The sequence below is a fragment of the Callionymus lyra genome, chromosome 5 (assembly GCF_982586985.1).
Source record: "Callionymus lyra chromosome 5, fCalLyr1.hap1.1, whole genome shotgun sequence".
Taxonomy (NCBI): Eukaryota; Metazoa; Chordata; class Actinopteri; order Syngnathiformes; family Callionymidae; genus Callionymus; species Callionymus lyra.
The window spans coordinates 22,895,873-23,027,105 of NC_141822.1; the positions used below are offsets into that span (position 1 = coordinate 22,895,873).

Genomic DNA, 131,233 nt, shown 5'->3' on the forward strand with positions numbered 1-131,233 from the left:
TTTTACCTGACTATATGCATTTGAATGTCTTGAGGGGCCATGTTAAATTAGGGTGGGGAACATATATTGCCTGTGAGGCCTTGAGTTTGACACATATGCGTTAGATTATTAATCTAACTGATGTTTTGGTCTAACGAAATCAAAAGCTCTGATACATTTTTATAACATACTCACACTTTGATATCAACATTTTCTTCAAGTTCAAATTAATCTATTCTTAATGCAACTTGTTCAATGTAAAACACATGGATCTATTTCTAGTTTAGACTCCCTCCAGAGACGGATGAAGTCTTGAGCCTTGTGAGATCATGTGGTAGGGAAGGAGCATAAATTGGTGATTGATCCCATAACACCTTAAGTAAATAAGTGAGCTTTATTTGTAAAGCGCCTTTCACAGAGCAGGGTCAGAAAGCACTTAAACAACAAAACAATACACCGTTAAAAATCCATACAAATCTAAATACTTTAAAAGGTCAAGACAACACAGTGACAAACACAGCATCCCAAATATAATTAAGGAAGCCTGCACAAATAAAAAGGTCTTTAGATGCTTCTTAAAAGATTCAGTAGATCCATCAAACACAGAGAGAGAGGAAGATCGTTCCAAAGCTTAGGAGCAACAGCCTGGAAGGATTTCTCTCCTCTGGTCCTGAAGAAGGTTCAGCCGATTCTGATCCACAGACCTAAAAGCCAGAACTGGGTTGGATCAGATCACTGATGTAAGGTGGAGTCTGACCATATATACCTATAAAAATAAGTTCCTGCAAGAAAATGCTTTTTTAAGTCAGTTTTAATGATCGGAGATTTGCGAGTCCTCCTACTAGACTAGACCTCCTACAGAATTCTCGCTCATTTTGAGCTATTGTATTAACTTCAGGCAAGACAGTTACTTCTTGTTTATTCACTGTTACAATAGTCTAAAATGTTGTTTAGAAAGATCAGTAACTAGCTGTCAGGTTTTGGAATCTGACTTAAAGTTTTTATCTTTACAGGGATCAGAATTGGTTTAAAGTCACAATGATTTTACTTGTACAAGGAGTTTAATACAAAACCTGCTCAAACAATGTCAAATTTCACTCAAGTCACATCTTTATACTCCATTTAATATTATTGATTATCCGAAAGACAAGAACAAAGTTCATGACAGGAAAAACACAGACAATAATGAATTAAATTTGGTCTTAAATAAAGCATACAAAGGTTAGTGTTTTCCCGGATAACTAATCTTAACACTCAACATAACTCAGTATTTTTCCATAACTAGCAGGCACAGCTAGCTCAGTTATGTGCTTTATCATTTATCTCCTTCTAGTCATAAATGTTGGTATTGTTACTCATCTGTGACCTCTGACCTTTGGCAGGTACATCCGGACACTTTATCTGGGCATCATGTCTCGGCGGCAGAAGGAGCACCAGCGCCGCTGGTACTGGGCCATGATGTTCGAGTACGCCGACGTCAACATGCTGCGTCTGCTGGAGACCTTCCTGGAGTCGGCGCCGCAGCTGGTGCTCCAGCTCTGCATCATGATCCAGGAGAACCGAGCCGAGACGCTTCAGTGTACGATCCCTCCAGCTTCACAGCAATTACAAGATGTTTTCATGTAGCGCCATTGAACACACACGACAGCAGCTGCACAAACAGTAATTAGCAATCAGTTCTTATTGTGCGGCGGGATTTTGGGGGAGTTGATGAATCAACTGCAGGCGAGGACATTTTAGCCACCAGTTTCCTCAGCCAGGAAGTACATCTTAGGATTGCTGCCCAATCTTTATTTATCATTTCAACTGGACATTTGAGTCAACCGCCACTCATAAAGCCGATGATAACAAGGTCAGAACTTGTTGATGTTTGATCATTAAATGTATCCTGATCAATTGATTCTCAACCAATTCACGTCATGTTGTGCACATTTGCCTTTAATTTGAAATGTCACACAAAGTCAGAACTGTTTATTGAGTTGTTCGATGTTGACATGACCTTAACCCTAATTCACATGTAGTTTGATTGAGCCAAACTTCTCATATCGTCATACACAACTAAGTTGTAGGCCGATAACCACCACCATGATGGACCAAAATAAACTAAATATTGGATACATTCAATATAAATGTGTGAATTCCACTGCAATTACTTCCATATTTTTTAATGAAATTATGTATTTTATAACTTTATTTTGTCGCCTTTGACCTCTATACGAATCATCCATTTGGAACTTTTTATGGCTTTATAGTTGTTTTTAAATACCATCCCTCTTGTCTCCACAGGCATCTCCTCGCTGGCCTCCCTCCTGTCCCTCGCCTGGGTCCTGGCCTCCTACCACAAACTTCTCCGGGACTCCCGCGACGACCAGCGCAGCATGAGCTACAGAGGCGCTCTGCTGCATCTCTTCTGGCGCCTCTTCACCATCTCCTCCCGGGTCCTCTCCCTGGCGCTCTTCGCCTCGCTCTTCCACATCTACTTCGGCATCTTCGTGGTGGTCCACTGGTGCGCCATGGCCTTCTGGGTGGTCCACGGCGGCACCGACTTCTGCATGTCCAAGTGGGAGGAGGTTCTCTTCAACATGGTGGTGGGGATCGTCTACATCTTCTGCTGGTTCAATGTGAAGGAAGGACAGACACGGCACAGGATGGTGGCGTACTACACGGTGGTGCTGGCTGAAAACACCATCCTTACTGGGCTGTGGTGAGTAAACGCCTCCTTTAAAATACCTGACATAACACCTGACATTTAAAACCCTACCATGGAATTTACTGCTGGTAAATAGTTGTTATAAAGAGACGTGATCCGCTTCCTTATTTCTAACTGTCATCTAATGCAGGACTTTATTCATTGAGAGTTGTGGAAGGTGTGCACTTAAACCTAAAAGATACTATTTTTGTCAGGAGAAAAAAAATCACTGAATTCCTAAAAGAGGCAATTTTAGCTTGAAGGCTGTAGTAGACAGATTAAGGAAAGCAGCAAATGATTGCAAGTCAGAAATGTGTGCGAGAACAAAGAGCTGCAGCGTTACGAACTGAAACACTGAGCGATAACGGCAGATTGAGGCCAAGAAAAGGAGCATTAATGTTGCAAAAACAATAACAAATAACTCAAGTTATGTCTGAAGTCTGGCAGTTCCTTTTTGGGAGGCACATTTGTTATAACACCAGAATATGTTCTGTGATCAAACTATCTTCTTTCTAAACACTAAACACTTGTCAAGGCGACCCATGGGCCTGAAAACAAATGTGTTCGAGGTATCCCTTGTGTTGTCTCTGGTCAAGGTGAATGAGCTCCATTGATTCCAGAAATACATTTACATTCATTTTCATGCCTCCGGGTCACCTTGACCCTGAGGGTTAAAAAGATTATGCCTAAAATGGGTAAATACTTTTAGGCTGAAAAACTAATCAGTTGTGGGCGTGTAAATGTTTTTTTTTTCATTAACATGCTGAAGCTTATTCAAGATATTTCTCTAGGTAACAAATATTAATTTTACCCTTTTTTTTTTTTAACTATGCATGGATAGTCCAAGGTCACTTTCTTTTTCTTAAGAGAAGACATTCATTCACACAATTATGTGGGACACACATTACCCTGAAAAAATACATGCACCTTATCTAGAAATCCATATTAATATTACGTTAGGTGTCATCTTAATTGATCTGATAAATTCATCTAGACCTTCATAACAGACAACATTATGTCTTCCAGCGTAAAATCTCAATTTTACATTATAAATTATAGGTTTTTTATTTAATTGGAATTTAACAGAATTTAAAAAAGCGTTCCAAGGTCACTTAAATTCTTCTTTTTCCTAAAAGAAGACATTCATTCACACAATTATGTGGGACACACATTACCCTAAAAAAATACATGCAACTTATCTAGAAATCCATATTAATATTATGTTAGGTGTCCTTTTTAATTGATCTGATAAATTCATCCAGACCTCCATAACGGACAACATTATGTCTTCCTGTCGTAAAATCTCTATTTTAAATTATAAATTATAGTTTTTTTAATTTAATTTGAAATTAACAGAATTTAAAAAAAGTGTTCTAAGGTCACTTAAATTCTTTTTAAAATTTAAATTATTTTTCTCTTAAATTCATTCACACAATTATGTGGGACACACATTACCCTAAAAAAAATACATGCACCTTATGTAGAAATCCATATTAATATTATGTTAGATGTCCTTTTTAATTGCTCTGATAAATTCATCTTGACCTCCATAACGGACAACATTATGTCTTCCTGTCGTAAAATCTCTATTTTACATTATAAATTATAGGTTTTTTATTTAATTAACATTAACAGAATTTAAGAAAGCGTTCCAAGGTCACTTAAATTCATTCACACAATTAAGTGGGACACACATTACCCTAAAAAAAAATACATGCACCTTATGTAGAAATCCATATTAATATTACGTTAGATGTCCTTTTTAATTGATCCGATAAATTAATCTTGACCGCCATAACGGACAATCTTTATTTTAAATTATAAATTATAGGTTTTTTATTTAATTGGAATTTACAAGAATTTAAAAAAGCGTAAAACAGTGGTAAATCTAACACATTTTAAGTTGTAATATAAGTAACATTTCTCCAAAGGACAACGTCAAAAAAGGAATAAAATAAAATGGAAGTCCATTAACCAACTTTCTTTTTTTGTTTCAATATTTTTTTTATTGGAAAACGACAAATTAGATCATAATATATACATCACAAAACTTTCTTGGACTTTTTCCCTTTTTTTTTTTTACATACATAGAAGACAAAAACCGAAATAAACCCAACTTTCAAGTGCATCTTTAATAATAGTGTTTCTGGGCGTGATGTTCTGACCCTCCCTCCGCCCTCAGGTACACCTACAGGGACCCGGAGCTGACGGACTCCTACGCGGTCCCGGCGCTGTTCGGCGTCTACCTCACCTTCGCGGGCGGAGTCCTGGTCATGCTGCTCTACTACGGGTTCCTCCACCCGGCCACCGCCCACGTGCAGCCCAGCCCCGCCTCCATCTGCTGCGCGCAGCTGCTCTGGGGTCTGCCCCTCCCGCCCTCGGCCCCGCCCACCGCCCCGCCCACCCCGGCCCACCTGACCAAGTCCATGACGGACGAGGACGTGGCGGAGTCGTGTCTCCCGGTGTTCCAGGTGAGAGCCGCCCCGACCACTTCAAAACCCGAGGGTCCTCTGATCAAGATCGACATGCCAAGGAAGCGCTACCCGGCCTGGGACGCGCACTACGTGGACCGGCGCCTGCGCAGGACTATAAACATCCTGCAGTACATCTCTCCCGCCGCTGTGGGGATCCGGTACCGGGACGGGCCTCTGCTGTACGAGCTCCTGCAGTACGAGTCCTCGCTCTGACACGCTTGAAGCACATCCACACACAAGCACTGCGTCACTCCTACACTCCTCACAATAGACACATTCCTGACTCACTCCAGTGGTGCGTTCATGGTCTCTTCAGAACACCCTCTCCAGGTGACCTTTGACACTTGTGTTGTGCTTTTTGGTGTTGATGTAAACACAACTTTTTTTCTTTTTTTTTTACTAGAAGAAAATAAAAACAACACATTCAAACAATAACAGGAGATAAAATGTGGAAGTATATCAGTCTCATCAGAATAGTAGATGGATACAATTATTAAATGTAATTTTTCAAATGTTACTTCTATTTTTTTCGGTACTCTTAGTCAAATTTAAAATCTACGGGTTTAAAAATATTCAATTGAGTTCAAAAACTATATTCAATTATTCCTTAAAACAGGTTCAACATTTAAATATACAATTTGTTTAATTCAATTATTCAAATAAAAAAAATGTAACGTTTTAAAAATAAATTATATGCAGATTTCAATTAAAATAAATAAAGTTTCAACATTTAAATCCAACCGTTCAATAGTTTAATGGAACTGATATACTTCAATACTAAATTATTTGTACAAATGCCCAAAAAAGGGTCTAGTATATGTTTGTACAAATTAAAAAAAAACTGTAATTTGGCCTGAATAAAAAAAAAAAAAGGTGAAACCTTTGCACAAAAAAAAAAAAAGATTTATGTTGTGTTGTTTACCAAACTACTTCCTAAAAAAATAATTTTATGCACAAATAATAGTGGGATTCCAAATGGGTTTACTTTTTATTTAGGATCATAACATCAGCAGATAAACACAATAACGTCCAATAATCACAATTGTTTATGTCAGTTACTGGTTCAACAAACTTCCAGCTTTTTAAAAAAAAATACATGGCATGCCATTCATTCACTCCATCACACCTTCACCTGCTGTTGTACGAAGAAAGAAAAGCAACAAAGAGTTTCTAAATATCTTGTCGACAGTCAATTCAGGAGGTTTTTGTCTATTCTTACAAACAAGTTGATTGATTTAATTCTTCATGCGAGATGTTCTTAGTGCAGACAAATGAATCTCTACAAGCCGTGGTTGCTGAGGTCAGTAGTGACGCTGATGATGGTCCAGTAGAATCATGGTAACTCATATTAGCCGAAATTACTCACAAAAGGTCAACAACTAGCATGCTAATGGTTAAAATGTCCAGATCCACTTCTCAAGTAAGTAATAGTCACCCCTCTTACAAGATGTCACTGACCATGAGTTTGCCAGAATGTGACTAAAAGCTATAATTTTAAATTCCATCTGTGAGTTAAAATGACACCACAGTTCTGTAGCCACCTGCAGTACGACTGTGATACGTGGATCATTGTTTATTTCTCGTTTGTTCGTCGCTATGATCCAGGCTGTTACACTGGCAGCAGACAATACAGAGATATCAATCGTCAGGTTTTTGGCAGGAGGTGAAACAGATCGCAGCTTTGCTGCAACCACCTGTCCGTCGAGGAGAAAATGGAGGGAAAGGGAACAAACGTGTGATAATATCAACAGCTTAAGAATAGCTGGTGACTAGGAAAAACATTTTTTTGGTCTCAGTTTCCCAGACAATATTGTCCAAGCGTTTTTTATTATTGCCTGAAACTTTGATTTTACTCTCAATTAAAATGGTGTTGAGGATTATTGGGCATGTAAGAAAAATTATTAAAATAATTATCACCCAAAATTACTACTCACCCTCATGTCGACTAACTGTTGGGATTATTTTCAGAGGAATCTGTTGCTTTTTATAGTTATAGGAAAAATGTAAATGGATGTTTAAAGTGGGTAATTTTTGAAGAATATAAGTCGCTAAATTAAAATGTACATACATTTTTGTCTTTAACTCTAAAAATGGAGATTTTTCTCTGAAAAGAATCCCAACCCTTAGTCGACATGAGGGTGAGTAGAAAATGTTGGGATTTTGGGTGAAGTATAACTTTAAAAACAATTGAAATAATGAATTACATAACCCCCCCTCACCCTCTTTAAGTTGTGGAGTTGTGAGCAAACATTGCTTTCCTGTGGTGCTACAGTGGAATATTCCGATTCAAAGACAAACAGGATGTGTGGCTAGTGTTGCCTTTTTCAGGAGCGCGACACAAAAGAATTGGCTGCTGAATACACTTCTTATGGTGCAAACATCGTCACACTCAATCATGGTGCAACAAGGGGCGACCACGTCCCTTTGAATCCTACGGTGCAACTTGAGTACTGCCTTCAGTTAACGGCCAACGCTCCGTCAAAATGGACAGCCGCTCTTTTTTCCAGTCCTGCAGATGCTATGCAATTCTCCAAGACCAGGAGATGTGCTTAGTTAACGCCGACACATTGACACCCTCGGGATGTATTCCTACCTCGCCACTCGAGCACACTCCTCCACGTTACCTTGTCATTTATTTTAAAACGGTGCTACTGAATGGTTAGTGAAGTAGGATCAAGGTTTTGACCTAAAGGTGGTCGTGATTCAGTGATCATGCCCTTATAATAATACAGCATGTTCCATACACTGTTGATATACATCAAATATGTGCCATTGATCGATGTGTACTTTTTGCATGAATGTTTTTAAGTGGATGTAGGGATACATATCTACATACCGACTCACTCATTTATTTAAATGACACAAGAAATAAACATTTAAAAAACGTTTTTTCATATCCATCTTCATCTTAATCCCATAGTAAAACAAGAAGCCCCCATGGATTAGCAATAATAAGAAAATAACAATAAATATCCTGAAATAAAGGTGCTATGAAAAAAATACAATTAAGTTGAAGGCTCTTAGGTGTAACAAAAAAAAAACAATAAAAAAAAAACATTATTTTTAATGTATTTCCTCTTTTATTTACTTCAGAATGTGTTCATTGATTTAATATTTAACCAAACAACATTCCAACCTGACTCCTCATCTAAGCTCCGGGCAATCACAATCAAGATCAGGTTCGACAACCCAAAAATACCTACATTTTACGCTAAACAACATCTCACATGTTTTGTACGGATTATGTTCTTGCAGGTTTATCATCCGCAGTTAGTCTTATCGCGCTGTTATTTTACGTTTCAACCTGCAACATTTCTTCAGGAAAATCAAGTTTAAAATAGTCTAATGGCCTCAGCTATGCAAGGGCAGAGAATGGATGTGAGTGATGTATAAATCTTTACATGTTCTGGAGTCAGAATCAGTCAGGGTTTATCGCTTGGACAGGAGGACGGGATTGAAGGGAGTCCGAAATGACAATGTAACACACTGTAAAACAAATGCAGATCCATTGGTAATCAGGAAATTAATTTTACCCCTTGTTTGGTAAAAAAAATGTTTAATATCAGGGTCTGCATAGGAGTCCAAGCTGTGTGTGTGTGTGTGTGAGTGTGTGTGTCCATGTGCATGCACAAGTCTTCATGCGTGTTATTTGCCAAAGTCTTGCTTGAGCTAAATATAGTTGTCATCACAGGAACACAGCAGAGTATTACATTGTGTTGCGATAAGTTCTGGGTGTATTAGAACATGGCAGGGTCAACCAACGTGGATGTATCGATGAGACCTATCATGGGCTTTTTATTTTGGCAGATCCTAGCTTTTCTACCGTGTTATTCGGCTTAGAATAAAAACCCGTGTTTGTAGATATGACGTTGAAAAAGTATATATTTTTTTCTTGTGGTAGGCCTTTTGATTGTAAATACCTTCTCAGTTGCTGATTTTTGTTTAGATGGCTCTTTCAAAAATGTACCGATAGTTAAATGTCCTCTATAAATAGTCAGAATGTACGATACGAGCGGACTGGAAAGTGTGTTTTCTATCGCGGCACTGTGTCGTCCTCACTGTAAGCACACTGATTCTAGATCTGGGCTGGGAAGATAAAGAAGAAGCATTTGAGAAAATGTTTAAAGGTGCTTTTGGTGTATTTGAAACAACATTATAACTGGGATTTTTTACTTCAGGGATCATATTATATTTAGGAAATATTATTTTTTTAATGAACTTTCATTTCACTGTACAATTAAAACGTATGGCTTATTCCATTAAATAAAATGGAGGTCAGTTAATTGAACTTTGGGTTCATTCTAATTTTAAAAAAACAAATTTAATCTCTAACTTGTTACCATGCTTTTTAAGACCAGGTACGACAAAAGGTCTGCGTTTGTTTTTCATTAGTATCACAGGATCAAGTAACTACTTTAGTATTAGAGCTTTATTAGCCATAGTCTTTTGTAGTCTCTTTTAATTTTCAAATGTTTCAAAAACACTCAAATGGCACCTTTAACTGACTTTAAATTGCTTTATTGTATTTCTTGGTGCACGATGGAACATTAAAAAAAAAGACAGCAATGTCATCTCTGTACAGAAATTAGCATTTTAGGGCATTAGCTTTGCTAGCATAAACTAGATACTGAAATGTTTTCCGTGTGGTCGAACTTAATCTAGGTGTTGTCGTTGAGATAACTGTTGCCATGAAAACCAGCACAGACTGCGAGAATTTGAATGTCAGGAAAAGAGGGCACAAAAATCCAAATTTGACATGTGGTTTGAAGAAAAAAGAGCAACGTAGCCATCGCAGAGCAACACCCATGTTCAGACTGTGAGATAGAATTATGGGCTGGTTCGCTCAACTCTCACCTGCAACTCATGATACACGTTTCCAGGAACATCTGGATTTCAGGTTCCTTCAACCTCACTCAGAATGTCAGACAAACCACCAACACGTTGAAAAAGGAGCGCACATTATATATCTCTGGACCGTCTGTGTTTTTCTCTGTGTCTGATCGTTTTCAATTTTATTCTGGAAAAGAGTTCAACGATATTTTCGATGGTTATTTTTGTTACAATACCTCCTTGAAATAAAAGTCTATTTATCTGCGCACAGACAGAGATTTACAATATAAAAACAAAGAGAGTACTCTAGTTACAGATTTAAATATAAACACATGTACATGTTTTTGAAACACGATGCAGAAATGTATGTGTCCTTTTGGTTTTATATAATTAACATTTTATTACATTGTAATGTTGTGATTGCGAGGAAGAAAAAAAAATATAAAGGGATATAAATTGATTTTTCTAAATGTGTGTTGCTTTCCTTTCCTTAAAAACACACACATTTTCCCTCATTATTTATTCACATAAAACACACGCATAGAAATATAGATCATATATACAGTATTTTCAAACAATTACAATCTGTTCAGCCCTCAATAAACACTCACAATATACCCACATAGTGAATACAACTTCAAATGTTCTATAACAGTGGTTCTGGTTCTGGGACACACCACACCAATAAAAAAACTTTATTTTGAACACCTTGAAGCTGGAAACTAACACCAGAATTCTCATTATATATTGTAACATTCAGACCCTTACAAGGACTACAATGTGCTCCAACAAGAAATTATAATTCCTTTGAAATAAAACCTTTTTTTTGTGTCAGACATGGGCAGCAAACTTTGGGAAAAAAATGGGCTTAATGACCCAAGTTTGTGTTGCTGTCTAACAGTTGGGAATCACTGTTTGCCAGCCATTACTATTACATGATTTACAGATTGTTATAACAATCTTAAAAACATTAAACGTAATGTTTAGCATTTACAAAACATTAACAGCATTCAGTCACCTTTAAATATGACAAACAAACACTGTTATACCAAAGGATTGAAACTAGAACATTTATTTTTGAATTATTGAAATTACAATATCAAACTCCATGTGTGAAATATTAATTTAAATAATTTTCACTTAGAAAATATTGGAATTCTTTATTGATAAATAGTAATAATAAATGACCCGATAAAAACGAATTCAACCTTTCCATATTTTAATTATTGAATCCAATTATTCCAAAAATAATTCAATTCAATGTTAATTGATACAACATTTCAAAAATATGTATTTTGATGCCACTGTTCGACTTCAATAAGTTCACCTCCATTCATTATTTCTGTCTACCTCCCTGTGACACCATTATAGGAGCGAATGAAGATTTCATGCAGTTGATTTCATAGACACATGGTAACCTGAGCAACGTTTCCATCTAGTGGTGGAAACGTAAACTACAACTCCACAAACTGCCATTGTCACATATTCAAGTCTTGTCAGGTTTTTAAATAAACAGCACTGCAAGTGCTCAAATGCTTTGTCGCATCAATAATATTAAGTAAAGTATTTACTGTACTAAAGCCTCCTGGTCAGCATTTATCCATCGCTGATAGGACGATGATGACCTACAGCGCCCTGCTGTCCGGAACAAAACTACAATACAAAGACAAGAGACAAATCGGTATACGTTTCTATAGCACACCGACAAAAGGAATTTCCAGTAAGTGACCCTACCGACGACTGTGGTCAGCAACATCAGAACCCCCACCACCAACAGGACTATCGTAGTGACGTCGTTGCAGGACTCGGAGGTCAGCAGGCAGCGGGCTCTCACCAGAGAGCCGTTGTTGGGGCGCGGGGGCACGTCCAGCAGGTGGCACATGAGCGGGTACACGTCCACGGACTCCAGACTTCTCATGCGGAAATCCTGGTGGAAACTCGGCCCGTTCGCCGCCAGGAAGGGATGCATTCTGGGATCGGTGTTGTCGTAACCATGATCGCCCACTGACGGAGGGGGAAAAGATTAGACACGGATCTAAACATGTTTTAAGAGGAATATATGAGGATCTAACATCTTGGAAGGGTGTTCCCCCGCAGAATAATAGTCCAGCCCACGTCAGCGATCAGGATGATGGGCTGGATGAGAATGCTGTTGCGGTAATGCAGCTGCTCAGGGATGTCCTTCTTCAAATACGCCTTCATGTTTGGGTGGCAGCCGTCCAGCCTGGCGAACACAGCGTCTTCATCTGACGAGTGCAGAGAAAACATGGTTACACTTGAGAGACATCGACCGTCTCGGGCCCAGACGACAGTCGGGTGTACCTCCGTTCGGGATGAGGGACGCGACCGGAGTGAGGTCCACGAGTGTGTAGTTGTCCGGATGCAAGCAGTCGTCCAGCCGGATGAGTCTGCTGGAGTCACACTGGGCCATGCCGTGGTCGCTCGTGATGATCACGTTGATTAGACCCCACAGCCCGACTCGCTCCAGCTCCGACATCAAAAGACCGATGTTGTCATCCACCTGGTTAGATTTGAAGACAGCCAGCGAATTAAAACATGTGTCGTCATTTATCAGTGTCTGGATCAGGGGTCTCAAACTCTACCTGCCAGGGTCTCTGATGCAAATTTGATTTATATTTTAAAGTTAAAGGGAAACTAATGCATTGATTTAAGTGGGGTTTTTTTTATTTACCGTGGAGCTCTATTGTACTCATCAGTATGTGTCTGTTTGTACAAAAAACTCTCTTTTCATTGAAATATTTACTTTAGAAATTAGCTTAAGCCCCGCCCACTAAAAGCTTTCTATTTCTGGAAAATAAATCTTGTTTACCATAACCACACCCACTCTGCTGTGATTGGTCAAGCGTTCAGCTTTTTTACGCAGCATCATCAGTCAAGGAAGTCTCCACCTCCATGGACTCATTTTTTAAACAAAGCGTGGCACGATTACAGCTGGCTGAAGGAGGAGTGAAGCCATTATTACGTCATAATGGACTCCGCTCTCGTAACCTCTTATTTGTCCAGATTTCAGATAGGGGAGAACTTTATAAAGTAATAAGTTCAAAACATGGTCTTGATGAGAGACCTTCCTTCCATCTATACATCTGGCAATGTACAAAATATGGAGTCCCTTGCTTGAAGACAATACATTTAGGTCGACAAAGTATAAATTCACACGTCACAAAGGGCCCACAGTCATAGAGTTTGAGACCTCTATTCAAGATGTAGCAATCTTTGATCTTTACCTCCTTCAGTGCTCTCCCCATCGCAATCTTATCGTCCGGACCAAAAATGTGACCTGATCTATCTGGTTCTTCGGAGTAAAGTGCTGCAAACATCACTCCAGGCTCCTGTTTGGAATGACGTTTAGCAAGATTTTTAAAAATAATCACTAATTGAATTCCTCAGAATATTATACCTTTTCGTTCCCCAGCATCCAGTTGGTGACGTTGCCGACTCTCTCACGGAAGCTCATGTTGTAGTCATAGTAAGCAAAGTGCGTCGCTGTGCGGTCTCCAAAGGGTATGTCTGAGCCGGGCCACATCATGGCCGCCGTGGTGTACCCCGAGTCCAGCGCCGAGATCCAAAGAGGCATCGCCTTCTGCCACCAGGACGGGTCGGAGTGGTTGCTGACCGTGAAATGCTCGTGGGTGACGGGGTCGTACATGGTGCCCGCCACGATGCCATGAGACTCTGCGTATAATCCCGTCACCTTGGAGTCAAAAGAAATTCATATTTGCTCAACTTTGAAGTAACATAATGCAACAAATACTTCAGACACAGTTTTTCTATTTTATACAGGATAAAAGAGTCATGAGAACATACCAGGCTGTAGTGGTTCGGAAACGTCTTTGTGATAAAAACGTTGGTCAGCTGCTCCACCAGGATCCCCTGACTATACAGGCGCTGCAGGTTCGGCATTGGAAACCGCTGCAGGTAGTCTGCCCTGAAGCCATCGAATGACACCAGTAGAAGTGGAGGCGGGCGACTCTGGGAATTTTCTGAAGCCATCGTCGTGACACAGGTCAAGAAACAGAGCAGCGCCACACGCAACATTCTGTAAAAGACAACAAAAAAGAATAATTTGGTGGAGAAATACCCTCGACTATGAATGCTGTCACTTTAAATGGTGTTACAATCTAAATATAATAAAATTGATCGTAGAGGTTGGATTCAACTCTGAAAAGAGGAACCATAACAAATTGAGAACGGTATATTTAGCAATATTCAAGTTTCATTTATAAACACGTCTGCATTTTTTTTTAAATTCTCAAGCTTTCCATTTTCATTAAAGTTGAGTTCTTTCTTTCACATACACAGCTGCCTCTGTTTTCCCCAAAGTTAGTGAATGGATTCTTCAATTTAGAAGAATTTAAAAAACGAAGAGCCCACAAATCACATTAAAAAGTGATGTAGACTGGTGAAATAAAGAAGGATCAGGATTAAAAATATGTATATTAAGTTTTTTTTATTATGTGTATGTGGATCTGGAGGACAATAGACAATTTGAAAAACTTGCTGCTCCACTTACAAAAAACAATGCGTCTCTAAGCCCGGAAGGCTTTCACTGACAAAACAGTTTAACATTTGGTTTGTCTGTAGAGTTCGCTTTTTTTGTAACCTTTTTAGATTTTGTAAGATATTGGTTTAAACTTAATTCATCTTTTTTTTTGGACGTTTGTTTTCACAGCACAGATATAAGAAATTATTTAGTTCGCGTTTAAACTGCGCAGAAACAAGTGTGTCATTGACCTCTTTAAAAAGTTTAATGTAAATATAACAAGAATGTGTATGGATATTCAAAACGAAGTGTGTCAAAGTAACTAGTTGTTGCCACTCACCTGCCCAGAGAGTCACACTCGTCACACCAGACTAACGTCCTGCTCTGTGGGAAAACAAACGTCAGACAATCAACATAATGTCAAGCTACCGAAGATCGTCAACTTCCGGTAAATGCGCAACCACAATCCACAAACGTCGATTAGGCAATAATAGTTAGCACAACCGAATGTGTATTTTAATCTCTGTTTTTATACACCAGGAAGTATTTCCCACCGTGGAAAAATAATAATAATGACTTTTAAATCGTTTTTACTCTCCTGCTCTTATTGTGAAAAATAGCCAAAACGGATCTCGGAATATGTAAATATATTTTCTTATTAACTCAGCCGCATTAACATTTGCGTAATTCCATAAATAAATACCACGAAGTTGGCAAAAAGCGAAATAAAGGTAGACAGATACTTTTATGCGGGTATGGAATTCCAGTTTTTTTTTCCCTGCGGAAAGTTATATTGACGGATAAAAAACAGGAACAATAAACAATATAGAGTTTGTGTCACGAGTTTATGTGTTATTTATATTTTGGGTGAACTCGACTGAATCAAGCCTCTTGGCGTGTGTAGAATCAAAGAATAACGTGATATTTCGTCTCAACAATACACCTTTAAAAACGTAATATTTAATAGATCAGTGGCCCTGTAACAAATTCCTCGAGGACCGGTCCCGGCTCCAGGGCGTGAGGACAACTGAGTTGGAGCACGCATGTGTTTGTTTACCACATAGTAGTTTATGTGTGTCAGGGGCAGGTTGGGGGGCTACGGCATCAGCACTAGTGTGTGACTAAATCCAATTATAACTTGAACTGACAAGAATGTTCAGACTCACTGGTGAGATACAAGCTTCTTGTCACATGGCTATGTGACTTCCATAAGTAATAAAGTATAAGTGAGAGGGCCTGTGTTTATCCCACACATACATAAGCTGTTTATTATAGCATTACATGTAGCTTTAAAGGTGTTATCAAAACCACATTGATTCCATTCACCTCAGATGTTAAAATTATCTAATTCTGCTTGTCCCTTTGAGTCATTGTATTGGTTCAAATATTAAAAAACTGATGAATATTAAAATTAAATTGCCTCTTGTATCTCTAACCAAAACTGTTATTTCAATTTTGACTGACATATTGACTGATCACAGAATGGAAATTATTTTTTGGTAATGGAAGTAAACTTTAAAAAGGATGTTTGCTCTGAATCAGTGACTTTTACTCCCTAAAATGGCCTAAATGATAAAGACTTGCATCCGCTACTCAAAAAGATAATGAGACCCTAAAGTCGGTCAGACGAAATAGGAGGTCACTCAGAGGGCTATTTTTGACCCACGGTGTCACCCCCCCCCCCTTCTGCAGAGGCCACGGGTACCAATTGAACTTCTCTCACACTCACACTGCCCTCACTCTTTCCACGTATTGGCATCCACCTTCAGCTGTGTGTCAGAGCCGCTACTGAACAGACCAAGTGGACCAGGACTGCTGTAAACTGAGACCAGTCGCTCACACATGCCGAGACTCACAACCAAAGCGCACACACTTTTGTAAAAAACTAACAAACAGATATCATAGTTAATTAGTTTTCAAGAACATCATGGATCCGGCTGCAGACGAGGACAAGGACCCTGACATCGAGTTGTTCGTGAAGGTGGGGGTGAAGTCATGTGTGCTGTGCTGTTTCCAGCTTTTTTTTAAAAACTTTTGCTTAAAGAAGTTTTTTTCTCTCCCACTATCACAACCTGTCAAGCAAACAGATTCTGCTTGCACTTCACACAGTCACGGATAAGACACGTTGACTGTTGACGTGTTGACGAGCCGGTCCCTTTAAGACGGCACATGCCGTGTTTTTGTTGTTGTGTGCTGATTTTCCATGTGTGGGAACCCGAGACCCATGTGCATAGACAATCACTCTCATTCTCTGTCACCTTGAATTATTGATGCACTTTTCATTAGCAAAAACACAATGTATGATTAAAGTAAGAAATATGTGATATTATATTATACCACATTATCCAGTTTCCTGCCATGATTTTAAGCATAGCTTCTTTATCATGATTTATTGAGTGAACGACTGACATACATAGCATCTGAATAGAAGGAGGAAAATAAGGAGTGAGTGGGAGGACAGAGGGAAGGACGCATCTATCCCAGAACTGACATGAAGACAAATAGAAGGTGATGAATGGTTTAATGCATCAAGTGGTTGAGAGATAAATGGACGGAGAGACGGCAAAACAGACGGATGATCAAATCTAAGTGGATTGAAATCAATGGCGGAAAAGAAAGACACATTGAGAAATGAGGGTAAATAGAGAGACGGCTCACAGAGTGGCAACAGATACATTGAGAAAGGGACAGACAGATAGGAACAACTGATAAAGTGAGCTATCACCACCCAACTTTTATTTTAACACTTCCTCTTTGAATCAGCCCCATCTGCAACAAACTTGGTTTTTTCGTTGGAAAAAAAAAGAAGATCTGTTAACATTCTCACTTCCTGGCGCCAACACCTGCACACTCATAAACTATTTAAGGAAATGAATGTCTGCAAACCCGTGCCTAGTTCAGGCGCATGTCTCATGTCTTTTTTCCCCAAATGAAATGTTGTGACAGTCTCGTTGGATGATTCCTGCGGATGATAAACACCAGAGCAGTGTGCGCGAGCAGCTGAAGTTCAAACAGGCACTGAGGCGACTAATGGAAGCCGCCTGGATTATTCATGTTGAACTTAGTGTCCCATTACAGTGTCCTGTAACTGCTTTTCTCACAAACACACACATACAGATGCGGCGAACATTCAACTCAGAGCAAAGGCATTGATTCTTTTACACAAAAGGTTGATGGCCAGTGGAGTACAAATGTAAATCCTATGGAAAATATCAGCGGTCGGGTGTCATGTGTTTGTGTGCGCAGGCTGGCAGTGATGGGGAGAGTATCGGGAACTGTCCGTTCTCTCAGCGCCTGTTTATGGTCCTGTGGCTGAAAGGTGTGGTCTTCAACGTGACCACCGTGGATCTCAAAAGGTACCATCTCTGCACACACCTGTCAAAGATATTTAGAGTCACCATTATATGGGAAAAATGTGAAATTTGAGTTTGGGTTTCATGCTAGTTTTAAAGAGCTTCTAATTGTGCTATTAAAATAGACAAAACAAACAGTGGTTCAACATTTGTTCAGGCTAAAAGTGATAAAAAAAGATATTTACACAATTTTAGGAATTATTCGTCGACACAGTGGTTTATACTTCAGACACATACAAATATAATGTATCTAATTTGCACCAAAATTTTGCTTTGGCTAACAAGGTGATGAATGGACATAATAATCATCTGTCATAAAGTAAATGATTGCATAAGAAAATGCAATTGAGGGCGTAAATATTACACTTCTAAATGAAGCCATTAATGTATTTTCAAAATTAAAGTTGAATTTATAACTTATTTTCTTTTTCAACCCTCCATAAATGGATTTGTTGTTAATGTTATTATGGTAAAATGTTAAATATATTTAGATGGTCTTTGTTAGGTTATTTTGTGAGTAAATTATGTTTTATCAAATAAATATGTTCGTTTAGGTTGTCATCACTCAAAGAAACGGTGAAATATTATTTATATTGACATTGATTGATTGATATACTTCTTCCAGGTAAATTTAAGTAGTAAGTAGCAGTTCACAAAAAAAGATAAATCATGAATACACACATTATATTAAGACACACAATAAACACATTTTACAACAATGAAAATAAATAATACACGATAATCAGAAACCAATATATAAAAATCAATTAAATATCAATCATAATAAAATAATAACATTTTTTTTTTAAGTGAAATAAATACCGTACTAAACGAAATAGAATCAACAATATTATTTACAGACCTCAGTACACGTGTCCCTCTTCTCTGTCCAGGAAGCCAGCTGACCTTCACAACCTGGCCCCAGGGACCCATCCTCCCTTCCTTACCTTCCAGGGTGAGGTGTTAACTGATGTGAACAAGATAGAGGAGTACCTGGAGGAGATGTTGGCTCCACCTAAGTAAGCCCTGTATACTAGAGCATAAGAAATTATAGTTAATGTATGAAATCTTTTTCTTTCAACTTGTCTTTTTCTCTTGATACAATTGTTTAAATTTACACATGGTCAGGATGAATTTGAAGAACAAGTTACTATGTAAATAAACAATTTAGCTAAATAATCCATTTACCTCAGTTTATAAATCGTTATGACAGAGTTTGGGGGGATTTGTTGAACTTCATGAAGATTAATGAAGAAGTGTCATATTATCTACAAGTCAGTAGGTGGCGCCCTTCGTTTTAAAATTACATGAGGTTTAATACAATAGCTGTTCAAATCAATTGATTAAAGAGCAGAGAGCGACATCTAGTGGACTGTTGAAACTCCTTCATGATATATGAAGAACTCCTAAAAAGAAATTTGGATATTGTTTGAAAGTACCTCAAATAGGATAAAGTCTCCATATTAAATAATATATATTTATTCTTGGCGTCGAACTTAAGTACTCAAGCTTTAGGAATTTCAGGACGAATGTGTCTATTAATTTTATATGTATAAACATTGTATTTCCAGCAAGGTTTTACAAGTAGTTGGTAGAAAAACTGAAATAAAAAGAGGGCATAGAAAATGAAAGACTTCCGTGATTGCCCTAAAAATCCAAAATCAAGACTTACATTAGTTTTTAATGTTTTGATGTTTCACAAGTTAAGTTTCTGAGGACTTAAAGGTTTGTCTCTTCGTGCACTTTAGTTTGTTTCCGGATGACCTTTTAAAACCTGCCATTCCTTACACGTCCCTCTGAGACATACATTCATGCCTGACACTCTAGGTTGTCATACAGTACATATGTCCCCCCGGGGGACAAAGTCCAGCCCGCCAAGTCATTTCATGTGACCTGCCGCATGGTTGGCTCCGACCCATGAAGATAAATGTTCTTGTTGATACTGTGACCTTTGAAGAGTTTAAGTTAAGATAAGATGTTTAGATTATGAATGTTATGATTAAAATGATGTTGAAGGAAAAATAATTTGATGGGAATGTTTGATAAAGAAGGACAAACACAGAGATAATTCAGATATATGGAGATGACCCTCCAAGAGTGAAAGGACAATGTTGCATAATAGTTATAGTTCCTGCTAAATATACATTTTGTTTCGACACGCAACATAGTCTAAATATTGGCCCCTAGTTTCATTGTTCTAGAGTCAGTTTTTAAATACAGGGTCCATTATTGAGTATACATTACTGGATGAACATGCCACTTCTGACACCTTTTGTTACATAAATCTCAGCAATACTACCCTGGCATCGACTCTTGATTGGATTTAAACAATAAACTCAATAGTTTAGAATGTGTTTAACCACCATCTGATCAATTTCATCTTGTTATATTTTGAGTAAATGTAAAAACATACATTAGCTTCCGTTGGGAAAGTCCAGAGACCTACATTGTCTGCTGCTGTGTCTTCCAGGTACCCTAAGCTTGCTGCGAAGAACCGTGACTCCAACACGGCGGGGAATGACATATTTTCAAAGTTCTCCGCTTACGTCAAAAACACTAGACCAGATCAAAACCGAGGTATGGAGCACAAGGAATCACTTGGACAGTCATCTGAGACGTGAATTTATTTTTCAGCTCTTGAGCAGAGTCTCAACAAGGCCCTATCCAAGCTCGACAAATACCTGAACAATCCATTACCTTCGGAAATCCAGCTGGGAATCGCGCAAGGAGGGTCGACTCGAAAGTACCTCGATGGGGATGAACTGACTCTGGCGGACTGCAACCTCCTGCCCAAACTACACGTCGTCAAGGTCTAGTCTTGAGTGACCTGTTGTAGTGTAACCTCCCTGACTTCTGACCAGAGGTGTGTTTTTATTCAGGTGGTGGCTAAAAAGTTCAGAAAGTATGACATCCCATCGGACTTCAGAGGCGTGTGGCGCTACCTGAGCAACTCGTACAGCCGCGATGAGTTCACCAACACGTGTGCGGCCGACGCTGAAATCGAGCAGGCGTATAAGGATGTGGCGAAAAGACTTGGGAAGTAAATTGCAGAGTTAGAATTACTGGTCTTTTTGGGTTTTTCAAGACAGATACAATTACAGAGAGAAGCAATTTTATCTTACAAACACAAATGACTATTTTGACACGAATGGCAGGTTTATGGGATGTGTCGAGGGGAAAAGGCCCAGAACTTGATTTATCTGGTATCTGGCCTCTGGTATGCAGTTGGACTCGTTTCCTGACTTGAAGCTCATCGTTCTGACATGACTGTGGTGTTCAGATATTGACAAAAAATGACAAACTGGTCTTGTTGTACTTCCTGTGCTGTGAGCTATACTTTCTAGTCTAGACTCACAGATCTGGTCACACTGGTTTCACAACCTTTTTTTTCCAACAAAGCTTTAAATAAGTATCACATGACAAAAAATTGCATTTTCGATCCTAACTAACATCTTTCTCGCCCAAACCAGTTAACCAAGAATTTGGTTGCAGCTTCTCTAAGCAAATTGTTTGTACAGTAAAAAGCTAGTTTAAACTGCTCACTGACAATCCTGAATGTTGTTTGATCATTGGTGCCTTTAAATATCTTTACGGCTGTTCAGTAAAAATTATATGTTTTAATATAATAATGAAAATGACTATGCTGTAAATGTGTGACACTTAAATGCCTTTAAACTGTCAAGTTAACATGTTATTCTCTTGATTAGAACCACGGGCGTGTATTTGAATTACAATGTAATAAATATATTTTCTCATTGATTCATTTGAAATGTGGTGGTTTGTCAATACATTTCTTTGTTGAAACAACATATTTAAATGAATGATATAACACAGATTTTTGTTCATTAAAAAAATAGTCGTAATTAGGGTTTAACAATTAAGAAACGTATAAAACTATATCATTTTTTTTCATATTTATTCATCAACTTATATTCTCTTGTTTAACGACCGGGCAGTGTTGGTACCGTTTGTCCTGTAGGTGGCAGTAGATACAATGATTCTAATGTTCAGTCAAGAAGTTAGGGATCGACTCGTTTTTCCCCACCACAGTTTCGTTTCATAATAAAACATCAACGACCTGCAAAACAATAGCACATAGTAAAAAGTCGAGAATAACGAGAAAGATTAACAATGATTGTGGTTTATTTAACGATTTAATTGTTGTAGTTTTTTTATATTTTGATTTACTTGTAGATGTAATTTTTATTTTATTTACCTCATGCATTAGAGACCTATATTAGTTAAATTATAGTTAAAAAAAAGTATTACTCATGTAAAAAAAATGCATTTGCTAAATTAAAGAATAATTTAAGAACTGAATTGAAAACTCTTAAATAAAATATATCAGAATTAAATATGGAGCATTAATCGTGAAGTAAGGGGTGGTAACTACTTGAGCAATACCACGTCAGGGTCATGATTATTATTATTATTATTATTAATTTATTGTTATATTTAGCGTCAAGTGTTTTCTCTCTCTCCCGTCCACCTCACACACTCACACACACACTTCACGGAGCGAACATTGCAGACGGTCCCTATGTCGTCACTGGTGTGTGCTGTGGGCAGAGCGGACTGAGCCTGGACTCTCACTGGAACATACGACGTTCGTTTCCGCTCGTCTTCTCCGGGAATTCCGCTCGTATCTCCTCGTCTCTCCTGCCCTTCTCACCGGCGACTGGAACCCAGGATACGGGTGAGTCAAAAAACATGCCCGACCGACCTCGTCTCCGGAGCACGTCGTCGTTGCTGGAGAGAGAAGCGCCGCGTTTAGCTGCGTCTGCTCGGCTGTGGTCGACTTGTCATTGGGGGTGTCTTGTTGTGAAGGGGGTCTCTCTAGCCAGGCTAGCGGGCTCTCTCCCCGAGACTCTCCCCCGTCAGTTCATCGTTCTCATTCGGCAGATACACTCCTCGGTTGCTGGACGAGGTGATGGAGCTATCGAAGCTAACGCTAACTGGTTGTATCCCGTCTTTATTTCGGGGGGCTGCTAGCGTCAGCGCCGCATTGAGGGGGTTCAGACAGGCAGGTGTAGCTACTAGCACCGGGGCAGGGGGTCACTCAGGTGTAGGGAACGCGTCTTTTGGATGTCGTTACATCTTTGTTCTTCTCGTTCATTCAATAGTTCCATCTGCACTTCTCAAACTGTCTGAATAGCTGTAGTTCCAACCGACGGTGTGATAATAATGACACTAAATAGCTTTTATTAGTGTTATTATTATAATTATTTCCCCATAAACAACAAGTGTAAAGAAACGGTTTCCTCATTTTACCTTTTTTCTTCTCAACTTTAGCCTGGTTTCTTTCTGTGACCGCTTCCTGAGGTGAGAGATTTGTTTATACAGTTGTTTTTTTTTCGAGTAGTAGGCAGTACTTCCTCTTTTTTTTACTTGGTTATTATAGTTAAAAGTACCCTTTCACACACCTGGTCTACTTGTAGGAAGGAACTGAAAAGAGGAAGTTTTTTTTTTTTTTCTTGTGCCAACATGTTAGATTTACTGATAAAATCTATATTTTTTGTCTAAAAACATTATTTCAAGTTACAAAAATATGTCAGGTGATCAGAAAAATAGTTGTTTATTTGTTTCCATTCATTCTTTGCTCTCTTCATTCTACCACTCAAGGTAGAATTATTTAGAATATTTGTTTCAGGTTGTAAGTAAGTAAGTAATTTTTATTTGTATAGCGCTTTTCTAGACCAGGGTCACAAAGCGCTTAAACAATCAAAAGAAAATTCAATAAAGTATATACTTTAAAGGGCATTGAAGCTATACTATCTTCCCTGAAAGAAGATGTCACATTTGAAATTTACCTAGACCTGAGAAAAATGTAGTTTCATCGCTTAAATTAGTGTTTTTTGTGGTAAAAAAAAATCTTGTTAATTCTGTCTCGCTTGATAGAAATTGATCATCAGTTTTTGTAAATGAATTCAAAACTGATTTTTAAAGATATTTGTATTTTTTTCAGCTGCAACAAATGACTCGATCATGCAGCAGACTACAGGATTCAATTACAGACGATCCCTCCTCTTTGTGAGCTAATCTCGTACGTTTGATCTAGTGTTGTGGTTGTTCGAGTTTGTGCGGTTGTGTGAAGGAGCACTCAGCACGGCAATAATTGTGGAGCTGCAGCCCGATAAGTCTCATGTAACACGGTTCTTGCCGCTCTCACTCTATTATACGACACATGTCTGGTGCAGGACGTCGTAACTGTGCGGTGTTACAATGCGGGGTTAAGTGTAATTTCACTCCACAAAAAAGCACATCTCATCGTTCTTAATGTTGCCGTAGTGAAAACTTCCCTTATCCCTGCAGCTCATGGCGAGTGTTCTGGCCAGAGGTGAGCCGCCGACTGCCCCTCGGCTTTATAAAGAGCTCTTTCAGCTGCCTTTTTGCCGGAGCCCTTTGGGATTATAAATCCTAAGGCAAAGAAGCTTTGCCTCGGTGGCATGCCTTACTGGCAAGAAATCGTTTGAGGTCGTGCGAGTGTGTTTATGTGTTTGGCTGGGCTGCAGGATTGAAGAAGAAGAACTGGACTGTAGTGATGGATGACGTGCATGGAAGTGGAACGCACACCGATGTTCTAAGTCACCGAGGTGATAGATTTAGTTGGTGCTCTTCTTACCATCACATTAATTCAGCCCTGCTTTAGTAAATATCTATTCTTACTGTATATATCCGTTTTATTTCTACATTCAGGCTGCATCAAATCAGGAAGTCTTGTTGCACAAGATGATGATTCACAGTATTTTGATAGAAAACTACTCACAGCAGTCACTGCTCCAAAGAATGAAATGTATGAATTATTGATACACAATCTAGTACATAACTATAATACTGTAACTAGGTTACACCATAGCATACTTTCAGAAGTCGACACAAAAACCCGTATTTCAAGATTATCTATACTTTTGTACAGTACAAAAAACAGTAAAAAATTTTTTTTAAAAAAGATCACTGTAGAGTCTTTAAACTACAACACCAACTGCCAACAAGTAACCTTACTTTACACTATACTGTACAGCAGTGACCCTCCTGGTATCTAAAAATAAACAATATAAGTGAGCCTATGAATATGGTCATGATGACAATCGTCCACAATTTGGTGTATTTAACAAACGAAAGAAGAATCTCAGTTTTTGGGATTTCAACTATTTAAAACAAAACAAGTAGTGGCATTGAGTATAAATCAGTAATCTATGATTTCTGTCTGTTAGTGTGTGACTCTCTTCCTGCTTCTCCTGGTCAGTATCACCTTCAAAGCATATATGTGTTGTGTAACATGACCCAAGTGATGGTGCACGAGACTCTCTTTCCCTAAATTATGTAGGAAAATCGGTGTCTCCGTATTCCAGGTGTGTTTTAGTCGACATCTCTCTGTTCATTTTTCAGATTTCTACTATCTTGTGTCACTGCTCATCGCTGTCACGCGTATGCTGTCACCTTTAGAGTTGTATTTCCTAGTTGCCCTTCAGAAAATAAAACAAAGTGTCAAGTGTTTGGCTGGGCTCTTTGGGCAGCCTCGGCCTGTTGGATTTGGACAGCGGACCTTTTTGAGTGAATTAGGATTAGTTTGATGTTTGGAAAGTGTTTAGATTCGAGGATGAAGTGGCGAGGGTGGCTGGGTGGGGGGGTCAGGGATTTTATTCAAGAACTCATGATTATCTCTAGTTTTTGAGTCGACAGTTTTACAGCTTTCAGTTTTATTGTCATTAGGGCAGGGTTGCCAAAGTTGCTTCCCCGCTTTCATTTTTTTTAACGGTAACGAAAAACAATCCTGTTATTCAGGTTTTCTCGGTTTCTACTTGTGATATTCACACGCTCAAGAGTCCATAAATGTTTATATCCTTTTTTTCCTCCTGGATTTTTATTTATTTATCGGTTTAAATGAATGTTCAAATACATTTTAATTAAAACTTTATATCAATAAAAACCCCACCTGATTGGCTGAAGTTTTTATTTTTATTTTAATTATTATTTTATTATTAAACAATTTAGATTTTTTTTTTACCTTAGAGAAGTCTATGCAGATGGTATTTTCTTTACTATGACAATAAAAAAGCAGAATTGAATAGAATTTTCTTGAACTTGAATATTACAGAACAGTAAGCCATATTGTGCCTGAAATTAAACTAACCTCTATTGATCTTTAAACCTATTTTCTAATGAGTGTTTGTCCAATGTCTAATTTAAAAATCATACAATCAAATACAAATACCAGAGCGACGTTCCATTGCATGACATTATTATCAGACAGTCGGCTGAGCAGGTTTTACAAGATGAGCTCATTCGGCATTAACACTGTCGCTGTCGCTGTCTTAGTATGCAAACAATTCAAATTATTCAGTGAAGTAATGGGGGTTAAACTGTACACGCATATGTCTTAGGAACATAACTGTTACTTCCACATTTTGTGGAACAAACAAGAATTAAACTGGCGAGCAATTGTCATCCCAGAAGAGACAAGATGGAGATGACCTCTGTCATGAGCATCGCCTCAGGCTGTACAGACGAGTTCAAATCTGTCTGGGCGCCTAGAAATATGAGTCATTCTCTTCCTGTTTTCATTAACTTAAGGATCAACTTCCAGTCACAAAGCAAGCTCAAGAATATGATGGATGCGCAGCTAAACTGCTTGCATACAAAACTGCAAATAATTCATTGAGATATTGAGTAGATTATGGAACCAGTATTGTCTTACTATGGGGGATTCAAAATGATCTTCCATTAAAGATGGATTTTAAAATTGTGGTTTTCCTCTCCTGTATTATAAGCATGGTCATTGTTGTCTGAACCATAATGCTGGGTTCACCAAGCCTGTGAATGCTGCACTTTTTAGGATCAGTAGCCTTTTACTGCACTCTTCTTGACCAACTCTTTTAAGGGACGACACCAGTCAAGTCTTGACACTGAGGCGGATTCTCCAGATGAGATGATGTAAATAATGAAGGATGGTGTGTGTGATCCAGACCGTTAAGATGCAGTGTCACATTGATCTCCATGGAAGCAAGGCTGGATTATCAGTAACATCTCCAGCATTAAACTACAACTGAACTGCAGGTGTAACTTAATGTGATATAATGATTTTATTGTTACAATCATCTTATATCTAAAGCATGATCTTTTAAATTTAAATTGGACAAGAGGAGGTGTTTTATTGTTGTGGTCTTGTTTATTAATACAGATACATTTTGACCTCATTGGACATGAGTCGCATTGTAATTTGCTTTAAAGTAATAATTCTATTTTTTATTTTAAATCTCTAACCATTTCCTTATTAACATATTTTTCAAAATGGTATTCAATGATGGTATTCTAAATGGTTGGTTTTACAAGACGCATTAATGTTGTGTTTTGAAATGATTTTTGATTAATTTTCTTAATTCCCAAGAATCTTCAGAATTTCCACTTTTAATGTAATCCCTTTATGGCTCAAAAGCTCAGCCAAATATCACTGATGGAATCTTTGAAACGACTTTACTGCATGGAAGATGACTGTCTATTTATATTCAAAAGTAAATGGATACTTTTGCACAGTTAATTCATAATTGATGGCTGGGGAAACATCTTGAGCACTTTCCTCATCCCTGTGTGGCCCGCTGTGCACTTCCCCTGCCTGGTACTCTCGCTCAGTAAAAGGTAACTTCTTTTTTTAGGAGCCGGAGCTAGGTTTTTATTCATTCAGGAGTCTCAAAACTTCACTTCAAGGTATTTTCAGATGCAATCCCAGGCTTTAAGTGTAGGATCCACCTCTCCAGGCCATCTGGCTCCATCTTAACAACACACCATAAGAGAATGAGGACACAGGCTTTGAAGATTAAATTTATTAAAGCTTGAGGTGATTATTTAGTCAGTGATACGATATTGACGTTTAATCTAAATCCCTTTGACGTAACTATAAATAAACCAGCTACATGTGCATTCAACAGAAACCCAGCCATTATTCAATGTCTCTGCTTATGTTTGCTGCTGTTTTGAAATACATTTTTTCAGATTAGGTGCATTGTTTGGATTCAGCGTTACAATCTTTATGGACCAAAATATTATAAAAATAAAGGGAAGGTTGACGTACTTGGCAACACAAGATTTTGGTCCGTTGCTGATGATCAAATATCTGGATGACTTCCAATTATATTTATAATGATCAGGTTTTAACTAAGTATTAATTGGAAAGGAGATTCACTTGGACTATCAACATTTTGATATCAGAATTATTTAGTGTTAAAAGGCAGAGTGGTAATTTACAATGAAACCCAGTTCATCGTCTCTATGTTCCTTGTCCTTTCTCTGCCTCCCCCGGTTTGTCCAAAAGGGCATGTTGTGTGTGGCATGGCTGCTAGCTAGGCAAATAATTTCAGCTCTGTCCACTCTCTTACAACACTCTCTAGATCAAACATTAGACTAATGGTTTAAATTTGTTCTGGATTAAAGTCTAAAGGTGGGAACTGGCTGGTTATAAGCAGGCCTTAACCATCCAAAAAACCCTGAAAAAATACAATGTGAACCCTTTCTATGACTAAGGAGCTTTTTCTTTTTTTAGGTAATTCATATAATAATCCTTTATCTTGAATCTTGCGTACTGTTTTAATTTCAGAAGTGTATTTTGAATGCTCTCTAATGACCAAAACATTTGAATCTTGAAGATTCATATCATTTATATAAAAAAAATGTTTATAATATAGTTGTAGGAACCACATGAACTCACAAAACAAATATTAAAGTAATCTATTTATAAACAAGTGTAGGGGTTTACTTTCAGGGTTTGGCCTTGGCCTTCATCTGGGATGTCCATGAAAACCAGCAACAATCCGGTTTTCATGAACAGTATCTCAAGGCGCAGTCATTGGGAGTGTCTAAAGGAGTAACACATGTTTTTTGTTGTTGCTGTTTTTTGTGTTAGTCACCTTGTATTAGCCATGACCAAAGAACTAAGATCCAGGATATAAAAGTAGATTTTTTGTCCCTTAGGGTTGAAACTGCTTTAAGAGGCCAAGACACATAAGACAATCACAGGAGTCCCAGGAAAATCAGGGAAAAGCCTGCAGAAATAATAATATATTTGGATGTTTCTTGAAGGAGTCAGTAGATCCATAAAACGAAGAGAGAGAGGAAGATCACCCCAAAGCTTAGGAGCAACAGTCTGGAAGGATTTCTCCCCTCTGGTCCAGAGCGGTGTTCAGGAACCATCAGTAGATTCTGATCCACAGACCTTAATGCCCGAGGCTGGGGTGTAAGGCTGGATCAGATCACTGATGTAAGGAGGAGTCTGACCATGAATAGATCTGAAAGTAAGAACCAGAATTTTAAAATTGATCCTGAAAGACACTGGCAGCCAGTTAAGAAATTTAGGGATCTTGGAAACGTGAGTTCTTCTACTAGAGCGGGTCAGAATTCTTGCTGCAGAGTTTTGTATTGACGGCAGGAAATACATCTCCTTCTTGTTTAGGCACGAAAATAAATGTTACAATAGTCTAAACGAGAAGACACAAACACATGGATTATAAACTCCAGATCGTGTTTTAACATCAAATCATAATTTATATATTTGGAGTCTTTGTCTTACTGAGTAAGTTGCGTCCTTTTTTTTCTGATAAAATGTATTTCAATAATCAACAGGAACATGGTAAAATAGTTTTCTCTAAAATCAATATAACGTGCTTTGCTATTTATTTGTTGACTCCAGTCAAAGGGTGGCCTTAATTATCTTATTGCTATTTTAAAATTATTTCTGAAAAACATCAGCAACACCATCAGCCCTTGCTTGAAATATATTTTTTTACCTGAATATACGAGTACATTTACGTCCAAAGTTTTTGTGTAATTTTTACATTTTGAGTGCCAAGAGAAGATGAACATCTCGATCTATGCAAAAGATGATGGATGGCACCTGGCATTTTGTTATTACAGCCCCCCTCTGTGAATGGATATCGTATTTCTAAAGATTCATAATCCGTTTTTTAAGTTAACTGTCTTGGGCGGGCAGGAACCCCAATTTTGCACAATTATGATTTTGAAGCGACTTCACTGGAGCTTTTGTGATTCATTAGTTCCCACTTTTAGTACCGGCGAGGTTTGTGTGCCACCATCAAGTCCCACAGGTGAAATAACTGTTCAGTAGCTTGTTATGTTATCATCTCATGTTGCACAGTCTTGTATAATCTGCTGCCAAGGTTGCTGTCAACAGCCTTGGTTGTCTGAGACTTTGAACCAGTGGGCTGTCTGCCAGGCAAATTAAGTTCTTGAATTGGGAAGAAGACTCTAAGATTGTATAGACATGAATGGCTGCATTGTCTCTTTAGAACACTTTGTGATGGTGGAGACCTTGTTTATTAATTTGCCTCTAATTTTAATTTCTTTGCAACATATAAGTGCAACCTTACTTAGTAAGTAATTAAGTAATGATAAGTAATAGCAGTAATAATAATAAAGCAATTTGTCTTTGACTGTGACAGCGTTTCCTTGTTCTCTAAGAGTTATTTTTACATGCCAGATTCAGACCCAATTAAAACTTCAAATTACCATCTCTGATGGCCTCAGATGTGGTTAACTTTGAATCATCAATCCTGAAGTTGCCTGAACTGTTACGTTTAATGTTCGATGTTGTCTGTTACTGGAATTATGAACTCCCTGATGGCTTCCGATCATCGGTGACGCCAGACGTCGGGAGCACTGGCAGCCCTTCCTGCCCTTCTTTGGAGTCCACCTAGATCTGATGTTATCATCTCTGCAGACGGCCCAGCAGAGCTATAGCCTGGGGCTCAACTCTTCATCCCTTCTTGCCTTCGCACACTTAATGAAGCAGTTGCCATAGATTTGCAGGCATGTTGCAAAAGATCCACGCGAGGCAAACGGAGGCGCTTATCGCAGCGGGTCATAACGTACTACAATTATTGTGAATTCTAACCTGCTGTGTGACTTGCAGTTGTCTCTGACCTATTTATGTGTTTTCCTTTTGTAATAACTGAACTGGCTCAAGACATTTTCTGCTGCTTGTATTTTCTCTAGCACTTCACAACCTTTCCAGAAAAAAGCTTTAAGACCATTGTTACTGAAACATTTGCTATTATTTTTCATGAATATGGAAGCAGCTGAATTTTAAATGGGAGAATATCCAAATGCATTTATTTGTCGGTTGATTACTTGCTATCTTCTTGCTCTCGGAGCGTCCCTAGCCACAGGCATTTATTTAGCTGTGCACAGAAGCCTTGAGGCTGGTTAACTATTCAGCAGCCACACTTGTACTGCCGGGGATTCATTTGGCAATCACACGAAAAGATCTCCTCAACGTGTTGGTGGTTCCATCTGCAGTAGAACTGGCATGTTCTCATTTAAAACTATGTTGGCCTTGACACCAGGGATGCAATGTCACTGATATGTTGATATGTACATTATATTATTCATATTTTAAAATCAGCTTAATTAATATATAACATAAAATCCACCAACACATTAACCATATTTTGTGTAAATATATTTAAACCGATGGCTCTAGGGTGTAGATACTTCAAAACTTAACATTTATATTTTGATCTCTAAATCCAGATTTAAAGCCTATAAAAAAAAAATCACAAAAGTTGGTTCCGTGTCATGTTTTGTGAATTAATTTATCGTCCAAAGATTATGGTAGAGTACACCTGAATATAAACAATAATATTTGTATGTATGTAGGCTATAGCTGTCTATATATGTCTGTGTTGTAGCATCAAATATTAAAGGAGAAACTTTTCTTTTTTTTTTAATTCATAAATGTTTTTCATGAAAAAGTACCTGTAATACGACGGTAAAATGCCTCAATGAAAAGATAACTTTAGCTATCAAATAAATTCATTGTCCAGTTCCAGCAGATCTACTTTGACCAGATACTAGAATTTCCATAGGAACATTTTCTTCTTCTTTCTGCTAGTTTAACAATAAGGGAACCAATATTTTTGTTGTTTTTTTGTTAACCCATGAAGAAAAATGTTTGGGCTGTATTCTGCTACTTCAATTCAAAAATCTAAAAGGTTGTAAAGACTGTAACTCTTTATTGTGGTTATTTTAAGTCCAAGAGACAATTTTAAAACTTTCCTCTCCTGACTATTCAGCCAAAACAATAATCTCTTTTTTTGTTTTTGCAGGATGACCCAAGTCCTTCATTTGAGATGTACCCAAGCGGTCGAGATGAGCCACAGAAGGAAGCTGAATCGGTGAAGGCCACAGGACCAAACCAACTCCCTCATCCCTCTGCACAAACCGACCAAACCATGCACCACCTTGCTTCCTGATCACACACCCTTCCTCCTTTTTTTTCTGGCCTTTTTCACGCTTCAAGCATGGCTACTCCGTTCTTGTGGAAGCTGTCTTCACAGAAGCTGGGCTTCTTCCTGGTCAGCTTTGGCTTCATCTGGGGGATGATGTTGCTACATTTCACCATCCAGCAGAGGGCAAGCCATGAGAACAGTGCCGTGCTACGGCAGCAGATTCTAGAACTCAGTAAGCGGTACATAAAGGCACTTGCTGAAGAGAACCAGAGCGTCATGGACGGACCATACGTGGGCACAATGACGGCTTATGGTGAGTGTTTAGGATATATACCTATTCTTACGCTTTTAAGGCCAATAAATTTCACTTTAGATATTTGAAATGCTATTATAAATCACTGTAATACAAGTTAAATATTGACACATCTCAGTCAAAAACTATAAAATGTTTGTTTCCAGCTGTGAAAGTCAAATTGACAACGTTAATGGTTGTTTTGAGTATTTATTAAATCACCTTATTTTTCATGCGCACGTCTTCAAATGGGATTGATAACGCCTATAATCCTCCAGGAGATTTGAGGTTCATAAGACCACATTGGGGTATATTACTGTAATCGCACCGCTGCAGAAGATCCATCAATAAGCTATTCATGCTATTAATAGAGCTCGATAGCCAAAGAGAAGCCATCAGTAGAAACCCGATATTAGAATTGATTGTTCTCTGATGCCTCATGAAATGGCAGGATTCACTAAATGTACTGAAGAAGGAAAACAGGATGGGACCTTAAAAGATGTTTAGAACTGTTATCATAAGAACATTATAATATATCATACAAAATATCACATGGTAATTAAAATAATTATTATTAACAACTCAAATATGAAAAAAAGAATGAAAATGACGAGGACTATCTTCAATGCAAACAATCTTGGAAACCAGGATGGTAATGCCCAACATTAACCACACTTTGCATCATGGACAAGCGTGTTCAATGTGTTTGTGTAGAGACTACATGATTTGAATATCAGTTATTTGAATATAATAATGTGTTGCAGCATCTCGCACAGTGATGAGTGCTAAAGACTCACAGGAAATGTTTGCGTAGCGACAGAGTTAATATTTGTCTACACTTTTTCCAGTTGCTTTTTGACTTCTGGGATATTGTGCTACAGTTTTTTTAAAAAAGGGAAATTTTATATTTTAATAATGCCATGTTTGGAGGGTCATCTATTATCCAGAGGGTTTAGAATAGTAATAAGGTCTAGATTTTAAGATGAAACTTAAAAACAAGTGAGGGGTGAAGTGCTTAAGATTCATGGTCTATTTGCAATGAACTGACGTCAGAACCTGAACTGAAGAGCTTCTTATGAAACTAGCACACATTGGAAGAGAGCGGTGAAGAGGCTCTTGGATACACTCAGTCATAGTTGACATTAAACCAAAGAAAAAAACAAACCTTTGTAAGTCCCAGATGATTTTCTCGTTGCAAAGACTATGATTATGGAGTTAAACATTGTGTCACACTTTGCTGTTAATAAATATCGGCCGATTAATAATTAAAACTTTTTTTATTCATTTTACTACATTTAGAAATCGTATTTGTTAGAGAGTGACTGTTTATGTCGAAATGATTAATCAAATATTAATAATAATACAAAAATATACAATGATGATGTAAAAAAAACTAAATAAATGAAAGCTATAAAAACTAAATACATTTTAGAAGAGTTAATAAATTGCAAATGGAGGAGAGATTAACATTTTCAAATGTTTTTTTGGGGGTCAGTTATTATTATCAGTTAATATTAGTCTTTGTAGCAGGCTGATCTCCAGTGCGCACAAACCTGATTCATACAAATGTATACATTTTTTGCTTCAGCCCTCATACATTTTACTTCTACTTTAGTTTCAATAGGAAGCTCTTATCATGTTAACCTCAGTTAACATGGTAGTTAGCAGATCTTTTTTGAAACTGACCTGGTGAGCCAGTGTTCAGCGAAGAGTCTCGTGTTACAAGTCATCCATTGTGGAGTGACCAACACCTGTACACCCTCTCTCGTTCTGCTCCACAGGGCCAATATCACAATTCAGGGTTTTTTCTCAGCAGGCCTTGGCATGGTTTTAATCTTGTATTACTGGGTTTGTCCCGTGAAAGGTCATCATGTCCTCCTTCCTGTCTCACGTTATGTGGAATTGTCTCGCTGGTTGGATGATTGCCTTTCTGATGAGAGTAAACAAAAGGGATCAACGATGAATGCCCCGGGTTTACGTAACCTAAACGTTTCAGTGCAAGCAGTCATTCCCATCCCTGCAGGGATATGTTTAAAGCATCACAATGGAAATGTTATGAACAGAAACTCTCCGTCTGTGACTCATCCGCATACCTTAATGATGGTTACTTATCTCTAAAGTTGCTGAACTCCCGACTGATAACGTCATGAAGATAGAAATAGTTCTTCTTTCTTTACGGTTCCATCGCTTTGAAGTGTATCGCTTTGAATCTTAACACCAAATGTTTAAAGTTCGAGTTAGGCAATACTCACACACATTCTGACTCTGTGGAGTCACTTGTGTACTTCAAGTCCTCAAGTCCCTGTGTGCCAGTTCTTTTTGGAGCACAGATGTGCACTTTGGATGCAAATTGGAGGATAGTTTGCCGTTCTTTTGATGGAGCACAGATGTATTCTTGGTGAAACTCATGTAAAACCAGTGAAGTGTTATTTCTGCGGATTATCAGCCAAACTGCTGATTTTTCTATTTATATCTCTATATGAAACAGATTTCAACCCCCCTTTTAGTTTTTTTGGTTCATGTCTTATTATTCATTTATATCAATTTTTACTGGAAGTTTAAAATGGATGTAATTTGTCTTTTTTGGCCTCATGTCAACAAGCATGTCCATTTTCTAAATAATGCTATAATTGTCCGATTTTAACCAGCATAACTCAAGGCTCGCCATATCTTTGTCTCAAAACGAAATGGTCCTTTTGTCTACGTTGATATGGTGGGCTGTAAATATGTCAGGGTTTAAGATAAGGAACACAGATCATGAAGGTGACCTATAAAACTAAAACTGTTTTTCTTCTGGTGAAGAAGGACTATAGAAGACATAATTAACATACATTTAAAATCAAAGAATGAATAGGCAATATAAAATATGAGTCCTAATTCCTTAGGTAAGTAATACATCTACATTTTCTTTGGTCTGCAACACGGTTTCCTTCGATCATTCTGATGTCGTTTTTTTTTTTTTTACTATATATAGCAGGTCATGCTCATATAAAATGAATTACTTATTAATTGTTTTGAATATCACACAGGTTCAACAAACCAGCTGACTAATGGTTATTTAGCTTATTAATGGCGTGATTGAAAACATTTGAATTCTGAAAAGATAAGAACATAAGAACAGTCATACATTTTTGTATTTCATTTATTTAACGTAATTGGACTAAAGAAAAATGTTTTTTTTAAATCATGCTCATGAAATAACTGTTAATTTCTGTGTTGACATTTTGATCGTTGAAATGGTAATTGAATGTTTAAACTGTAAAAAAATTAAAATGTAATACTACTACTTTTGTTTTAGCCATCGCATGACGTGTGTGGTTGATATTCTGAATCATGTGAGATTTGCTCACTGCAATTCACATTCCCTCAGAAGAGTTCAAATTTTCTTCCCAGTCTCAGTGCAGTTACTGGCTCATCTGATCCTTTTCCATCACACAGAGCTAGTCCAAATCAGACAAATTCTCTGGCACCGCTTTTTATACAAGTCTAGGCTGAAAAACATGCCAAGACCTATTTGCCAATCACCATGACGTAATGAAGGCTGGCATCTCAAATACAACGTGACCAGGGGCAAATGTGGCACTTGTGTGTGACAGACAAGGTTCAATTATCATCAAGTCCGAGCATCTCTCCTCTGGATCTTCACATCAGATGCCAGTATATACATAATAGGAACCTGTTATTTTCATTGCCACTGACCTGCTAAAGACATTCTCCTACAAATGCCACAGCAGACCAGACAAAGGGTTTTATTTTGGCCTCTCTCTACTGTCGGAGCCATTAGCAGCGGCCTCTGCAAATCAAGCTTGTGAAAATTCCGCCCACTGAGAGACATTTGTCGGCATCAAGGTTAGAATTGTATTAATGCAAGCTTTGGTCCCACATTCAATGTAAAATAGTAATGTTTTAAATACATTTTATCAATTCATCTAACTTACACTTGCGTGTTTTGTTGTGTTGTACAAGTTCACAAAGCAGTTAATTAGAAATGGCATTAAAAGCTGATGACGGCAAAGTCCACGAAGAATTCAACAGTCAACGGATTCAAAAGCCGATCCAAACATTGGGGAACGCCAAGTCTGGCTGGTCTGGTCCAGGGTCTACAATATCCCACTAAGTCGAGCTGGAAAGTAAAGGGAAACATTTTTTGACATTTGGAAAATAGTCAAAGATTTCCCTGCAGATTCAAAACATGCGTCTGTCTCTCATTACCAACAAAAATAAATAAAAATACATTGTGAAAGTTATCCAGTTAATCAATTATACATTTTCCATATAATGGATGAACGCTCAATGCTAGACTAAAGCTTGCTTACATTTGTTTCCCCTTGGTTGAAACAATGTCTGTGGTGTTGGTTCAATGGCTGTGTTCAAAATAGGAAAACAATATCCCAGTGTATGTTTCTTTCCACGGGGAGAAAATGAAACAATCACTCGTTCAATTTTCAGAGCTGCTCAATCCCTAATATGGGGGTTGCAGGTGGGGCTGAAGCCTATCCCAGTTTTATTGGGTGGGAGCTGGGGGACACCCTGGACAGGACGCCACTCTGTCACAGGGTACACAAGATTCATTGATACACTCATAGCTATGGAACATTTTCCCAAGTTCCAAATCAACCTGTGTATGTTTTTTGGACTGTGGGATGAAACCATAATAAAATGTGAAATTGAAAAAGTCTTCTCCAACACAGAATTACAATCTAAATGAGTTGTTTACAGTTCATTTGTGGGTCAACCTTAAGGCTGATATATTAGACAAACTAATAAGCCAATATTTTCTTCCAGACTTGAAGAAGACCCTGGCGGTGCTGCTCGATAACATCATGCTGAGGCTCGGCAAGTTGGAGTCCAAGGTAGACAACATCTTTAATGGCATCAATGTCAGCCTGACCAACGGCACCATCACCGCCCCACCAAGCTCCAGTAACCCTGAAAAGGTCAACGTGGCTGGTAAGATTGGCATCTTGCACTGTTATAATCCAGCGTTCAAATCAACGAGTGTTCTTATTTATTTAGGACTTTTCTATTCCTAACAATATTTACCGTATAGAGTATTGCAAAAGTGATATTCAAAACTACGCAGCTGTACTTCAAGAATACTGCACAAAGCACACTGTGGGTACAATATAAGCGCAGCCTGTCCTTTTCAACACGATTTAAATAAGGGCTCAGTTTATGCTGTGTAGCTCTTTATTAGATTTCATTGATTCTCTTGCCAGCTTTCCGATGATGAATTTAGTGCAGTTGAGAGAACAAGGTGCTGTTTTCTTGCCTCAAGAATCACTTTCAGATATTGGTGTGGAATTGAAAAGTTGGTTCAAAAGTCTGCTTTCAAAGCAGATTATTATGAATATCTTTAGAGCGATCGAGCACGAGCTATGACACTTTAGTTGAGTTCAAGATGATGGTTTCATCTTCACTCTGATATTACTAGTTTAACAAGTTATATTCTACGACACACTGACGATCTTCTTCTGGAGTTTACAATGTTAGAACTTTGCGGACAGATGCTGGTTATCTTTCTGTTCTTGCGACTTGAAAGACGATCAGCAATTAAAAGATCTGTCATTTAAGTTTGTTGGTTTCCTTGGGGGATTTTTAAAAACTGAATTCAGGTGTGGTTTTAGTTGAGAAATACCAATTGAAGTCAAGATAGCGTGACAGGAAATCACACGTCAGCAGCAATAGGTGGAAGAAGCCCAGGAAGTTCGTCATCACGTTATCTCTTAATTCATCATTTTCTCTGTTACACAGACTGGTATTTTCTTCGCTGATAGTGATGTTATTTTCAACATTCATGTCTACACCATCAATTGTAATTTCTGACCATTTAGAACCCTGCATGTGCTCAACACTTTACTATTGTTTAATCAACGTGTTTTTGTCGTGTTTGTGAATTAATATAATTTAACTTAATAATATTGGCGTCTGAATAACAAAAAAACCTATATAATCTAGGGCTACTACATTTTGCACAAATGTCATCCAAAAAGAAAATCATAAATTGTATGGTCGCATAAAGAGCACATTTGTATGAGGTGTTCAAGTGTGGTCACTTGAGTTAAGATTAGTTGAGAATGCGGTTTTAGCTCAGAGAATGGTTTCGAGTGGTAAAAAGAGGTCCGGCTAAGGAAGCGCAACTACAGACTATGGTGAGCATGTTGTCTGTCTTTGCACAGGTGGGAGGAAACGCTATTGCTAAATCCTCTCCCGCCCAATCCCCTGAGCAGGAGACAATTACTGAGATAAGAATCTGGACAATGGGGACAACATGGGTGATGCCATTAAGGTGCACAGACGCCGGTCTGGAGTTCTTCACAGTAGTCGTGCAAACATCATCATGGTCTTAGGTTGGATGGATCAAGTAGTTTTTCAAAGACAGCCGTCGCAATACGGCGTAAATTTACTGTCATGTTAGTAATGATCATTACTGAAAACTCAGGAGTATAGTATTTATGTACATGTTTCATGTACAATTCAGGTTTTTCTACAGCTTTCTTTTGAATTTGGAGTTCAGCACTAAACTATCTTGTATTGTTTAGACTGAGCCGGCTGACCTCTACAGTGGTGCTCATTTGTAGGCGGGCCTGCTTAATGGTCTTGAAAAACACTTATGCCGATGTATAATAAATAAAGTATGCATCTCCCTTTGTGAAGCATTTCCTGAACCACTTATGAAAGTTTCTTTTGTGACATTCTTACCATTTTTTTTCCCCTCTTGTATCTTAACATCTTACATAGCCAAAGATATAATGACAGACTATCATCTCTCCCCCAAAAGTAGCAGTTTTTAGACCAATACACCAACTAAGACTTTTTTATTGCAAGAAAGCCAGCATCTCCAGATTTATAGCGAAGTCGGAAATCTTACACCATGTCCATGTAAAAATCAATACCAATAAAGTTGACCAAGGCCCATTCAGTGCTAATTAGTTGTCAACAGTTGAACGAGCCAACAGGGAAGCTCTGAATTCCCAAAACCATCTGTGTGCTCTCTAATGCAATTATTCAAATGGGATTTTGAGTTTAAAACAATTACATTTATTGTATTCTCTAGTAATTAAGCAATTACACATTGATAGTTTTGATTAATTTGTGTATTTACTTGGTTAAATTCCATGGAATACAAGTATTGACACAGACACAAATGTAAAAATGTGTGCTTTATTGCTTGCTGGAATAAACTGTACTGACTTTGACTGTAAATAAATATTTGTCAAAAGAATCTCTCACCAATGGACAGTTAATATTCAATGGACTAAAAAAACGTAAACATATACTGTATGGCTTTAAATGCTCATTGTTTACAATTGTTAACACAAAGAATTGCTTTATATTGTTATTTCTGTTTTATAGCTTTTCACAACCCTTTATGGAGTTTTCTTCTGAACACAGGAAGAGGAAAGAGGAGATTGCTTGGAACTGATGACTGTATAGTTCCATCAAATTATAACCTCAGGAGTCAAATTGTAAAAGTATAATATAATTGAGTTATTTCATTTCATGAGAGGATAAGTTAACTAACATTTACAGTGTGTTAATGTCCTTTAAAATAAATCCTAAGGACTTTCCCTACACCTGGTTTGATTCCATGCTGAGCATGAAGTGTGTTCCTTAAATCAACTATAAACAAGCTCAGACAAGACTGAGTTTTTTTTCTTGGTGTGAGGGGAAACCCTCGTCGTACTCTTGTATTTATGAGCCTTCGCCACCCTTAAGGCCCCGGATATTTTTCCTCTTTTCTTTTCCTTTCGTATTATTTCCCTGGATTACAGTTTGAGCCATTAATTTCAACTGTTGTGGAAGGAATTAAACAAAATCTAGGTAGCATAATGACAATTTTATGGTTGTAAATAACCCTTTAGTAATACATTTTCTATAATAGCCGTCTAGACCTGAGGTCTTATTGCAATTAAGTTCTCCAATAATTTCATGCTGCAGACATCTGCATTAACAATAAGTGACAGACCTAATAGTTTTTAAAGTCCTGGCTCACATGTAGGTATTCGAGCATGGAGTTTCGATTCTGTAAAAGAGTCCAGGACATGAAATGAAACAAGATAACCGAGACTGATACTAACACAGACTAGATTTAATGCAGACCAGATGTCTGAATCATTTGTGGGCCTTTTAGCCGGCAGATAACCACACAAAGTCGGACCACAGGAAGAGGATTGTGAGAAAAACCATATCTGTTGATGTTCGAAGATGCTATTGAAGAGATTTCACATGTTCACGATCCGTTCTTGCGTCTGGCTAATGGTGACCTCAGTGCTGTGAGCCTCCAGAAGACCAAGATGGATGATCTAATCTGTTTACGTTTTAGTTGGTCAGGCCTTTTTTTTTTTAACATGGAAAGGTTGTGTATTATTGATGAATTAGAAAACTATAAAATGTTTTGCCGTACCTGAAATATCCTTTCTTCTAACAAAATATTTTCTCCCAGTCAGGGCTCTAGAAAATGATGCAAATTTATTATTTGTTCCAGCACTACTGGTTAGTATTTTGGGTGAAAATAAGTATTATATTAAATTTCATGCCAACAATTACTACTTAAAAACAAATCTAGGCTGGAGAATTCAACAGACTGGTTTTGTCTGAAGCTATGATACATTTCTCTATGTTTTTCTTTTGGTGTTAAAGTAAATTCCATTTGCTTGACTCCATCTGGAGTTGATTGGACTTATTTTTTTCACCTTTCAAACCTGATAAATTCTTGTGTCAAATGTGAAAAGTTCATTTATTTCAATCTGGCTCTGTATATACTGTCTGACTACTTTCGTTCCTCCACGAAATGGAAACTGACAAAAATAACAATACCTCTCAACCGTGAGATTCTGTTTTGACAAAGACAAAAATGGAAAGTAATGTCTTTCCATTGCCGTCACCAATGGAAACTTGAGTCTAATATATTCGTCGTCTGTTTAATTGAGTCGAGGTTTTCTGGTGTTTTCCACTTTCAGTAAGTTGGTAAATAAAAAAAACGAACAATATTTCCAAGTGACATTCCAAGCAAAAGTGTCAACATATGCTCACAAAATGGATCCTATTTAGAGTGAATATTTCACTTATGCCAAAAAAGAGGTCAGACTTTTGATTTGGAAGTCTAACAACTCACAGACCAACCTTATTGTTGGTGAAATTAGATTCAAAAAGCGCATTAAAACAAATTCAATTTGTCACTCACCTGCTACATATGATCATACCAACCAATATGTACCCATAAAACATAGAACAAAAGAGACATTTTAAAATCCATTAGCAATATTTTGCTTTTCACTGGTTACAATATAAAATGTCTCTTACCAATTAAAAACCACTAAACATAAAATTACATTATTTCTGCTTATAGTACCAAAACATTTTCACTAACAAGGTCAATTACTGTATAATTCTTAATAAATAAAATATGTGATTGTGTTCTCAAAGCTCTTTCTACAGTAAATGATTGATGGCCATAGAATCTATCACTGTGTTGTGTACCTGATGAGGAACTAAGTTGATAAAATGAAATGGCATACATTTTTTTAAATATATTGTGTGAAAGTACTAACATAAAATCAGACTTGTAAAACACTTCATTAAACTTCTCAATCATTCATAGTTTGTATATATACTGGCTCGGAAGGTCACTGGCGATGAAGTTAATCTCTGGCTACGGGGACATCAGAAAGGTGATTATATTCAAGAGAAGTCTGGTGGAAAGCCATGAGCTGCTGATGAAATTGGCTTCCTGGGATTTTGAACGTAATATATCACGAGTCCCACGCCTCCGCCATCCCTCTCGTTCTCTCCTTTGAAGCTATTAGATTTTTGTTTATTGGTAAGAGAAAACCATTCAGGCAGCTTCAGGCTTTGCGTCAGCGCTGATGCGAGCTTTTTGCAGTTTCATTTTCTATGTAGGAGTTCTGATTACAGTGCTAGAGGTGATCCTGGTGGCTGACCGTTGCCTCGGACCACAGAGTAATGGGCTGTCAGTCCTTCGACTTTCATTGATGACTCAACCTGCCTGTAGGACCAAACTAAACCAGGCATGGAAACATCCGGCCTGCAAGTCGGCAAATATAGGATATGCACTTTATGGATACATCTAGTTGGGGGTTACAATATTCACATTTCAAGGCACATTTATTTATGTCTTTAAGAGTATATATATGTGTCTTTTAGTGGGCACGTTGTGGTCAGACTTGAGTGTGTGTGTGGGTGTGTGTGTGTGTGACACAACTGCATTGTTTTAGTAAAGAAACAGAACGAATGGCAGATAAATTTACAACCACAAATTAAGTGTAAACATTGACCTTATGAAAAAATTGAGGTGGGGAAATGAACTAAAAATAAATGTGAATTAAAACAAAACTGTCGCCCTTTAATGTAATAGTGTTTGGTCGTCATGTCGGTGACCAATAAAGATGCCAGTGTTTTAAGATTAGATAAGGGACAGAGATTATGGATGACTTCCAGCAAGAGTTAAACTGATGCAAAAGTATTTCGATGGGAGTGTTTTTTAAGGACACGCACAGAGATGATCGATCGAGCTTCCAAGAATGAAAAGATAGTATCACATTCACAGTCAGACTCACACTTCCTGGAACAGACAGTTTGGTATCAACTGGTATTAAATGCCTCTGTCGTGTATAAATAGGCAACAAATCCATTCATTTGACAATAACAAGTTTGATATGTGACATTAGTACTGGCCTGGTACATATATTTTTAATATTGAAATCATAAACAATATACTATAGAAGAAATAAGGTACAAACCGTTAAGTGTATATTTGGATTGCAGCATAAACAATCTGAACAATCTGATATTGAGATCAACTCTAGAATTTTAGATTTATAAATTGGGGTTGTTTTAGAGACTGAGATAATATTCTATAGACTATTGGGATCTGGTCTGACAATAAATAATTGTCAATAGTTTGCCTCTAAGAGGTTGTAAGTCTTGATGTGTGAAATGTGTTTAGCATGTACGTACTGTATCTGATACTGCAGCATTTGTTGGGTTTTGCTTTACAACTAATTATGCCATCGCTTTTCAAATTTCATTTAGTCCGTGCCTCATTCGAAAACGTACCATCTACTGTGGAAAAACAAATGCAATGTAAAACCTGGAACAAACCTTGAGTCTGAAGTTTTTATACCCTTTAAGTCGTTTGACCTTATTGATTTTTCTCCGTCTCCATTTCTGTCTATCCTTAGACCTCCTGAACGGAGCTCAGGAGAAGTGTGAGCTGCCGCCTCTGGATGGTTTCCCTCACTGCGAGGACAAGATCAAGGTGAATCCCACACAAACATGGTACCATTCGACATGATGCCAAGATAAAGAGTGAATCGGCAACGTTAAAATATCCATTTTATTTTTTCATTTCCTACTACGGTTCTTCTTTCTTGATTCTCATGGGAAACATCCTCTTTCAGTTCACTCATCGTACTAGTTTCTTGCCAGACGGTAGTAACCCACAGTCACAAGGCAACATATCCTTCCAGTTTCAATTAAACTTTTTTTTTTCTCTTTGTGGGGGTGTGTGTTTTGAACTGATAAAGCCATGTCACACGCACCATCTGCTCTGCTAGGCCAAATTCTTCACCGATACCATCAGCTATGTGTTTGTGTCACAGTTTAAAAGGAAAATAAATGACACTTTTGTATTTCTTTTTTTATCTCTTCATTTTCCAGAGTGCATTAAATTGATTTTAAAATCACAACGTTATGGTTCTGGTTGAAATATTCTCTGCTTCTTTTGCAGTGGATGAAGGAGATGTGGCACTCTGACTCCTGCTACACTAACTATGGAGTGGATGGATCGACCTGCTCTTTCTTCATTTACCTGAGTGAGGTGAGCATGTCGAATTTCACCATGAAAATGAATGAATAAGGCATAAGAACATGATTAGAAAACAAAGCTTATGGAAGATTATTTATTATTAATATAGTTAAAAAAAAAATTATTATAAAAATCTTCAGTACATATAATTCTACAGTTCATACTTTCATCAAGATTGAATTAAGAGCATGTTCATCTCTTTTTATTTGATACACCAAACAACGTTTTTACTAATTTAGCCGGAATTCTGTTCCGTTCTCATACTATTAAATGAACTCAAAACAAAAGTCTGATTGTTTGTGTCACTTGATGTGAATTATTTTTTAATTTAATATACCAAGTTTACTTGATTGACTAGAAAGACCGAGTCATGAAAACAATACTATAGACAAGACTCTATTCCCATGGCAGAGATGTTTTTTTTTACCTTCTCTAACGGCTTATTGCTAATATTCACGATGGTTGTATCGCTCATGTCAAAGATTAAGGTCTGGGATTTACTTCCAAACAGACTCTTTTAAAAGCTACTTTACAATGCTTAAACTGATGGCGTCAGTTTTTTTGTAAAGAATAAATAAAGCCAGATAATCATTATTTTTGAGTGGTTTAAAACCTGCTGCAATTGCATGACCTGTATATTTAATGGAATCATAAGTGTTGTTGCTGTCGCTCCATGACTCACAAATACACAAACATGTTCTGACCATTCCACTTCTTGCTTAGCAGCTGTTCTCCTCTGCTGTCGCTTCTATCAGCAGAAATCGTGACAGAGTAATGGACAGTGGAGCATCACCTCTGTGTGGGCTTGGTGTAAACAAAAAGACAAAAAGCTGTTAATGCAAACCAAATTTAAGAGCCCATTTTCTGTCATTTTTTTGTTACTGTGTGTTCTTATCCATGAATGTTGGTGCAAACTATATGTGTTGTTTCATTTTTTTAATCACAATGTATCAACTTCAAAGCTGAAGTGGCCACTATTGTAGCAAGACAGTTGTGATGAAATCTCTGCTGAATTTACTTTTTCCTAGCAAATGAGAAAAAGAAATGTGTGACGGGAGAATCCATTTAGAGAAGAAATACGTCTCTTCTCTGGTGTTTCCGACCCTCTAGATAACCAGAGCAGACACCGAGTCATTTATTGCTGGGTTGAAAATCAAGTCCCTTCTATCGATTCTTGCTAATCCAGCTGCCGTCTCTCCCGAATGTCATGTGACCTGAGGGTTGCCATGGCAGTATGTATGTATTTCCATGCAGGTACAGCTGCAGTAGTTCTTTCTTCTTAGCCCACCCATTTACCCAGGCCCAGCATGTATAATTCATACGTGTAAACCACCATGTTAACCTTTCAAACCAGGGATGACACCACGTCACGATGGATGTCAGCGGTGGGAGGTCGAGGAGCAACTAGCGTGACGTTTTGTGGTTTTTGAGGGTGTGTTAACATGGATTTCCCTGTCATAGTTGGAGTGGTTTAGCTGAGCAGCAATATGGATTATAATGTATTCAATTTTAGTTTTGTTCTTTTCTAACAAGGATGGTTACCCTGTAAAATCCACTTCATTGTTTACCCTGACCGGATCGTTATTTATGGTAGTATTTCCAGCATTATGTGATGGGGAAAATATATGAATGCTGAGGGAAAAACAAATATTTACCTAAACTTTACGCATCATTTACAACTGGTTAAATATTGAAAGAGCTTTCAACATGGACTGAGATTCACATGGTTAATGCTATACTTTTATCATTAAATCTTTGTGTCCGTCTTTTTTTGTTTTCACAGGTGGAGAACTGGTGTCCTCGTTTACCCTGGAGGTCAAAAATGTTAAATGAAGAGACGGACAGAAGAGGACAGGTAAACATTTCTTTGGGGATTTTATCTTGCATATCTTCTTTATTACCTCTGTGAGGAGATGGTACTATAAGCTTTTAGTAGAGGAGAATTATATGTAGGAAAACCATGATCTATTGTAAATAAGTAACAGTTATTTGTAAATCGCCTTTCTAGACCAGGGTCACAGAGCGCTTGAATAATCAAAAGCAAGTCCCAGAAGTCCCAGAAGATTAGAAAAAAAAAAGGCTGCACAAATAAAAACGTCTTAAGATGTTTCTTCAAATGTAGAGGGAGAGGAAGATCGTTCCAAAGCCTGGAAGGATTTCTCTCTCTCCAGCGTATCTGCAGAACCATCAGTAGATTCTGATCCACAGACCTCAGAGCCCGAGCTGGGATGTAAGGCTGAATCAGATCACTGACATAAGAAGGAGCCTGACCATGAATAGTACTGTAAGAACCAGAATTTTAAAATGGATCCTGAAAGAAACCGGCAGCCAGTGATGAGTATTAAGTAAGTAAGTAAGTAAGTAATATTTATTTATATAGCGCTTTTCGAGACCAGGGTCACAAAGCGCTTAAACAATCAAAACAATACTCAAAAAAGTACATACTTTAAAGATCAAGATAATACTGAGAACAACACAGGAGTTCGAGAAATTCAAGGAAAAGCCTGAACAAATAGAAACGTCTTAAGATGTTTCTTAAAGGAGTCAATAGACTCCATCAAGCGCAAAGAGAGAGGAAGATCGTTCCAAAGCTTAGGAGCAACAGCCTGAAAAGATTTCTCTCCTCTGGTCCTGAGCCGTGTGCGTGGAACCATAAGTCGATTTTGATCCACAGACCTCAGAGCCCGAGCTGGGGTGTAAGGCTGGATCAGATCAGTGATGTAAGGAGGAGCCTGACCATGAACAGCTCTGAGAGTAAGAACCAGAATTTTAAAGTTGATCCTGAAAGAAACTGGAAGCCAGTGAAGAGTTTTAAGGACCGGAGAGATGTGAGTTCTTCTACTAGAGCAGGTCAGAATTCTCGCTACAGAGTTCTGAATCAACTGCAGGCGAGACAGCTCCTTCTTGTTAAGACATGAAAACAAACTGTTGCAATAGGCCAGACGAGAACAAACAAACGCATGGATTACAAGCTCCAGATCATGTTCAAACAACATTTTCCTAAGTTTAGAGATTTTTCTCAGTTGAAGGAAACAGTTTCTGGTCAGTTTTCTGCAGTGTCGAACAAGAGACATGTCTTTATCAAATACAACACCCAGGTTTCTCAGGCTCAGTTTGACAGACACCCAAGTACTGACTCAACCCTGGAATCTTATCATCAGGAGCAATCACCAGTGTTTCAGTTTTGTCCACATTTAGCTGTAGAGTGTTTTCACTCAGCCATTGTTTGATTTCTAGCAAACAATTGACTAAGCTGTTCAGCCTCTGGGGCTCAGTTGGATCAAAAGAGCAGTAGAGCTGGATGTCATCAGCAAAAATGTGATAAGAAACATCTGGAAATCTCTGAATGATTTTACCGAGGGGAATCAAGTAAGGATCGGGGAAATGTGAGTTCTTCTACTAGAGCAGTGTTTTGTATTACTTCTTATTTAAACACGATAATAAAGTGTAACAATAGTCCAAACGAGAAGACAAAATTTGCCAAAACTAAGTTTTTTCTTCTTCTTACTATGGGTTCAGGAATGAGTTTGGGTTTTTAGAGGAGGGATGTGATTCTATATAAGACTGTCAGAAGCAATTCTAAATGAAGATTACAAATCATTTCCGACGGTTCCCTCTGCCGGTTATATAAAAATGTGCTGGCAGGAATTTAATGACCATCCTCTCCAGTGATGGATTATAATTCAGGTTCATTTTCTATCTTGGTTTAAAACCATAGGAACATTTTTTGTTTTTTTGTTCTCTTGCATCCAAATTTGATCAAAAGAATAATAATATTCGGAAGTCCAGTAATGGTTTCATTAAAAGTTAACCATCAATAAAGTTTGGCTCTGTGAACTTTTATAATAATAACGACACACTAATGTTTGTGGTATTGATCTTTTCATTAGTTTCAGAATTAAATTATTTTCTGAGGCCTACACTGAACAAAACGTTATTTTTTTTCCATGATAGTTTTATCTAAACCAATTGAAAGTTGTTATGAAGCTTTTCTGCCTTGTGCTGATATGGGATGAGAATTCAAGGGCATTTAAATAGTACTTGTTACAAACCTCCTTATCAACAAATAAATAAATCTTGAGAATAAAGTTGAGTATCGAGCAAACATTTTCGATAATGGTACTAAAACAGAAACCTTCACCTTGATACCGGATTTTCAATAATGCTATCTTCGATGCCAATTTTAAAGGCTAAATTCTAACGAAAGGAAAAATGACATTACATTCAGTACACATCTTGAGTTCACTTGACATTTCTGCTTTAAAACTGAATTTGTAACATTACACTTTTTCTTCTTAAAAATTCACAAGTTATAAACTTTTGATCCCTCATGGATACTGAAACTTGGCACAAAAGATAAAAAAAGGTTTCGATTTTTTTCTACCAAAGCATTTTCGGTTGGTGCCTTTAAAGAACCAAAGTTTGATACCCAGCCCTTCCTGAGTCTGAAGCATGTCTGAGAATCATTGGTTATTCAACTGTTGTGACAGCAGAACAACAAATCTGAAATAATGATCTTCAATCCCATGTCACTGTGTCGGCTCACTCAAATCCTGCAGAGAGCTTCTCTTTGGGCTGTGACTGGACTGTGTGCAGTGCTTCAGCATCGGTGCTCAAAAAAAAAAAAAAAGAAGAAAAAAACAACCCATCCCTCTGTCACTGTGGAGGGGGAATCAATATTAAGCACTCTTCATCCTCTCTGTGGAAGCTTCAGCAGCCCGGAGCTCCCATATTGGGGAGCTGCCATTCCGGGGACTTTTAAGATTTTAATTCAGGGTTAGATTTTAATAGGTTCAGCCCACTGTAGTGATTTCCTGTCAGCGTGAGGGATGCTTATGCCATGCTGCAGCCTTGTTTAGCCACCTTAGCAGCTGCTAATGTTGCTGTCTTTTCTTCACCGCCCTTCACTCCGGCTCTTGTCTACTTTCTTCTAGGGGTCCATTAGCATTGCAGTCCAGAGGTTTGTAGTCCGTGCAGTAGTCAGTGAAGGAAACAACTTTTAATTGGCCTGCTAATGCAACTAGTAAACTAGAATAATCTATAAGGTTCCAGCCCATTAGATTTTTCTTTCCACTCTTTACCAACTTATTGCTTCAGAAATGGTGATCAGCGTTCTTTAAAAGCTGTGAAGCCCTATTTTTAATCCTTATTCCTTAATTTAAAACAAACTGTCAGTCATACAGATGACATATATTCTTCCGTGGCTGTTGGGATGTATACTAGTTACTCACAAAAGCCTGTAAGAATTATAATAGAGAACCTATTATCAACATTTATGATGATGTCACCTGTTAGTCTGATGATTCATCTTTTTTTGTGATGTATGGTCTCAAAGAGATTTAAAAAAAAGTTTTTATCTTCAGCATGCCAGTTTAATTACCCCCGTAAAACCCTGTCTTTAAACCTAATAAAATTTGTCTTTGATCTTGGGATCAAGAAGTGAGCAGCGATCCTTACACAAAATAGTTATTTCACTCTAAATACTACATAAAAATATATATTTTAAATAATTCTGAACTCTCAACTAAATCACAGTGGTTATTAAAATTAATATTATTATTTATTTTGATTTTATTTATTTTTATTATGGAAACAAACAAGAATAACGAGACATGATTTACTTTTCATGGGTGGGCCTTTAACAATATACGTTCTAAAGTTATCCAAATTTTTAAAAGTTTTAATGCAGGTGTACCTGTAAACACAACAGGTATTTGTTGTCGTGGCATTACAGAAATATAGAAATTAAATCATATGAATAAAAAAATGAGATTAACAAAAATACAATACATTACAATAAAATAAGATAAATAAAATTGCATATAGATATATATAAAATGAATAAGTAATAAAATGTCCAGAACTGTTTGGAAAATAAATATTTTTGTTGGACATATGAGCATGACTGCGAAAGGATTTTTGTCCCTTGAGTGATTGAGGTTGACCCCTCTGGTCTTGTGGTTGACATGCCCGGTGTGAATGAATAAAATGATCAATAATACATAGACATTTAATCTCCTGTCGCTACAGACGGAGATCCGGACCAGCTTTGACGAGCTCTACCGAGGGATGTCGCAGCGTGAGGAGTTTCGCTGGATGATGATGAGGATCAAACGGATGGCTGTTCCGTGGGTCAGCGCCGTCCGCTCGCTGGCTAGAAAGCAGAACTTGGCAAAGCGTCGGAGGAAGAAGGTATGCAAAAATATTGTGATGGTTTCCTCTAAATTTCTTGTAACTATTATGGAAATTATACTTTTTATGACGTTAATATGTGTCTGTATCTTTCACAAAAATAACATTTATCTTCCATTTTAATTTTCCTTAAACTATTTCATCCGAGGTTTTATTGAGCGGAGAAAATCCCACACATCACTCTGAAGTGCTCCGGCATCAAACCATGTTTATTTCTGCTCACACAACAGCGTCCTACATTTGGCAGTGCAGAAGGATTGACATGGATATTCCATTGTGGCTCAAGCTGGTAGCAGCTCCTGCTGCTGAATAATGTACTCAGCACATTCTGCTGGCCTTCTGAATAATTCACCGAACATTCCCATGACACATTAGTGCTGATGTAAAGCATCCCCTTCTGTAAATCAGGTTTACTTATTCAACAAGTCGCACCATTAAATCCATTTTGTTGCCCTCTATTGTTTGGATTTGCAATTAAAGCAAAGTTCCTGCTTTGTGTGTGGAAAACTGCGGACTTCAAAAGCCTGATACCTTTTCCAACTATTAATCCCTTTATGCCGTTAATCCCTGCATGTTGATCCTGCACGTCGTGCCGCAGTGCTTAGGTCTGATGTCGATAATGAAAAAAGCTTCAGATATCTTGGCCTAATTACGCTTTGACTTCCATCTCCTGCTGTGGAACATTCTGTTCATGACTGGAAAGAGACTATTTCATGTTTTCATCTCTTGTAAAGCTTAGATACAACTGAACAATGAATTCCTCTAATAGTCCTACCTGCCACTGACACCGCTGTATTTCTGCTTTTTTTCTTTGTCCAACCATCAGATCCTGGTGCACTTGGGCCTGCTGACCAAAGAGTCGGGTTTCAAGATAGCTGAGAACGCCTTCAGCGGTGGCCCGCTCGGAGAGCTGGTTCAGTGGAGTGACGTCATAACCACGTTGTACCTTCTGGGCCACGATGTTCGCATCTCGGCGTCCTTGGCGGAGCTCAAAGAGTCAGTATTCAGTATTGTTGTTTGTGTATTTTTATTTGCTCCTGAATGATCTGTGTGCATTTACTCACCCCGGATTCATTCCAAAAGCAAGTTATTTTTGCCACGTCTGAAATGGAACTAATGCGACTCACGGGAAAAGCCAGGGCTTGTTTTCTGTGAGCTCTTCACCGAGCAGCTAAAATAGGATTGACTTCTATTTTAGAAAGATAAATGGAATGCACTTTACTTTGATCTCTGATCCATAGCTCTCAATTTACGAACAAGGCAATTTGCAGACGTCAACCTTTGTGTTGTCTCTGGGTCAAGGTGACCTGGTGGCCCGAAATCAAACGTTTATGGCTTCCATAAATGCATATGTAGTGGCGGAGGTTGTTAACCTTCACCCAGAGGCAACACAAGGCATACCACAAACACATTTGTTTTCAGGCCACCAGGTCACCTTGACCCAGAGACGACACAAGAGTTAAATCACTTTTAACTTTAAACATTAGACATCCCTAGTGAAGAGTCTCGCTTCACTGACTTGACATCATGGTTGAAGAAAGAGTCACCAATGTTGTTTGACACCAGGGCAGGACTGTCCCGAGTAATGCCTGTCAGGCTGTGAACATTTGGGTCGACGCAACCAACCATGTAATGCCAAAGTGGCATTATTAATTGACAGCTGGCTGATATGATGAAATCTTTTTGCACTTCAGCTCAATGTACGGACGTTGCGAGAAAGATCTTTTGGTTGGTTTTCAGTAGAGGTAGAGAGTAGAGGTCTAGTCCAAACAAAGGTGGACCTGAGACTATGTGTCGTGTCAATAAAGTTGTAAATATACTTAAATGAATGGAATAAAATGCTCCTATTTTTCACATTATCTATCCACCTTTGTAAAAGTTGACAATTTATTTGGTGTCCCCTCCGGTGAAAATGGTACTTACTGAACAATCTAAACGTAGAAGTCAAATGAAGCTCGATTGACTCAAAGAATAAGTGACTAAGTTAGACCTGGAGGATGTCTGCTTGAGTCGGTACTTGGTTAATGAAACTTCATTGAAAAACTTGTTTTAAATGTCGGCCGACACTCATTTACAATAATGTGAGAGAATGGAGTCACTAAAGTTCTACGTTGCATGGATGAAATCGCAAATGTTTTTATTTTAAAAGTGTTTGTTTTGTCCTACGCATATTTGTCTTCGTGGATCTTTTAAGTTGTTACAGACTGTGTCTGCACAACAGTGACAAAGCTCGTTGTCATCAAAGAACGATAACAGTCACGCATTCATCTATCTGGAAAAGATCACGTCCCTTATTTCCATCTGCTCCCATTTACTGATGATCTCAAATAATAATTTACGAGAAGGATCAAAGTGATTGGGTCATGAAAATACACGTAATCCCTTATTAGATATTGTCATGAAATTTAAATTCAAAAGTTTTTTTTACCACCCGTCTTGAGTCTAAAGCACTTCACTCTTTTACAATGACTTCCTACACCTTAGACATACAACATGTTTGTCTTTATTAAGAAAACATGCCCTGGAGCAATAATTGTGTCGCGCCCTCTTCAAATATTTATTATTGTTAGCACAGGATGAAATAGTCAAACTGTCACTAGATCATTAGTGGCTAGTAAATTACTGCTTTTATTTTTGGTGCCCACAGGGACTTAGACAGTGAAACCTTACATTGCATCTATATGGAAGTATATCGGTGACATCAGAATATTGATTGGTTAAATTTTCCATTTCAAATGTCAAAACTTAAAAAAGAAAACAATGTTTTTTAAGCATTTCATTTTTTATCATATAATTCAATCATTTCTATTTGAAAAATGTTGCATTTTTTTTTAACCCTTGTGTTATCTCCCCGGGTCAAGGTGAACGACCACCCTGGCTTCCATGAATACATATGCAGTGTTGGAGGTCATTCACCTTGAGCAGAAGCAACACAAGGAATACCACAAACACATTTTTTACGGGCTCTTGGTCACCTTGACCGTGACATAACACAAGTTAATGATTCAAACATTTAATTTGAAAAATTTTGGCGCTGTTATACCAATTAAAAATTAAACGTTGCATTTTCAATCGTATTTCATATCTCATTAATAATGGATGCAAAATTCTACCTCAGACACCTCATTCAATTGCATTATTTTGTTATTTTTTGGCAGTTTGCTTCATTCTTCATTTTAACAAAACGATTTGGAATGCTTGTCAATATTCAGTCTAAAATGTTATTTTAACGTATCTTTTCCTTCTCCCTCTAGAATCATGCGAAGAGTCATGGGGAACAAGTCCAGCTGTCCCACTCAGGGTGACAAGATAGTAGAGCTCATCTACATTGACATCGTGGGACTCACTCAATTTAAGAAGATGCTGGGTCCGTCCTGGGTCCACTACCAGTGAGTCTGTTGATCTTTATACGAGCTCAGTCATTTTGACAAATGATTGTCGGATACAGTGCAGAAAAACATCATCAGATGGCAAATACGACGACAACTGTTCAAAAAATGTCAGATCCCTGAAGCTTGACTTTTTAATTTCAACTTATCAACCGTGTGAGCTGTTCGTGGAGAACAATGGGTCTATTTTTGTGTCGCTTCCCCCCAATTGCATGAAGTAGCGTCTGTTGTTCAAGTCTGTCACTGATTGCCACGCCGACGAGGGTTGATGGGTAACTTCCCAGCCCTCCTCAGCCTGCAATGAGAGGAAGCAAAAAGGGGGGAACAATACGTCTGCAGTGCTTTAATGGGCCCTTTGGTTCCAGCAGTAGGTCACTGTGTTGTTCTTGGTGTGGGCCACGACACTGTAGGCTACATCCGCTCCTTCTGCGGCTTGTGGAAATGGACTCAATCGTCGGTGCTGAGTGCAGATGCTGAGGGTTTTTATCTCCTGCTCTTACAAAACACTCAGTGTTGAATTCATTCCTTCAAGGCACACACTCGAGTACGTTAAAACACTCTTTCTTGCCGCCTCGTGTTTTGATGAGCTGACTTTATTGCAGTTTAGGTTCTCAACCCATTTTATTACATATTTAAATTTTACTTCTCTGTGTTTAAACATTACAAATGTGTGTTGTCTCTTTGTCGCCATTGAACTTTACTTCTCTGCGTGTTCAAGTCTTGGTTTATAACATTTTTTTTTCTGTTTTTAATCAATTTGACTGATTTCAATGGAAGGCTTTAATTGAGAATATCTTTTCATCTCGGTGGTCATGATTGCTTATTTATGGCACACTCATTCTTCAAAACAAGCCACACAAAGAATCCAGATGGGGGAAGCAGCAATGGTTCCAGCTAGATAATTCATAACATCTTTCACTAAATCGTTCAACATGACCTCATTGAGTATTTATCAGCAAACTGAAATCGGGCCATGATATACTTTATAACGGAGACCATTAACTGTTTATGATCCATCTGTTGTCTTGAACCTCCGGGGTGGGCAAGCAAGAAGACACAAATTCCCATCAGATTTTAGAGTTTCCGAATGACCATAATGGGAGCGTTTCATTGATTGCCGAAGGGAAATTATCATTGGCGAGCAGCCCATATTTCCAACATGCCATTATGGTCTACAATCCTTTTGGGATCACTTAAAGTGGATGATGGCAGTTAATTTTTACTTTTGTTCATGTAAGTAACAAAGTCCAACTCCCAGTTGTTGTGGCTGTAGGTGTGTGATTAGGAATCCTTTTATGATTCCCTGGAGTCTGCTCTCTGGGCTCACCATCTCCTCCGACAGATGTGGGGAACACTGTAGTTGGGATATATTCATTTCAGTAAGTGGAGATGTTGTTGTTGTTACTTCAGCTAAAAGTTTTCTGTACTATGAATTTGTTCCCATCTCTGGGCCAGGGCTCTCCCAGGGCCGTTTACAGTCCACGCAGCCAGCTGCACAGCATCTGCTGTGAAACACCGACAGTTAGAGATGAAGTGGCTGTTTCTTGCCTGCAGATGTGTCGTGTGTCCATGTGCTCACATACTTGGCGTCAATACGTGTTTACACCTGGGATTAGGTTGAAATCGAGGGCCTAACCTGACTCACATAAACTCTGTTTTACACAGAAGAATTTGTAAGCACAAGATGTTTGATTACACATGAGAACACAAGCTCTGGTGTTCATTTCCTGAGAACCTGCTGTCAATATACTATGAAGATTAATACATGGATAAAACTTTATTTATACCTTTCACAAGGTTCCTTAGGGAAATTTAAATCTTAATTTCTTAATTACCTAATTAAAGTAGCACAAAATTAAAACTTCATTCATTTTCTACTCACCCTCTTGTCGACTAAGGATTGGAATTATTTTTTAGAATAATCTGTTCCTTTCTAGAGTAATAGGCAAAAATGTATGTCCATTTTTATAAATATCAGGAACACTTCCAGAGTGCACACAGTGTACTGTCTATACTGGAAGTGATCACAATATTTACCCGGAGTACTTTCGAAGTACTTCCAGTGTTAATCTTTAAACGTGTGCCACAAATGAGCGTATAATGTATAACCTTTTTTTTTTCTGGAACAATTCCTCCTTTAAAGGCTTAAATACGAGATGGAAATGACATACAAGCAGTATTGAAGTATATGGATTTTTTTCAAGTTTCTTTTTGGAGGAAGTTTGTCAAGGCGGCATCAGTCGCTTGATAAAATGGATGTGCATTCTTGTCCATTACTATCCAAGAATTGGATTACTCTGAAAAAAATTCCAACAGTTGGTCGACATGAGGATGAAGTTAGAATTTTGGGTGAACTAAAAAATCCTGTCTGTCCTCGAGCCAATATTTTTGTCTGTCTCCACAGGTGTATGTTGCGGGTTCTGGATTCCTTCGGGACAGAGCCAGAGTTTAACCACGCCCACTATGCACAATCAAAAGGTCACAAGACTCCTTGGGGAAAGTGGAACCTTAACCCACAACAGTTCAACACCATGTTTCGTAAGTTGATTTTTATTTTCTTGTATTTTTTCTGTTGCATTTTGATTCAGTTTTATTTTATAATGTTAATTTATTTTTTTAAATTGAGATCAAGTTTAACATGTGTTAAAGTTAAGCCATGGCAAGAACCCAGACTCCTCTTTTCCAAACACCCGACCTTCTTCGTGGTGCTGTAACTGTAACATTATCTCAGCGAGCTCTTGTTCTGAGGTGAGATGTGGATGTGAAAAGGGCTTTTGTCTTCTGAATAGGGTCCTCTCTTTCCAAAAACACACTGCAGCCCTGGTGCACAATCCTATGAAAGCCGTGGGGTCAGATAATATCTCTGGTAAAACAAGTGCAGTGGGGTTTGGCTTTGTTCATAAAGACAAGGATGTGGTTTTAATTCATCATCATGCTTGTTCGGCTCAGACAATTATTCAAATGAAATTATTGTTTCTGCAATTTTAACTGTGTCTCATCTTTAGAAAAAGTAGAAGAAAAAAAAGATGGAATCATCCTGATTTTCTCTACGAAACCATTGATATCTCTTCTGATATATATGAACTCCTGAAAGTCCTTTTTGATTGGTCCTTTTTCAAATAGGCTTCTAGAATCAATAGTTGGGAGTATAGGGAGGTCATGGACCATGGCCAATAAGACAAGACAAGCCGAGCCAAATTGACCTCATTTATCTATTGCATTGGGGACATGGCTGAGCTAACAGAGCAAAGTTGACATTAGACTAGGCGGCGTTTTCTTTGTTTAGCTACTACTATGTGCTCAGACAGATCAATGAATGATGTGGAGGAAACTACTCGTGATACATTGTTGGCTTTAAAAATAGGACAGATTAGATCCTTTTTTTTCCAGGTTAAAAATGTTAATGTGTGCCACATAAAATTGTTGCTTGGTTTGGCATTGCTTATATTTTTATGTGTCACGCTGGTGTGAGATGAGCAACCCGACTTTCACAAGATCTATGGATTTTGGATGTCACAACTTTTCAAGTGTGTGTACAGACTTTTTTCTGATGACTTCCCGAGTGCCAGTGACTACTACTGGTCCAAAATCCTATTTTAATACAGATTAACACACAAAGACTTTTTTTTTTTTTATTTGATCGAGACATGTCTGTTTGGAATATGAAGTGAAGTTTGCACATAATAAAGTTTATAGAGCTGTAGACAAATCATCATGAGTAAATTGGAAAAGAATATTAGAGAAAATGGGCAAAGGGAATATTTTTCAGGGGGAGGCAAGGGGCAATCAAAATATCCACTAATGTAATATATTTTTACTTCCAATTTACTCCCTATTTCAACTGTACAGTATATTCTTGTGCTATGGTACCATTGGGAATTCTTGTGTCTGAATCATGCTTTGATTAAGAATCCAGATGGGGGTTAGATGCCTGCACATCATATTAAAATGTTACATTCTATTAGCACTAAAGCTGCCAAGTCTAATATAACTACATTCTATTGTAATACATTTATCTCAGTTGCTCTGTGTTTGTATACAGACCGTTAATTCATTTTCATGTTGCATTCTCTCTGACCTCTGTTATCAATGTTAATAAACAGAAATTTCGAGGTTTGATAATATCAGACTTATTCGTAGTGTTGATTTATTAATTTATTCTTCCTACAATATTTTATATTTATGCACGCAGCCATGTGAAATTGTGACTTGAATCGGAAAAATGTCTTTTTAAGATGGAATAAATAAGTCATACAATGAGTTCGATCAGCAACTCATTGATGTTGTTTTCAAACTAAATGTATCCTTCTCAAACGTACAAAGTAGTGTGCAGAACTAATGCATTTGTGGTCACCTAGTCACGTGGGTACTCAAACTCAAGCCACACTTAAGTAACTGGAAGTACATTATTGTCTCCCGTCGTTGTCAAAGGCTCTGATAAAGCCATTTATATTGCATGGAAACCCTCTGCGGTAATTCTGATGTTCATTTCTTATCAGTATTCACTGATGTCAATTATTAATGCTGGTGTCCCAACAGAGATCATTTTCCAGATTTTGTTGACTTCAAAAGACGGACCCGACAGAAAACTAGTGTTAAGATATAAATAATATATATGTTTTAAATTTTAATGTTATAAAAAATCTCAATGTCTCGTCTGCACAAGTTAACCCAGCAGCACGGAAGAAGAGACAGATCAAGGGCTGAAAGCATGATCTAATGTATAGAAGGCGAGGGAGGAAGATATCTTCACAATAATAACTCATTACAAGTGCAGTCGACAAGATCAGCCTCAACGGTTGAGCCCCTCGCAATCTCATATCCTTTGTAATTCATTATTGCATACTCGACTGTGCTTTCTGTTGGAGATAGCATACTGTGACGATGTCATCAATTCTGCCTCCAACAATGACTCAGCAGTTCACTGTCCTTGAATATCAGCGCTCTCACTTCCTGTCACAGAATTCAAGATTCTGCCCTGAACAGTGTTTTGGTTATGTAACCCTTCACCTTGAATTGACCTCACTGTACTAATGTTTCTTTTGGAGTTGCCCCTTTTCTCTGTCTTGACCAAGGAACCTCTAACAAAAAAAGGAGTCACACTGCAGTGCTAATGGTGTGTGTTTTACTAGGAAAACAAGAGGTTAAGTTTGAAATGTGTGACATTGGTTGTGGGCTGGCATCTCATGTGTGTGAACAGGCTTGTTTTTGTTCTATTGACGATGATTCATCTTCTATGATGATCAATTTGTCAACATAAAATGGAGATAAGCTTTGCTCTCCCTGCACTCTTTCTCAAACTCTCGAAATCTCTTGGTGTTTGAAAGCAATTGCTGCTCTGGTGGACATACAGATTTGACATTGGGAAGATGAAATCAAACCTCTGATAAATGATGTTAGAACCACTTTTTCCTGCTTGTTTTTCCTCTTTTGTTTTGGCCAGTTGTGTGCAAATCAAATTTTATCAGGGTGTTGTGAGTCAGATCTGACTTAAACACCGAGTAACCAGTTGGATAGGGTTGGGAATGATGGATGCACTGCACAGGTTTCTGAGGTTATCTTTCACATAATTCTTTTCTCCACCCCCGGCAGGCCTGCTTTCTGTGCCTTTCAGTAGTCGCTGATCTCTTGATGTAAAGGCTTGAATGATGGACTTGATGATTTTTTTAATAATAATATTACATTTCATTTATATTGCACTTTTCATCAAACATGACATCAAAGTGTTACATCAGTTAAAACGGGTTAAAGAGAAAGGTTAACGACAATTATAAGATCTTTTGAATAAAAAAAAGTTTTCAGGCCTTTTTGGAAAGAGTCCAGGCTCTTAGGAGCCCATTATGTGCGACATTCCTGTCATTGAAATTGTTGAACTTGCCATCCTCCTTTTGTAGGAGTTTAGTAGTTAGTAGTAGCACTGGATTTACTACCTTTGTATGTAATGGAGGCATCTGAAAATCCTTTTCTTGAAAGACATGTGATCAAAATGTGCGAGTTTCTTTTCCTACTATGTTGCTTTGTGTACTGTTGAGTAAAATGCAATAAGCAATATGCAAGATTTAAAATATTATTTCTGGACCCCCCCCACCCCCCAATTGTCAGAACAGGATAACTGCAATGTCACATTATCACATGTGAAAAAAGTTTTTGTTGTATTTGTTTCTGGTTTTATCTTCGGGTAACAAAAAAAAGCTCTCTCACTCTTTTTCAAGCAGTTTTTGTAATGAAAGTCATCAGATTTTTTCTGTTTTGTAATTGCAGCTCACACGCCCGACAACAGCTTCCTGGGCTTCGTTGTGGAGCAACACCTCAACGCTAGCGATTTCAGGCATATAGATGACATCAAGAGGCAGAACCAGTCGCTTGTCTATGGCAAAGTCGACAACTTCTGGAAGGTAAGATGAACATTCTCAGCGCTACACCCAACATCTGTCCTTGTTTGTATAAGTCACCTCTAAAGAACAAATTGACATTCCTCATGCTCAAAGGATTACCTTTTTCACCTTCTTGGAATTCTTTGCACTTTCTCGTGTACAACATTCTCTGCAGGGGATTTTTTATGCTTGAATTGCACTCATCACCCTCCTTGTGAAGTGGTAATGTATTTAAATACATGCTTGCACTGCATCGCTGATAGGAAGGGATTACTATATGGTAGACAGAAATGACTAAGCCTTGGTGCACTGTGATGGGTTTCTAAAATATCAGCCCTCTTGGGCTTTGCTTTGTCATGTTTTTCTCAATACTCTCCAGCATGAGATGGCATTATTGAAATCATTTTCATCCACGTCTTCTAAAAGCTGTTATCTACAGTTATAACCTGTAGAGTTGTGGATGTAATTTGATGTAAGTTGAAACTTTAGAAGTGTAGATTAATAGGGAGGAGTTCTGGGTTTTGTGCGCGTGCATGGATGCACGTTTTCATGAATACAGCTTTAATCACATCTGACTTTTCTAGAACTATAAGTCATTTATTTTAATTATTTCAGAAGCTTTACCTTTATTCTACAATCAACTACTTCAGATAAACTAACACTACATTCAAATTATTAATGATTGAGAAAATGTTATTTGCTTTTGTTATTGTTCAGCAAAATGACCATCATGTTAAATGGTTATCTAAATCTTGAATGAATTAAAGTATATAGAATTAAAGTCGAGGCTTCAGATTCAAACCAGACTCCAGACTTCATGATTAGGGCTCTATGCTAAAGTTATGAAAGGTTTCTTTAACCTTAAACTACTCATTATTAAAAAAACAGATTTGTATAGACGTGTGATACCATCTGAAGGGCAGAGAGAGACTTTAAATCCTATTCATTTTTCTCAGATATTGTCCAGTTTGGGATAATAAGGGATTAAAGTCGGCTTAATCCCCCAACAAATACTTAATTTCCCAAAGACATTCTCACTTATTTGAATTAAGCTACAACATCTGGTTCTTTATCAGAATGGATGTGTGTTTAAAGCCTCATATAAAAACATATATACATGTATATACAAATTTGAGATTCAACACCAGAGATTTAATTAAAGAGTTTCACAAAGTATACGTATAATAGTCTCTATTCATTGTTGCATATTTAACTTGTAAGATAGTACAGTTTAATTCATACTGTGATTGTGAATTTTGTCACTTTAATTCCAACATCATCTACATGTAAGCTTGTGTAGTTCGCTCGGTTGTTGAGTGATGTCTGCAAAACATGTCGAACAACTTTAACCTGATCTGCAGTAAAAATGTTAATATTAATAACTATTAGAAACATATCTCCATTATTACATTACTTTATTAACCGTCATTAACCGAGTCATGTAATGTAGAATAATACAAATGATTTAATGCAGTTCATAGCACAGACTGTGGTGCTCTGTTCTTTTGTGAAGCTAATAAAAGGGTTGGATGTTCAGTTTGTCTTTCAAATGGCGGCCAAGAAGCCCAGCTTGTCACAGTGGGGGGTATTACCTTCTAATCACACTCCCAGGCTTGTTCATTACCTCTTTCTTTTACTCTAAGCACCCTTTTTGTGAGGTTCAGCAGATAATGAGCTCCATAGCTTGTTCCATTTCCCATCCTCTTCAGTTGCGAAACCTGCTGTTCCTCACTATTTCGCTCCATAGTTCAGAGGTTCCATTTGAACGCAATGTATTATTTAAAAAGGAAAGAGAAGCAGACATTTCCTCCCTTTAGAACCTTTAAAATTAGAAAAAGGTATGTCATAGTTACGCTTGGTCGTTTGGGAATTAAAAATAAGATTCTTGTCAGGGTTTATTTTGTAGTTCTGAAGTCGAGCTATTTTCAAATGTGCTTTGACAAAGTCGGTTGTCTTCTCCTCGTGCGAGACAATAGGTCAATTTTGTCTGAGGAAAGTTCATCCCAGCCTGAAAATACTGCCATTGACGAGTGTCAATGCCCTTTCCGTGATGGTGTGTGTTAACGTGGTTATAACTCATAACACATCGACACACATGCACACACACAAACATTCATTTCAGTTGTTGGCTTCTTTTGCCTTTGTAAATACAATCAAATGGTACTTTGAGTAGTTTGTGATGTGGAGGAAGATTCTTTGTTGTTCGAACAAGAAACAGTTTTAAGGATTTTCAAACACCACAGTTCTAAATTCTGAAGCTTTGTTTATCAAAGAAGGCTTGTTGCTTATTGACAGGTTGAGAATGATGCAAGATATATTTTGCTTATTGCGGCCAAATTCTGTATCCCTGTCAGGAAAAACCATCCGCTTGCACGAGAGTATAATTTCTATTTATTTTGTTTAATCATTTATTTTTTGTGCAATCCACCACACACAATCCTGTCACGGCAGGAAGCGATCCATTTCCAGTTTCAGTTCTGATGCTGCTATGACTTTATCGTTCCACTTTAAGGGCCAACGCATATATATCATGTTTTTCGTTACAAAAATCCCTTGATGCTGTTAGGTTTAATGTCATTGTTGTGACCTGAATAATCCTCATAACTAAGCAACACAATTGCTGGTTTAAATTCAATCTGTCAGTAGATGATGTGGATGTATAACTCGAAATGAAAATGCCCGAGTACTTCAGAGTGAGCCGTTTCCATAGCGACCCTGTTGGAGCATATAAAAAGGCAGAGCAGAGAAGAATTGATTGCCTTTCTTTTCTGTCTCTTGCCCTCTACTTCTTTTGTTGTTGTTTCTCTTTCCCTTTTCTACTATTTAAATAATTATCTGTATGTAAATATATATATATATATATATATATATATATATATATATATATATATATATAGGGGGCTGAGCAAGGGAGCTTGTTTGCGAAGGAAGCAAAACTCTAAAGAATATGATTCCAACACTCTTTGCTCTTAATAACAAGGTGGACTTACTTCTCCTGAGGCTGGTCTATCGGGAGTTGTGCAGTATTTGACAGAAACGAGTGTGGGCCACCAACCGATCAGAAATGATGTGAGAATTACACCAACAGAACTACATAAAAACATCATCCTGCTGTTTTTATCAGCTTGTGGTGCAGGTGCACTACCACCATGTGGCATGCGATGCTGGCAATGTTTTTCGAGACCGCGTTACAATGAAACGCCTAAATGACTATTGAATTGTGAACGTCATGCCCATTTTAAATGGCTTGTATTAGAAAACAACATAGATGTCACTGTGAATACCCATCAAGATGCGTGGCAGCAGAATCCCTCCACTGATGTTGGTATCTATATAGTGGTCCACACAGCACTCGCCAAATGTGAGAATAAAGACTCTTGCGTTGCCTGATCTTAATGGACTTCACATGATTGTCTTGCACACCCTGGTACACAAGCTGGTCGTTGTTGCACAACATCTCCATCTCTTATAAATCACCTAGATCTCATCAGGGGTGTTAGCTGAGCCCCGTCCTGTTCACCTGAGCTTTTATGTAGTTGAGTTAGCCAACTACAAGTTTAAGAATGCATCTATAACCCCCGAGTCTAAATACAGACAGGAAGTGGAACATGTGGCGCAGTGCAGACGAAAAAGAATCTCTGTATTAGTGTGCCGAAAACAAAAAAGATGATAAGGGTCTGATCTCTTTCATCTCTCTTTCACTCTAGAGAAGAAGGTCATCTCCAGCCCTGAAACCCTGTTCCCATGAGCTTCTTGTTCTTACTGAATCCTCTTGTATAAGAAATAACTTGAGATAAAATGTTTCTGATATTTGAAAACTGTGTCGAAACAGCCATTTTTAAGTTGAAGAGAAGGTGGAAGAGAAGTTACTGGGAACGACACAGTCGAGTGGCCTCGCTTTGGATCCTTCAGAATGACCATGACTACAGGGACGTTACTGCAAAGTGCTGAATTAAAGTTTGTGAGAGCTAGCCTGATGACCCAGTGGGATCCATCTCACACAGTCTAACCTTTACAGGCTCATAAACACACGTCATAGTGTCATAAAAAATGTAATGATCCACTAAAAAGAACAAAGTAACTTCCTGTTTTAAACATATTTCCTCATTATTGTGCATGGTAAGCATGTATCAACCAATCCTCAGTCTTTCTGTGGTTTGTGGTTTTTCATCCTCCTCATTTAGTTCAGTGATATTTGAAATGTAATCATAAAATATGCATTGAGTCAATGATGTGGAGAAGCAAGGGGAAATGAATTTGAATCGTCTACTCATTTATTCCCATATGACTGAAACTCCATAAGGTGACATTATAAAAGTTTGCCCCTCAGGCTCAGTGACTGTCTGTAAAGGACAGTGTTAAACCTATTCACTTCCCGGAGCTTATGAATCATCTTGTGTCAGGTGTTTTTTCATCTTGTAAATGCCACTGATACATTTATGTGTCGGTTGCATAAGGACGTTTCATAAGTGCCAAAGTCTGGTACATGTCACTAAATCAATACAACTGTATTTGTTGTTTTATTAATACCTTTATTGGTCAGTAAGTTAAGATAAATATCTAACATCCTCTTAGAAGTAGGAATATAGGTCACGTCAACACAAATGAAAAGTAAAGTGTCTTTTTAAGAGTGCAAAGAACTCCTGATATGTCTTCAGGTTAACAGGGGGAGATTCTGAAAGTACAACTTGCATTTTTAAGTTATGTTTTCTATTGTTGTAAAAGTAATTGTAAAGTTTTTTCCTGTCTGCCCCCAGTACCAGAAAAGTCTGACCGCAATGTCGATGAACCTGTGTTACGTAGTTGCCACTGCCATTGGTTTAAAAACGGGAGGAAATATTTTTGGGTCAGTTTCACATTTAAGTTAACCATATATTAACAAGTATAAGAGCCGTGTCTGGACTTCAGTTTGAGATCATTGCATATACATTGACCTAAATAGAAAATCCTTCACTAGTTCCGTCCAGTTTGTCTTCAAGGAAGTCGCGTCAAATTCCACTGACTCAAGAGTTCTTGTCTATATGAAGGACTAGAACTATCGTAGTGACACAAGTGACTCGCGAGAACCAAATCACTTCACATAAACTGAGCTGTCACTTTTCTTACGTCGCTGTAGTAACACTGCAGAAGTGATTGCTGTAGAGGAAAAATGTTTTTTCCTTCTCGTTTTGAAGAATTTGCAAAGAGGCATTTTGTCCTTACCGACAAGTTTGCAATTTGGGACCTCTGAGCCTGACGGCGGGAAGTGATTTGGGACAAGGAAATGATCTGAGGTGTGTTTGAAGTCACTAAGAGCAGAGTGCACGTCGGGAAGAGTGCACCCGTCTGCATTCTAATACGGGAAAAATCTCTCCGAGCAGTCGGATGCTTCGGTGTTTCTTGAACTAAGAAAAACAGAGCAAGAGTCAAGTGACAGGTCGGTGATGTATCTCCCCAGGAGAACTTTGTTACAGAAAATATCGACCAGACCAGGAGCTGTCTTTTTTTGGGTTGACATAAAGATGTGTTGACCTTTTATTTTCACAAGGGCAGGTAAGGTGAGACTGCAGCTGGTTCCAGCTACAGTATCATTTACAGCTCATTGTTTAATACAATCTGAGAGTCTTTCAGACCCATGGTTACATTTTAAGGTGTATCTTGTGTCGTTACAGGTATTAAATTTAATATTGTCAGTATAAGCGAGTGTCTGTCCTCAAAGAGCTGCCGAGCAAACCATTGTTAATGAGGCCAGATCATCTTGTTGCTCTTACCTTCTCTTTGCTCACATTTGATATGAGGCGATGGCACAAATCATGTGAGACAGGAATACTTCCATTTTAATCCATGAGTAATTTATCTATTGGGAATGATCCAAACATAATTTAAAGTCATTTAAAGACAAAGATAATGTTGTTTTTGAAGATGGTAATTACAATGGTTATTTTTGTTTTGATATGTTATGGTCTGTGACGTCTACTTTGATGTTCTTTGTTAGTATTTATAATTCAATTTCCAGACATATGGGATAGTGAGGTTATCTTCACTCGGTTTAGAGAAGGTTGTTGACCTCTTGTCAAGCTGTAAATCATTTCAAAGCGTTGTAAAACTTGCCTTATCTCCCTCCTTCACAGCTCCAGTCGGATCTTTGATATGTTTATCTCCCTGGCACATGTGTCCAAAGGCACTCAACATTGGCATGGAAATAGTAGCAGTAATCTGTTCAAAATATGTTTTTTTTTGTTGGTAATGTCTATATTATATACGTTTACAGACACTCCTGTTAACTCTTGAGCATTTGTGTGTCAATGTACACTAGTGCTCTGCGGAGCATCTGCTGAGTGAGTCCTCTGAGCGTAAAGCTCTGCCCTTAAGGCTCCTGACCGTTCACTCTTCTGTTTCTTCTCTGCACACAATCACTCAAGCGCTCACAGCATCGCACACCCACATCGGCGACCTTTAGAGACTTTACAATGTTCCTCCTGATGTTGTGTTGTTCTTCCTTCACTGGCTGTCACCCATTACTGCGGCTCAGGATGGCTCGTGCTCGATCATTTTTCTTTGACTCGTGATTCCCTGACGAGAATGTCATAATCCCTCAAACACTGTAACGTTCAAGAAGATGAGTGATGAGTGTTTGCTCCTGGATACAGAACGAGTGATACGCTTCTTTTTTTAGAGAAGAGATGACTGACTTTAGTTTTCCAAATATTGATTTTGAAGTGTTTGACACGTTGTTCGACAGTGTCACCGACTCCTTGGAAAATGTTTAAATTGTTACATTTATTTCGTTTTCGTGCCTTAAATCAGCACTATATACTGATTAATTTTTTTGAATGACATTTCTTTTAGTTCTACCCTTTAGACTCTCATTTCTCTTTATATGTGGACTGTTTGTTTTATTGATTCATTTACCAATATTCCGTTTTTATAATTTTGTGGTGATGTTTCCTTTTTGAGATCTACAGATGTAAAAGGAACAATAAATATAGTCTATTATGTTATTATAAATATTGTCACTATGTTACATTTGACATTATTACTCTTTTTTTCAATGTTATATAAAGATTGGTACAATTTTGAACAGTAGAACTCCTTTTAAACATCATTTTAACGATGTTCTTCACCATGTTAAGTTTTTTGAGTGTAATGTAACCACCAAACTGCCTTACAGCAGTGGGACAGAGATTTTTTTCATATCAAGTACTAAGAGAAAAACGAGATAAAACCAAACACTAACAAAACAAGAGGCATTTAATCAACGTTTTAGAAGCAAATACACCTGTGTTTTGTGGCAACTGTGCAATGCAGGAGTCACGACATTACTGTACACACACTGGGCGGAGCTTGAACAATAGATTTAATCTCAATAGTGTTTCAGCACTGAGGATGTGTTTGTGACTGAAAGCATGATCTACTCCATTTTGTTCTCTTTACAATTCTCTGTAATATATTTAAAGTGTTTTCTCCATGTTTCCAAGTGTCCTTGAACTCATTACATGCTAAGATCGTGTCTGAACTGTCTCTAAATCAGAGAGAGGTGTTCAAAATTCTAATCAGGACTCACTTCCACACTCGCACACACACACTCACACACTTGCTGCAGCCTGCTTTAGTTACAGCAGGCTGGCTGGAAGCATCTGATAGCTGAGCCTCCTGGGACACTGACGAACGGCTACCTGAAATTCAAGCTCCTAAAGAAGCACTGAGGTTCATAGAGACGAGGGGACGACGGGGAGATAGATCGAAGGTTGTTTTAAACTGGGTTTTTTTTTTTGTCGCAGACTCATTGGAAGGAATTGATTGGGTTCGGTTGTTTGTGTTCCGAGCTCATCCAGTGATCATCAGAAATCAATGATATTCCGGAGTCACCACTGTAGGGACTGTAATTGTTGTCATTTCCAGGTTTCCAAATCCCTCTAAGCTATTTTTGGTGGAGCATCTTTATGTCATCACCGGCTTTTAACGGCAACATACACACATTCTTCTAATAAACATAAACAAATCAACTATGCATCCCAAATATTTTCTCTCTTTAGCTTGTTTCACTGCGCAAACATACCAGAAGGGAAGGCTGAAATTGGTCTTGTGAAAGTAGAAAGAGCTTCTTAACATGAATGTCAGTATCAATTTGAGCATGCCAGTGAGGAGCCTGACCGTGATCAGGACACAAAGGATCTGCTGGATGTTTGGATCCACAATAGGCTTATTATCATCACTATCCAGTTGATGACCGGCTTTTCGTAAAACATCATCAATCACTAATGGTTTTTGCTTTGTGCACCAGGACAAGAAGAAGTACCTGGATGTGATCCATAGCTACATGGAGGTTCACGGAACCGTGCATGGCACCAGTACCATCCACCTTCCCAGCTACGTCAAGAACCACGGTATCCTGAGCGGCCGAGACCTGCAGTTCCTTCTAAGAGAAACTAAGGTGAGTCACCAGTCACGAGTCTTGCCTATTACCGTAATATCTGGATTTCAGGTAGGTAATGTTTCCAAGCTTTGAAGCCTGCACCTTGTACAGTGATGGAGCCAATCTATATATTTTTACGGGGTTGCTTGCCTTCAAGAGGAACTCTAGCACTAAGCCAAGATTAAGAAACACGGGTGGAAGAGTTAATGTCCCGAGGCCACCGATACTTGCCAGTATAGTGTCAAAAGGAAGATGCCAACCACTAATGAGCAAGAAGAAGATGATAATAATAGTTTGACAGAGTAATAGGGCTTGTAAGTTAAAGTAGATTCATTGGGCTGTCAAAGAAGGAAATAGATATGCTGCATGTGAGCTTGGCATCATGAATGGATAGCGAGACTTTGGAGGTGGCAGCGTAAATAACTGCCTGAAAGACAGTTTAGAGGAAATAATAAAAGATGGCACAGAATTTAAAGACTATTTAGATGACCGGTACATTTTCTTATCCAGCCGAGTTACTGCCATGTTTTATATAAAGCTTTTTTTTTTTTTATGCAGCTTATACTCAGGTGTGCTCTTGGAAATTACAATAATTTTTGCGTGTACTGTATGTACTGCTGTTCGAAAAGATTAGATCTTTTTCATTCAAAGACTTGACAGACAGCATTCCTAAACTGCCATTTGAATGTTCTGACAAGGTTCTTTTGTTTTCTCTTGTCAAGGGAGGTTCAGTTATACCATTCACAGAACATAAACACTAGAATAGTGACACAACCAGTGCGGCCATGTTATGACGTTATTGGCATCTATAACTCATAAAAAATGACCAATGTGAGATAAGATAAGAACTATGTCACTGTCCTTTATGAGCTTGTAAAACGACTGTGAAATGTTTAGTTTGTGCGTCGTCGACTACATTTGTCCAGGATCCCAGGACCTCAAACAAACGGCGACCATGTGACTTAAACCCTCTCTGGCCGTTTCTGTTGATTTAAAATGCATCAGCAGACATTTCTGATATGAGAGCGTGGGCCTCCTTCTCGTCACTAATGGATGAGGGAATTAGACACTCGGAGTAGAAATGTCGTGTGAAGGTGATAGCCATCATTAGTGGCGACATTGAAGGACAGCGGTGCTCTATTTGGCCTCGTCCTCCCGCCTTTTCTCCGAGGCACAAAAGGGGGGAGCTTCGATTTCTTGACCCTCTGAAAGCAGATACTCCACAGTGGGAGCCGACACAGGCGTGGGACAGAGGCGGCCGCGGGATCGATGGTGCGTAGATCCTAATCCAGACGGCTGCCGACAAAAGATAGATCAGCCTTTCAACGGTTTGAAACAGATTTGATCGTCGCAGCAGCCCCAGATAAAGTCCTGGACGGCCCATGTGCCGGAGACGATTCTCACGTCGTAGATATGAGCCACGAAGTTAATCAGGTGGAAGCGTTAACGACCACATCTGGGACGTAGTTAATTAAATAAAGAGGTGCTAGGTCTTTCTTTTTTTTCACAATAACATAAACAAAACACACACAATTTCCCTCGAGCTGCATCATGAACATGTTGACTACAAACATGTATAAGTGTAGTTAATTGGCCTCACGGGAGACAACCACAGAACTGCTGTAAAACACCTGTGCGCGTGGAGGCGTTTGTGTTGTTGAGATTCATAATAACATGTTTTATCTGTGTTCAGACGTAGCAGCAACATGCTAAAGATCTTTATTTTACAAATATTTTTAGAAAATATTAGTATAACAAGGAATTTGGGAGAAAAGTCACTACCTTTGGAAGTGTTTGGAACCACTTCAGTATTCCATTCTTCTTTTTCCACCTTTTAAATGTTGCCCTTATTTTATGTCTTATATTGCTGTTTATTGTGGGTTTATAATAAAACATCAGTAGCTTCTAAAACCTTTGAAATTATAAAGATGTCGTCCAGGTTGAAGGTTCACTTCACTAGTTTTTGCTGCGTCAGTATCATGGCACGTTTTATACATAAAAAATAAATAGTTGAAATATGGATGTGTTGGGACCCAAATTTACTGTAGAACTAAAAATTACTAAACATAAGGTGAAACTTTCGGGAATGACCATTTTGCGAGGTTACATAGACAATCTGCTTGAATGGCAAATGCTATTGTGTTACAGTATATATGTAGAATAAATAATTCAACCAATAGTTCCTCTGTAGTATTTCATTCGCGCGTCAAGAGAGGAAGAACATAATTTTCACACGAAAAGCCGAGAATATAAGAGAAGCTTTTTAAAGCTGAGTGCAGGCATTAAGATTTCATGTGTCTCTGGGAAACAACGAAAGCTGAAAGAGCTGAAAATAAACCCTGTGAGTCATGTCGTGAATCCGTGGTTGTGGTTGGAAAATGATACGAATTTCATGTGAGAAAACGTAAGCCGAGTTCCTGTTTGCCCAATCTTTGACAGCCTGATCTCTGACAGCTGTCCTTGTTCAGGGTTCTTGTTGAAGGTCAGTGGAATGTCTGCCGGTTCTGGTCGCTTCTTCGGAACAGTGTTTGACTCCGTCTCTCTCCGGTCTCTTAGTGACTTCGTCTCATCTCCCCTCCTCTCTTCTTCCCTCCCTATAAATAGTAGCTCACTGTCTCACAGGGTTGCTGAGCTTCTGCATGCAAATCCACACTGAGCAGAGAGAAGCTGTGCTGCCACCTCCTGGCGGAAGTCGAAGCAGCAGCTTCAAGGATGTCTGCGGGGATGGTTGCTGTAGAATTTGTTCGGGGACCATTGTTGGAGAGAGTGTGGGGCTGTACTGCCAGTGTCAGCAGAGGCTTTTGTCTTTTTTCTTTCTCCTGGAACCAACTCTCTCTCATGTTAACACTCAGGCCATTGTTGCTCTCTGCTGCATCTGCTGTGGCTCCTCTGGAGACAATCTGCGACTCTTCACTTGTTACAGGAGTGTGTCCACTGACTGACACCTTTGTTCCTGCTTTGTGTGTTTTTAAATGGTAGATCAAACATGTATTCATGTTTGTATCTGCTGCCAGATTGTATTTTGTGTGCCTGAAGAAGAACCAGGTTTAATTATTGACCATGTAAAAAGGATTGTCAATTGTTTTAAATTAAAGACAATTATGAGGTTAATCCAGTGGTGAATATTGGCAAGAATCAGACGATACGTATCACAATACAGAGGCAATTATCCGATATAATATGCTACCGCAGTAACGAAGATATTTGTAGTATTGTCAAGTACTTGATCTGGTGTTGCAGAATCCACAGACCACATGACTCTAGACAAAGTCACAGCCGCTTTCATTGGTGTCAAAACCAAAATATCAAACATCTGCTTTAAAAGCACCTGGAAGTGGCTGTATCCTCTTGTCCTCAGTCGCCAGGATCGCCAGTTGTTCCTTTAGCTGTGGAGGACGTATTTACTGCTGCCATCTATAGGTGGGAATATGAATTGCAACACAAAAATGAACACAAGCTGTAAATGTTAATTGTTTTAAATATGTATTGTAGATATATATATATGTACTGTATATATTTAAACACACTTTACACTTTAAATATAAAACTTAAAAAACTAAGACAAAAATAAAGTATGATTTAAGGGCAAAAAAAGGTAACAGTGTTGCTGAATATCAACACGGTAACACGAAACAAATAGAACAGTATTTAAATGTATTGATATTTTCTTACACTCCTAGATCCATCATCTGGTTACCATGGATACATTAAAGTGATGTTCTTTTTATTTGTAATCGTCCAAGAGAAGCTCTTTATTATTATCTAACCATTATATGGTTCCTGGAAATAATACATGAGATCCTGAAAGTCAAACACTCTAAAGGTTGTCAAACACATCTTGTTATTCAAACACGCTACACGGAATGAAGAGGAACCTTAACCTGGTTACATTCATGGTGCTGCAGGGAGATAGAAATATTGTTTTGGTTTTTGTCATCTTTAACAAAAGGACACTTTATGCTTGAAAACCAGGACTAAACTAGTTTTCTTACCGCACAACTCTACAGGTGGTCTGTGCTCTACTTGCTCGCCTGTTTGCTCCATCAGTGAGTCATTCTGTCGTGCAGATGTTCAATATTTGGTCAAAGCCTCATTGCGTCTGAATTTCAAAACTTGGACGGAAAGAAAATATTTTAAAGCTTAAAAACTATTCATAATAGCTGCTGTCAGTCTTGGCTAATAAAAATGGAAACTATTCTGACTGTTGGTCTCACTGAAGGTTCCAGCTGTTTCTCGCCAGAGCGTCTGCTACTGTCACTTTACTTGTTATCACTGCTGTGATTCCTTTTTTTTTTTTTAATCACCATCACATTCCAGACCCTCCCTGTCAACATGCTGCCATCCCACAGGAGGAGCACACAAACAAACATTTCCTTCATCGACTTTTGTTTGTTCTTCCCTCCTCGCGTTATCAAAGTGGGATCTTTCCGGCCTGTGTGTGTGTGCTGAGGAAACAGGAGGAGGTGTTTTCACAAGAGCAAACTGCTGCGAACAGCAAACACCAGCAGACTCTTTAGTGCTTTGCCAGCATCATGAGTGAGTTTCCACAACCGAAAAGTTTTTAACCGTGTACCCTGGTTTTTTAACTCCAGCTCTTCGTGGGTCTCTCCTTCCCCTACGAGGGTCCGGCTCCGCTGGAAGCCATCGCCAACGGCTGCGCCTTCCTCAACCCCAAGTTTAACCCCCCGAAGAGCAGCAAGAACACAGACTTCTTCAAGGGCAAGCCGACCTTGAGAGAGGTTTGTGACGGGATTCAAGAAGTGACTTCTATATTTTTGTTAAACGGTTCTATGTCTCTCCACAGCTGACGTCTCAGCACCCGTATGCCGAGGTCTACATTGGTCAGCCACACGTGTGGACGGTGGACATTGAAAACCCTGCAGAAGTGGAAAGAGCTATTCGCTCCATCCTCAGCCAAAAGGTAGAAAACAGAAACCAGACAAAAGTGGGTTTATAACAAGTAAACGATACCTAATAAATACACTCAAAACACACATACACAAACTATATAATAGCAAAATAAACCATCAAATGTGTTTTTAATCATTCAATTCACAGAATTAATTGAATCACTTTTGCTCTTTCGCACCGGTTTAATATTAAAAACCTTGATTAAATGAGGAAACCCATGACCTTAAACACCTAAATTTAAACATGGAATATACTTGACATTGAGCCATTCATACACATTATCTGATTTTAATTCATAATATTTTATCACTTTCAGGTATATTGATGAAGAACTGTATTTGCTGCCACTTAATGTGTGAAAGTCAAGACTGCAGAAACAGTTTATAGTCACATTTACAACACCTAAATTAATTTATCAAGAATATATTTTTAAATAATGTTATAAATTGATCTTTTACTGGTTACGCTATACATTCTCTCACAAAATAAAAGTTGATGCCACTCTATGGTTTAGTTTAATATTATTATTATTTAGTAAATCAATCATTTGGTTTACTTAGCTTCTAAATCGTATTGAACATTAAACTAATAATAGTAATAATTTTAAAAATAAAACCTTTTTTTTCTCCTACGCTTTTGAATGCACCATGACGGTTAGTGAATGCACGACACAATGTGTTGACGTGTGAAAGTTTCTTGTCTTTTTCTATCAATGTAAATAAGAAAAATTTGCAGGTAAGAATTAGGGAAACTCGTGAGAAGCTGAATCAGGAAATGATATGGTTTTACATACGTTCATAATCATGAGATGAGATTCTGTGTTACCTTGATAACGATAACGAGTCTTGATTTAATTCCAATTTGGTTTCACTTATTCTCACCACTCAAAAAACTGCTCCTGAGCTGGTCGATGTGCTCTGTCTGAAGATAAGCGATGACACTATGAGCCGCTCACTCTTGTGTGTTTGTGTCCAGATTGAGCCGTACCTGCCGTATGAGTTCACCTGTGAGGGGATGCTGCAGAGAGTCAACGCCTTCATAGAGAACCAGGTATGTGGTATTTGTGTCCAAAACATGCTTCCGCTGACAGATGTCAACACTCACCACGTGTCGCTGTGTCGTGTCAGGACTTCTGTCACGGACAGGTGATGTGGCCGCCCCTCAGCGCGCTGCAGGTCAAGCTAGCAGAACCCGGACGAACCTGCAAACAGGTGTGTCAGGAGGAGCAGCTCATCTGCGAGCCGTCCTTCTTCCAGCACCTCAACAAGGACAAAGACTTGGCCAGGTGAAGCAACGAGCGCTTTCTTAGACGGTCGCCCTAATGTTCATGATACATTAGCTTTTATAATCTGCTCATCGTCAGGGTTAAGAAGTCTTTTTTTTACTTTAATTTAGAATTGAATTCAGTGGCTTGGTCTGTGATGTGTGTCTGTTAAAAAGGATTTCGTTTAAATTTATTTTGGAACTGACAAATAGCCTGTTAAGGAGTAAAGTGATGCAAATTCATTAACTCTCTGTTTATCGTTGGAATGATTACATTCATGAAGACGCTATGAGATGCTTTCCTACAAATGTAAGGACGTAAACTGACTTGTGTTTCCATATGGATGTCAAACTTTCAATTTTCTTCATTATGATCCTTTAAAACATCTTCTAAAGTCTTAAATTTGACATGACGACCCTGGAAAATATACATTTCCCAGAAATAAATGTTGAAAGAAAATTCAATTCTATACTATATATATAATATAAAATATGAAAAAATAATAAATCATTTACTTTTTTAAAGTATAATTTGTACAAACGATATTTTCCCATCATCATCATTAAACGTTTACCCCAAAAACAAAAGAACACGTTATAAACTGCGATGTCAAGTTTGACCACTAGAGGGAGGCATTGACTAGCAAATCACACATTGATTGAAAAACAGTTCGATTCTCTGTGAGTCAGTCTGTGACCATGTGTGTGTGTGTTTTAGGTTCGGTGTGGACTGTCAGACGGTGGAGTCCAGCGCTGACACGGTGGTCCCGGCCTACAGCGAGACCCGCCACCACTGCGTCTTCCAGTCCGACCTGCTGCTGTTCAGCTGCGCCGGCGCCCACCAGACGCTGCGGCGCGTCTGCCCCTGCCGTGACTACATGAAGGGCCAGGTGGCGCTGTGCAAGAACTGCCTATAGCAGCCTGAGGAGAGCGAGGGGGGGCGGGGCCAGACCCTGGCCACAGACTGTTCTTGGTATTTATTGGACGTAGAGACGCCGGTCAGCGGGACGTTCTGAAGGATGACTCGACGAAGAGTCGTGACGTCCTGGCGCCTCCGACCCGGACACGAGTTCTGACGCTCGTCTAGGTAGCTTTGCACTGGACTAACACACTGACGGCGGCTAGAGTTCCACACTGTAACCAGCTCCATCCTCTCTGACGCTCGGAGACGACACGTGATGTAGATATTTAGATTTTTATTGTGGAACTTTTCCATCGTACCAAGACGAGGGGGGGGGGGGAATCCGTGTCGCCATGACAACTGAGTATCAGAGAATCTTAGATTGATATTTTCTCAACTGTTTACATTGCACGTCATGTTAGAGTTTATTTGAGCTAAACTGAAGGCCAGACGCACACATACACACACAAAACAGGCTAACAAAAACACACAAACGTTAACACATACACATAAACGCAGTTATATACATACATATAACATAAACACACATGATAACACAATGAATCGCACTCAAACAAGGTAACACACACACACACACACAAATTAACACGCTGGTGCAAACACACACATTAACACGGACACACACATCAACACATACACTCATAAACACAGTAACACAATCACCATTATTCAAACAGATACACAATCACACACTAGCAAACATACACACGATTGCTCAAGCATACACACATACACTCGTAAAATTAGCTAACACAAACAAACACAAACGTATACACATAAACACACACAGTAGATACACACACATATAGCATACACAAACAAACGCACACAAATTAACATGCTGATGCAAACATGCAAAGAGGATAACACAATTAACACTTACACGCACAAACATGGTAACGCAATCACATTAAAACAAACAAATACACACATGCACAGTCCCAATAAAAAATAATGCAAATTCTCAAAAATGCCCACAAACAAACAGGCACCCCTGCAACACCACAAAAACACACACACACTAACAACAGAAACATACACACCTATTCTCAAGCACATACACTGACGCGCAACCGGAAACATAATCACACACTGAAACACACACAGACACACAATCGCATATAATCACACCCACACAACCAGTTACATGTAAACGCAGTGACATGATCACACACACACACACACACACACGAGTGAAGGTCCCTGAGGGAGTCACATTGTTGTCGTCAGCCAAAGACTCCATGACGACGACCATCAGAAGAGAAAAACACATCAGCTGTCAATCATATCCATAACCATGCCAACGAGTCGAGGGTTTATTTAAGCAGAGCAAACGGCTGAAGAAGAACTTGGCACTACTGTTGCAGAAATGTGAGCTACACTGTTTTTAAATGTCTTTTTTTAATTTATTTTATACACAGATTCTTTATCGGCGCGTGTTCGGAGGGTGGAACGTTTATTTATAGGGGAGGTGCTTTTTTTTTTGTTGTTGTTGTTGAGATATTTATGCTTATAATTTAAGAGAACAAACGTGCGAGCGGCAGTGAGATTTGTGTGCTTTTGTTCCGTGGGAAGTGAGAGGCGCGTGAGAAGCTTTCGTCACTTACTGTGAGTCCATCAGAAGATCCGGTTTGTCCTAACGTCCGACGGACGGAAGCGTCTCGGCGCCTCTCGTCCTCGACACCAGCAGACAAACGTGCCTCGCCGCTCGTACCTTCTCCGTTTGCACGCGCTCACATCAGAGCTTCTTTTTTTCGCTTCTTCACCCGCGGCCGAGAACATGACGTGCCTTCTCGTGTTCTCCGCCCCAAGGTCAAAGGTCGCTATTTACAAACTTTTTCATCCGGGACAGACTTGTCTTCTCCGGGTTCTGGTTCATGTGAAGGAGCCAACGGTTGAATCCCCACTTCCACAATCATCCATCTCGATTACATTTGAGACCATTTTGAAAGAAAAAAAAAAAACGTGACTTTACTGGCGAGAGAAGAAACCGAGACGAGAATCAGATCGTTTTGTCTTCGTTTGTGTGAGAAAAAAAAAATCCTTGCGTTTGGTTTCAATGTGGATGAAAAAAAAAAAAAAAAAAAGTACATGTTTTCTTACATCAAAGCCTTATTTATTTCACACGTTGACATATTAGAAGCATGCTGTCTTATCCGAGGATGAGGGAGGAGAACCTTCTACGTTCTTCTCTCCACAGATCTTCAAAAGTGTGAAGAAGCACCAGCTCCGGCAACAACGAGTGTAACATGTAATCGTATGTGTTCACAGTCAAGATTCAGAGGGATATAACTTTATTTTTAAATAAACATTTTTTCTGTGATCGTGGCGTGACTATTTATTTACACAGTGTACATTCGTCGACGACGTTTGAGTAAAAACAGGTTTTGGCGACAATCATCCTTTTTTTTAAGGCGTCAAAAAACTGGGTTTTAAAAAAAACCCTCCGCGTCACTTTGGTGTCTGGAAATGAAAGGGTTAAAGTGACGTTCCTCTCAGGTCGGAGGGCAGGTAAACGCTAATCTTTGTGCTTTTTTTTTTTGAATATCCTTCACATTGAGTCCAAAGAAAACAGAAAAGGTGCCACGTGTTGAAAAGCTTGGAGAGTATAGGTTCACTTCTAGAGGTCACAGTACCACAGGTAACACAGGTTAAATATCCACGGATGACGATCCCTGACAGATTTGAGCTCGGCTTCTGTAAACGGAACCGGGTTTTATTTTTCGAAGCAGCCGGACAATGTAAACAGTGCATCACGAGAAACAACAACACTCTCGCTGCTACATGAACCCGCCGAGGTCGCCGAGGATTATGGGAAGAAAAAAAAATGGTCAGCAGTGGATTTTGTGACAAACTGAGGTATTTTACATCCACGTTGTGCTGCAGCTGTGGACTCTCTCTCCAGGGGGTCCCCTCACAGGCTCCGCCCCCTTACCCAGGTTATTTACACAGCAAAAACATTCGGCGGGAAGTTCTTCTTCTGGGGGTGGGGGGGCCGTGGAGACGTTTCCCTTTTCCTCTCCGTCCTCCCGCTCACTCGAAGCGCTCGTAGTTGCGGGTCTGCCGGACCAGCGGGATCATGTCGAGCAGCAGCCTGGAGGTGAAGGAACCACATGAAGCTTCCATCTTGGAACGCTCAAGGAAAGGTTGTCCTTACTTGACGCCGTAGGCGCAGATGATCAGGCCGATGAGGACCCCTATTGTCCCGTCCAGGTACCACACCTTGGGTTCGTGCTTGAACACCTCGGCGCTGATCAGGATGGAGAAGCCCATGACTCCGCCCACCAGGGAGTTGAAACCTTCAAAGAAAAAGAAAAAGTGTTGGACTTCCTGGTAGCTGAGCTGACGTGACAGATTCCTGAAGGTCGTGTGAGCCGCTTGGTTTCCAGGAACTGTCGCGTGGACGTTCCTGACCTTTAGGCCGACAGGACTCACCGTCAGTGATGAGGGCTCTGCTGGTGAGGACTCTGCCCAGCATGAACTTCGCCACGGCCAGGATGATGCAGACCAGGCCGCTGACGATGGACACGCTGAACAGGAAGTCGTCCTGCAGGAGACAGGAAGTGAAGGCAAAGGGTTTCAATTCATTTTTATGAATAATTGGGGTTTGTGGTCCAGACTTGTTCTTCTCTCAGTGTGTGCGGTGGAAACTTCTGAAGCCATCCTCACAGTGATCTTTATATTTGAATTGTACTACATTACAACAATGTTTTGGTGAACCACAGGGGTCAACCCTTGGACCGTTTTTATGCCCACTTTTCATATATATTTGATTCTGTGACACCAGAATGCCCCAATGAGCATTTTTATTCCATACGAGTTTGTTTAATAAACAAAAAACAACACGCAAATAAACTATTCTTAAAGATCTTAATGGGGGGGCTCTGCTAGGAAGCTCTGGAGAAACATGTAGTCTACCATCAAATGCTTGCTTTGAATTGCTCTGTAATGAGTAGTGATGTGTTGACAAAGCTTCATGAAACAGTTTCCTACTTTTTAGAGGTTGGTAGTAAGGATGTCAGAAAATATTACTACACCTAATTATTGCAATATTTTCTACGATTGTGTATCAATACACAATAGCTCTGTCCATATTTAAATTTTAAAAATCTTTTATTTTTTGAGGCTTTAAAATCATTTTATTTTCATAATTGTTCTGCATAATATTCATACAGTGTATATATATATATATATATATATATATATATATATATATATATATATATATATATATATATATATATATATATTTATTCACAGTATACTGTACAGATTTTTATTTATAATGTACAGGCAAATCTTTACTTTTCATTTTTTTGTTGCAATTAAACTTCTGGCCAATAGATGGCAGCAGTCATTTTCAGTCCTCTGCAGCTAGAGCAGGGGTCCGCAACCCACGGCTCCGGAGCCACGTGCAGCTCTTCTAGCCCTCTGATGCGACTCAATGAGTTTTTTGAAATAAAAGTAACAATGCAAAACAATGAGCATTATAGTATTTTACTTCAGATTTCAAATTAGTGCAGACCTAAGAAAAACAAACAAAGTGCTGTTAAAATAGTTTACTATAATTTCTTTCTGCCTACATATAAAATAATTTATATTTTTCAGCAAATCAGTTACAAACGTGTACATTTTAAATTAGATTAAGTCTGATATCAAATCATTTCGTTTTTAATGTCCTTTTATTTTGTATTCTGCATTATTGAAATAAGGTAATGATAATAAAATAATAATGATGATGATTATGATGATACAATTATGATGTATATAAATATATATATATATATATAACCCTTCAGAGTCACATATTGCTTTACATAAGAAAAGGGAAAAACAACCATGACTTAGTTAAACAACTGCAGTAAATAGACAAAACTTTGTTATGGTAATTATCAAAGCTTGAAGTCATAGTTCACCCAATATTCAAATGTACATATTTTCCACTCACCCTCATGTCAACTAATGGTTGGGATTATTTTCAGAGTAATCTGTTCTACTTTGAGTAATAGACTAATATGTTCGTTCATTTTAATGTAGCGACTGGAGCTCAGTGTTTGAAGCCTCGACACAAGAGATTGAGGCTGACGGCCTGGTATCATCCACTCAAAACAAGCCTAAAATATCGACATGTTTATTATTTTTATGATCAATTCTTCTCATGTCGACGCTTCAATACAACATGGACGTTACAGACGAGCACCAAAGAGGTATTTGGATGTTTCCAAGTGTCTTTTTGGACGAAGATGAAGACGAAGACAACTGAGCTCCAGTCGCTACATTAAAATGAACAAACATTTTTGTCCATAACTCCATAATAACTAAAAAATAACAATTACTCTTAAAATATTCGACAGGAGAGTAGAAAATGAGTGAAGTTTATATTTTGAGTGAACTATCACTAACGTTTTGTTTTTATAGTTTATTTATATATAGCATAAAGGCAAACGGAGAAAGTGAAAATTATAGAATGATATTGATTTTTAAAGGGTCCAAGGGATTTCTTTCATATAGGAAATGGGCTGAGCTAGAGGAACATTGCGGGTGGTGACTGAGGACAAGGGGATACAGTTCACTTCAGCATCTTTTAAAGCTGATGTTTGGACGTATTTTTGTTTCAAAACAAATGAAAGCATTTACGCCCCTGTTGAAAGAAATGCTGCAAAATATATCCTTGTTACTACTTCATCGCTTTATATCACTATTTATCATATTGTTGCCCCTGTATCGTGGTAATCATTGTTACGCCAGATTCTCGCCAATTCACAACCTAAGTCAATAGGTGGTGCCATCGGTTTAAAAAAAAAAGATGAGAGGTTTTCTTTAAAACAATTGATTAGAGAGCAGAGAGTGACATCTAGTGGGCTCTGAGATGAAAGACGGTTTCATCGAGCTTCATCAAACCATATGGACGGCAACAATAGCAGCACGAGAGTGCAGCCACGGCCTTGAGAATAACAACAGTTATTTTTGGAGAGTTGGTGTTGTATTTCACGAGTGAGTGTCTGATCACGAGCATGACGATGCAGATTTCACAGCAATTTCTGCAGTAACGAGCAGCCTCCAGTAGGAGGAGATAACAACTAACTGCCTCAACAGGGGCATTGGTTTAAGCGGCTCACATTCGATTTCTTTATTTGAATTATTTTTTATTAGCATAAAGTTTTTACAAATTAAGCTATATTATATTTTTTCATTCATGGCATGATAATATGAGGGGAAGGGGGTCATGGTTGTTTTTTTTCAAATACATTGATTTGTGATCTGAATGGAGCAAAAGAAACAAAAAAAATCTGACATATTTGATCTGCAAATGTGTAGGGTGTTCCACAAGGATCACTCCTTGGCCCATTTGACACCGATCTGTTCATTTTCACGTCCCTTATAGTCGCACATTCTCTCCATTTGCAAGGAGTTACTAGAGACGAACAAGGATGTTGAGTTACTTACTTACATAACCTCTTTGTTCACTAAAAATGCCAAATAATAACACAAATGAAAATGATTACAAAATCATAACAACGGATAAAAAGACACAAAATGAAATCAAACCTTTGAAGGTTTTCTCATTATCCAGGCGTTCGCTACTGTGATGTTGACTGACCTTCAGAACGAAAGTGTGTAAGTTTTGTGTAGTTGAGTTTTTGTGTGCCTTCTTCAGGGACGGATCAATTTGTAGATCAATCATTTCTCTGTGATGCGACCACAACCATGAGGCGCTCTGAGTGAATAACGCTCTGAGCGTGATGCTTCCGTTGCGTGTCGCTAACAGGGTTAAGCGTTTAGCAGGAGGTCATGGGATCTGAGGCGCAAACGGATCAGAACCACAGCTTCTTGTGCAGTCGGTCAGAGATCGACTGTAAATCTAGAATCTAAATCAAATTTTTTTTCAAACATTTGCACTAGTTTGGTCGCTTGAATCAACAGCAGAAGAAATTCTCGTCTCCTTTCTGGTCTACTGTCCGACTCTCTTGACCCTCCAGGACACGCGACTTCAGCAGAGCTTAATTTACTAATCTAATCTAAATTAATCTGAATAATTCAGTTTAATAATCAACTGGAAAGGCACTGAAACAGCACATACCTCCACCGAGGAGCTCACTTGACTTGGAAAAACACCAGCATCAGATAAAAACTTGAATGATTCAAGATCTTTAGCTAGCTTTTTAGCTCGCAACCCTAGAACTTGAATCCATACTAGTGAGAAAACCTTCAAAATCGCCTTAAATCCAGATGGATCCAGAGCTCACCACTAACATCTAATCATCTGTTTTTTGTTCCAGTATCTCTAGTGACTCCTGAAGATCCCACTGAAACCTCTGAGTCGTTTTGCCCGCACATAACCTCCTTGGCAGCGGTAATTATACCTCCCACTTGACACTGAACACTCCTCGTTGCATATAGTCAGACATCAAACTGTTTCTACAGACTATCAGCAAAGCTGCAGGAAGATATTTCAGGATGTGAGATCACACTTGATGTCGAGGACAAACACACACACCCAGGCACACACACACACACACACAGAAGAAAACACATTTGCAAAACGTTGAAGTAAGAAAAATGTAGAAATTGAGGTTGAAGCTTGGCAGTTCCGTCACAACGATCAAGACGAATCTGAGGATGTCGGTTCTATTCCACCATCAATCTCATTAACATTGGGATGTTGTTGGTTTAGAAGTGGTCTGTTTGAACATGCCCCCCCCTCCTGCTCATTCACACCAGTCACACTCCATCTTGATACAAGGCTAAAAAATCCACGAAAATTGTCGGTTCAATTCCCTTCTGTGTGTAAAAGCAAAAAAGACTCAGAGATGATGATTCTTCTCCAGAGGCAGAGCAGTGGAGATGAATAAGGCAGGAGTTAATAAAATATATTTTTGATGAAAGAGGCCTGACGCGTGTGAGCAGATGTCCCACAACGATCGTCACGTGATCACGAAAACAAAGACTATTTCCTGGATGTCTAACCGTGACAATATGCAAATGTAAGATTTTGTTTCCTCAGTTAAGTTCAATGACAAACAATTCTCCAAGCCGGTGTGAGTGCGAATCCCGGCGCAGCGTGACTGGATCATGCCCAAGGCCACCAGCATCTACTTCCTGTGAAGAGCTGCCTGACTGACGATGATGGAGGAATAAGAAGTCAAATGGATGCTTATGTTTCCCTGGTAAACACATTCAATTGAATAGTTTAAAAAAATAGATTTTTGATAATACGTAACATTTTTATTTATTTTAATTATCTGCAGTTACTGGTTTGATTTTGAAAAGTCATGATTTCTGTCAAAGAAATCTCTTACTATTATTTTAACAATGTTGTACGCCACATAACTTGCTCAGTGACGGTCATGTGACTATAAAACCACATAACATCAGTGGGTCCGAGGCAGTGTTTTCACATAAAGTACTTAGAGACTTTTTAAGTCACCAGAAAGATGAATGAATCAGTCCTATCTCACATAGTAAACAAATGTATCTGGCAACAGTGTCAATGAGGTTCCACGATATTGCAGTTAATTTTTTTTTTTACCCTGTGGGGAGCTAGAAATATTTTTAAAGGACAACTAATGTAATAACCCAACTCTCCTGACTCTCTCACATGTTTCAAATATAAGTCTTCGTCTCCAAGATGCAGTAAGTCTCTCATCCTTATTAGGTTTTGAAGTTTTTTACTTAATAAAGTTCTCTCCCGTCTGAAATCTGGGCGAATGAGAGGTTACGAGTGCGCTCCTCCTGTGGCGGCGAAGAACATGCTGCAGCTTTCTTTATACGAGTCCCTTGGAGGTGGAGACTTCCTGGATTGATGATGTACGGTGACAAACCTCGATGATTGACCGATCCCAGCAGAGTGGGTGTGGTTATGGTAAACAAGATTTAATCTCCAGAAAAACCAAGCGTTTTCAGTGGCTTAAGCACTTTTTCTAATTTAAATATTTCAATTAAAAGAGAGTTTTGTACAAATAGACACACACTGATGATACAATAGAGTCCAACATCTATTTAAGACACACTTAAATCAACACAAAAACTAGTTTTTGAACCACACTTTTCTCACAAGTCTCCAGAAGAAAATCTAAACGTGATTTCAGGCAGAGCTCAAGTAATTCAAACAAAGGTGACGGATCAGACAAATTTGTTTTGTTCTAATATAAAACTCAAGCACAGGAAATCCGATTATGTCGCTGATTTTCTGCTGCGGTTGGACTTGACTTGGCAGCACAGGAGGTTCTTTTTTGACGGCTCAGCTGTCAGTAATGGACCAGTGGAGACACACAGTGGGGGGGCGTCCAGTGTTAAGTGGATAATATAATCTACCCCATATGGTTTGTGTTGTAATCCTCTCTCATCTTTGGGACTTAACATCAGACCCCTGCTGGCCATTATTTCCTCCCAACATTTGTAGTGCAATAAACCAAAAGTGACACATCTGCTGGTGATCCAGCATCTTACCACTTCAGGGAGCAGCTTGGTGGCCAGGTCGTGGATGGCTTTACCCAGAATGCACAAGGAGGACAGGATGAAGATGACACCCAGGATGGAACAGGCTCTGTGGAAGAAGCCAAATAAAACATCAGCTACAATTCAAATGTGAAGGATTCAACATTGAATGTTTGAGATCCGTTACTTTAGTTCAGGGTCTCTTATTTTGAAAAGCTTTTGCTCATCATTATGAAACACTGAAAAGAAGTTAAATAAGTAAATTCCACATGTATTTAATAAGTTGGTGTCTGACTGAGCAGAGCACAATGTTTGTTGACAGTTGATATTTTATAAAAATGTTTTATTTAGAGCTAAGGCAGTAGAGATAATTAGATAAAACTTTTTTTTTTGTCATAGTGATGTTTGTGCTTAACTATCTGTGCTATAAGTGCTAATGACATTTTTGCTAAACTACATTACTTTGTTTAACTAATATTGCATATTTGTGGGATCATCTTCGGCAACTTTGGTGAGTTTTATTTTTAGCTAAATGTTTAAAAATCCACATGCTTTTCAAAATAAAACAAAAGTTGCTGCTACACCAACAGTTTAAACTTTGTCGTGAAATATTGACTCAAAAGTATTATTATTATTGGTGGACCATGAAGGAGACACTTCTGAAAATCCAGCCCGTAACTAGAAAAGTTATAGTACAGTATTTGAACAAATATATATATAAAAATACATTTGTTCAAATACCGAATTGATTTAAGAGCAAATACAGATGAAGTTTATGAACTTGGCTCCTAAACCTCTGTGCCCTGGGCCGAACGCCGTAGCCACGGCAACCGTGGCCCTCTGGAGAGTCCCAGTAGGACAGGAACACGTGCGTACAGTGGAGACCTCCATCCTCACTAACAAGCTCCCTGTAGCGTCTTCATGCTGTGCATGTAGAAACAAGCAATATCTCCTCTCCCCACGCTGCCACGGCAACAACAAACTTCCACCGAGTCTGCGGATCTTCCCCTCTAACTATCGGCAGCTTCATCTCCCGACACCGCCGTGGAATTATACCTCTTTGACATCTTCCCATTGTTACCGTGGCAACACTTAGTCTGCCTGCTGGCAACACTATTTCGGCGCGTCTCCGTTCACGGAAGTGTTGGGTCATAATGCAACGTCAGAATCTTAATGTTGAGTTTGTTTTTTTCGCTGCCGGGGAGTCTCTTGGCAAGGCAGCGGAATCTTTTTACGACGCACTCAGCAGCACATGCTGACGTTTTGGTTGCTCTGGCTGATCTGTCGAGGGTCTGTTCTTTTTCAGGCGCCAACACTGAGACCGTTCAACACCCAGGGCTCACCTGACCTGGTCACACACACCCACACACACACACACACACACACACACACGATGGTAGCCTGGTGGAGATAAGATGTGAGGCACACGTCTGTGAAAGGTCCCAGTGGAATGTGAATGTCTGAGCTGAAGAGACGCACACACACACACACACACACACACACACACACACACACACACACACACACACACACACACACACACACACACACACACACACACACACACACACACACACACAAGCACACACACACAGGTAAAGTACATTTTCATGTATCATTCTAAGGAGTTATATTAAGATTTTGAGGGAAAAACTGTTGCAAAGTGGGACAAAAACACAGTCATCCAAAGGTAAAATGTGCAAAGTAGAGCTAGGAGGCTTAACAAAACCGACCTTATTAGAATATACTCGGCAAGACACAGGTATAAAAAAAATACATTTGAAAACCAAATGAGCCGTAAAACTCAGGAGAGAGTGGGAGGAGAGAAGAGAGTAAGTAAGTGAGTAAGTAATATTTATATAGCGCTTTTCTAGTCCAGGGTCACAAAGCGCTTAAACAATCAAAACAATACCCAATAAAAATAAATACTTATAGAGTACGTTCAGGTGGATTGTTGGCCTGTAAATTGCAGATGTCTATGTTTGAAATATGGTTTACTCGTCTCGTCTGCTTTTCTTCTGCTTATCAGGGTCTGAGTAGCGGGGGCAGCAGCTTAAACATGGAGCCCCAGACTTTTCCTCACCCCAGCTACATCTTCTATATATATATATATATATATATATATATATATATATATATATATATATACCATCCTGTCCATGGTCGCCCAATGAAACTGGGATAGGCTTCAGACCCCCCGCAAACCCCCATAAGGGATTAAGCATTACATAAAATAATTGAAATGAATGTATTGCTATATTTATTTTTTTGTGTGTGTGTTTTTGGTACATGTTTATCTATTCGTACAAAATTAAGTAAAAATTATTTTTTATTCATAATTATTCTTCAATTTTGAGGAATACACAGATCTCCATAAATACATAATATAATAGCGCTCATGGTAATAAATAACATATATTTTATTATTACTATGATACTTATTATCTATTTCACAATCCTTATAAATTCATAATGTATTAACGAAACATACTACAGTATTTATTATATTTTTATCCCTGTACATATATACCATATACTAATTAAATTGCAATATAACTATCAATAATATTTCTTTTCTAACGTATCCCTCCTTATTTTCAGTTATCACACATTCCTCTACTGAATACTCATTTAGAAATATTCTTTTGTACCTTTTTGAAACAGATTCATATTTGTACTTTTATTTCTGTCCCCAGGCTTCACACGCACATGCTTCTCATATTTATCCGAGCCTTTGGCTTTTTTAATTGGGCTTGTGTGATCTCTGTGTGTGTTACTGTCTACTGTCCTTATTCCTCTTTTCTGTGTTGTGTGTCTCAGCTTCAGAGTAGTTTGGTAGTAGTATTGAACTAGGAAGCAGTAAGACTGAAATGGCAAGAACAATGTGTAGTAAAGAAAATGCTTTGAGAGTTTAAACCAAGAAATGTAAACTCATGTACTGATACAATGATAGTGTTATCAATTATCAGTAATGTAGTATTATCAGTTCTACATTACAATCCTGATTCTGTCCCCGAAACACCTTGATCTTTGTTAAGCTTAGATCTAATGATTTATTTTTGTTAAACCAAGGTTGCTTTATTCCCGTTATGAGCGTCTCCACAGGCTGCTGCGAATTATCACAGGAACAGAAAGTATTAGTGACGTCTGTGAACAAAACACATTTTCTGATTCTCTACAAACGTCATTGATGTATAATTTGAATCATTTTGGACATAATCCTGACCCCTGAGGCACACCACATGATGTTAATTCAATCGTATTAACGTCATTTATCTGCACAAACTGTTTCCTGTTTCTAAAGTAGCTCGACAGCCAACTCCCTTAATATCATACTTTTCAAATATTGAATAATATCTTGTGATCAACGGTATTGAATAGTTTTGTAGGTTTCACAAATACTCCGATTGTCCAATTATTTTGTGGTGTCTATACAGTAGTTGTAATTTATTCTAATATTCCATTAGTTTCATGTTGATCTGTCTTTTCTAAAAAGACTGTCTATAAGTAAGTAAGTAAGAATTTTGTATTTATATAGCGCTTTTCCAGACCAGGGTCACAAAGCGCTTTAATAAATTTGTACAGTCTGTCTGTACAGTTTTTTGTGGAATTGTGAGAGTAGAGAAACTGGCATGCAGTTTGTGAAATTGTGTATATCTCCACTTGTATACAACAGTATATACAAGTTTATTCATTTTCAATTTGTCTGGAAATGTACCTGATTGAAAAGACAATAACAATTCCTTCAATAGGGTATTTACTGTTGAAATGTCTATATTATTCCAGTCTGTAAAGTTTTTGTTTTTACAATTTCTCACTTCTCCTTAATCGACTAAACCTCAAACAAATTCTACTTTTGTATCAGTATCCGTTCACTGAATCCTTCATAGTACATATAGTCTTGTCAATTTCAAAGTTCTACTCCAGGTAATCTGTTGTTTTTGATCCTCTTCTCAGATTTCCATTTAGTACATTCCAAATATCCATAATATTGTCTTTACTTTTAATCGAATAATTCAATATAATTATCTTTCTTCCGACCTTATAATATTAGTTCATTTATTTTTTATATGTTTCCATTCTTTTCCTCTGCTTCTTTAGTTTGATACTCTTGTCTGTTAGTGTATGTTATGGGTGGGGTACTGGCCCGGGCGAGTTGAGTACAGAAGCATCAAAACACTGAGTTAGTAAAAGAAAACTTATCACTAAAGATTTCTTTCTTTAATGATAAAGATGGTAATAGCGTTCAAACGTTACAGAAGAATTTCAGAACGAAGTTAAAGTTATTGTGGGGATGAACATAACTTTACTTTCTGTGCTACTTAATCCAACTCATGAGGTGGTTGTTAGCCTGTCATGTGATTCATTCAATCAGAGCCTCCATGTCTGGAGCTGATGCACAGAATTCTTGGACCTATTAGACAACAGTTAAACCTAGTACTAAACTGAGAATATCATATGTTTTGACTAAAGCAAAAAACAAATAGTAACAACTAGACAAAAAAGGTCTTCCAGTAAAAAAAGACAAAAAAAGGATTTCAATATTTTCACCTAAACTTGTAATAAATAGTCATAACTGACTCAAATATGAGTTTCTGTAAAATAAAACTAGAATGAAATGTTAATAACTGAATTAAAGGGCTCATTCAAACTAGACATAAATAGTTATAGATGACTAATGAAAAAAATGTAATTGTAGTTTGTGTACACTTAAACTAGACGAAGGTAGTCGCAGCTAAATCTAAAGACTAAAATATTTGTTTTTGTTCACTGAAACTAGACAGAAATGTCATAAATGTCTAATATATAATTCTTTTTAGACTAAAAATAGACAACAATAGTCATATCTGTTAGAAATGACGAGAATATTAGTTTTTGTTCATTAAAACTAGACAAAAATAGTCACATCTGTCTAAAAAGACTAGAACAATTGTTTTTGTTCACTCAAACCCGGCAGAAATGGTTATAACTGACTAAAATATAAATAGTTTGTACTAAAACAAGACAAAAAGTTGAGTTGACTGAAACTGGGCTGAACTAAAGAAGTATGGACAATGATAAGGACAGAAATGTCTCATAATTTCTTTATTTCAAGTGTGTACTTGACTTGTACTTACATGTACTCTCGTTTTGCTGAGTGGACGGCGGCGGCGTTGCTGTACCTCCACAACACGATCACAGAAGAGAAAACATCCAGCAGTGCATCGAACTGTGAACACACAATCAGGTGGAACCGGTCAAACTCTAGTTAAGTTAGTTTAGTTGGTGGATAAATAGCTGCAGACTCACCGCGAAACCAAAGGCAGACGCGCTGTGGCGCATGAAGGAGACAGCTGGACGAGAAGAAATCATTTGAATTAGACTCTTGATGCTTGATGTGGTGGCGTGTTGTCAGTCTGCAGACTTATCATGCTTGTGTTGACGCAGCAAGACACTCAATTAAGATGTGTTTATACTGATGATCAAACACCGAGTGTGTGTGTGTGTGTGTCTGCAGCGATCTGATGGTCCAGAGTAGATCTGGGCAGTCCGGCCCGGGGCCACAGAAGGCCCTTTGACTGTAGTTATGTGAGGTTTAGAGAAGGATCATGTGGACATTTCTCTGATATATATTTTGTTTTAATTTTTATTATTAACGCAAAATATAACAAAACCGTGTTTCTTTTGTTTTAAGATTTGTTCCCTTGTTTTTGATTAGTCCTTTTTGTAATAATTGTGTCCTTGAGTAAATTGATTTTTTGAAGAAAAAAAAACATCCCTAATCCTATGTTATAATATATATTTTTTTAATTGGGATAGTTAAGCTTTGCTATGAACACTTTATATAATGCTATACATACTGACTCCTTTAAGAAACATCTTAAGACGTTTTTATTTGTTCAGGCTTTTCCTTGATTTTCTGGAACTCCTGTTGTACCATCAGTTTTATCTTGACCTTTAAAGTATATACTTTATTGATTATTGTTTTGATTGTTTAAGCACTTTGTGAACCTGGTCTGGAAAAGCGCTATACAAATAAAAATTACTTACTTACTTACTTACATTTTATTTTATTTTATTTTTTTCTTCCTATTTTTACTCAGCTTGACGGTCCCTTACAACAGTCACAATGTATATAATGTGGCCCCTGAGGAAAACGTGTTTGGTCCGGACTGTGGTCCCTGAGTCTGGCAGACAGGAAAACCAAACTGCAGGTCTACACCTGCAATGGGAGGAAACAAGAAGGAGGGAGTGATGCGGAGAGATAAAGAGGAGAGATCCTCCCTGGTTTATTTTTAGCAGCAGCCACAGGGGTCCAGCGGCGGCAGCAGCAGCAGCCATGCATACACAAGCACCATCCAGCTTTCATGTGGTCTCTGCTGCAAGAACGAAATCCATCTCTCTGGCTCGTCTCTGCGTTGAGACATCTCACATCTCGGTGTCACTCACGGCGGAGGCAGAAAACAAATGTGGAGCAGCTTCCACAAACGGGAACGAGCGCAGAATACAAATGATGAGGGAACTTTTCAGCAGGCTGCAGCGTCAACAGTCGGCCGCCCTTTGTTATCTGCGACTCTAACCCTCGCTCAGGGAGCGCCGGAGTCATGTTGACGTGTCAGCTCCTGGATAATCAGAAGAGCGACTGGTAACATCTCCCAATGCTCGCAGAGAATACTAGACGAGCTCACATTCGCCTTCATCACAATATGAAAAATGCAGGCTTAACTGTCAGACGTATTTAGATCAAGTTAAACCGATTTTTCAAAAATAGCAAAGACTCTTAATAACAAACAGCAGGGGGCGCTACGCAGGCAGCTTCTGAGGAAAATAGGTGGGAGGTGGGGGTCGGGGGGGTCACCTGTCAGTCAGAGGACACACTGAGAGCCAACAACATGTCGACAGAAGAGCTATCGTTGTCATATTATTATCTATCATCATAACCAGTTAAAGTCGGTACATGTAGCTACTGTCTGTTACAAAAGAGAAATTCTCTATTTGGTAGATTATAACATTCTAAAAGTACTTATGTGGCTCCATTAACTTGACTTTTTTTTTAAGATTTGCCTTCACCGGTAATGAAGTACATTTAAGTTAAGTATTTCGCATTTATAAAGCAAAAAAAAAAGATTTGTTCAGATTCTTATGCATTTAACCAAACAGTGAACATATTTCAATTATTTCTAATGTCTGTAAAGAGGTGAGTATTATTGGAGTAATGACAAATAAAATGCAAACCTGTATTGTATATTTGATTTGAGTTTATTATTAAATGAAACCTAATGTGCTTATTTAAGTGTCTCTTAAATTGTTCTAAGACCTTTATTATATTATCAGTATGTTTGTTTTTGCACAAAACTCTCATTAATAAAGATATTTACATAAGAAAATACACTTAAGCCCCGCCCGCTTAAAATGCACTGTTTTGGCTGAGAAGAAATCTCGTCCAAGCAACCACGCCCACTCTGCTCTGATTGGTCACAAAAACACGAGTTGCATTCAAGGAATCACGTTAATTTCAAACTCAGCCCTGAAACTCCCGTTTTGTACATTAAAAACCAATAAAAAAAATAAGGTTTGCTGCTTAATGTACACATTACAAAAGCATAGAAAGACAAAAGTAACTCTCCCCATGTTAACATAAATATTTATTTTGTTTCACGATTAACATGTAGGTACTTAACTGATTTAGGGCTTCTAGGGAAGGACATTTCACCAGACTAATGTCAGAATGTTTAATTTAAATCGTAATCTCGTTTGGCAAGATTTCAGACGGGAGAAAATTACTTTATTAAGTATTAACTTCAAAACGGAGCAACGTCATGATGAATGACCTACTGCATTTTGAAGAGGGCGACTTCAACATTTAGAACCTGTGAATAAGTCAGCAGAGTTGGGTTTTTACATTTGGTGCCCTTTAACGTTAGTTATATTGTTGCTGAAAGTCTCTGTGACCTTCATTTAACATTATCAGGATAAGAAAATAAATGTTGCATTGAAAACTCTGCTCTTCTTCCCCTCGTTAACAATACCCAATGACATTTTTTTAAGGAATAAATTGGACGTTTCACAGATAGAAACGCTCCGAGTCTGTTTCTGTGAACCCGTAACAACATCATTTAATGTACTATAAATCACAGTACTTCACAAGATATGATTTATTTTGATCCTCCAGGCTCTGACCTTGCAAAACTGAAAGACTGTTAAGATGGACATAATTATTATAAATATTTATTTTTGTTATATTGCTTAACAGTTCAATCAAACACAGTCCAAAAACACATTCGCAAAGATAACCTTTCACTTTAACGCTGTCTTCAAACTTTAAATGACAAGCTTTGAAAGTATTTAAACAGCAGTAACATCATAACGTTTGGTTTTGTGAAAAACCAAACGTTATGTTGGCTACAGACTCTTCAGTATGTTAAATAACATCCGTGGCTAAGATCCGTTCAAACCTTGGTTCAAAGCATGTTCTTCCTGGTATTCCTTGAAGCTTATAAAGTCAATGTATGACCTTCAAATCTTCGCAAATCTTTCAAATCTCTGCGTTCAGGACAGAAAACTGTGCAAGATAACCTCTAACAACTTGAAGTTACTTCTCATAGATTGTTAAGCCTACAATTTGAAGACGTTTTGGACATTTTAATTGTTGTCAACTAGCCACAAATCAAACAGTCATGACATGGTTGTCATGGAATTCAACTGCTCGTCTAATGCTTCCCATGAGACCTCGGTCAGGAACCATTTCCTACTCACATAATCAAGGCCTGTGCTCTGCAGCGTTCTTACGTTCCTCCAATGAAATACAGTCAATGAACAACAAGAGCGTATTTTGTCACCGCAGTCACATGAACGTTGATTTGTTTAAGTCATTTGATTGTATACTGTGTAAGTTTTCAGTTGTGCAACAGTGGGTACACGTGAACAAGGAGACCTTCAAAACCTTCCTAAAACACATGAAACAAAAGAAACATAAATCCTTTTTTTAAAATCAATCCTGAAAATCACATCTGCGACTCTGTAAACGAGGTAATATTTGGGAAAAAAGAATCAGTGCCATCAGAATATTGAAGGGTGAAATTTCACATTTTTAAATGCTGTGTTGTTTGAAATCATTGATTTATTTTTTGGAATCATTTAATTCAATAATTTATATATTGAAAGGTTGAATTGTCTTGGTAAAAAAAATTGATAAAGAATTTTTTTTCACATAGAGTTTGTCTAATTATAAAAATCTTTATATTTTTAATTTGTAGTGTTACAAACTCAATACCAAAATGTTGGTATAACAGTGCCACCAGACAATACCTTAAGTCTACCAAGCTTCTTGATCTTGTGTCTCTACCTCGTCATGTGATCGCCTGTGTGTCGCATGATTGGCTAAAATGAACTCTGTACTTTTAAGCTATCGTCTGGTGGTGCTGTTATAACCTGCCTTTTTTAAAGTAATACACTCTTTTACAGAAATGTTTGGCTTTTTAGTCTACTGTGCTTTAAAATTTGTCTTGTATTTAATTTCAATATAGTGCAGGGCTGTCAATCACACAAGAGGCTGAAACCTTCAAAAAGTCGAGGCTGCAGGCGGAAGAATTTTCGTAAACTCTTTATAACGGTTTGCATTCAAACATTAGCGTCAAAGTCCTTACATAAATCTAACTATTTCTGGTGGTGTCTCTATAATCATCTTGGTAGTTCACAATTAGGGCTGCACGATATATCGAAAAAATATCGATATCGCGATGTCGGCAAGTGCGATATGTTTATCGAAAACATGTGCAATCATTTATAATTTTTTACTGTATAAATCAAGCATTTCTTAAATGCCCACTTCAACCAATCAGTGTCATGTTCTGTAAAGTTGTAAATTTGTACTTCTATGTCTCATTGTCGTTTACGTCTCCGTCTGTCTGTGAGCTGTGCGGTGCAGCTTGCTAGGCTCGGTTGCTATGGCGACGCCTCTTGCTGGCGCACTGACTTGACGGCTCAGTATATACACGGAAGTAAGACTAATTAATGAGCGCTACTCAAACACGAGTGATCCAGTCATCAGCTCGTCTCTTTCAACCACCTTTGCTAAAGCAACATATTGTCAATACTTTTCATCTCGTCTCAGTCGTTTTCAGCGTTCTTATAAGATCGCAGAACTTTCAAACGAGTGTAAACCTGCCCGTCCTCGCCGTATGCTAATGAGCTTGGTTGTTAGTGTCAGTTAATTTATAAACTGTTGTCGTGTGTGTGTACCGTAGCGCGGGATAAACGAAAGAATAATATCGCATCGTTTTCCATATCTAAACCCCCCTGGACCTCCCCTACAGTACTCACGGCTGCACATGCGGCTACATTTTTAGTAAGTAAGTAAGTAAGCAATTTTTATTTATATAGCGCTTTTCCAGACCAGGGTCACAAAGCGCTTAAACAATTGAAACAATACTCAATAAAGTATATACTTCAAAGGTCAAGATAAAACTGATAACACAACAGGAGTTCCAGAAAATCAAGGAAAAGCCTGAACAAATAAAAACGTCTTAAGATGTTTCTTAAAGGAGTCAGTAGATCCATCAAACACAGAGGGAGAGGAAGATCGTTCCAAAGTTTAGGAGCAACAGCCTGGAAGGATTTCTCTCCTCTGGTCCTGAACCGTGTTCAGGAACCATCAGTAGATTCTGATCCACAGACCTCATTTTTAGGTGAAAGAAATAAAAATCGCATTAATATCGATATCGCAATTCAAGACACCAATATCGAGTATCGCACTAATATCCAATATCTTGCAGCCCTATTCACGATATCAATGTGACTCTTTGATTTTGAGCCACTTAAAGATGATTGGTTGGTTTTTGATTCTGTTCTCATGTAAAGCTCTTAATGACTCCTGTGAAAGTTACAATTAAAATAAAGGTTATTATTGTTATATATGAATATATTTAATGCACCTGAGAGACTATAAGTGATCTTCTTCCACGTTGAGGTTACACAGTGCGACCCCCCGCAGTGATCCAGGGAACATGTCGACAACTTCACGAGAGTCTACTTCTAAATGAAGGAGACGATAAATGGAAGCTGACGGCTGTTGAGATGAGTGAAGAGAGAAACCACTTCAACTGTCAGCATGACCGACGAGCAGACCGGGGGGGTTGGAAGACGCCGCTAATGACTTTAAAGTGTGTGTTTTGGATGATGCTTCTTCCCTCTCCTGATCAGATAAGTCAAGACAAGGGATCTGTGTTTAGCATATCCATCTCTCACTCCTCCTCCTCCCTCCTTCATTACGAACGAGGGAAGAAAAACGCAGCAGCTCCAGAGTCATCTCAGCTCTTGCTAATTGGCTCCCCAGAAATTTGGTTGGATGTCAGCAGGGACAGGAATCCAACACACACACACACACACACACACATAAGCAATTGAGGTCTTTCGTCTTCATTCCCTCCCTCCCGCTTCCCTCTCTTCCCTCACGCTCGCCACATCTGACAGGAGACGCAGCAGAAAGGAAGATAAAAGACTGGCTCGCCCCTTTATTTGGAGGCTGCATTATGCATATGAGCCAAACACTCGTCAACGCCGTGGTCGGACGGATCGGAGCTCGTCGCTAACACACTCACGCTTCCAGTTTATCCATTCCAATCAGGTGCCCCCCCTAAAAAAGACCGTCTGCGGAGGACATCCGGGGTCATCCCGGAGACCGCTGACCGAGATTAAGAAAGTTTGCTGAAGCAGTTTCTGAGGATACATCAGCTTTAAAAGCACTTTTACTTCACATCAAATGTGCGTCTCATCTATCAAGCCGCACGGCTCCTCCGGGGTTCATCTCGGCGAAAGTCCGCGGATCTTGGCGCCGCATCCACACGACCTTAAAAAATGAAGTTAAACTTGTGTGCAACATTTTCCAATCACCCTCATGTCGACTAAAGGTTGGGATTGTAATCATTTCCGTTTTAGTTATAGTATTATTATATATTATATTATGTTTGTTTTAATCTAGCAAGTGGAGCTCAGGTTCATCTTCGTCCTGAAAGATAAACTTAAAAACATCTAAATACCTCCATACTGCTCGTTTGTAACATCAATCTTGTACTGAAGTCTGAACATTGGGAATTATTTCGGAAAAGCCAAGTCAATATTTAATCATGTTTTAAACAGAAGATACTCAGCCATCAGTCTAAATCTTGCTCACTCTCATTGATATTTTCAATGAGAATCTCTAGGAGCAGCTGAGAGAGAATCTTTCTGTTTGTCAATGACCTTGTTTTCCTCAGCTAGTGCTTTACTCTGCGAAAGTTTTAATCGTATAAAGCAGATCGTGAAACCTTTATTTATTTCCAGATATTGATCTTATATATCTATTTGTCTTATTTTAACTAGAAATATGTTCATTTTCCTTAGGCAAAATAAAAAAGAATCAATATTTGGAATGGAAATACTTGAAAAAAAATACTGTTTGTTTAAAAGCTTTTACAAGCAATTGATTCTCTTGTTAGGGGGGACCCCAGCTACTGGGGACGAGAGGCGTGGGACACCCTGAACATGTCACAAGCCCCACAGAGACCAACAACTAACACATACACTCACAGACCATTTAGATCATTTGTAGCAACATCTGTAAGTTTTTATATGCAGGAACCAAACCAGTGCAGGTAAGTGAACCAGCAACCTTCTTGCTGTGCTGTCGTGGTGCAACCATGTTCCCTTTTTTAAGCGTATGTTTATTTAAAACATTTGCAGATTGACAACATGTTCTTTTTTTCCTCTAGAAGGACTAACTAAAAGTGCAGGGCTCAACAGCAAGTCTTAAACCAGAGGTTCCAAACTCAATCTTACAAGAGGCCAAAATCTTTCAGCAAACAAAGGTTGCCAGGACACCAAACTGTCAAACCAGAAGTCAAGTCTGATATTAATGTGTACTTGTATTACTCGTCAGTGTTTCTATTAACCCGTGTGTTATATCTGGGTCAAGGTGTTATTCATTTGAGGCTCAATCTATCGTTATTATCTGTGTTTTTCCTCCTTCATCAAACACTCACGTTTCCGTTACTTCAACATTTACTCTTTTTGGAAGTCTCTGAATAATTGTTGACATCTATAAACTGTGTTCCTTATCTTATCTTAAACACTGGCGTCTTTATGTTTCACCATTTCAACATGAACATTAATCTAATTTCAGTGTCAGCCAACCATCTGGCAGGACACATAAAATGATTTTGGGGGCAATATTCAGCGCTGGGCTTTGAGTTTGACATCTGTGAATTAAAAAATGTATAAATAAAAAGTGTAAACAGGAAATAAGGTTTTACAAAAGGCCAATATGACTTAGATTTGATCTACTACTTTGCTTTAAAATCAAAGGGATAACTTGTAGGGAGTTTCCAGCAGCAACTTTTATGAAGTGAATTAAGGACTGAATTAAATTAATAGCATCCAGAACTTTAAGTTAATAATACAAGGTTGAATCAAATTTTGCCACAGAAATGCGAGTCTCAAATCAATTAGTCGTCCCAACTGAGCGGCGTCAGATTGTGTTGCTAAAAGCAGAGTTTTATTTAGAGCCTTCTCTCCAGTGACTTGAGAGGAGAAGAAAGTGGTCCAGCGGCTCAAATGCTAAAAGATAATCAGTGTCTCAGACAGATTTGTTTAGGGCTGTTGTGCTGCAATAATAGTGAGGAACTGAAAACTACTGATGGGTTGATGACGCTTCATGAAATAGTGTCATCATTTTAGCGACAACTAGATGTCACTCTCTGCTCTAAAACCTGTTGCTTTGAACGGATGTTCTGTTAAAACATTTTAAAAATGAGGGCGCCACCTACTGACCTCCTTAAAAATACGACAATGCTTCAAGAAGCTTCATCACAACAGCCAAACTTAAGCTATTCCTATATCACATGGTTGACCACCAAGATCACAAGAGAATGAGAATAATTTCCCAAAGTAAAACTATTTTTCCATGAGAGTGACAATTGCAGACATGGCACCGTCGACGTGTGAACAATCCCGCTAACTTGTGAAATCATTTTTCTTCTTAAAGCAGTGCAAACTTCACACACACGCCAGAGAAGGTGTGTGTCATGTGAGTCGAAGCAGGTTTGTTTTCACAGCGAGGGTCAGCAGGAACCACAGCAGCTGCTAACTTATCAGCTCCAGCCTCTATCTGACTCTCGCTCCGGCTTTTAAAACACACAAAAAAAACGTATTTAAGAAGCCAAACGACTTATGAAACTGAGCAGGAAGTTACTTAAATTGTCACACCTACAAGAATAAACGCCTGCTCTGTCATGTGGTGCCTACAGTGCATTTTTTTGTAAATGTTGAGCTTCGGTGTGTCGTCATCTAGGATGTAAGCTTGAGCTCATCGGCACCGAACAAACACGCGCACAGATGTTCAAGCGACACTCGTCCGCCTCTTTATTTGCGAAGGGATTCTATTCCGATGACGAGAGGTAAACACTGACGCTGGACGAGAAATGAAAGAAGAACTCAAATGTTGCACTAACACCATTTGTTTCAATAAGTAAAGGCTCTTACATGACAAGATGCCGCTCTCGTGACCTGAATAAAATGAACTAACTGTGACCAGGCATGTCCTGCTGAACAGGAAGTGAGCAACATTGACTTAATAAAGCATAAAAAAAGCATTGAATTCAATCAACTCATCTGTAAACTACTGGCCATTATTCTGTCTGTTAAATGCCACACATCGAATTCCGATTCCTCATTTCATTCTCACTCTCAAACGCCATTAATTATTCAATCTAATTTCTCCAGGGTCCTCCCACACCTCCACGAATCCAAATAAAACAATTAGGAGTTTGTGTGCCAGGGCTCCTGACCCGGAGAGCCGGGAATCACGGCGGCTACATCTTCCTGTGTGTGTTCCTGCAGCTGATTTAAAAGTCACGTCATGTTTATTTATGAGCGAGAGCAGGAAAGAAAAAAAGCCGCAGGTCTGCAGACAACCCTCCAAATATCACATGGATGGTACCTTACGTTGATGCTGAAAGACATGAACTAGAAGATTCACAGTCGTGTTGTTAGCGAGCTTCGAAAGTTCCGCTTGTGATATGTTGGTAGAAATCTGACGTTGCATCATCATCATCGTGGTCAGAAAACACTTAGTTGTTAATCTGGGTTGTGTGTTTTTTTTACTCACTGAATGCGACAATAGCCAGGACGATGGTGACCGCGATGGAGACCCACGACACCCACAGAGCCTTTTTGCGGTAACTCTGCGCTTCGTGGGGCTTGAGGCGCATGCTGCTCTCCAGGAGACCTGCAGGGATCACGACCACAGCCGGAGAAACTCATCAGAGTTGAACTCAACAATTGATGTAATAAACAATGTCCAGGTATCAGTTCTGTTCAGACATTTCACTGACAACACAGGGATTTTAGACATTTCATATTTTCTTCCCTGTTTGTTAGTCACATGAGACACACATACATGTTACTACCTGATTAATAACATTTGTTTTTTGATGAGAACAAGGGCGGTCTATGAATTGGTAATCCTCACCAGCAGGGTTTGATCATGTGGAACTCCAGAATCAAATTCTCAACATGTCTCCATTAGCATTTTAAAAAATTAAAAATAAGTCTGCCCTGATCACACTCCCATTATCATCTGAAAGAAATCTTTGTATTTTTCTCCATGTAGACCCCTAAAATCCTGTAGCTATACTTGTCCTTCCTTGTAAAATATCCCAGTGCAAAAACTGACGGACTTAATTGAACCGTGAAAAAATATAGTGGATCAGACTTGTAGTGGAATGTTTGAATCATGGATCTCTTATCAAGGAAGGACCCGTTATTTGGGCTGGTTTGTCCCTTTCCACCCCTTTAAGCCACAGCAGTGTTCGTGTAGTTAACGGGTCGGGCCCTTCAGGTGTTAATAAGAGGCGGAGGAGGCTTCGGTGTGTAAATAAACTCAGGCGTCAAGGGGATTACTAATGGTAAAATAATTCTCCCTTTAATCAGAAAATACAGTATATACTTTAGAAAGTAAAGCACCAGCTGAGGAACACAAATTTGAAATATATATATATATATATATATATATATATATATATATATATATATATATATATATATATATATATATAATGTTTATTTAACATGTTCTTCAAAAATGCTATCTTACTAAACTCTCTTATTCAGTCACAGGATGACACTTGAAAGTGTATCCAAGAAAAAAAATAGGTCAACTCCAAATAAAAAAATGTCTAAAAAGACATTTGATCATCGCAACTGTATTTGGGGCATCATCATCTGAAGTGACTGAAGACTCTATGAAACCAAACAATGGTACTTCATATAGATGAAGGCTTGTTTATTTAATCTCACTTTGAGAGGTTACATGACGGATAAACTGTCTGAACCCCAGGAGCAGCACCTGGATAAAAATAAAGCTTTTATCTATTTCCTCTGGTTATTCATGTGAGAGCTGTGTCACATTCAATCCCCTTTCTCAACTGCACTCCCACCAAAAACACTCCAATAATTATTTTTGCACATATACAGAAAATTATAATGGAGATTAAACAACAAGAAAGTGAATCTAAAAAGAAGTATCATGATATCACAATAGCTATGTTAATACATTTAATATAACGTAATTACAATCATTTAATATTAATTTAAAAAACAATGATTTATTATTATTATCGTAAAAACATGATTATCTAGATGTACTGGAATATTTTTGCAGTAAATCGTTAAATGTTTGTTTCTACGTGATGGTGTTTCTGAGCAGTAAATAAATATCCATCCAAGACTTGAATGTAAAATAGTTTAACGTCAACTCGTGTGTTTTTGGCGCCAACACTTTATCCAACTTTCTCCCATATTATCCTCACCTCCGTCCTCGATGCTGTCAGTGATCTTCATCTCCTGGTCCATCTTCAGAACCTCTCCCTGGCTCTCGCTGCTGGCTCTGGGCTCCTGCTTCGGCTCCGCCTGCTCGCACTGTCCGTTGGCCGCCGGTTCCGATGCCACGGTCCCCGGCTGTGCGGAGTCCGTCATGTTGTCGGTGGTTCGCGGCTCTCCAAAAATGTCACACCCGGGCGAGACTTTGGATCACAGTGAGAGACTCGCGGCGGCTCGAGGAGAGAGGGAGGGATGGAGGGAGGGAGGTAGAGAGGGAGGGAGACTCCTGTCTAGGATGCAGGTCCACTAGCGCCAGACCACATACTTTAAGATAGAGCGACACCGGAAGTTTCTGTAGCCAACTTGACTTGTTTTTTATTATTTTTTGTATCTATTTAAAGCTATAAAAGGCAACTAAAGTGTTAAATTAAGTGTCTTTTAAATAGATATTGAACCTCTATTGTACTCATCAGTTTGTGTCTGTTTGTATAAAACTCTGTTTTTATTGAAATATTTACATTAGAAAATGTGCTTAAGCCCCGCCCACTGAAACCTCTAATATTTTTTTCAGGTGAGGAAATCTTGTTTTTCATAACCACACCCACTCCGCTTTGATCGGTCAAACATCGAGGCTTGTCGCACATCATCAATCCCAGAAGTCTCCACCTCCAAAGGGACTCGTTGTATAAACAAAGCCTGGCGTGGTTACAGCTGGCTTGAGGAGGAGTGACGCATATTCACTGGCTGCCAGTTTCTTTCAGGATCAACTTTAAAATTCTGGTTCTTACTTAAAGATCTATTCATGGTCAGGCTCCTCCTTACATCAGTGATCTGATCCAGCCTTACACCCCAGCTCGGGCTCTGAGGTCCGTGGATCAGAATCTACTGATGGTTCCTGAACACGGTTCAGGACCAGACGAGAGAAATCCTTCCAGACTGTTGCTCCTAAGCTTTGGAACTATATTCCTCTCCCTCTGTGTTTGATGGATCTACTGACTCCTTTAAGAAACATCTTAAGACATTCTTGTTTGTTCAGGCTTTTCCTTGATTTTCTGGACCTCCTGTTGTGTTATCAGTTTTATCTTGATCTTTAAAATATATACTTTATTGAATATTGTTTTGATTGTTTAAGCGCTTTGTGACCCTGGTCTGGAAAAGCGCTATGTAAATAAAAATTACTTACTTACTTACTTACATTATTACCTCACAATGGACTTCTCTCTTGTAACCTCTCGTTCGCCAGGATTTCAGACGGGGGAAAGCTTTATAAAGTAATAAGTTAAAAACATGGTCATGATGAGAGATTTACTGCATCTTGGAGAGGAAGACTTCAACATTTGAAACATGAGTCAAGAAGATTGAGTTTTTAAATTAGTTGGTCTTTAATCATATGGAACTTTTTACATTCAACAATTTATATTGATTTTTCTCCATTGCCTGCAACTATGTTGGCACCAACATCTTTGCAACAATTATAATGGAGCAAGAATATAAAAATATGTACTTCTGAAGTGTCACACAAGCCTTTATTTTAAGTCACCTTAATACATAGGTGACCACCATAAGCATTTTAAATGTTAACCATGATAAAAAGAACATCTAGGTTCCACAAATGCGCAACGCAAACTCCCAGGAACATTTATTGTGAAAGCTTAACCGGAGATAGATTAATTGTTTAACCTCGAGCTTTACTTAACCTCGCAGACTTCCAGGATTCTCGGATGTGTTGCAGAGGAATCGCACCTGCACTCTAATTGTTTTTTTGGGGTGTTTTGATCTTCAGTAGTCATTTTAAATTATAACGTTGTTATTCACCTCAGAGAAAAATGAACACAATTATAAATAACTATTGTGATGAGTCCAACAGTTTTAAATTCAAACTTCGACAACAACTCGATTGTTGCCCTTTGTAATGATTGTTGTATTTTTCTCCGTTTTTATTGAATTCCAAGACATTGTACAGGTGTAAATTCGTGAATAATCGTACACATGTAGTTGTTCTTTCAGGAGAACACCAGCAGGTAAATAACTGAAAAGCTGCACGGGGGCGCCCTCCAGTGGTGTAATGAAACCTCAGCCAGATTGAAGAATTATTTGTTTTATTTTTAAATTTAAAAATACGTTACAATAAATAATAATAATTGAATACTCAATATTGTGTCCCTATATTTATTGTTATTATATATATTTATTGATTATGTAAACTATGATATAAGAAGTTGAACCTCGCCTTTAATGATTTGCTTTAATTGTTTGTAATTCATACGTTTGTCGCATCAAAGGAAAGCTTCTTATTTGCGAGGATAATTATTGTAATATTATTGCATGTCTCCCTCGAAAAAAGAAAAAAAACGTCGAGAAGAGCGTGTAACGTTGTGTAGACCTCCCTGACGCTAGGGGGTGCTGTTCCAACGCCGACTAACCGGTCTCGGCTGATCTGAATCTTCCGGTGCCCCAATCGCTCCTGATGCTAACACCGTCGGGCTTTTCTATGGGAGCGTAATGGCGGTGCACCGGGGACCCTCGACGAAATGGCTCTTCACCCGGGAACAGCTGGAAACCACGCCGTCTCGCCGCTGCGGGATCGAGGCGGACAGGGAGCTCTCGTACCGACAACAAGCCGCCAACCTGATCCAGGACATCGGGCAGAGACTCAACGTGTATCCTTTCTGAGCCGCACTAGCCGCAGCTATAGCATTAGCATCGAGAAACCATGGCCTTTGCCACATAAAATAACGATTGACACGCAGTAAGAATGAACGGAATACGGCTTAGAAGTCTACTCTGTCTATAACTATGTTTTGTTTTTCATTGTTTGGCAAGAAAATGTGGTAAAACGGTCGTGGCCTTTATGCTAACGTCGCTATTGTTTTGTCTCGGTGGACTGCAGTCTTTTGTTAGCTGGTTATAGTCAAATGATTAAATCATCTTATCACCGCCGACCACAGCCTGCTGTGACCTTTAACAGACACTTAATAACAACTGACTTGTTTTGACCTTTTAAAGATGAAACCACTGCTACAACAACAGCTGCGTAGAGCTAATGCGCAAAAAAAAACAGCCGAGCGTTGTTCGACAGAATATTGTTCAGATCAGATGGTGTCGAATTTTAATGGATCTCGATGACGAATCATATTGAGTCAGAAGGTTTAGACTTATGAGAGGTATTCTCTCTGAAACACGCAGGACACGTATGCAGTAGGTTGAACTCTGAGGGGGAAACAAAAGGCTATCGTTTGTAATCGAACCTCGTTCTTCCACCGAGATGTCAACACGGTTCGTTGTTGCATTCTGTTACTTCGATGGAACATGTTTAGGTTCTTGTCTGTAACTCTCTCGTTTGTAGCGAGACGGGTTGTGTCTGCTCGAGCAAAATGGCTCCCTTTACTCGTCTTACATCCCACCTATGTTCTATGAAGTGTGGGAAAATACATCTGTGCCCGAGAGGCAGGCGCGTCTTTGGAATGTGATGGCACGACATGGCTGTGAAACGTGTTCGAACACAAAATGTTGGGGATCTTGTTAAAATAGAACATGTATTTTTACACCAGTTGGGAACAACTTTTGAACAATAACAACCGTCTGCAAGTTTTTATTACTGGAAATGTATACTATGATATGTAGGAGATTAGATGGATGTAACAATGTACAATTCACATTTTAAAGAAACGTGTTTCACTTTAAAAGGGAATTTTAAGAGCTATATGAAGATGCTACTCATAAGTAATAACGCTGGTTGAAATGCTTGTCTGTGGATAAGGAGTTATTCTAAAGGCCCCTGATGAGTTTCAATTTTTTTTAGGTCTACCAACAAATACAAATCATTAAATATTGTCCTTTGATTTTTTTCCCTTAACCCCAGCCCTTAGCTCCCAACTAATCATCAACACTGCTATTGTATATATGCACAGGTTTTATATGATCCACCCAATCACCAAATTCCACAAAAATGTAAGTACATCTCCACAGTTTAAGCTCAAAACCCCAAATGTTTTGTTTTAGTCACTGATCGTTGATGTCATTCTCAGGTAATATCCCAGACCTCGCTGTTCCTGGCCTCTAAAGTAGAAGAGCAGCCCAGGAAGTTGGAGCATGTTATCAAAATAGCCTATGCCTGTTTAAACCCACAAGAGCCTGCCCTGGATACCAAGAGCACCGTGAGTCACGCAGTCGATCGTTCATGTATCACTGCAGTTTGAAGTGTTGTATCGAATTCTAAAGAAATGCAGTTAATGAGAAGTGTTTAAAGTCTCTTGAGAGGAAGGAGTGACGTTCACTCATTCGTCAGTATTTGTTGTGTCTGATAAAATGTCCATTTACCAGAAACTGTTAATTATTAATTAAGAGGTCAGATTAAATGTACTGAATGTGACTGTTAATCTCTGTTGACGCTGTAACTCTTAAAAGTTATTCAACATTTTTTGTTTTTCATTTTAGGCATTTCATCAGCTTTCACAGGAGGTTGTAGCTGTGGAATCAATTATCCTGCAAACTCTAGGTGAATATTTCAAACCAGTTTTCATATTTATATTTGCAATTTGATTATCCCTTGATACATTTGTGTTGACATGCTTGGTGTCCCTAACATGTTTTAACATGGTCAAATATCTTAAAGCCTGATATTATCAGACTGTATTTTAGTTGGCCATGAAAGCACCTGAAAGATAAATTAATATAAAATAAAAAAAAGATGACATTTGCAATAAAATGGAAGATAATAGTTGACAAGCAAATGAAGTGACAAATTATCATCATCAATGCCAGCGATGTGCAGACTCGTGTACAACTGGGTCAGCACGTGGTCAAATACTTGCCTCATCCTCATGGTCATGTGAACCAACATCTCTGCTGTCTTGACTTGGCGCTCACACAATGAAAGTGGCTGATCGTCTTCATCACCATTTTGATTGCAGGTTTTGAAATAACTATTGATCATCCACACACTGATGTGGTGAGGTGCTCCCAGCTAGTCCGAGGTAACCACCCCCTGCTTCCTTTGACGCAATAATGACTGAATACCAAGCTGAGAAGTCCACGCCGTTACCCTCGCCCACGACCGTTCTAACGCCCACTCTCTTGTTTCTCTTTACAGCGAGCAAGGATTTGGCACAGACTTCCTATTTCATGGCTACCAACAGGTTATTATCCTGTTCCCATTATTGCACTGTAATGGCACACTATGGCTTCCTGTACTGCAGGGACCCCCTACCCGTGTCCAACGCCCTGCTCGGCCTCGACTCCAGGGACCCCCCGGTCAGGGGCAGTACCTGTCAGGCTGCTGTGCGGTGTATTGTACAAGGGCTCAGTGTTGGCACGGGGGGGTTGAATGCACAATGTGGAGAGTAGTGGTGCTGATTACCTCCCGAGGTTGTTTGGTTCAAGTGCACATGTCTAAAAAGTCTCACTCGGTAGCCTGAATATAAGTTGCCACTAAAGATTCTTAAACTTATAGAGCATTTTGGTAAGTATTGCCTGCTGATCTCTAAGTGTCATACTTAATTTCTGCATAATTCCAATCAAAACTAGTGAATTCTCACTGCAAACTGTATTCTGCTAGTCTAACACTGGGTGGACATCAGTGTCAGTTTTTAGCAGAAATATCACCTGACACAAGTGTCCAGCCCGCCATGTCATTTTATGTAGCCAGCTGGATGGTCGATTTATGTTCATGTTAATATAGTGACGTATAAAGATGCCATGCTTAAGACGAGGAACCAATATTATCAACATTAACAGTAACAAACCATACTTCAATGAGAGTTAAACTATAATGAAATGACAATGTAACAATTAACACTTCCTGTTAATGACTGTTAAATATACATTTTCTTCACCCAAGACCAACAATGTTAAATTTCTTTTGCCCCTTGTGTGATTGAGTTTGACACCTGCTATAAGTGATATTGGATAGAAGTCTAGAATAGATCGATGGATAGATAGATAGATAGATAGATAGATAGATAGATAGATGGATCAAGTTCAAATGAAAGATTTGGAATATCTGATTTACTCGTCATGTTTCATATATTTTTTAATTTGTGTGCTGAATCAGTTTGCAGTGCGATGATGATTTAGATTATATCTTTAACATTTGATCTTACTCTGACGTTTCAATGAATGATGTATTACTAAAAATGATTACAAAGAATTTTTTTTATCAAGATCAACTAAAATAATCAACATGTATGATTATCTTTTAAACAATATGCTGCTTCAGCAATAAATAAATAAAAAAACTAGTCTGGTCCGTCGTAGCCTGAATAAAGGTAAGCTTGTGTGTTAGTGTTGTGAAAATGATCTACTGAGTGCAAGTTCTGTCCAAAGGCTCTGGTTCTGACTCGTGTTCGTGTCTCCTTCTGTTCTTTTGTGTTCTGTACAGTTTGCACCTCACGACCTTCTGCCTGCAGTACCGGCCCACGGTCGTAGCATGTGTCTGCATCCACCTGGCCTGCAAGTGGTCCAACTGGGAGATCCCCGTCTCCACTAACGGCAAACACTGGTGGGAGTACGTGGACCACACGGTGACCCTGCAGCTGCTGGACGGTGAGACGTTCTCTTCAACTCATCACTGCTTCAAACCATCTTTCTAAACATGTCTTCTATAGCCAGGAGCCAAACTCAATGACATAAATACTAAATAGTAATCAATTAAGCTCATTTTATTGTCCAGGAAATGCTGTAAGAGTGATAATAATAATTTTAATAGAATACTTTTCATTTACATGATTTAAAAAGCGAATCTTATTACTGTCTCCCTCTGGTGGTCATGAGGTGGAATTGCCTCGATCACTTCCACTATTAAATCATTGAGATAATTTCCCTCTTTTATCTTAGGAATTGTTTTTGAAATGTTTAAAGCACAAAAGAACATGATTATTCTTACTTTTGCTTCTTCATTATTGCAGATTTAAAATGACTATTGTTTTTTTCAGAACTTACTCACGAGTTTCTCCAGATTCTAGAAAAGACTCCCAGCAGATTGAAAAGGATCCGGAACTGGAGGGTGAGTTTTTGTGTACATGCAGTTTTTGGCTCCATGAGATGTGTGTACTTATCGTTGTTATGTTGTTCAAGGCAATTCAAGCTGCTAAGAAGCCAAAGAGCGACGGTTCTGCAGTGGACAGTGCCTTTCAGGGGACGTCGTTGGACAGCCTCTCCGGGGTCGCAAACTCTTTCTTCGCCTCCACCTCGGCGGACCCCTCGGACATGGCGTCCCTCAACGCCATCACGAGCTCCTACGCGGGGTTCGAGCCGCTGAACGACCCCTTCTCGCAGCCCCTGCAGCCGGACTTCCCGATAGCCAAACACGAACACAAAGCCGTGGCCGGAAAACAGCAGCTGGTCACGCAGGCGGCGCCGTTTTCCCGAGCCCAGAAAGTCCTGTCCCTGGAGAAGTACCGGGAGAAGCACGCCGCCGAGCAGGCGCTGCAGAACGGCGTGAAGGAGGATCTGAGCGCCGACTTGTACCTGCAGCCGCCCGTCTCCTCGCACCACCACAAGAAGAGGTCTCACGCCCAGCAGGGCGAGAAGTCCGGCGAGGGCCGGCGAGAGAAGTCCAGCTCCAAGAAGCTGCGTCTGGCTCAGTCGTACGCGGAGAACGGCTCGGGCAGCAGCGAGGAGCTCAAGATGAGGATTAAAGTCTCGTCCGAGCGCCACGCCGGGTCCGACCCGGGCAAGGACAAGCACAAAGAGCAGCGCCACTCGAAACACACTAACTCGCAACTTTACTCGCTCACGAAAGGCTCCATGGACAACGGGTCTTTAGCCCTCAAGACTCCGGGGGGCCACGACGGCTCCTCCTCCGGCTCGTCCCGGAAGAGGCCACATTCCGACGGCGGGAACCATCACCATCACCGCAACCACCACTCGTCCAAGGCCAGCAGGAGCGCCAAGGCGGCCCTCAACGCCGCTCACTTCTCGGCGGAGGGCCAGAGGGCGGCGGAGCACCTGGGACACGCCGGCACCAACGGCCTGCTGACGTCCAACAGCCAACACACTGACTACAAAGATACTTTTGACATGCTGGACTCTTTATTAAGTGCCCAAGGGATGAACTTGTAACCCTCAGTCGCCAGTGTAGTCTAGTTTTTAAGGTATTACATGTTTTAAAAAAGAGTTTATTTGTCTTAAGTTATGTGAATTTTACGTGGCTCCACACACACCGATGCACAGAGCTGTGTAGGAAAACAGGCTTGCTCACCAGCGGCCAGAGGAATGGAGTTTTAACTGTTTTTATTATTTTTAATGTGCATGTTTTCGCTCACTGGTAGGACGGAGCAGGGGTGTCTGCAGCCATCGTGTTGGTTTACGTGTTTTTAAACCAATTTTGTTCCACTAAGAATCTCAGGTTTGAACTTTTTTAATACCAGAAGGAATCTTCCTCGGTGGGATCACGACCCCGGGAGGTGTCTGGCCTTGTCAATGGAGATTTGTCTCATGAACCTGGTCCGCTCTCGTCGCTCCAGATTCAAATGAAGTTGTTGACTCTGTGAAAGTGCATTTATGATGTGATGACTGAAGTTCTAAAAAGGAAGTAGGCCTTGTGATTGTTTACCTCGTCAATAGCGATGGAGATCTGCCGGATCTCTCAAAGTCGTGTACATAGGACTGTTGTTCACCTAAACTGTGGGTTTATTGTGTCGGTCCTCATCTAGTGCGTCATCAGACCCAATGCAGGCTGTATTGACGAATTTCTCCTTGACTTGTGTATCGATGGCCACAATAAAGGTGTAAACGTGACTCTTGTTACACACCAGGATTCTCTCTTGAACACAAATATAAAAGTCTTAATCATGTGCAGAAAAACTAGAAAAAGCAGATCATTCTTTAAGAGATACATCTCGAAATATCAAACATAATCTACAATCTTTTTTTAGGTTTAAAAACATTTGTTTGCTGACAACGGTACAATTTAAATGTTATTTTCTGACCTTTTATTATTGTTGACATCAGATGAACTGGGAAGAAGAGTTATTTTAACCAGAGACGTGCGGTCTGGTCAGGCAATCCATCGCTAACTGTTGATACATGCAATTGACGCCAGTTGCAGTATCTATGAATGTCGCCCATATATATATAATGCTCAGTGTCTTAAATTATTAAAGTTAAATGTTTGTAAGGGACTTATTTAGTTCCACTGATCGGAAATACAACCACAGTGAAAAGGCAAAGTTGGAGGCACACACTACTGAGCCTCCACAAACAAACAAAAGAGAAGACTTAAAAAAAAAATAATTAAAAAAAAAAAAATGTTTAGCCTTAAATAAACTATTTGTTTTTCTCACGCCATTAAAAATCATTATTTATCTCCCATCACGGAACGACGTGCGATCGTGTCATAACTTAACCTATTAATACAAATACAGCATTAACATCATAATGCTGTCAAGCTATCCCTCGGGATTCTTCACTCTTGAGCCAAACTAAAATCTGTCAAGCTAAACTTTACGGTAAATTCCCCTCAGTAGGAGGAAATAAACGTTCGGCTTTCAAATTAAGAGCATTGAATCAGCCGCGTCTTCCTTGTAATTCTTTATTATCACGGTCGTACTCTATACTGCTTAACATCCATGTTTGCTAATCCCTTTTAAAATGTATCAGTTCATTAATTTTTTCTATGTGTATTGATAGTTTAAAATCAATTAGGATTTTCAGCCAATTGAAACGTCTCAAATTATTAAATATATCAGGTTACAAATTTTGAATATAGAGTTTTAAATAAACGGATAAATACAACTCTTATGTCAATGTCAAAGATGACAAAGGTTTATGATGCTATAAATCAATATTTATCCTCAAATATTGCCAAAGATCTGGAGGATGTAGACACGTAACATCGCACAAACTATCACAATTCAATATAGACTTTTTGAGAAATAATTAATTCAATCATATTTTTTAAACTATCTTAGTCATATGATAATGTCAAAGATGACAGATTGATGCTATAACTGGCATGAGGGGAGGACATCAGTCTAATTAAATCATTTAAATCCTCTTTTAAAAATTTCACCCAAGAACATGGGTGTGTGTGTGTGTGAAGAATGCTGATGAGATATGAAATAATCAGTAGCCAATTGAATAAGTTACCATTTTGGGTTTATATACTTGTGAAACTCACCGCACGTCACTGGTCTTGACAGTCGGTCAGAAAGTTTGATACTTTGGTTTATTAGTGTTGACCTTTGCCCCGATATGGCAGAAAAGAGTGTTTTCTAGTTGCTGCATTATTGTGTTTTCTTTCTAGCAAATATGACTTCAGACGTCCTCCACGCTTCTCATGTTGAAGTCGTGCTTTCAGTGGAATTCCGAGACCTCAAGTAATGAGAGCAAGTTTGTTTTAAAAAGTTAATGTGAGGAACTATTCCTCTACTAAAATACTATAAACACAAATATTCAGCAGCAGCTCAGAATGTTCCAAACATAAAGCCTTCATTTTGGCATCGAAGCAAACAATAATAATGCAAACTGCCATAATAATCCCACAGATGGTTTTATCCAGCCTGGAAACATTGGAAATAGATATAAGGCTTCCAGGCTCGCGCTGCATTCAAAGATAAAACTCGTTTTTAAATCAGCCTCTGAAATATTCATCAAAAGTGAGGAGCCAACCAAAATAATCTCTGTGGTCAAAGGTAAATCCTCAAACGAGCCAAGAACCACCGCCTTTTTTCACAGTTAAACATTGTTCAAACTACAACCACAATCACAGCACAATTCACATGTTTTAATAAAATATGTTTTTTCTTGTTATATTATTTAATTCAAAAATGTTTTTGCGTTAATAAAAAGAAACTCAAATCAAAGCAACTTTAGTTTTAACTGAAAATATTTATTTTTTAATTGATTTCTTCGTAATGTAGAAACTTTTATTTTCAATCAAAACATGTTAAAATGATGTTAAATAAATAAATTTACTTTCATATTCCAAGATATATAACCCTAGAAAAATAAAACCCTGAATTAAAAGACGTTTACATTTATACAAATGTATTCATATATTTTCTGAAAACAGACTTAATATGTAAGTAAGTAAGTAATTTATATTTATAGAGCACTTTTCTCGACCAGGGTCACAAAGCACTTAAACAATAAAAAATAAAAATAAAGATTTTTTTGCCATCAACTGATTATAAAAATCTAATTCAAATGTATTTACTTATTTTAGGTTTTAACTTAAACTGCACAGACAATAATTGTGTTGCACTAAAAAGATTGCAAACGTTATAATATATAATATCTATATATATATATATACAGTATATACTGTATATATAGATATATATATCTATATATATATACAGTATGTACTGTATATATATATAGATATATAATTCAATTCAATTCAATTCAATTTTATTTAAAGTGTCTTATCATAACAAAGTTATCTCAAGATGCTATACAGTTGAAATAAGACTACAGTTGATTAAGGAAAAATAGATCCCAGCAATTCAACAAAGAGCAAGAAACAAAACACTGTACAGTGAGCTGTACAGTGAGCAATGGCGAGGAAAAACGTCCTTTTAGAAGGCAGAAACCTCGAGCGGAACCAGACTCATTGTTGACGGCCTGCCGCTTTGACCGGCTGGGAGGAAGGATGGGGGGGTAGACAGATGGATAAGGAGAGGAGTGAGGGAGGTTATAGTGAGAGAAAAGAGGAGATAATACAAACTTTGTTCTTTTTCTTTGATCTATGTTCTTTATCTTCAGGCTTAGATTGTATCATCTTGTTCTTTCTCTTTATTTTTCTTTGTTCTTGTTCTTATTTTTATGAATAATTGCTGTATTGCTGTGTCTAATTGGAAAAAAAATTCTACCAAACTACCTAATAGCAGATCAACATTTCACGTCAAAAGGTGGGTAAGAATTTAATAGAGAAAACTTTTTCCGATTCAAGTACTGTAGGCTCCAGTCGATCTCCTCCGGGTACTCTGGTTTCCTCCTGCAGTCCAAAGAAAACACAGACCTTAATAGTCTAGGTGTGTTTTTAACTGTCTTGATCTTCCTTGAAGGACTGAGGGCCCCCCTTTCCCTGAGTAGCTGGGACAGTTCTGTAATTTCGACCACCAAAAAAACTGCAGAAGGACAAGTGAGTTTCCATTGTTGAAACTTGGAGGGGTCGTCTGAGGTGCTGCTCCTGAGGCCTGAGGCGCAGCAGGGCGTCCACGTGGAGCCCGTGGGCGGATCATTATTCCAGCTCCTGGTCATTAACGGCAGCATCCGAGCAGACGCAGCCATTTCAGCGAGTATTAACGTCTAATTTTAGCGCCCGAGACAATGGGGAAATTCAGCAGGAGGACGACGGTGAACATTTCTACCATCTGGACGTTCTCGCATACTGGTGGGAGGGTGATGATTTATTTTCAGCAACCTCTCGAGCTGAAGAAGAGACGCCTACTGCTCGTGAGCCGCAGAGACGAGCAGACATGTGAGCAACAAATCCCAGCATTAGGAGCCATCTGAAGGAAGACACCGTCCAACCTCTAATTAGCTCTGGAGGAACAAACGCTCCGTAATTTGCCTCCTTATTACTTCAGAAAAGTTTCACCGTATTTCCGTCAGACTTCAAGAAACCACAGCTAGAGAAGGTGTTTGTACACCTCAGGATTCTGGAGTCACAGGTTTGAGCAAAAACTAAAAAAATGTAACTTTCTCAAGTGGATAATGTAACAAAAAAAAGGGAAAAGTAGATTTTTTATTCAAATATAAAGTTTGAAAAGACATTTTATTTAATTTGCAGAAAATGTCATTTGGATTTAACGACCTCACCAGACACCTCAAGACATTACTTTGCCAGAGTAGGCCGGAAGGTAGAGATGGGAAGTTAAATCTCCTCAGGGGCCACATTTTAAAAACCTGCTGTGAGGGGCCAGGAAGGCAAAAACAATGAAGGGACAAATAAAGAAGTTAAAATCAAGGGAAAACTTAAGAATTAATAAATAAATAGGACATTCTAAAATAAGATTGAGTCTTAAATTGATTGTTTATCATTTAATCAAATTTCCATGTTTTTAAAAATTCTTAAGGAGAATTTATTTAATATATTTCACAATTAAAATGTAAATATGAAATATTTATAAATTATTTGAGATTTAATTTGATAAAACTTGATAAAACTTGATAATTTGATAAAAATTATCGAAAAAGAATGAAGGGATTAAAAGGAAATTAAGATCAAAGGAAACTTAAAATAAATAATAATAATATAAATAATTTTATTTAATAAATATCTACAAATTGAAAAACACACAATAAAATGCAAAACAGGGTTATTATTATGCCATAAAGTAAATTCTGCAATATGTAATGTTTCAGATATTTAAGTGGAAAGAAAACAAGGCAAAAATAATAAAGGGACATGAAAAAACTAAAGAAAAAAAGAATGAATAAATAAATAAAAGGATGTTCTAAAAGACAAATAAGTATATATATTTATTTAATTATAAAAGGACATATTCAAATAAGCTTTAGTCTTAATTCTATTGGTTATAATTTATTAACATTCCATTGTATTAAAATATTTTAAAGGAGAATATAGATAAATATTTCATAATTTAAATACAATAAATGTCCAAAATGTGTAATTATGCCAAAAGTGCAATAAAGTTCTATCAATCCATCTAAAATAAATTCAGAATCAGAAAACTTTAATTGCCAGTGTTTTAAACACAAAACAGGAATTTGTTGTGGTAGCATTACAGAATATAAAATGAAATAAAAAGAGATGAACACAATAAATTACAATACTTTCAAATAAAATATGATACATTACCATAAAGTAATATATTCAAAAATAAATACAAATAAATATATTAAAATACATATTTAATTTTATATGAATTTAATTATGAATCTAATCCAATACAATTGTTAAATAGCCTTTGGAAACATGTCTAAATGGTCATTTTATAGTGATATTTGGACTTCTTGAGGGCCACATAGTGTATATACAGTCAGTATACTTCGCCCAGTTCTTCCACGAGAGGATGTAAAAGACTCATGCATGGATATTGTTGACATTACTTTAATCTACATGAACCTTCTTTAGGTTCAAGTGATGGACTCTAACACACGGAAACCGCAGTTCCATACGTTCTCCACTAGATGCCACTGTTGCGTCAAGCCCAGCAACTTCCGAGGAGCGAGCAAATTTTCCCTTTAAATCAAGACACGACCTTGAAGAGGACACTGGTTTGAATCCAAGGTGTCTCTCTGCCCCCCCCCCCCCTCTTGACATCACATCCGCACCAACTTCCCTTCTGAGATGTAGGTCTGCAGAGAAGGTCTGCTCCGTCGAGTCCATCAAAAGCTGCTCCCAACACCACGTGGTGCACTTTAATGCAAATGACGGACAGGAAATTGTGCCGGAAAGTGGCCTAATTACGCGCCATTGGAGGTCCTTTGTCATCCGAGTCTGAGAGGTTCTCTCTTGAAAAATCAGGAGCTGATGGAAAACCTTGCGAGTACCTGAGCTGGAGCCCGAGGCTCGGAAGTGACGGAGCCGCCATTAGACTGTGGCGAGCAATTATGTCCAATGATTGTCAGCGGAATATATTATTGGGGCTGACTTTTTCTTAAGTCACCCCCTCACAGGGAGGAGTGACACGTGGTCCTGAGACCATCCAACGTTTTCTCGAGGTCACCCCCAAAGATTCGGACGTTACATTATGACCACCTGGATGTGTTGGTCAACACCTGCGCCCAAACTCAGCAGCTCCACTTTTTGTATCGATCAAACTGGACAATGGAGGTTCAGGAGAAATCTCTGAAGGTAAACCTTCACCATCACAACATGAACTATAGTTGTTACACCTACGCCGAAGAACACCATTTCTTTTTGTGAAGAAGAACAAACAACAAGTTCACTACTGCCCCCTGCTGTCGGGTTGAGGTCAATGCAGGCAATTATATTTTCAAAGGGTAAATAAGTAATTTGTATTTATAAAGCGCTTTTTCAGACCAGGGTCACAAAGCGCTTAAACGATCAAAACAATACTTACTAAAATATATACTTTAAAGGTCAAGATAAAACAGGAGTTCCAGAAAATCAAGGAAAAGCCTGATGTATGAGGAAGTTTTGTGTTATTTTAAAACGTTTGAGACCATTTTTTAATACCAGAGCTTTATTGTCTTCCTTATTCTCAACACAAAAAATAAATGTATTTCTGATTTTGAACCAGAAATGAGATTTCCTTGGTGAATACTTTTTTTTTTCAGCTAGTTGCCAAGGAAGTAAACTATATCTTCCAGCATGAGTCTGAGTTTCTCAGAGTATATACGTCGTCACCTTGAGGACCTTTTCAAACTTAATCACAGGCTGTCATCCTGCGAGTATATTTAAGTGTCCTAAGGGTGCAAATCCTCTCGCTCACGTGGCTGCACTTTATGGAAGTACTTATATGGTCACTCTCCTCACTCAGGTTCAACTACAGTCATTTACGAAACAATTTAAGTAAGTAAGTAAGTAATTTTTATTTATATAGCGCTTTATTTAAGCATATTATTGTATTGTGTTAGCATGTCAATAGTATATATACATATATTTATATATAACAAAAATAAACAATATTTTTGCGGGGGTGTTTTCTGACAGAGATTCACTATGAACTCTTGATTTTGATCTCAAGGATGACATCACTAGTGTCCTCCAGTGTCGCATCATCAGAATATTCCACTGTTCTCATCACTGCAGCAATTGTTTGTCAAATCCTCGGGTCCGTCTCTGCACCGGAGGATTCTGTTTGTGGTGCAAACCAAAGAGCACCAGCTGTCCTTTAAAAAAAAAACCCAAAAAAAACAACAGAGATTTGATGTGAAAATGTCTTCGGCGCCGCTCGGCCCGAATCATCAATAATTCACCGTCTTCGACATTTGAACTAATTATGGGGCACCGATGGCCTATTTGAGCGGGATCCTGTCACATGAAAGCGGCTCCTGCCGGCACGGCCGACCCACAACCGAGCAGACTGAAGCCATTAAAATGAATGGAAATCACCTTTAACAACCGCATGTGACACAAACACGCACACAGGAAATGCTGCCTACACACACACACACACACACACACACACACACGTCTGGGACTCACAAATAAAGAACATGAATTGCTGCCTCACACATACCCACACTCAGACAGGCATTCATAAACACACTGCTCTACAGTAGCATCCTCACACACACACACACACACACACGACTGGGCCACCACCTGTGTGGGTTGTTTGGCCTTCTTCTTCTTCTTCTTCTTCTCCGGACCTCTCTGGTTTTAATTAGCTTCGCGGCTCAAGTGTTTTTTGTTTTTTTTATATCCTCTGAAGGGCGACGATAACGGCGGCAGCTGAGGTGGAGCTTCTTCTCCACTGGTTTGTTTCATTAGGGAGACGCATTACGACCCGCAATCACAACACCAACAAAATACCCACCCTAATCATTATTCCACTCCCCTAATGGTTCCGGCTGATACACCGCCGCACCAATAATCCGACGCTGAACGATGACTCCATTTTGATTATTCAATTATTCAAAGGCGACTTGTTTTTTGGATCTCTTTACCCCGGTCTGTGCTGCGTTAACACTAGTGCGGTACGTTGAAGCAGATACTACTCTTAGCACCTGCATCGTTCCCAGTCGTGTAAGTAACATTGTGGTCCGGCCTACTAGTCTAGTCCGGGAACTTTCTAGGTGATGACGTCACATGATGATAATGCAAACGTCTTGTAGTGAAGTCCTTCATGTTTGATTTTGCTTCCACTGCAACACTATACCCCTCGTTTTACGACTTTGGAATTCAATCCATCAATCTTCTGGCACACATGGCCAGAGAACCAGAATGACCACAGAGAACCAGAACCACCAGATGACTTTCAGAGTATTAAATTTCATTTTCTTTATTCAATAAAATATTTTCAGGTAAAGAGAATCCAAAGAAGAAAGTCACATGAACTATTTAACCAAAAATAAAAGTGTTCTGATGTCTATATGCTGTTTGAACATACATCTTTAATATTGTTTTTTCATAACAGGTAACGTTTGATATCATTCTGATCCTTAGAAAGAGCTGGGAAAGTTACGATAGATTGTCACTCTTGCATTGATTGATGTGTTGGGATTTTTCAAATTGATCTGAGGTGGCAAGATTAGTTTAAAATAAGTTGTTCCTGATAGATTAATATTGTCTATGATATTAAAGTAATCATCATCATTCCATTCCATTGTTCTTAACTGTTCTCCCTTTTCTCTTTCTTTCTTTCCATAAATCCTATACAAAGTACATGGGTTGCCTTTACAATTTTTTACTATTTTTGTATAATCAATTTAAGAGCCTCTCAGTAAAGAACATTAATCACGACAACAAGTAGTGACTTCAGTTAATGAGATTGATTCAAACCAGTGTTTCATAATGAATTAAAAAGGCCAATGAATTAATTATCATCCAAGTAAATGTAATAGTTTCCTTTAGACTAAGACTCAAAGGTGGTTCTCCATTATTCAAGGTATATTCTTTAAATATTACATTTTGATATTTGATATAACCAGAGCGCTGGTCATTCTGATCAAATTTAACCCTATATTGGCTATTGGTAAAAAACAATTTCAATAAAGTTTTACCTTACCTTACCTTATATTCACTACAGTCTTTTGAAAAACAAACTTGAACTGAGCGATTGAAGGATACTTTTGTACTACACATAAAACATCATCTTTGTCAATTGGATAATTTTAATGACATGTGGCTGAACCGTGTTTGACTAAAATAACATACTAACTGTACAAGGCAATACAAACCTTCAAGCAACTATCATGGATCAGAAAATAAACAGATGTTCTAATTATAAAACAAAGAATATTGAAATCTATTGATTACTCCTAAGTTTAATAAGTGGACACAGTTTACAATCAACGTCGTCGCCACATGTAGCCCGGATGAATTCTGTTGGGGTAAAAGTCTGAAGCATCTTTTTGCTATTATAAATGTTTAATGTTGGTACAAAGTATCCCCTAATCGCTCAGTTGAAGTTTCGTTCACCAATAAAAAAGCTGATAAAAAAAAACTGCTGGTTAAGATGGTTCTACTCCTTCATTGGAGTGAAGCTGTCTTTAATAAAACTGATTGGACTTGATAAGGAAACACACCTGTCTATATAAGACCTTACAGGTCACAACGCATGTCAGAGCAAATAAGAATCATGAGGTTGAACGAACTGCCCGAAGAGCTCAGAGACAGAATTGTGGCACAGATCTGGACAAGGTTACAGAAGAATTTCTGCAGCACTCAAGGTTCCTAAGAGCACAGTGGCCTCCATAATCCTAAAATGGAAGAAGTTTGGGACGACCAGAACTCTTCTTAGACATGACCGTCCAGCCAAACTGAGCAATCGTGGCAGAAGAGCTTTGGTGAGAGAGGTAGAGAAGAACCAAAGATCACTGTGGCTGAGCTCCAGAGATGCAGTGAGGAGATGGAGAAAGTTCCCGAAAGTCAACTATCACTGCAGACCTCCACCATTCGGGGCTTTATGGCAGAGCCGAAGGAAGCCCCTCCTCAGTGTAAGACGTATGGAAGCCTGCATAGAGTTTGCTAAAAAAAACGCTTGAAAGACTCCTAGACTATGAGAAATAAGATTCTATGGTCTGATGAGACCAAGATGGAACTCTTTGGCCTCAATTCTAAGAGGCATGTGTGGAGAAAAAAACAGGCACTGCTCATCACCTGCACAATACTGTCCCAACACTGAACATGTTACAATAACAAACAAATAACAATCATGCAATGGGGGTGTTTTTCAGCTGCAGGGACAGGACGAAGGGTTGCAATCGAATTGAAGATGAATGCGGCCAAGTAAAAAATATCCTGGAAGAAAACCTTTCCGAAAGCGCTCAGGACCTCAGACAGGGCTGAAGGTTCACCTTCCAACAAGACAATGACCCTTAGCACCGAGCTAAAATAAAAAAAAATGAGTGGCTTCGGAACAGCTGTGACCATTCTTGAATGACCAGCCAGAGCCCTGACCTGAACCCAATCCAGCATCTCTGGAGAGACCTGACAATGGCTGTCCTTCAACGTTCATCATCCAACCTAACAGACCTGGAGAGGTTCTGCAGGGAAAGAATGGCAGAGGATACTCAAAAGCTAAAACATTGAGAACAGATTAAAAATACAACATTTGAATGATTATTTGTTATTGTTTATTCACTAGAGAGCATTTGACAATTTCTAAAGATTTTTCATTTGTTTTTTCAGAAGGATATCCTGGCTCAGTCAGAGCTGGATTCAAGTGATAAACAGTCTGAAAAGCCTTCAGCACAAGACAAACAGCCTAATGATTTAAATCCCACCAAGCGTCCGACACTGGGGTTCTACTTTGGGATTTACTAAGAATAGTGCGAGTCAAAGAAAGAGTCCCGCTTCCCTCCAGACAAATGCAATTAATGACTTTCATTAGGTTGTTCTAGCAGAACGAGCCGCTGGCCTGGAGGCCGGTAATTCACCAGGAGCTCAGAGGAAACGCTTCTCCGGCGTCTGGCGGAGGCAGACTGTATTGTCCTGCCTTTTCTTCCACCAACCAAGGTCCAGACTTTCCAAATGTGATGTTGTTCTTCTAAAGAGAAAACCTGAATTTACAGCCGTGGTTAAAGTTGTTCCAAGGCAGGTGTATTATCGTCTCTTTCCTACTTTGTTTTTGGTGAATCCGCACTTGTAAACACATTTGAATGCCAGTGCCATTAAATCATCGTCAAAGTGCCTTTGCTAAATACCACATGTTCTTTGACAAACGATTGAAACACTTGTCACTTTCTCATTAAGTCCTTCGGGTAAGTTCAAGAAGTCTCTCAGTACTTCATATGGAAACTGTCTCTGATCCACTGTGGTAAAGTTTGGTGGTCATGTGACTCTCAGAGTCAATGGTGGGTCACCCAACAAAAAAAAACAAAATTCAGCCAAAATGTTAGGTATTGTTGCTTTAATTAAGCTTTAAACAGACGTGGCAGCAGAGGTATTTGTCAGGGACTCATGAAGAAATGCTGCCGTGAAGAGTAGTTTTCTTCTAGAAAAGAAAACTTTTATCACATTAATATAAATGTGTTTAAGTATCTCAGAATACGTTTTCATCATTCAGACAAAATAAAACAATTGTTTCTTGATATGCATTTTTAAACTCGGTGTCAGAAGCTCTTACTATTTAAGGAGATAAAAACATAGATAATAAATGTATAGGTAAAAAAGGAACACTGTATGTTACAAAAGCTCAAAAGTTGTTACCAAAACAACCATTTTCTTTTCTTTAGAAAAAGAAAGAAAAAGTTATCTAATGAATAAAAATGAGATATTTGTACACAACGGTTCCAAAAATTGGTGCACTTATCTAAAACTATATGCAGAAAGAGTATTAGTAAGTAATTAATTACTATTTGTAAGGCAACTTTGAACAGACCAGGATCACAGGGCGCATAAACATAGAAACAATACACCGTTAAAAATACATACAAATAAAAAAAAAAATGTGGAACCATCAGCAGATCCCTGATGTAAGGAGGAGCCTGACCATGAATAGATCTGAAAGTAAGAACCAGAATTTTAAAATTGATCCTAAAAGAAACTGGCGGACAGTGAAGGGTTTTGAGGATCAGGGAAATGTGAGTTCTTCTACTAGAGCGGGTCCGTTCTCTAATTAAGAATTCGTTTTTGCTAAATATATCTTTAAAAAATTATTTCTTTATGATTGATTAATTCATTTATGTCATCTATATATGTAACAACAGTGCTCGGGCGCCACAAAAACACATCAAGAAATCACTGCATCAGGGCCACATTTTCCCCCCCACACACTTGACTGAGGTATTTGGTTCTGGAATAGTTGAGAGGAGCTGAATGATCCTGCCAGCTGGCTGACAAAGCAAAAGGTTTGTCTGAAATCTCTACGAACAGGAGTAAAATCACGTGACCTAACATTTAGATCGGCAGCTGAAGAGACCGATGTCATCAGCAAAAGAATAGAGAGCAGAATTTTGGAGAGTGTGTGCCTGCGTGGGAGTGTGTGTGGGAGGACGAGTTAGCGATTGAGAAAATCCAATCGGGAGGTGGGAGTGGAGCCTTTTCAAAGCTGGATTTGCGTGGAAATAGAACGCTGCTTTCCTGTGTTTGCTGTGGCGGGGTGAAGCCATGGGGGCGCTGCCAAGAGTTCATTGATATTTTAAGGTGAAGCGTCCCTGACGTAAATAGTCCACTTTCATGTGCGGAGGTAAGATGCAGCCCTCTGGCTTGTATAAGCACTGCAGCTCAATAAAATGTGTAATGAAAATCACTCAAATTTCATACCTGCTGCGTTTTTTCCCGGTGCAGAGCAGCGGCAGTAATAAAAATCGAATGCTTCGTATTGGTGTCGACAATTAACTCATTTGCTCTGCTGCTCACATTTACTTTTTTTTTTTCTTCCCCCCCTTCCCTTCAGCTCGCAGCGATAATGACGCAGGAAGATTGTTGTGTTGCTGTAACATCTGTAATCTTCTGTCACCATGTGCCTGTCAGCAGCCGAGCATGTGTGTGTGAGCTTTTGTGAGCCCTATTGTGGGTGTAACGACGCTAATCCCCCGTGTACATCTGAGAGAAATGTCCCGAAGATACACCTACGGTACCATAATTCCTCCAGTGTGTGTTTATGGCCTCTTATCGGCTCCTTTTTTCTTCTCTAAATCGGCTTCTCATTACAGCGACAAACCCCCGAAACACAAGAACCCTTACACCGTTTCTATCTGTGCTTATTATCGATGTCATGTTCCGTGTGCAGTCGATGGAGCCGCTCGACTCTCCGTCCGGAATCCGCCTCGAGCTGAAGAGGCAGTTTTCTTGAAGACACTATTAAATGATACCTGAAGACACGGACCAGCGTGAGGCCCGCCCGCCTCGCAGGGAAGCCACGAGCACACGTGAACGCATGTCTTCAGACAGCTCATTAGGAAAACACATTATAGCGTCACATGACTTCCATGTTGAAGGATCGAGGGGAGATGAATGCATAGGAATGAGCGTTTCAAGGGTGAAACTCAAGGTCAACGGTCTCCTGCTATTCTCCCACTTCAATGATATTCCGTGAATCTGATCGACTGCGGTGATGAATGGGATTCAAACCATAGAGCACGACACACTATGAACGTGAACTGATATGAAAGAGTGTCATCAGCCTTGAAAATTTACTATGAACCGAAGGACACTGATTGACTTACTGTCACATAATGAAGGACTTGTTCGTCAACCCTGGTGTTGTTTTTATACAATTATAGAATTAACAATAGTAGTTTCTCAACACAGATTTTATCATCAACCGTAAGCTTCGAACCTTGACCACACTTTAGTTGAAAAGTGTTGCATTACCGTTGAACGGTTTGATGATCGTTTAAACTTGTTTAAAGTAAATAAATAATATTATTTCAGTAGAACAGTTGAAAATGGTTCTATTCCAGTTGAAAGTGGTTTGGTGACAGTTGAACATTGTTTGATTCCAGTAGAAAATATTTTGATTCCAGTAGAAAATAGTTTGATTATAGTTGAAAATAGTTCGATTCCAGTTGGAAATAGTTTGATACCAGTTGGAAATAGTTGGAATAAGTTGGAAATAGTTTGATTCCAGTTGGAAATAGTTTGATACCAGTTGGAAATAGTTGGAATAAGTTGGAAATAGTTTGATTCCAGTTGAAAATAGTTTGATACCAGTTGAAAATAGTTCGATTCCAGTTGAAAATAGTTTGATACCAGTTGAAAATAGTTCGATTCCAGTTGAAAATAGTTTGATACCAGTTGGAAATAGTTCGATTCCCGTTGAAAATAGTTTGATTCCAGTTGGAAATAGTTCGATTCCAGTTGGAAATAGTTCGATTCCAGTAGAAAATAGTTCGATTCCAGTAGAAAATAGTTTGATACAAGTTGGAAATAGTTTGATACCAGTTGGAAATAGTTTGATTAAAGTTGAAAATAGTTATATTATAGTTGAAAATTGTTTGACAAAGGTTAAACAATTGTTTGATTATAGTGATCTATTGCCTACTATTGTAAATGTTAGATGAATACAAAACAAACAACATAACTGCAGATTGTATATATATGATATATTGTGAACTGATGTAAAGACGAGAGGGAAATAAACATCTATATCCTTGTGATCTGGATCTCTGCTTCACCTCCTGATTAAAGATTGTGATGACCTCATCCATTCAGCAGCCGTTTGCAGGGCTGACTCTCCACTAATCCAAGACGACAACTTTCTGAACTGCTGATGGTGTGGAATCAATTTAACCCTCCAGACATCGTCACCATCGGACGCCAAGAATAGCGTCGCCTGTCCAGGTACGTGTCAACACCTTCCTCCTCTCATCACAACTGGGCAAACCGTCCGGATATCGCTTCATGAAATGCCATTTATATCATCACATGGAATCATTTGGTGTGGGCTGATGGAGAAATGTTGCTATGACGAACCCTCCCTCCCTCCTCGGCAGCCCACTCAACTGGCACAAATGAACACATCCTAAAAAAAAAAAGAAAAAAAAAAAAGGTAGTGTGGGTGTGAAGATGTCCGCGGATGAGAATCCGAACGCTTCCCACTCAAACAGCCGATTGTTTTAGTGCTATCAATAAATTGAAATGACGCATCAGAATAACTGAGCCGGTTAATGGTGAAATAATAATGGAACATTAAACAAACACTTTTACTATCACGCTCGTCGTCCAAGACTCCGGCAGGAGGAGTTCGTTCCCTGGACCTGTTGGAAAATACATTGAATTTGTTGCAATAGCTGAGGGTCTCGAAATTGATTCAGCCAGCAAGAATTGTAACACGAACACGTTTTCTTTAAATATGGCAAATAAAGTTTAAAAATCCCACAACATGTGGGCGTTTTCACTGCAGGTCCTGAGGGCTCAAAATTTCAGATTATAAATTACTTAGAATTCTACTTAAACTTCAACTATTTTTGGACCTTTTGTCGACCCTGAAACTACAAGTGATAAGCTAGTGAAGGTTTTAGCGGGAAAAGATACTCCATCAGGTCAAGGGGGCACAAGACCACCAAGAAAATTCAAATTTTACAATTTTTCATTGAATAAAAACATAAGAGAATTTCATTTTTTGTTCATTAAAAAGTGGGTCAGAAGACCTCAATGACAATTAAAATAAAATGTAAACTAGTGATGGTCTGATGACGCTTCATGAAGCAGTGTCAATATTTTCAGAGTCCACTAGATGGCGGTCTCTGCACCAGTTTCCTTTGTTTTGAACAACTGTTCAACTTGAAACATCACATCATTTTTTAAACTGATGGCGCCACCTACTGACCTATAAACAACATGACACTGTATCATGAAGCTAAGTAAGTAAGTAAGTAATTTTTATTTGTACAGCGCTTTTCTAGACCAGGGTCACAAAGCGCTTAAACAATCAAAACAATATTCAATAAAGTATATATTTTAAAGATCAAGATAAAACTGATAACACAACAGGAGTTCCAGAAAATCAAGGAAAAGCCTGAACAAATGGAAACATGTTAAGATGTTTCTAGGCTCATCAGTCCATCAAATATTTAATACATATTAAATAAGAATAATTTCTATAATTGTAGCTCCTTTTTGCAACCGTAAGACCGACAATCCACCTAAACGTATTCTCCCCTTTTTTTTCTCTTTTTTTTTTATCCATTGTCATAAGCAATTAAAACATTTTTTAATCCCTTTCTTCAGACCCTTTTAAAAATAACGCCGGTTCTTCTAGCCAGTAAACCAGCTAGTGATCATGGACAATTTAAAATAATTCTGCTGAGTTTGTGGAAGCTCCTCATAGAAAGTCGCACGACTATGTTCTACAGAAATAAAAGAGTTTGAATCTCCACTCAAATAACCACATAAGATGAAAGTTTGACGACTTCTCTCTGATACTTTCACAGGAAGAGTAACTCTCGCTCAACGCTGCTAATTAAAGATAGTTTTTTGCAACTTAAACTTTTTTGGCGCCTCGCGTCATTACAAGGTGATAATTAACTGGTGGCAGAAGTCCCGGAGCTGGATCTTCATCAATGGTGAGTCAATTGTTGCTGAGCCCAGATCCAGCCCACCAACTTAATCCAAAAATAAAAGCTGACGGTTTGAAAAGAAACTAAACAAAAAAAACAAAAAACACCTCACCTTTCAAAGCTCGGTTAAACTCGAGCGATAGAAGCGACATGTGCCAGACAAGAAGGTGAGAATCCTCCCGCCTCAAACATCTGACTCGCTCAACACCAGGCCTCTAATGTGACACGCAAAAAAAAAAAAAAGTACGGGAGTCTTTTCAGGATTTTGACAAGCCAAGTAGTCATGTGCTCTTTGAACTAAAAAAAGACTTCCTCTAGATCTGTTCCCAACATGCTTTGCCAGCTGGAAAGAACCGAGCTCGCGCAGGCTGTTCGATATTTAAAAATTTCCTGCGACGCCTCGTCCACACATGCTGTCACATGATCTTCTTGGCCGTTCACAAAATGTGAGCGAATAAAAAAAAAAAAAAAAAAAAAGGAAACCGCAGGGACATCTCTACATTTACAGCTCCGGACATGTTGGCAGATTCCGCAGCCACCTGATCAGCATTGATGTGTGACAAGATATCCGCTGCCACTGCGTGTTCAAGGCATTATGGGATGCTGCACATAGAGCGCCAAGTGCTGATGGAAGACGGTTGCAATCCCCGACTCCTCATTAGATGCTGGGTTGACTGCTCATTAGGCCGGCGTCGGCGCGATGGGGATCTATTCTCCCGAGGTGACCAAAGGTGCTTTCACGGACCTTCCAAGTCCTCATAATGATGCCTCGAGCCTGTCACTCTCTTCACGAGACTGATATGACCTTTTTTTTTTTTTTTTCCCCAAAGTTCTCACGCCCAAAGCAGCGCAAGAATTCCTATTTTGTGGAAGAAGGTTTAGCATCAACTGTTGATTCACTTCTTAAGTTAGCGACGAGCCGGAGCTGTGAATCTATCGGCAATCTTGGTAATTGCGAGGCAGGTTTTAATCTGAGCAGAAAGGCGGCGACCTCGCCATTAAGACTTGAGGAATAGAGACATGCTGAGCGCCGCTGCCGCCGCCGCTGAATGCATGTCTGGAAGCCGTCTATGAAAGATGTCTGATCAATGGCCACAAAATGGAAATAGGAGATGAAAGGATGTCTTTAAGGCTCATGAAAAGGAAACTAGTTCCGTTTGTTCAGCTTCCCATTTTTAACCTCAACCACTGGTGCATAGAGGACTCGAAAGGGCATGACGGACCGATCCCTCCTGGGATTCTTCACACTGATGTCATACTATTATATAGAAGCATTTGTGTGGAAATTACAAAAGCACCTTGAAACAATAAATACTGACTATTATACATCTAGGATCGTGATCAAGTAAATCAATGATTTGACTACAGTAAAGTTGTGATTTAATCTTGGTTTTTAGGCTCCAAATATCTATCTGGAGCGCAATTCTCAAAAAAACATTATCTTGTGTGTTAGTAATGAGGCTATAGGAGGTGATTTTGTGAAAGTTGGATTATTGCTAAGCATAAATAACACCTACAATACTTTTTAACATCTTTTTACCGGTCAGGCCGCAAATTCGTGTTTGTACGAGACCTAAACAGGCAAAATATTTTCGATGCTACACCCGGTCACGCAAGAAGAAAACTATTCTCATCGACACATTTGAAGAAGGAGCAACACTGAATCCGGTTATCTTGAGGTTTCTGCCTCAATGATCCAACCACAGTGTGGCAGATCCTACTCTAATAATCTGCTTAAATCCATACCATGTTACAATAAAACAATTTCTGCTGATGTCAGATGTGGAATGCAAGTATTGATTGTAGTACATGCATGAAAATGTCTTCACAAGACTTTGAGTCAAGACCTCTTCAGCCGAGACCAAGATACGACCAAGAGGGTTTAACTCAAGAGTTTTGGAGAAGAGCCCAAAACCAAGACTGACTGATGCGGTTATATCTGGGACCACTACGTTAGCCCCACATATGGAGAGAGAGACCCCAGATCAGACCCTAGACCTTATTTACTTACTGCCATTTACGCCTCCTGGCAGGTATGGCCGCAACAAAAGATTGCCAGCTCCTTTGGTCTTGGGCAACCCTGTGGATACTATTCCCAGCTGGAGGGCTTTAACCATGCACTCTAGGTCTCTTGTCACAGTTGGTCGCCATTTATTCTTTGGTCGGCTTCGTTTCCTCTTCCCTACTGGTGTCAAGTGTAGTGCTATTCTTGTTGTATCGTTTTTGGGTCTTTCCTCAGCACGTGCCCCATCTTGTTTCCATTAGTTGTACATTTCCTCATCTGAAAGAGTATTTGGCCAGAATATTTGGTATAAGATGTTGCCAGTTTTTACAACTCTGTCTTTGTCGTTCTCTAACATTCATATAGAAGGGTTGACAGGACACAACCTCCTACACCGAAGACCATTAAAAAGTGGCTATTAAGACAATGACCTGCCATAGAAATCTAGTGGCAGGAAACACTTTCATAAAACGGACTGAACTGAATATCTACATCAACACGTAATAAAATTATGAGGTTGTTGCATTTTTCTTTTTTCAAAACCCGGGCTTTGTGGTAATGGACCACATGACGCGCTAATTAAGCTCCAACATACAAACGAGTCCGAGCCATCGCGAGGCCGGACATTAATCCCAGCCAGATTGGAGACTTTATGAATTATGTTAAGAACCTTATCTGTTATTTCCTCTGATCTCCTGGTGGGCGAGTTGATTGCGTTTTCGGGGGTTTTAATCCACGGCGTGCCATGCATCTTAGGAAACAACCAGCGAGCCATCTTCGATAAATAGAATTTGGATTTGACAAAAGCCACTTCCAGCTGAGCCAAGAGGAAGCGTCCTTTTTACAGCTGGATATCCCCCGCCACGCCGGTGTCGCCTCAAAAATAACCGACCGTGTTTCGCATTAAACGGTCACATTTTTCCTGATTTGAAAAAAAAACTGTGGATGGAACAGTCATCATAATGGATAAAGCCATTTTTGAGGGAAGAGGCTTTTTTAGCAGCAGCAGCGGACCTGGAGAACATCTCAACCAGAAAGTGGGTTTTAATGAGATTAATTAGATTGCTTATGAGTGATGGTCCTCCACCAATTACCTGGACAATAATAGCGTTTTCCTCCACCCAGGGCGTCACGCTCCGCGAAGCTGTGCCAGGCGAGCACGAGGCTGCAGCAGGAAATGATTAATCATCCCATCGCCCTCCCAAGAGATAATACAACAATAAAGACAAAGCCTCTCATCAGCTGGGGTGGTTTAAAGCCAAGAACAGCTTCTTGAACACCCAGTTCAATCTGGCAATTGGGGTGCAAGGCATGTGACGGTACAATGAAGCCCGAGCACAGCAGAGCTTGTTTCGTTTAAGATAATGGGGCCGATGTTCCACGAAATGACTGGCGGGGACGTGTCGGCGAGAAGGACACGCCGCTTTGCCTCGTTCTCTGAAGGAAAGCAGCCGAGCTCTCGTCCGGGTCCTCGGTGAAGGGCATGGAGGGTCACAGCCACAGAGGGATCACAGCGGCGAGCATGGCAGCCAGGAATCAAACCACAGCAGGGGACAGACACGGATTTGGAGAGCCAGCGGCTGCATGCAGGGAGCTGTGCAGGCTTTTATTGGCTCTTCTCCATCACACCTGTCACACGAGATTGGGTTTGCAGAAGCGCTTCCTTCAGCTGAAAAGGCCAAAGTAGATTACGGAGGCAGGTGAGGTCGGGATGGAATAAGCGAGGAAACGCCACCAAATATAACACTTCCCTGTCTGAATGCAAATAGTGATTGAATTATGAAGGATTTGAATGCTGTTCTGTCAAGTGTGGTTTGACTGGACCAGCAGTTGCCTCGTCGTGAACCGGAACCTGTCGGGAGCCTGAACCAATTATTAGATCCAGCCGACACAACACATTGACAATAATTAGCAGGAATCCTTGGCAATTGAGTCTCAGTGACATTCATCTGCTTCTCCATTAAATGGGGACCCCCCCCCCGGAGTTCTGCACAGACCCCGAGGGCTGACGACCCACATAAACGGATCTCGACACATTTATCTGATGGTGACGGTTATTTGGTTCGATGCTGATAAGTTCTCAAACTTGGGGCTCCTAGTTAAGCTGTTTCAAAACGCAGATTTGCTCGGAAAAACTTTTCATTTTCGAAAAACACTGGACACACACATGGAGTCTGAAGGAATGTCATTTCAATTTGCTGTGATTTCCCAAATCACAATCCCTTTTTTACATATCCATCGACAGTTGGCTTATTACTACAATTAAGTACAGTATT

General features: G+C 38.8%; 6 protein-coding genes across 7 annotated transcripts in view; 4 read left to right on the forward strand and 2 right to left on the reverse strand.

Moving 5' to 3' along the window:
- The window catches only part of LOC148079794 (XK-related protein 6-like), a 10,849-nt gene extending 4,833 nt beyond the window's left edge, over positions 1-6,016 (forward strand). Inside the window, exons 2-4 of the mRNA XM_087791469.1 lie at positions 1,362-1,558; positions 2,266-2,683; positions 4,851-6,016. Coding sequence (XP_087647595.1) covers positions 1,362-1,558; positions 2,266-2,683; positions 4,851-5,355 — 1,120 coding nt within the window. The 3' untranslated portion in view covers positions 5,356-6,016. The remainder of the gene's footprint in view (positions 1-1,361; positions 1,559-2,265; positions 2,684-4,850) is intronic.
- A 4,412-nt stretch (positions 6,017-10,428) lies between these two features.
- enpp4 (ectonucleotide pyrophosphatase/phosphodiesterase 4) lies at positions 10,429-14,856 on the reverse strand. Of its 2 annotated transcripts, XM_087791471.1 has the most exons (8): positions 14,814-14,856; positions 13,798-14,029; positions 13,391-13,684; positions 13,218-13,322; positions 12,295-12,493; positions 12,045-12,218; positions 11,707-11,976; positions 10,429-11,625 (listed from the first exon to the last, which is right to left on the reverse strand). In XM_087791471.1, exons 2-8 carry the CDS (start codon positions 14,026-14,028, stop codon positions 11,540-11,542), a joined length of 1,359 nt encoding a protein of 452 aa, XP_087647597.1. In that variant the 5' UTR covers position 14,029; positions 14,814-14,856; the 3' UTR covers positions 10,429-11,539. The 2 variants fall into 2 exon arrangements, with proteins under 2 accessions (XP_087647597.1, XP_087647596.1); XM_087791470.1 differs by having other exon boundaries at positions 10,429-11,976.
- Positions 14,857-16,352: 1,496 nt separating this feature from the next.
- On the forward strand, positions 16,353-21,434 carry clic5a (CLIC family member 5a). The gene is made up of 6 exons (XM_087792559.1): positions 16,353-16,454; positions 17,720-17,829; positions 18,720-18,845; positions 20,297-20,403; positions 20,461-20,636; positions 20,706-21,434. Exons 1-6 carry the CDS (start codon positions 16,401-16,403, stop codon positions 20,868-20,870), a joined length of 738 nt encoding a protein of 245 aa, XP_087648685.1. The 5' UTR covers positions 16,353-16,400; the 3' UTR covers positions 20,871-21,434.
- Positions 21,435-22,366: 932 nt separating this feature from the next.
- On the forward strand, positions 22,367-77,954 carry mgat5 (alpha-1,6-mannosylglycoprotein 6-beta-N-acetylglucosaminyltransferase). The gene is made up of 17 exons (XM_087791472.1): positions 22,367-22,522; positions 31,941-32,376; positions 37,141-37,305; positions 43,560-43,636; positions 44,108-44,197; positions 45,969-46,040; positions 50,216-50,377; positions 51,204-51,373; positions 53,632-53,766; positions 56,171-56,304; positions 60,028-60,161; positions 68,404-68,553; positions 73,128-73,274; positions 73,340-73,456; positions 74,422-74,496; positions 74,574-74,731; positions 75,428-77,954. Exons 2-17 carry the CDS (start codon positions 32,136-32,138, stop codon positions 75,624-75,626), a joined length of 2,226 nt encoding a protein of 741 aa, XP_087647598.1. The 5' UTR covers positions 22,367-22,522; positions 31,941-32,135; the 3' UTR covers positions 75,627-77,954.
- LOC148079798 (transmembrane protein 163a) lies at positions 77,943-102,190 on the reverse strand. The gene is made up of 8 exons (XM_087791473.1): positions 101,893-102,190; positions 100,191-100,310; positions 90,359-90,402; positions 90,187-90,278; positions 85,082-85,178; positions 79,067-79,178; positions 78,789-78,930; positions 77,943-78,725 (listed from the first exon to the last, which is right to left on the reverse strand). The coding sequence occupies exons 1-8, from the start codon at positions 102,056-102,058 to the stop codon at positions 78,665-78,667; spliced, it is 834 nt and encodes a 277-aa protein (XP_087647599.1). The 5' UTR covers positions 102,059-102,190; the 3' UTR covers positions 77,943-78,664.
- A 2,085-nt stretch (positions 102,191-104,275) lies between these two features.
- Positions 104,276-110,641, forward strand: LOC148079799 (cyclin-T2-like). The gene is made up of 9 exons (XM_087791474.1): positions 104,276-104,562; positions 105,772-105,853; positions 105,931-106,059; positions 106,340-106,400; positions 106,816-106,878; positions 106,995-107,040; positions 108,282-108,445; positions 108,835-108,905; positions 108,977-110,641. Exons 1-9 carry the CDS (start codon positions 104,405-104,407, stop codon positions 109,961-109,963), a joined length of 1,761 nt encoding a protein of 586 aa, XP_087647600.1. The 5' UTR covers positions 104,276-104,404; the 3' UTR covers positions 109,964-110,641.
- The last annotated feature ends 20,592 nt before the right edge of the window (positions 110,642-131,233 follow it).

What these genes read in the sequence shown, in the direction of transcription:
- enpp4 (XM_087791470.1), bottom strand. Translation starts at nt 14,028, where the DNA reads ATGTTGCGTGTGGCGCTGCTCTGTTTCTTGACCTGTGTCACGACGATG. An exon ending in TTCCGAACCACTACAGCCTG is followed by an intron (nt 13,685 to 13,797) that starts GTATGTTCTCAT and finishes TTTGACTCCAAG; the next exon opens with GTGACGGGATTATACGCAGA. An exon ending in GGGGAACACCCTTCCAAGAT is followed by an intron (nt 11,977 to 12,044) that starts GTTAGATCCTCA and finishes CCCCTCCGTCAG; the next exon opens with TGGGCGATCATGGTTACGAC.
- clic5a (XM_087792559.1), top strand. Translation starts at nt 16,401, where the DNA reads ATGGATCCGGCTGCAGACGAGGACAAGGACCCTGACATCGAGTTGTTC. An exon ending in GAGATGTTGGCTCCACCTAA is followed by an intron (nt 18,846 to 20,296) that starts GTAAGCCCTGTA and finishes TGTGTCTTCCAG; the next exon opens with GTACCCTAAGCTTGCTGCGA. An exon ending in TAGACCAGATCAAAACCGAG is followed by an intron (nt 20,404 to 20,460) that starts GTATGGAGCACA and finishes TTTATTTTTCAG; the next exon opens with CTCTTGAGCAGAGTCTCAAC.
- mgat5 (XM_087791472.1), top strand. Translation starts at nt 32,136, where the DNA reads ATGGCTACTCCGTTCTTGTGGAAGCTGTCTTCACAGAAGCTGGGCTTC. An exon ending in ACTGCGAGGACAAGATCAAG is followed by an intron (nt 43,637 to 44,107) that starts GTGAATCCCACA and finishes CTTCTTTTGCAG; the next exon opens with TGGATGAAGGAGATGTGGCA. An exon ending in CCGTCCTGGGTCCACTACCA is followed by an intron (nt 53,767 to 56,170) that starts GTGAGTCTGTTG and finishes CTGTCTCCACAG; the next exon opens with GTGTATGTTGCGGGTTCTGG.
- LOC148079798 (XM_087791473.1), bottom strand. Translation starts at nt 102,058, where the DNA reads ATGACGGACTCCGCACAGCCGGGGACCGTGGCATCGGAACCGGCGGCC. An exon ending in CCTGGCTATTGTCGCATTCA is followed by an intron (nt 90,403 to 100,190) that starts GTGAGTAAAAAA and finishes CTTCTCGTCCAG; the next exon opens with CTGTCTCCTTCATGCGCCAC. An exon ending in ATCTGCGCCTACGGCGTCAA is followed by an intron (nt 78,726 to 78,788) that starts GTAAGGACAACC and finishes CTTCACCTCCAG; the next exon opens with GCTGCTGCTCGACATGATCC.
- LOC148079799 (XM_087791474.1), top strand. Translation starts at nt 104,405, where the DNA reads ATGGCGGTGCACCGGGGACCCTCGACGAAATGGCTCTTCACCCGGGAA. An exon ending in ATCGGGCAGAGACTCAACGT is followed by an intron (nt 104,563 to 105,771) that starts GTATCCTTTCTG and finishes CCCAGCCCTTAG; the next exon opens with CTCCCAACTAATCATCAACA. An exon ending in TATTTCATGGCTACCAACAG is followed by an intron (nt 107,041 to 108,281) that starts GTTATTATCCTG and finishes TGTTCTGTACAG; the next exon opens with TTTGCACCTCACGACCTTCT.